The sequence below is a fragment of the Rhinolophus sinicus genome, chromosome 2 (genome assembly GCF_057876585.1).
Source record: "Rhinolophus sinicus isolate RSI-liver-muscle chromosome 2, RSI-T2T, whole genome shotgun sequence".
NCBI lineage: Eukaryota > Metazoa > Chordata > Mammalia > Chiroptera > Rhinolophidae > Rhinolophus > Rhinolophus sinicus.
This window is the reverse complement of record NC_142502.1, coordinates 22,335,877-22,480,055: the sequence shown is the minus strand read 5'-3', so window position 1 is coordinate 22,480,055 and position 144,179 is coordinate 22,335,877. Positions and strand designations below refer to the sequence as shown.

The following is a 144,179-nucleotide window of genomic DNA, read 5'->3' as shown; positions in this document are numbered from 1 at the left end:
ACAAATAAATGACAATATGGTGAGGCATGAGCAATGTTGAGAAGAGAGACAAGATATACTACCCAGGCGGATGGTTCTCCTCTCTGATTGCTCTGTAGGATCATTTGGGGAGCTAAATACACAACAGCACACACACACACACTCATATACACACACATGGGCCTCACATGTGTAGCTAGAGTTGAGAAACAGGAAAACAGGGAAATGAAAACCACCCCAAACAGAGGCCTTTACTGAAATTATAGTACTTGGCTTGGCATGCAGTTGAGGCTCAGTTGATATTCACTGAATGGACTGCTAGAGTATATATTGGCTATTAACCAGAGGAGAAGTTCTCCACATTTAACTCTGTGCCACATGATGGGGAAAGTGATATTCTCTTCACCTGTGCCCTGGGAAATCTTTGTAAGTATCCACCTTTGCAAGAAGATGCCTTGATTAAGATTTATCAGGGCTGCTTTGGCCTGGCAGGTGAAGTTCAATGTTCAAAGTGAGTGACTCAACATAAAGCAGAGGGTAAAAATTGGGAATCTGTGGGAAAGGAAGAAAGAAAGAAGACAGCGGCAGAAAGGTGAGCAAGAGAATGGAATGCTTAGTGTTGTAAGATGTGACAGACTATTCTGGGATTATCCAAATATTTACCAAAGTCTACAGTGCCCAGAAATACTCTTGTATGAATAAATTTCTCAACAGAAGTTAGTGACAAGGCTGACTTCTGCTTTCTGAAGTGAAGGGCTACAGTAGCCTTACTGCATAAAAGCAGCTGTGATTGAAATTAGGTTATGTAAGGATCCGGAATGCTCAGTCAGCACCCCTATTGATATACAAACACTGAATCTGTAGGCTCTTATAAAAGTAAATTTTTCTAGAGACTGTTATTGTACCTATTTACCCTATATGAAACTAGGCTAGCTCCTCAGGGGCCTGGTTAGTATGGCATTACATCAAAAATACAATAATAAGGGAATAAAGTTACCAGAATTTCCATTCTAAACTATGGCAATTTAAACCTCAAAGCATAAATAGATATGGACTAACACTCAAATTATTTATCAATTTTTACAAGTTATAATGGATATTCCAATTATTTTGCATAAATTACATTACCAATTCTAAAAGTTGCATCAATTTTTAAATTTCTGGAAGGAAAAAGTGTTATAATTTGACTTGCAAATATTTTTAGCAAACAAAACAAGTTTTAGAAAGTGACAAAAATGAGAATAGAATATATACAAATATAAAGTGTTATTTAACATACTGGGATAGCTAAATCTTCTGTGAAGCTGAGAGATGTGTGCATGCAAGAAAATACCAATTTAGTTACTATTGTTTGCAAACTTCGTAGTTATACACAAAACTGTGTTTCTTCCCTTCCATTTGTATTGCCACCAGCTTAGAGTGCTTTCATTTCATCGTTTTTCATAATTACAACCAACTTCTAGCTGGTACTCAAACTCAACTCAATCTCAATCTCTTAAAATATTCTCCTATTTAAAAATGAAAAAAGTACAGTGGATCCCAATGGCTTATTGTAGTTTCTATACATTAGTTATTCAGATACTGTATTTTTTGAGTTCTTGTATAATTCTGAAAACCCTTTTTATTACCTTTGTATCTGAAACTTGGCTGGATACACAATTCATGTGACACATTTTCTCTTTCTTCAGAACTTTGTAGACTTTTCCCTCTAATCTTTTAGCCTTAAATGTTGCTATGGAGAAGTTTCAGAGGATCCTGATTTTATCTGCTGGTGTGTGACTGGCGTCATCTGAGGCAGCGTGGAGAAGTCGTTTTTTTATCATTGAAATTCAGTAGTAAATCAGGATATGTTTTGGCTTTGAGTGTGCTGAATTAATTTTGCCTGGACTAGAGTGCACTCTCTTTAATCTTTAGTTATTTTTCTATTATCTTATAGACATTTTGTTTTTTTCATATTCTTTAATATCCTTTTGGTCTTATGGTTGGGCTTTGTTCTTCAAGGAAGCCAGTTATCTTATGTGGGGTCTTCTTTATGTGTCTCAAACATTGTTTTCCTTCCTTTCCTTCATCTTTTCCTTCTTCCCTTCCTTCCTTCCTTTCTCCCTACCTTCCTCTCTCCTTTCTCCCATTTCCATCTTTTGATATGTTTTTCTGCATTTTCTATATTTGTTGTGGTTATTAAAAAAACTCTTAATTTATGGTAGCAATTTTATTTTTAGTCTTCTTTAAAATGTATCAATGTGTTCCATAATATTATTGCTTTGGACATAAATTTTCATTTTTAAAATTTTTCAGTTACAGTTACCATTCAATATTAGTTTCAAGTGTACCACATAGTGATAGAGACATGTACATAACTTACGAAGTGATCACCCTGATAAATCTAGTACTCGCCCGATGCCGTAATAGTTATTACTATATTATTGACTGTGTTCCTTATACTATACTTTACATCCCCATGACTACTTTGTAACAACCAATTTGTATTTCTTAATCTCTTCTTCTTTTTCACCCATTCCCTCAACCTGCCTCCCAGTTGGCAACCATCAAAATGTTCTCTGTGTCTATGAGTTTGTTTCTGTTTTGGTTGTGCATTTATTTTGTTCTTTAGATTCCACATATGAGTGAAATCACATGGCAACGGACATCAATTTTTCTTAATTCTGGATGCTTTCTTTTTCTCTCTCCATTTTCTTTTAAAAATTAAAATCATCTTATTACATTTTTCTATTACAACAATGAATTTATGGAGAATTTTTTTCTTTCCTTCTTGTGTGCTTTCCTTCATACACATTTATTCTTGACTCATGCATTTCCTTCCCTATTTTGTACTTGTTATTTATTGATTTATTTTTTCCCCCTGTAATGTCTTTGAATTTTTGGCATGTAGGTTCTTTTAATCTAGCTTATATTTAATGTAAAATATTTGGTGCAGATTATCTGATTTGCTGATAAAACGCAAATACATTTCATTTGCTTCTTTCCTACCATGATTGACATCTATTTTGGTTCCTTTTCATTGAAACTACAATTTGAGAGCATGGGTGATGAAAATGAGCTAAGCTTAGGTTGTGTTGTATATCTTAAACCATGGCTTTCTCTAAACAGTAGGTTTTCATGTCGTTTCCATTCAGGTTATCCTCTATTCATTGAGAACCATATAAACTTAACCATCTTCATTTTTTTACATGTCCTCCTTTTCACAATCCTTTCCAAGAACTTTTTCCACAACTTGTCAGTTAGAAAAAGAAAAAATCAAAGATACAATCTCAATTTGCTTCTCCAAAGTGTGGCTGTGTTATTAACTATTATCTATAACTATATAACTATAACTATTAAATATTATTTTTTCTAGAAAACTGATGGAAGATTTAGAAGCCAACTAATTTACTTACACTGCTTTGCTCTATTCTAGAATCTTCTGTTGCTTTATTCTAGTTTCTTGTTAATGTTTATTACTTTCAATTGTACACCTTTTCTTTTTGATTTCTGCTAATGTTTTATTTAATTCTTATTTTTTTTTAAGTTTGTTCCTTTGAGAAAACAGAATGGAAAATGGAAGTAATGTGATCATGCTTCACTCTGCCATCTGCCATCTTTACCCAAACTTTCAACAAATCACTTTTACTTTATTATTTACAAACATCTAAGATGTATTATTTTTAAATTTTTGCTAAAAATACCACTTAGACAACAAGCCACATATTTATTATCTATTGAATAAAGTAATTTTTCTTTTTTATTTACCCTTGTGTTATAGCTTTCCAATCTTTATGTGAGCTACATTCTTGTATTCAGGGTGTACTGTGTAAATCTGTGTGTAGTCTGTCCATATGGTTTATTGTTTTGTCAAATTTGATCATGGACACTGTTATTCTTTGTTTTAAAAGTCCTACACTTTTTCATTTGCTGCTTTCATATGCTGATTTCATATCATGCTTCAAATTCTCCTATTATGTTGTGAAGGTTTTTCCATTATTCTGAGAAATAATTGAAATTGAAATGTTGTAGATAGAGAGAAGATGAGGTTTTATTTAATTCAACAAAAATACTGATTTAGCCTACGCAATTGAAAGGGGGGAGTGCAGGGGGGGTGTTGTAGGAAGCTCTAACATACTCGCGCTGTTATACTTAAGAAAAGAAAAAAAAAAAGAAAAGATAAAGTTAAGCTCAGAATGTTTACTTTAAATTATATTAGTAAATGAAGACAATTAGAATCAGTTATTTTTCCTGTCGCCCAGTAAACATGTTAGGTTGTCACGATTTTCAGTTTCCCAATCAGTAGTATTGGATTCATTTGCGCCTTCGTCTGCGTTAGCACCCATAGTCAGACCAGGACTGCAGATAGCTACAGGCAGGATACAGAGCTCTGCACTTTAGGGCCAGGGCAGGGAAGGCTGGAGGGGATCTCCAGAGGTAGTAAAATACACTTCAAGTTTGAGAATAATAATGGTGGAATTATTACCTATAAGTTACTTGTGCTTTTTCCTTTATTTTTCTAATGGTTAAGATGGTTGGACACAGGTTTTTCCAGTGGCATAACTAGTTACATTTTCTACTGCATTTTGTAGCTCCTGTTTTTTTAAGAGGAAAAACACTAGGAAATATGCAAAGTCTCCTTGAGTGAGTAATCTGAATTGCAGAAAGGATCCACTGACTTCTTTCTCAGCAGTGATTTTCCATCTGAGTGGCTCCTGGGTAGTTAGTGCATAAAGCTATGTTGGTGCTGGCTGGGTGCAAATTGCCTTGTTCTGAAGATGCCTGCTATGTACCATTACCTGCCTGCAGCAAAACAAGGCCCCTCCAGTAGAGAAGTCTCTCTAATCAAATATCAAACAAATTAACCTTTCAGTGTGTTCCTAGGAGCCTCTCAAGAGAAGGAACACTCCCGGTGACGTCACTGATGGCAAAGGTTAGCCTAAAAGTAAAATGAAATCATCTGGCCAGCCAGGCCCTGCGGGAGAATCAGCCTTGTAATTAGATTGAAGGCTCCTAGGAAACGAAGCCCTGTTGCAGGAAGAGCCTTTGGTTTGCAGAAGCTAATTGGGGTAAGCTTTTGCATCAGTGCCGATGCACTGCATCATTTACAGCCTTGAAAATAGCTGTAATGGTGTATGATTATTGAGTCATTCCCTAACTTGAGCAACCTACGCACAACCTAAGTTAATATGATGAACTGCACTTGAGTTTGTCCTATCTGTGATTTCAGACCCCTGGAAGGTTCCTGTTTTCAGTCTGGCTGATATTGGAGGTGTTTTCTGAGAGTTGCAGGGATGGAGTTAGTCCTGTGCAAGTGGGTGCTGAGGGATTTGCCCTGGTGGCTCTGTTGATTTACCTCCATTCGAACTGGTGCTTTTTCTGCCTTTTCACCGTGTTGGTATCTCCCCGCTTCTTTCCTTCTACCTTACCCTCTGCTTTTCTTTTTTTCCCCAAAGTGTGAATGAAGTCTGTAACTGAGCCTAGTAATTGTTTTAAATAATTTCTGTGATGAATTAATAAAAAACAAGGCTAGTTATTTGGTGAATACATTATCTTGGCCCAATTGGCTGCTGTACCAACATCCCATAGACTGAGTGGCTTATAAACAACAGACATTTATTTCTCACAGTTCTGGAGGCTGGGAATTCCAAGATCAAGGTGCTGTTGGCAGATTCAGCGTCTGACGAGAGTATACTTCCTCACATAAGGTGGCCATCCTCTTTGCTGTCACCTCACATGATGGAAGGAACTAGGGAGCTCTGTGGGGTCTGTTTTATAGGGTCACTAATTCCATTCATGAGGGCTGAGCCCTCGGGACATAATCACCTCCCAAAGTCTCCACTTCATAATATCATCATCTTTGGGAGTGAGATTTTCCAGGTATAAATTCTGGGGCACGTAACCATTTGGACCATAGCATAAGCTGAGAACACCATCTTTCCTCCTTGCTTTAGAGACTCAAGCCAGAAGCAAATCCAGTTTAGAGGAGTGTAAAGGTGAGCCAAGAACCAACCTTTTGCTGTCTTACCTTATCCCCAGAAAATCCCTTCAACTTTGATGTACACAGTGTTCTGGCACTTGTTTAAGCATACATCAACTAAAGACTCTACGTTTCAGGATTTCTTTGGGTTTTACATAGCTGTCAGTCTTTGATTAACAACAGAGCATCATCTCTCTGAGATTCCCATTCCTTATCTGTAAAATGTAAAGTGAAAATGGTGTAACAGCCCCTGGAACATAATCAATACTCATAAGTATTAACTATTGGGCAGAAAGGTAAGGATGAGTGTGTATGAGACTTGTTATTTAGTTTGGTAGACATATTGTAATAACACTAACAAAAACAGCTAAAATTTTTGAGCAATTACTGTCTTCCAAGCACTGTACTAAACACGTTACAGTTGAACCATGAATAGCACGTGCTTGAACTGCACGGGTCTAGTCATACATGGATTTGTGTTTTCCATCTGCAGTTGAGAATCCATGTATGCAGATGGCCCAGTTATGTTATACCAGGGTTTTTGACTGCCTAGGGGTGGACACCCCTAATCCCTGTGTTGTTATTCAAGGACCAACTGTATATGGTGATGTCATTAAAAACTCACCCACTTATTCTATTGTCATTGCACAGGTGAGGAAACAGGCATCTAGGAAACATCCCAAAGATACTAATATGATCAATAATTGTGCATCAAAGAATCACAGAAAGAAACTCTAAGAACAGGCTCATTTCACAGAAACCTGCATGAAGATAATGAGTCATCCGGTTTAATGTCATCACTATAGCCATCCTAAACCAAAACCCTCCTCTTGAGCTCACATTAACTCTTGTTTATTTCTCATATCTGGATTGCTTTTACATTCTACACCAGCCAAACTATGGTCCTATTTCAAGTCAGAATCTGTATATTATTTACCATCTGCCTCCAAGGGACGCACTTGCCAAGTCCCTTAATTTGCTATAATTGGCAGGTTTTCAGTGTACATAATTTATATCAAAAAAGAGCTATCCTGAAAAAGAAGATTAATTAAACTGTTTCTTCTGGGTCCCTAAAAGTGCAGCAGTTTGCAAGAGGATGACTTTCAGGCCTTAAGGTCTTCTGTGTGTATATGCTGTCACAGCTGAGCACATTAAAAATGTATGTTGGGTTGGTCCCTGGTGCCTCTGAGCTGGTCAGAAAGATGTCATTGGCACCTGGGTAACATCACAAATACTCACTGAATTAAGCAGCTCGCATTTGCATTTGAGTCTTTTGTTCCGAGCTTTCCAGACACTAGAAACTACTAAACTGCAGTATAATTTATGGGTACCTCAGTGTTGGCAATTCTGTCGCTGATATGCTGGGAAACACTAGAAAAAAATACACCCAGATGTACAGAATTCTAAATAGAGTAAGTGAGAGACCACAAACTGATTCAGACGAGCAGCACATGTGGCTAGTAAATAGACATTTTACAGGGTTTTCTTTTTTTTTTTTCTTTCTCTTTCTCAGTCTTCTGCTAAGTTCATGTCCAATACGGGGCATGCCCTAGGCTTTGTGGAGGTATTCTGGTCCTTCCTCAGCTTCCGGATAATGCCGCCCTGGGAGTTTATTACTTCATCCATGCCTATCAAAAGTTGGCAAGTTTATTCTGCATTCTAAGGAAAGAAACTTCTGTGTGTTCTACCTTTTTTTCAGAGTGGTTTTGTGATTTATCAGTTTGTAGATGGATTACATAGACTATCACAGGAATGAACATAAAGTTGTCCCATTTTCCCTTCCCTAGAGTGCCCATCTTTCCATCTTTATCTAGTTTTTGTGCCTGCTTACTTTCCAAATCTCAGCTCACATTTAGTCGAGCTTGCCCCGCCCCATCTTAACCCCCGCTGATGCAAGTGTCTTCCTTCTAACCTTTATTTTTGAAGGTTAGAAATCAGGCAAAAATGTCCTATAGAAGCAAAGGCCATCCAAGGATTGAATGTAGGGGAATGTGTTTAAGTCACCTCATTGTTGATCATTAATTAAAAATCCCAGACATCATGAAGTTGCATGTTAACTTGTAGCTTTTTGCATAGTAGATATGCAAATAATTTCTGCCAAGAGGCATAGATAACTCCAAAAGTTTATGGCCCCGTTAGACGTTTTGTATCTACCCATCAGTCTTATTCTGAGATTGTCTCTAGCTAGCTGGCTTCTGAAATGCTCTTTGATCTGGTCATAATGTTTGGCTCATTAATTGAATAAAACATGTTCATTTTATATGTAGGTGGGAATCATGGTTTAGAACTTCAGTAGAATATAGCACTCTCCTTACTCTTCTAGCTTGACTTGTCTCCCTTCACTCCATGAAGGCAGGCTCTCAAAGGAGGGCTCATGCCTTTGAACCCCCCGTGCATTGTGTGGTGCCTGAGACCCTCAATAAGACTGTGTTCTATGAAGAAATGATTGTGTGGTTTAATTCTGAGTCACTCAGTTGGTCCCTGCCTCACTGTTCCGGGTCAGTACAAGAACTCGATTGCCCAAAGAACAGCTTCTATTTTAGGAGAACATAGACATGGAGTCAGGAATGTTGGAAAGTCTTTTGTGAGATTTGATGAACTCTATGTAGTAGCTTTAGTCTTAATCCCTCTTCATTACTTTGATTTTGCTCTGCAGTATCTTTGGATTAAGAGTAGATAAAGTTGCTCAATACCCATTTCAGCCTGGACACTTTGCTAGAACAAGTAGAAGTTTAAAAGATAGATTTGCTTGTCATTTTTTTTTTCAATGTTGTCCCCAGTTTTTGTGGTTGGCTGAGATCATGAGGGAAGTACTTTTAGTTCTTTAAAAAAAAAAAAAAAAAAAACGTTGATCCTTGTAAGACAAATTCCAAATAAAGCAATTCTATATCAAATTTGATCTTATCAACCTTTATTGTATGATGATAGGTTTTCTAGGTAAGTATTTATCTAAAAACATTAATGTACATGTATTTAGCAATTATCTGTATTAAATTATTGAACTGAAAGATCAAATTAGAACTAGAACCAATATTTTATACATATATATATATATACATACATATATATATTATATAAAATTTTACTGGTTCTGGTTCTGATTTGATCCTCCAGATTCATATATATATATATATATATATATATATATATATATATACTTATATATACACACCATATTTCCCTGAAAATAAGAAAATAAGACCTAGCCGGACAAGCAGGTCTAATGTGTCTTTTGGAGCAAAAATTAATATAAGACCTGGTATTATATTATATTATATTATATTATATTATATTATATTATATAGACCCGATCTTATATTAAAATAAGACTAGGTCTTATATCAATTTTTGCTCCAAAAGATGCATTAGAGCTGATTGTCCAGCTAGGTCTTATTTTCGGGGAAACACGGTATATATATATGAGTATACACACACACACACACACACACACACACACACACACACATATGCATATATGTGTGTGTGTATTCTATACAAATCTAGAGGCAATTTCTGTGCATTCCCCTCTTTTTATTTTCTTACAACTACTATGACAATAATGCATTTCCTGTGAAAGTACTACTTTAAATGCCTATTTTTCATTTTGTCTCTATTTGGAAGTGTACTGAAAGACAGTTCTAAAGAGGAATAATAACTACTATAGTAATTTTCAGAAACCTATTTGAAAATAATATTATGTTATAGATAATTAATATGTTTTCAGTAGGTATCCAACATTTAAGACAACAAAATTAAGAGAATTTCTCATAATTAACAACATAAGCATAACCAGATTGGTTATATTTAAACTCCACCTACGGTCCTGGGATTGTCAACATGAAAATTTTTCGATGGCCATAGACATTGGCCGTTAAAATATTGTTTGTGTTGTGCTCTAGACCAAGAGTTGGCAAACTTTTTCTGTAAAAAGACAGATAATAAATATTGTTAGTTTTGTTGATCATAAATGTCTGTCACAAGTACTCAAATCTTCCATTTTAGCACAAAAGCAACCATAGACAATTTCTAAACAAATGGACATGGCTGTGTTTCAATCAGTAATTCTTTATTTACAAAACAGGTGGTAAGCTGGATTTGGCCCATGGGCCAGAGTTGGCTGACCCCTGCTCTATACTGCCCTCAGTTTTCTTTTGTTGTTCCACAAAATAAGCAAGTCCAATTCTTGTACCGCATTTTGCAGTTATGAGAAAAAAAACACGCCTAAATTTCTTTGACCAGTAAAAGATAGGACACAACTGTATGTATGGCTCAGTATTTTTACTCAACTATCTAAATGCTCTTTTAAGTAAAAAAAAAGTATTAAAAGATTTGAAAATATGTATTTGAAAATCAGCATTGTATATATGCAAGTGTCTCAATATTGAGGACCAAATAGGATGCTAGGAAAAAGGGTTTAAATGTCTATCAAATGCTCCAAAGTACTCGTTAATTTACATAAGCCTAAGATAAGTTTGCCCAGGATCCGAGGCTGTAAACCTATTCTGTAATTTTATCCTTTACCTCAGGACAGTAGCACCTAAGACATAGAAACTACTCACATGTTAATTCCAGGGCTTGTTGATAACTTGACTGGTGCTTTCTTCATATTACAAGAGGGCAAAAACCTTCAGGCATTCGCTGTAGGACATACTGAAACTTGCCACTGCTCTTTGGCAACTGAAACTCAGTACTAAGCTCATTAATGATTGAGTACATTGGGGATGTCCTTTATGTCAGGGATATTTAATGCATGTCCTTTATGCCAGGGATATTTAATGCATGAATTCGGTATGCATTTCATGCCCAATTCACAATGGAAAATTAAACAAATAAATGAAAGCAGTAAAATACAAAGAAGCTGGAAGTCCAAACCTTTAACCTCAGTCCCAGTAACTGAAATGATGGAAAACTACCAAGCAATAGGCTCTAAAATACGGTAATTTGGACAGAAGAAATATTTTTTCTTCTCACATTGAACTCCATCATCCCAAAGGCATTTGATTGGTAATTTAAAGATCATTTTGATGGAAACATCCCAGTTTCTGACTCCTTCCCAATTCTATGTCCTAAAGAGAAGAAATCTAGAAACTTTAGTTTAAATGGTATTGCCTTTATCCTTACATTGACCTTCAACTTTTTCCCCTGGGGTTGCAGCTGAGTACTGGGAGCAAATTCCACCATCATTGCCTTTGTTGGAAGTGCAAGGACTGCGTGGGTTCCTGGGACACCAAAGGAAATGGGACCAATTGTTTTGTAGAAATTTTGTACCTTTTTTGGTACATAAATTAATGTACCTTTTGGTACATTATTTTACTACCATTTATTAAGAACAATGTACTTATGGAAACTTCTCATATACTATTGTTAATCTAAACAATTCTGGAAAGTATAGATTATTATCTCCTTTTGATAAACATCAGGCTCAGAAAGATCACATGACTTGTCCTAGGCTACATAGGCAGCACATGGCAGATCTGGGTTTTAAGCTGAGGTCTGTCCAGTAGGAATGACTGTCTCAGAGATATTCCCTATTGTTCTTCACCACTATGCAAATGGAAGTCATGTACAAAATATTAGGAATATGGCGAGATCCTAACTAGCTCCTGGATGGTATTCCTACCATTAGAGTCTCTGGGTTATAACTTCTTCCATCCGGCTGGCCACAGCCATCAGAAGGCCTTTATGAAGGCTTTCTATGTGAATTGAGGAGTCTTTCCAGTACTCCCCCATTAGCCTGAGATAGTCAGCCAGACTACATGACATTTAGGAGGAGGAAAGGGCATAGGAGAGTATGTTGGGACGCGGTATCTGTACAACAGGAAGGTGGTTCTGGTGTTGGGGATTTAGCAGCTTCAAGTAAAACTGTGCTGGGAGAGCACCTTAAGCCAGAAAGTTCAGGACAGTGTTTTTCCAACTGAGGTTTCAGATCTTCTGAAGCACAGTCACTTGGAGTGTTTTTTAGAAATGCAAATGTCTAAGGTTTGTCCTTCAACAATCTAAGTGAAACAGGTCTTAATTGGGAACCAGGAATGATTGTAATCACCATTCAAGTTTAAGAATTACTGATAGGGAGTAGTGGGGCAAATCTTGGAGTGTCTAAAAAAAGACAAAATTCCCAGAAAAAGGAGCTTGAGGGGCATTTCCAAAAATTGGTACCAAATAAAATAAATCCGCCAAGGGATCTTTGCCTCAGAAGGGATGGGTGCATGAAAATCCCTGAGAACTGCCTCTATTGAAAACTGTTACAGGATCAGTACAGTATCATTAGATATGTCCAGCATTCTCTTTTCCTCAGTTCTGCTCTTTTTTTCTTGCATATTTAACATTCATAAGCAATAATATTAATTTTATCAAACTAAGCCCCCCTTTTTTCATTATGTAATGATTACAATATGAAATTGCACAAATCGAGAGGAAAGGAGATACAAATCAATCTGAATTAGGTAAAATTTCCTAGTTTAAACAGGTAACATTTCCATGGATGTAAACAAATACATTATGGATAATGAGTTGAAGGAATTGGTATAAAATTGAATTTAAAGCCTTAATTTAAACAAACTGTGTTCTCTAGTTTATACCAGATCAATACACATGGCAGATGAAATTTCATAAAATACGATGCAGTACATTGCTTCCGCTACACACCATTCACTACTTTTCTAAGTGCAGAATATTTTTGGATGATAAATATAATTAAATAGAGCAAAACCATATGAATTAAAGCCATGAAGATTTTTTTTTTTTAATAGAATTACAGGCTGGCTATAGAACTTGAAGGCATTACTAGTATAACATCACAGAAATGTATTAGCCCCCAGGGGCTACATTCTTATTATAAGTTATGGATTTTGTGGGCTTTAAATTAGAAAGAGAAATGCTATGATATTTTTCTTTGAAAGTAAGGGACGAAAACTACTGAAAATTTTAAGCAAACAATTAATGTTAACGTCAAATATGGGGTGTTTGAGTTTATACACAGCTTGCTCCCTAGTTAAAGCCAAAATCTACATTGCATGCCCAATTGCATGCAAATTGGACTTAATTTACTGCATGCTTTGCCTCTTCAATTAAATAAAATGAGAAGATAATTTTTACTTTAGAAGAGTAAAACTTCAACATGTGAAAATGTTTTACCTCTAAATTTTCCATGAATAGCTGATGTACCCAAAGGTTTTTTTGAAATAATTTATTTAACCAGTACCTATTGAGTTCAGCCTTTCATGGAAGGTGCATGTTCTGCCCTCCAGGAGCTTATGGACTCAGTGACAACAGAAAATACATTAACTGGGTAAACACTGATTCTAGATTTATCTTCTCAAAACACTTTTTTTGGTGTATATCTTCTTGTTCGAATCGTACCATCCAAATCAGTCTTCAAAGTCTATATCATTGTTTGAAATATGCAATCCAAACACTTTTACAACATCTATTAGTTTCATAGGACTGTCATAAGAAAGTACAACAGACTGGATAGGTTGAACAATAAAAATGTATTGTCTTACAGTTCTAGAGGCCAGAAGTCCAAAACTAAGGTGTTGGCAGAAACCTTCTTTCCCTCTACCTAGCTTCTGGTTGTTTTTCAAGAGTCTGTGACATTCCTTGGCTTGCAGCTGCAGAATTTTAATCTCTGCCTCTCTTATGACATGGTGTCTCTCCTGTATCTGTCTAAATCTGCCTCTTCTTATAAAGACACAAGTCAGATTGGGTGAAGAGTCCACCCTACTCCAGCATGACCTTATCTTAACATAGCTAATTACATCTCATATTACTTTGTTTCCAAATAAGCTCACAATTCTAAAGAACTAGGCGTTATGACTTCAACATATTTTTTCAACATATACCATGAAACTTTAAGTCCTTCCACAATTCTGCCAGTTTAGCCCGTCTTCATTTTTCATTCATTATGGGAGACAGAACATGCCAATTGTTGATTTCCTTCTCTCTACCTATGTTAACTAACCAATCCTTGGGTGGACCCTAAAGAGGAGAGGCATTATCCTCATTTCATTGGTGAGGGATCTGAGGCTTAGAAGTTTAAGTACATTTCTCAAGAATCACTTATTCTTTGGACCTTAGCTCAAATCTTACCAGAACAAAAAACCTACCTGAGAACCCAGACAAAACTGTATTTCCCAGATATAGTAAATTCTTGTGGTACTCTATATTTTCCCATTATAGAATTCTTACTTTATTTATCATTCAATCATTTGAGTTGTGTTTGCCTTTCAGTACATATCATAAACATGATGAGGTAGAGACAATGCAATTCCATCGTTGGGCACATTGACACTGAGTAATATTTGTGGAGCAAATATTTGAATAAATGACTCCTATAACTAGCAGTGGTTGAATTTAATATTTGAAAATTTCACTCAAAAATCCAGACTTGCTCCACCCATAATGATTAACAAATATTTACTAGTCATCTCTAGTGCAGTAGGCACCCTACATTTCACTCAGGATATCAAGATCAAGTTCTCCTCAGGGAGTTCACAGTCTAGTAGAGAAGAAACACAAGAGGAGGGGATGACTAACTTCCTAAAGCTGGGGATGGGAAATCAAGGAAAATCAGGGAAATCTTAGCAAAGGGGATTCTACTAAAGTCATATCTTACAAGCAAGCAGACCAGTTGGAATGATTCAGGGGGAAAAGGTTAGAATGGTCACGACATCATATGGAAAAGAAGGTGTAAAGGGAACCAGCCCTTGGGAAGATGGTATTTCCACTGACAGGTAAGTTAGGGAGGAGGGTTGTTGAGTTAGATGAACTTCCTCTAACATAAATTTTGCCTGAGCCAAATGAGTCTACTTATGATCTCATCAGTATAGCCCACACATTTCTGACTCAGCTCAAAGGAGGGCAGAATTTTCTAATTGTTAGAGCTTTCCAAATCTGGACAAGGATCTCTTTGGAGTTAGCAAGTTCCCAGTTCTTTGGAAGTGTTTAAATGTTGTTTGTGTGACTAATGTAGTTCAGTGTTACAGCAGTGTTTCCTATCTTTTTTCATGCCATGGCGCACATTGAAATTGTTAATGTTTCTATGGCACATTGAGGTAACGAGCAGAAACACTGTGTTCCAAGGGCTGAGGGATCAGCACCTCATTCCCTCTTCACTCTTTCTTGGCACAACATGTAGAATGTTCTAGGATGGTGAATTCAATCTCTCTGGACTTTTAGTTATAGGAAAAATTGAGATATCCTCTAATCTTGAGGATCTTTAAATAGAAACACTCCTTTTCTACATTCTTTATACAGAATTCAGAGTAATATAGTAATGGTACAAATCAGACCATGTCACTTCTCTTCATAAATCCCTTTACTTTGCTTCTTAAAATGTTTCAAAGAAATCCAGAATTTTTACTTTGAACTAACAGGCCCTGCATAGTTTAACCCCTGCTTACTTCCCCCGATTAATTTTCTAAAATTTTCCTCTTTGGCTATAATCCAGCCCTGGGAATTTATTTTAAATCTTCAAATAAGCCAATATTATTCCTGCCTCAGGGCCTTTGCAGTTGCCTCCAAAAGCAAAGATACAAACATGACACTTTCTCCTACTTCAGTCCTCAGCTTAAGTATGTATCATACCTCAGTAGGGCTTTCCCTAATTGCTGTACGTCAAGAATTTCTACTTATTATAGTCTGTTGCACTGTTTGTTAAGAAAGATCATAGAAATCATCAGATAGTGTATTATTTAAATCTCGTCATTTGTTAATTCCTCACCCCATGTATTCTACCTACCTTCCACCCTTTCCCTGACCTGCAAGTTTCACACAGCAGATAGTTTGCTTTGCTCATGATTCTAGTCCCAATGCACAGAACAATGCCTGGAACATTAGAGTAACACAAAGCTTATAAATTGAATGAATGAAAGCATTTCAGGGGGAATTTGACCAATAGACAAAGTTTGTATTATGAGTCTAAAAAGGATGAATGTTTAATGAATGAGATAGATAAAAAGGATGGATTTAAAGGAATAGTCACATCAGGATGCAAGAATTGAGAACGATTTCATGGAGGAAGCTCTAGATGGTCCTGAAATATCAACATATGAAACTACGTGTGTGTGTGTGTGTGTGTGTGTGTGTGTGTGTGTGTGTGTGTGTCTGTGTGTGTCTGTGTGTGTCTGTGTCTGTATGGTATGGTTATGGAAGTATTTTAGGAGAAATTATTATCAATAAAAATATTGTTAGGAGAAGGGTATGGTTTACGAAGGATCAGTAACATAATTTGATGGGATTACATCAGTGTTTCTCAACCAGGGATGATTTTGCTCCCCAGGGCACATTTGATAATGTCTGGAGTCAGTTTTGGTTGCTTCAACTTAGGGGTGCCACTGACATCTATTAGGTAGAGGCCAGGGATGATGCTAACCATTTTTCAGTGTGTTGTACAGTCCATGTCAAGAAAGAATTATCTGGTCCCAAATGTCAAAAGTGATGAGTATGAGAAATACTGGATTATAGGAATATATAAAAATATTACAGATGGTAAGATTGAAGAATAAGGCACGGTATAACTATAGAAATATCTGAATGTCTGTGTCAGGCATTTACTTAGTAGGTAGTGAGCAGCTAATGTTGATTTTATGCAGAGATGTGACAGGATCACAGTAGGACTTTGGGAGACCTAGTCTGGTGCTTGCATGAAGACAGCCTGGAGCAGGATTGGAAAAGGTCTGTTTAGAGGCTACATTAGTGGTCTAGATAATAGACTGAAAGGCCTTGCACCAGAGGAATGCCGAGGGAGATGAAACGGACTGGATAGATTTACATTATTTCAGAGTCACAATATTCAGGGATTGCCAATGACAGAATACATTCATTTTGATTAAGAAGTCATAAATATAAATTCTTATGTCTCTTTGATTCAGTTCACATGAATGTTGAAGGAAAAATACCACAAGTCTTGACTTTTTTGTCCATAAATGCTTGGAATGCCCTTGAAGTTTCTTCAGTATTTCATATCACATGTTTATATCAGTGAGTGGAGAATTTTAAAACATGTATTGTAATCACTAACAACTCTGTTGCTTTGGTGAAGGAATTTGCTATGGCACCGTATTTGGAGATGAGATGGGTGGAAAAAGGAAAGTAAGGAGAGCGAGAGCGAGAAACAAACAAACCAAAGAACGATTGTTTTAGAATTTCTCTTATAGAACGTTGGTTTATAGAATTCTTGGCAGATGAGATATTTGAAAAATAGAGTTATAGAATCTTAGAGTTGGAAGGTTATCTAGTCCAGTTTTTTATTTTTTTATTTTTTATTCAAACACAAAATCAAAACATTAAATGGGATGACTGACTACTCTTGTCTTAAAGATCTTCAGTGCTTGGCCAGATTCCAGGGTGTTCAAAATCTGTGCTCACATTTGCAGTGGGTTTCTAAGATTTCAAGATATTGGCAATCTGACAAAAGCTTATTTCAAAAGTAACTGGTATCTTTATTAAGGTATGACAAATGAGATATGAATAAATACTGTGTGAAGGAGCCAAAGTAAAAATACAAGGTAATTTTTATTTGGACTTTACCCTTTATTAGGTGTTTCACAGACCTCAGCAAAAAAGAAGTCTCCATGGCTGTATTTTAGACCTTACTTCCTCTAGTCTAAGAAAAGCCAATTGCTGTCACAAACAGAAATCATTTGTATATCAGAAGTAGCCCCATCATGGTCCTGATGCCAGCCTTGGGGATTCTGATCTCTAGGAAGAATAACATTGTCTACCCCTCCATGGTCAGCAGGCCGAGTCAGACACTGTTCTTCCAGCTCACAGCTATGGGGATGGGAAGTTAAGCTCTATAGCCGACTGACTTGGTCCAGAGATTCAAGGCACATTCAGTTCACTTACACTATCACACATTCTTGACAATGTATATTTTAAATTACCCATGCACTTTCATCACAAAAGTCAACAGCATGTAAGTTCCTTGCCTTTTATGGAAGAAACATTAGACATGGAAGCTTTACCATTTCTAACAGAGCAGATGTCTGGTCAAATTGATGAAATTCATAATAAATGTAGCCCAGGAGAAGAAATTGCTAATGAGGACTGGGAATGAGGGAGGAGGACAAAATAGTCTGTGAGTTATTAGGAGAGAGGGTTCATTAAGACAAGGGTGATTAGTAATGCAAGTTTAAGTTCTGGATTTCTAGATACGGCCGCATGTGACCACGGATTGGAGATACGGGTAAAAGGGAAGGATTCCTATGCACATGATTCTAATGAATATAGGTCTATACAAAGGCTGAGTGAGGTCATCGTTCTCTATGCTCCATTCCTGGGCCTGACTTTTCTAACATTTATCCCATTATTTTCACAACACTTTCTGGAATAGACAACTGCTACACCATAATCAGCCCTAATTGTATTAACGTGGTTTATGTCCTCTTTCTCTTTATGAGTTCCATGGAAGACCCTGGTAGGAAAAACTAGAGATTTTTTATGCATGTCTGATAAAAAAAAAAAAAAAAAAAAAGAAAGAATGTAAAACAAAAAAGTAATATAACCAAAGATATCTATCTCTATATCTATACCAATATAGATATAGCTATATATATAAATTATATAGATATAGCTATATATATAAATCATATATATATAAAAGTTTATTGTGGTGACAATTGTTAGTAAAGTTACATAGATTTCAGGTGTACAATTCTGTAATATATCATCTGTAAGATATTTTATTGGAAAAAAGCCAAAATATTTCCTCTAAAATAAAATATCTCATAATCTACCAAAAGTCTTTAATTCTTTGAGGGGGATAAATGACTCTTGTTAAAGCTTTGTAGTTTTTTTTTTTTTTTTTTTTTTAACAATCACTGATGACATTACAGACTCCTGTTAAAAGTTCACTGATAATGAGAAAAAAAAGAGAAGAAAAAAAAAAGTTCATTGATAATACTATGAAAAACACTATGTTCACAGTAAAACAGGCTATGTGCACAGTAAAACACATAAGACCCTGATAAACTTTATAACTGCTCTATTTTCTACCTTTGAACTCTAAAATGTGCTGCTAAATATATGTGCAAAAAGAAAAAAAATAATTGAATGATTTTCCAAATATAAAATGCTCTTTTACTACTCGTATGATTTTACTATTATATGCATACTTCCAAATTATTATTTATCCAGGATTGTTTAGATGTTTTATCCTAATTAAAGCTATCTGAACAAGAAAGCAATACTATCTCAAAAATCATAGATTTCATATATATATCTCTATATACCTATATATATTTCACAATATTTCATCTAATATCATGGTACAGGTACCTTACTTTAAGAAACATTGTCTTAATATAACCAATATAATGAACATTTTCTAGGTAAAAGAGAGTGTGTTGGCTATTTCTTATTCGTGAGGATGTGTGTGTGTGTGTGTGTGTGTGTGTGTGTGTGTGTGTAAAGATCAGTGTTTATCATTAATATAAAATATGGACTTCTAGTTGTTAGCACATATAAGAACAGCAGAAATTGTAAAGACGATTACAATAAAGCTGTGAAGGATGTGTTCTTGCAACAAAGTGTATAGGATCTTGGTTCTGACTCAAAACAACAGTGCTGCTATTCCCTTCTTCAGTGAGTGACTCTTAGAGGAAAAGGCCGCAAGACAGCACTGAAGATAGTAATAGGCAGTGGCCCTGCCTGCTCTCTGATCAGATTGTACTTGTCTTTTCAAAAATAAAGAAATTCATCCTTTTAATAACTCCCTTAGATGGCACAGCTAAGCCAAGTTGGCTCTCCAGCCAGCTCTTGTTTGTGAAGTGTAATTCTGTGGTAATGAGCTGGTGACAATGTGAGGAAAATAGTCTAAACATTATGAAAAAACAAGTCCAAACATGACTAAAGACAAGAAAGAAAGGAAGAAAGAAAGGAAGATACAAAGATGGGAGGGAGGGAGAAAGACAAGAGGGGGGAGGGAAGGAGGACATAGGAAGGAAGGAAGTAAAAAGAAAGGAAGAAGGAAGGAAGGAAGGAAAGAAGGAAGGAAGGAAAGAAGGGAGGGAGGGGAGGTATGAAGGAAAGAAGGAAGGAAGGAAGGAAGGAAGGAAGGAAGGAAGGAAGGAAGGAAGGAAGGAAGGAAGGAAGGATTTGATGACCACTTCAGGGGAACTAAGAGCATAAAGGACATGCACAATTAGCTATCAGTAGGTATATTCTAATTCTATCAATCATGTATTCTAATGCTTCTTTCTTACCATAGTGATGTTCCATTCTAGTAGGTTCAGGACAAAGGATTATGTTCTTTCCTGCTCCTTCTTCTCCCTCTCCTCTGCCATCTCTTCAGTCTCTTCTGTTTTAGTGTAGTGAGTAAAGGAAGACCCAAGGTTTCACCTTGAGGCCTTTACTGGAAATTTCAGAAGAGGAGTGTTTTATGATAAAGTTTTTAAGATAGAAGTGCCATATTTCCTTTATTAGTCGGACTATCAAACTGAGATCTGTGGCTCAAAATAGATGCAAAACTCTTTATTTATACATGTGCCCTGCTCTTTAGTCTCTTTTGCTGCTTAGAAGCTCTAAACTACAGGCTCTCTGGTGCATATGACTGATGACATTTCTTGCAAGTAGTGATTTATATCCAGCATTAATAAAGAATCCAAGTCCTTCAGGTTTCAAACCCTTCTTCTTGACAAACATTGATCCGCAGTCCTTGGACATCTACAAAAAAAGCCCATGGCTGAGGTTACAGTCAACCACTGTTTGGATCAATCATCTCTTTCTCCAGAGCAAGCTCAGAAGACTGGAGCTTGATTTGCAAACATGTGCCACCAACCTTTAACTGTTTATATCACATTCCTTGAAAACTTTCAAAACCTTTCTAAATTCAAGGTTAAAATTATACCTGTTAGAATATTAGCTAACTTGCATATGACCTTTTTTTTTTTTTTTTTTTTTTTTTCCTGTTGTTGTGGACTGTGAGCGAGCTATGCAATTATGCAATGGAAATATAACTCCAGAACCTGGCTGTCTGCAGAAATTCTCTCCATTCTTAATATGTAATCTTTTTCCTACAGCAAGGTTAGTTTAGATTATAAACATGAAGATGATTCTATGTCTTCATTTACAGACTTTTATTTTAGCTTGTACATGTTACTTGGGAGTTTTATACACATGATGAATTGGAAACTAAAGAGCAAGCTACTTAGAAATTATAGAGCTATGTAACCATATATAGCAATAGCTGAAACACTCTCTTCCATTTCAAAATTAATTGCTTGGAAATTATTTTCAAAATTATAATTAAGAATACTTTGAAGTTCAAATACCAATATATCTGTTTTTGCTCTGGGGGACTTTCCAAAATCTCAAATCACTTCACAGTTGGAGTAACTCAACAATAGAGAAGGAGATGAATAAGATCACCTAGTATGGTTAGAGTAAAATTCTAATGGAATATAACTGTGACATCTACGGCATGTTTGATGGCTTGAGTCCCCAGAGCATAGACATAGGGGACTGAGGCCCAAATCTAGCATTTCTTGTCATTTAAGAATCACAAGGTAACAAGAAGAAAGGCAGAGTCAACTGTGATATCAAAACTCTCAGTAATTCACAACGCAGAGTTACTAAATTTTAGTAAGCACGTGCCTTGTTTTTTAAATTAAATTATAGTTAATATATAATACTATATTAGTTTCAGATATATAAGATGGTTGTTCAAAATTTATATTTTGAATAGCAAAATGATCACCATAATGTCTAGTAACCTTGTGACTCCATACAAGGTTATTATGATATTATTGACTATATTCCTTATGCTGTACATTATATCCCCATGACTTATTTATTTTATAACTGGAAATTTGTAAATTTTATTCCCTTCGACCTTTTTTGCCCTTCCCTCCACCCCTTTCTGTGTGGCAACAATCAGCTTGTTCTCTGTGTTTGTGAGTCTGTTGCTATTTTGTTTTGTTTGTTCGTATGATTGTTTTTTAGATTCCATATATAAGTGAAATCATACAGTGTTTGTCCTTCTATAGTGTTTTTCTTTCCTTTTTTTTTTTTTTTTTTCCAGATGGATACCTAGAAGTGGAATTGTGGGGTTTTATAGCAGTTCTATTTTTAAGTTTTTGAGGAACCTCCATAATGTTTTCCGTAGTGGCTGCACCGATTTGCAATGTACATGCCATATTTCTGACACTCTTAAGCGCTTCATGAATATTGGCGAAATTTACTTCATTACAATGCTATTAGGGAGATACAGATGAAGGAATTGAAGTACAGGTGACCCTTGAACAACATGGGTTTGTTCATTAACATGCAGATTTTTTTTCAGTAAATACAGTCAGCCCCTTCATATCAGCGGGTTTCCCCATCTTCAGATTTAATCAATCATGGATTAAAAACAGTATTTTTGGATTCCCAGCCTCAGTTTCTCAACAATGTTTCCCAGACGAGAATTGAAAATACTATTTTCAGTCTGCAGTTGGTTAAACCCATGTATTTGAAGAGACAGCTGTAGCACCAAAAGTTTTATGTGGATTTTCAACCGTGAAGCGTCATCATTGTTCAAGGGTCAACTGTAGAAAAAGGTGAAGTAATTTGCCAAATTCTCACAACTGGAAGTGGATTTCATCCCAGGTGGTCACAACCCAGAACAAATACTACACTTAGCTAATACTCCGATCTATCTCTTAGCTGAATGAATATGTCAATAAAGTTTTTGATGATTTACGTGCATAGGACCTAACCAGGAAGCCAAAATATGAAGCAGGGTATGGGGACAGAGTCCCAGAGAACAGTTTCCAGGCTCTCGGCCTCACGTGGAAAGGTGCTGGCTCGGTTATTAGATGGCCTTCAACTATAATCAGATGGCCATCCGTTGTGGATGGGTGGTCATCAGCTGATACCAGTTAGCCATCAGCCACTGATATAACTGCCATGGCTAAACTGGCAAGGGGGTTGGTTGGTTGGCAGAGAAGCAGACGGTGGACTGCAGCTAGCAAGTATGGTTAGCAGGAAGGTTGCATTGTGGATCATGTTGATCCCACTTCCTGTGTCTCCAACCCAGCTGCCAGCTAGAATATAGTGATATGACTCCCCTATCTATGGCTCCGTGGATGTTCCTTTTTGGCCTCACCATATTCTGCGTTCTTAGTATATGTGCTGCCGAAGCGAACACATATTCTGCATTCTTGTGTGGGGAGCGGGAGCTGAGACCCTGCATGACACAGGGCTACAAGAACAAGTTTTCCTAAGACATCAGAGGGTTTTGTTTGTTTGTTTGTTTTTAAGTACAGGTGCTTTGGTAACACTCAAAGCTTTTGCTCCTTTTATAGATGGAAATAGATTGGGCTTCCCTGCCTATTTAGAAGCCCAGCTTATACTGGGACCACCTGAGGTCTGGGAGAACACACTCATTGTTTGCATCAGGAACAGGATTGTGTCTTTGAAAAAGTTTTCACTATTTGGTGCCTCAGCAGTTTTGATTAGAAAGCCCAGGCATGGAGCTCAGAACCCAGTCCTCCTTATACTATCTCCTTCTTGGGTTTCGACAGGGATTCTGCTGAGGCAACTCCAATAATAGTACATTAATCATCTAATTGCTTTTATCTTAGCCCCCAGATTCTGAAGTATTCAAGTGGTCTCTGTGATAAAGCTGGTGAGCAGGATGGTGACAGTCGTATTTTCTGAAAAACAAATGGCACTACTTTTGCAGCATCTCCGACTCAGAAGTCCAGAGATGCCTTCAGTATGGTAAGTGTTACTGCAAAGTGAATCTCCAAGCACCTAATCCTATTTTTGTGTTTCTTCCATTATAAAATGGAAGCAGTGTTCCATCAGTGTTCACATGGAGAAAAAGTGGAATAAATTTAGCAATCAGCTATGCTTTTTGGGAAAGGGGCTAAATCTGTGGGGTTACATGGGCATGCAGGGCATGGAATTTTATGAACTATGCGTGCTAGCCATTATAATATCCCATAGAAGATAATTTTCTTTTGAAGATATTTTAGTACTATTTTTCCTACTTCTTCTTGTCTCTGATTTTATTTCTTGGAATTTTTCCATTTCAGCATTCCTTATTGCTACATATAGATTATGGATTTTTTTGTGTTATTGTTCTTGTTGTTTTCTTATACTCTTAACTATTGGCATATTCTAAAGAACTGCAGTTTCTTCTGTTGCATTTATAAACTGCTAATATAGCTGGGTTGAAACAGTGACCTTGTCTACCAGATATTGCTTTTTATAGCAGTGAACACTTAGACATTCTACAAATTCAGGACATTAGATATGGGCAATTTCCATTCCAAGTTTATAACATAAGAATAATATGAACTGACAATAAAAGTCATTCAGGAATAAGTATAAATCAGGATTTGAGTCTCAAAATCATTATAAATCAATATAATTTTTCTGAGTATTTCCTTTAATAGAGAAAATATTGCATCACCATGATACTGAACATTAGAACAATTCCAAGACAGATGGGAATAGTAAAGGCATACCATGTAGACAAGTCACCAGTAAAGTTTTTACATACATTTTATCTGGCTATTTTGTTATTACATAGACTTATTAGCTTCAAAGTAATAATATTCTCACTTTTATTCTGTAAATATATTTTCTGTTTTCTATCTTGCTTTTTTTTTTTTTTTGTCTACATGCCTTGTAAGTAAAAATATTGCAAGAAAATGTCATAAAAGAATTTAAATAATGTGGAGACTCATAAAAAGGAAACTGCGGTTTTTAAAATCTAAGAGAACTTTTCCTTAATTTGCTCCTTTTCTTGGCAGGAATTATTGAAAACAGGGTGCCAATCTGGTTCCCATTTTTCTTGCCTTATCACCACATAAACCTCCATTTAATAGACTAAATAAATGAATACATATTTAAAAAGCTCTTTCTTGGGTATGATTTCTGACACAGAAGAACCAGAGATATATATAAGTGATGGAGCAGTATAGTTTGATGGATGTCAGAAGAAAATGGCAGCTTGACACGAACTGTCAAATTCTGCATTTACTTCACGCCTAGGTGATTTCCCATGAAACCCATGTGATTAAGCAGCTATACAAATCTTGATGGCAGTCCATGTTTTTTATCCCCTCTCCAACCTTTATTTTCTCTCTATTATCTAATTCTTGTATATGCATAAAGCAGAAAAAGGAGTCAGTTTTAAGATATAAGCATTACCTTGAAAGGTAACAAATCCTGAAAATTGTTATTTATATTTTGCTTAATTGCAGGCACACTGGGTTGTTTCTTCAAGAATCCAGAGAGTATCTCTGTGAATCAGAACAGCTGAAGGCCATTTCTTACCAAATATAGTGTGTTGTGTCTTTTTTTTTTGTGTGTGTGTGTGTGTGTGTGTGTGTGTGTGCAACTCACACACAGCTATTCCGGAATACTTATAGCACCATCCTTATATTATTTACTCTCTTCTCTCCTGCCAAGTTGTTATATAGAATTCCTTTTCCTGTGAAATGTCTACTTAAATTCCAGTGGCTCAACTACGAGTCTATCCCTCTTGTTCAAAACGTAGCTTCCAATTCTTGATCTCACTGATCTTTTGTAGCTTAACCCAGCTGGTTTGGCCACTGCAAACCCTCCAATGATCCATCACAATGCACCAACAGACACTTCTTTTGTTTTTCCTTTTATTTGATATTAATGTCTTTTTTTTTTTAAGTTTCTGAAGGGCAAGTTGTATGTTTTTTGTGTGCTGCATGCTAACCAGATGTCCCTGACCAAACAAAAATCTTTGCCAGGGGAAAGGGGAAGAAAATGTGTAGAAATTTTTAGCCAAATGGACAGTGATTTTCTATACTGCCCACAGTAACACTGGGGAATTCATTCTGATGGCTTTGGAGCCCTGCTAAGGGTCAACTCCATAACCTGGTAAAGTCTCTGGTAATTTTCTTTGCAGTTAAAGTGGCTTTTGAGATAGAACCGAATTTGGCATTAGAATTGCAGATACACATGAGAACTTGTATGTGTAGAACAAACAATTTCTTGCTGCCTATTGCTTGTGGGACGTTTGCCAAGAAAAAACAATTTGCTTTGCTGCAAGAGCCCAGCTAGCCATTACTGGAGAATGTTTTTCCAAGATTGCTTATCAGTGACTTTAATAGGGCTCAGAGGTTTGTGTGGTTTCACAAAATGTTAGTTACTTTTTAAAAGCCTAAATTTCTCTCCATTTTCCTCCATAAGTCTGAACTGTTTTCTAATTGTAATGCAATCAGCAAGATTAGCGCCTCCCTAAATGAGTAGATAGTAATGGATAATTAAATGCTTATGATAAAATGGATTTAACTATTATGTTGCTGTTCCAATAGAAGGCTGTTTTATTCAAAGAAGCTTTTTGGTTTTATACAGGAGTTCAAGCTGTTAGCTACTAATTTGATTCTGCAATTGTGTACTCGGTTCATGAGAAGATTCTGTGGGGAATATGTTTCTTCAGTGCTTTTTCATTGATTGATTGATGATTGATTGATTGATTGAACAAGTGTTTGTTGGCATCAGTTATGCGTTTAACAAGCATCACTGCGCCATGCTGAGCCACAGAGGGAGAAATGACTAAGGCACTATTATCCTTACTGAAGTCAAAATCTAGGTGTAGATGATTGACAGCCAAAAAAAAAAAAAAAAAAAAGAAACTACTATTTAGAGTTACAAGTAAAATAATAGAGGTATATACCAGGTTCAATATTTCTACTTGAATCAAAACCCCATGTTAACACTTTTGGTGTAAACCCTAAACTTGGTATATTATGGAAATATTTATACATTTAGAGTTTGCCAAAATAGAACATAGAGATCTGCGCAGCTTAATTCAGTTGTTCAGGCCCAAGATGCTATGAGGCCAAATCATAACTTGGATACCAAAACCAGAAAATATGCTTTAAATAGTGAGAAATTCCACTGGGTTTTTAGGCTGATCCTATAATTCTACTCAGTGATCAACAGTGACTTATGTTGAAATTGTGTACTTCAGGACCAATCCAATAAATTGTTTACAATGGAATTTGGACAGCAGTTGTTCTCACAAATCATAAGGATGCATGGTATATAGAATTTTGCTTGGAAGTAAATTAACAGGTATAAGTAATATGTAGGTCATTAAAACATAGGTTATTTGATATTAGTTAGATGAACCCATTTCTGATCCAGACTCATCATAAACCAAATAAATCAGTAGTGAAAAGATAAATGATGAGGCTGCTAGAAGAAATTTAAATTCTTAGCTCTAGGAAGGCTTTGAGGGAGGGTTCAATATAAAAAACGCTGTTTGCCTTACGGATGTTTTGGAATCACCTAAATTTCTTATAGCAAATTAAATTGGGAAAGTTTCCTTCTATGAGACTCAGGCCACCCAGCTAGTTTCAGGGTGGCTATACCCCTCCTGGAATGGTGGCCTACCAGGCTGACTCTCTTCCGTCTCATCTCTCACACTCAGAGTGGCTGGAAGTGTAAATACTTGCTTATTCTTTATTAGTCTGTGTTTCTTAAGTACCCACTAGGTTAGAGGAAAAGACTCTGCTCTTACTTTCACCTTTATATAGAGGAAATTAGTCATTAAGTAGACTAAAAATAATTAGGCATTACTTCTAACTTTGTCTGTGTTTTCTGGTCTCATTAGTGCTATTCTGGACTGCATGATAATGAGTACAACATAATTAAAGAGTAAACACTAGGAAACTACAACCAAAGTCAGGGTTTTCCAGAATCAGATGGTAACAATCAGAGAACAAGTAATTTCTGCTCAGTGAGGGTGGTCTTTCTCCAGTTTGAACTCAACTTGTTCTCTTTTCTTCTGCAGCCAGGGGCTCATAGAAAAATCTCTTCTTATAAGATAGTTTGGAATATATTAGAAAGATAGTAGTACTGAGGAGAGAGATACAGAGATGCTGATGAGAAATTGTTCATATCATAATGAGAAAGCACTGAAATGCCATCTGAAGAAACCCTGCCAGGGAAGAATTGGCAGCTGCCATTTATGGTGAAGGAAAACTGGCTTAGAAATGTAAAAAGTGATGGCTCTTTATTTAAAGTATCAGTTTGATCAATTAGAGAGTGAGAGAATGAGGAACTGAAAATTATCCCTAGTGAAGATTTGACACTATGGCAAAAACAATACTCATTTTATGGAAAACTGGTGGGTAAAGATTGCATAGAACACTGGTTAAAAATGAAGACCCCAAAAGATACCTTCATCAGCTGCCCATTTCCTGTAATCCCCAGGGAGGGGAGAGATAGAGACTAACAAAGTTTACATAAAGTGTTTTATAATTTGTGTAAAGTAGACATTGGCTGGCATTTACAGATTCAACATGTTTTTTTTTAATTTTTCACGAGCAATAGGACATCCATGTTACACGGTACTTGAGAGTTGCATTTTACTGAGGTATGAATGTGCTCACACTGGCGATGTAATCAGAATATCCTCTACAAAGCTTCTCTGAGCAAACAGTCTTGGCTCTCACCAAGTGTCCTCTTTCCCTCCATATTGTTTGAAACATTGCTATAACTAGCCTGAAGTGTTAGATACTAGGAATCTTTGTTAACTTACCCAGATCAGATATGGGGGTGGGAATAGAAAGATAACATTAGAGAATTAAAGAGAAGAGAAAATAAAATTAAAAAAAAGCTTTGTGTTTGTTTTTAGTTAGAGAAAAACTATGTATTTTATTAGTCCTATATTTTTGGACTCATTAAGAGTTTGAAGGACTTGCTTAAATTTTTCAGTTGAACTTTGTTGCATTTTATAAGCTTAGTTATAAAAGTGGTACTTATGAGTTTGGAAAATTATGGATGTTTCAAGATGGAAGAGTCCACCATATCTGCTTTTTCCATAAATTGTGGACTCTTGAGTGGAAAGACAAGCTGCACAATCCTTTCCTTATTACAGAAAGGCATTTCAATAAGACTTAGATATCACTCTGGGAGGGAAGGATATTATGCTACATCGGTCTTGTGAAAAACTGTGAAATGAATAAGGGGTGTTCTCGCTCTCCAATCCCATACCTATGCTCTGTATCACTCTCAGATATTCTCAACCACATTTGACATCCTCATTCTTGTCTGTCATTGTGTCAGGCTAATTGTTGCTGTCTGCCTGTGTCCTCCTTCCTCTTGTCTTCAATCAACATGTCTTTGCTTTGTAATTTTTATTTTATGGGCAAATATTGAACTAAAGTGAAATTTGAACTAAAGTTAATTTATTACATTAATTTATATCTTTAAACTAATGAGATAAGGCTAGAGGAGACTTCCAGAAATGTTATTCCCTTCCAGGCAATAAAAGATATTTTCATAGGAGTAATCATAGGCAATTTGTGACAATTCTGTTTAAACCAAAGGGTACCAATACCCATGACGGGTATGTTACACAGGAAGGCTTTTTAGAGAAAGTGGGGGTTTCCCAATGTCTTTCTATCAAAATATCATGTAAATGAATGGCCAATATTGTTGTCTTAAGGATTTGCTTTTAATTAGTTTGAAATTGTATAGTGTTGGAAAGCATGAAGACCTTTCACCAGGTACCTGCCAAGATGGGCTGCGTTCCCACCAAGACGGTGAAGAAGGTGGCGTAGGTCATCATTGAGAAGTACAACATGCGCCTGGGCAACAACTTCCACACCAGCAAGCACGTGTGTGTGGAGATTGCCATTATTCCCGGCAAGAAGCTCCACAACAGGATAGCAGGCAATGTCACACATCTGATGAAGCGGATTCAGAGAGTCCCCGTGAGAGGTATCTCCATCAAGCTGCAGGAAGAGGAGAGAGAAAGCACAGATAATTATGTTCCTGAGGTTTCGGCCCTGGGTCAGGATATCACTGAAGTTGATTCAGACATTAAGGAAATGCTGAAGCTGGCGGACTTTGGCAGTCTGTCCGACCTGCAGCTCACTCAGCCTACATTTGGGGTGAATTTCAAAACGCCTCGTGGAGCTCTTTGAATCTTCCTGCTGCTGTGCTGTCATAGTTTCACTAAACGATGGACAACAACAACAACAAAAAATGAAAAACAAAACAAAAAAAGAAGAAAGCATGAGAAGATAATGCCAATTACTTTCACTAGCATCCATTTTGTATAGATATTGAAGCTATGAATTTGGAAGGCAATATGCAAATACCAACTGTCTGACCTTCATCTGCAAGGTCATTGATGGCAAAGGGAAGAAATCTAGAATTCATTACTTCAAATCATTTATTACTTCAGTGGAGTTTTAGGTAATACTGTAAATATATCATGATTTGGCATCATAGGAAAAAGGGCAATTTATTTTGACTTCTGAAGATGCAGTGGGTGTGGTATAGGTTAGAATGATGTTTTAAAGAGATATTATTTCTAATTTAAGATTTCTTGAATCACAATCGAATCTTTTAAAAAATCCTTTAGGATTATATATTGAGTTTTCACATTTTACATTGCTGTCATTTTAACTAATAATATTTGATGTTACTCCCTAGCATCACATTTCTACTAATTATTCTCTAGCTGCTGCCTGTATTTGCCCCCTGGCAGACAGAGAAGCAAATGTTTGTAATTCCAAGTCTCTAGAATATTTAATTTTCATCAGTAGCAAAAACATGTTTCTCGTTCATAAACATTATGCCTCTCAAACTAATCATGGTGCAGTGATATTTGCAACTTTGATTGCCACCTGTCTTTTTCAAAGCAGTTTGTGTCTATTTTTTAAATTCTTTAGATAGTATTTATTTGCTTATTTTGAGATTATTTTAAAGAAGAGATAAAGAAACATTTACTTGTCAGCAGTAATTTTTTTTAATTACAGCAGAACAGTATTGATTTTGTGAAAACATAAAGACTAAGCATACAAATTTTTAAAAAGCACCCACATGCCCTCATTGAAGGTGTAAAATAGTAGAAAGAAATATGCAGTCGAGTTTTATCAAGACACTGGTAGACTTTAGAACTTATGTTGTTTGGCATTTTTAAAGAAGAGTTAAAGCCAAAATTTATTTTAGAAGAGAGTTTGAGCAAATATAGTCAAAATATGCAAAGGGATGAGAAAATCGAATACAAATTTGAAATTTTGTATGAACAACTAGAGTTCATTTCATTAAAACATGAATTATTAGAAATGTTTACTTTGTTTTACTTTTTTGTTGCTAAACTTGGAGAAAAGGGACATGATCTAAACTTGCCACTGTTCTCTTAAACTTTGAATGTTAGAGAATTTTTCTGAATAAAAAGGAGGATATAATCACAGAAAACTTGTGTGATCTATAAAACAAGGAGCATTTTGTTTTTTGATGGGTATGATGACAATCCCCTTTTCTTTATAAGAATAAGATGTAAAGAAACCACTTGTTATGAGTTTTTCTTAATAGGATACATGTGCCTTAGTTGAAAGAAATGATATTTTCATAAGTATGTATTTGGTAAACGTTTATATGGTAGGGCTTTGCATATTTTACTACCTCCCCTTACTGCTTTGAAGTTATTATAGCATTTCTAAAAATCTATAAAGAACTCATTTGGAATATACTTAAGGATCTCTATATCTAATCTGAATAGTGCTGAAGGCATTATTATAGGAAAATATATTATTATTATTGGGTTTTCCTCTATTATTAAAAAATTAGATTAAATGTACAAAGCTGTTAAATGGTTAAGAAATATTTACAGAACTTATTTGTGAGGAATTACACATAAATGAGAAGTTAATCTTTTGGAAAATTTTTTCAGGATTTCAATGTCAATAGCTAGTTTATGAGAATAATATAATACATTTCTGTTTCCAAACACTGTTAAATGCATGCTCTCATTGACTCACAACAGTGCTTTAACATTGCTACAGTCATCCTTGTTTAAAGATGAGGTAACAGACACTCAGATACACACTCCGTAGGCTTCTGTTCTTTACCCTGTGTTACGTAGTACCCTCACTGTATACACTTCTTTTCTTTGCCTTATTACGCAATTCCAAGACAACTATGGATCTTTATATTTTCAAGATATTAATAACATGCTGGTATCAAAATTTGCTTTTGAATTGTGTGATTTATTTTTTCCAAACTTTTATTTTTAAATAAAATAAGTTGATTGTAATAAGTTATAGACCCTTCAGACACTATTTATAACAGTGTCTGGTACTTAGTAAGGTTTCAGGTATTTGTTGAATGAGTGGATAAAGTAGGTAAGATGTCAGGAGACACTTTAAAAGGGAGAATTTTATATTTGATTGCACACAAAGACAAAAGTCATTTGGAGGGCAGACAAAACAAAAATAGAAACTGAAGTTATGTAGTGCCTTGTTATTTGAGGTGTGGTTCCTGAACCAGCCACATCAGCATTACCCGAGGAATTGTTAATAATGCAGACTCATGGCCTTCCTCCCAGACCTTTTGTATCAGTCTGCCATTTTGCAGGATCCCAAGTAATTCAGTATAAAGATCACTGTACAGTGCAATTGTTCTCGACCCTGATTACACATTAGCATTACCTGGGAAAAATAAAATAAAATAACCATTCCTCACTTGCAGATCATTTAAATATAATCTCTGGATATGGAAACTACTTCTAGAGTTTTCTTAAAATTCTACTGATGATTTTAGGGTATAGCTAGGATTAAGAATCACTGCTATAGTGTAAAGTCCTCAATGGACATCAGACTATGTCAGTCTACTGCTGTCAAGACACTGGATTTAGTGTAAAATACTTAATCTCTCTGGAGCCTAGTTATATCTCATTTGTAATAAGGTAGGGTCATTTGAAGGTCTTCAAAGCCTATTAAATTCCTAAAGTTCAGCAAATCAAAGAAAGTGGACCCCTATCTTTCGTCTTTCCTAGTCATTTGAATGTTCTTCACCTCTGTGGCTTTGTAGTTGTGTTTATACTAAATGATTGTCAACCATTCAAAAACTCTCTCCAGACTGTGAGAAACTGCGTTGGTCCATGGTTCTTCACTACACATTCATGCCATTTTCTTTTGCCAGTGGTTTCAAATCTAACCATTTTATTAGATAAATGTTGGCCCTGCACAGGAAGAGAACCACAAAGGCCTTGACTCAAAACCAGCTCAGTTCTTGCTGCTGGAAATCTAGGTCTTACCTAGAGGTACATCCTTTTTTGTAGTGTCTTTTCTTGGACTTTTCCTCTTGACAGTCTATCTTGAGTAAAACTTCATGTAGAGCAATGGTAGGAGACATAAGGAAGGGAAGTTTGAGGATATACAGAAAGTTCATGAAGGGCAATGTGAAGAGAACTGCCCTTGTTTACGACGCAGTGGGGAACTATTGTAAATTTTGCAATGGACCCATTATCTGAGATACTGAAATATTTGTTGAAGGAAGGAAAGGAAGGAAGGAAGGAAGGAAGGAAGGAAGGAAGGAAGGAAGGAAGGAAGGAAGGAAGGAAAGAAGGAAAGAAGGAAAGAAAGGAAAGAAGGAAAGGAGGGAGGGAGGAAGGAGTAGTACTTAAGAGAAAGATGTAGCTGGTGTGGTTGGTTAAAGAAGGCTAAGATGGCTATTGTCTTAAATCCAAAATGGGAATGAGTTAGATGTGGGAGGTAACAAAGTTCATAAAATGAAGAAATATGAGAGACAAGTTGGCACCTAATTGAACTTAGAAGACATATACATCACAGTAGAGTAGTTCTTCTTAAACTATAACATGTGTAATAATTACCTGGAGAACTTCTAGACACACCAATTCTTGTTCCTGCCTCCTGAAATTCTCATTTAATGACCTGAGGCAAGAGACAACAATCTATATTTTGAGCCAGTTCCCAGGTGGTGCTGTTGCTGCTGGTGTGAGGGCCACATTTTCAATAGCATGCATTAGCGTTTGGGACCTGGAGTTAGAATATTTTGTTTTCAGTTTTAGTTCTGCTACATACTGACTATGATATCTTAGGCAAATCTGTTACCTCTCCTAGGGCAATGCTTAAGATACTATAATGTAACATTTACTTGGGATCTCATTAAAATAAAGAATTTGATTCAGTTAGTCTGGGATGGGGACTAAATTTCTGGATTTCTAACAAGGTCCTATGTAATACCCATGATGTTGGCCCACAAACCAGACAGATTAGCAAGCTTCTAGACCATTATTTCTGCATGCTCCACATGCATATTATTACAATTCAATAAAAGCATATTCATAAATAAAAAAGCTTCATAACTTGTGAAGCAAAATGTAAATGTAAGGTGACAGTAGATGGATAGAGGAAATGGAAAAAGACAACTCTGAGTTTTGAGCTGATTAACTAGAAGAATTTTGGCACGTTTATAGGAATATGAAGTCAGGAAAAACCTGGTTTAAGAAAAATGTTGATTTTGGGGAAAAGTGGCAGGCAGTTGAAAACATAAGACAGATATAAAATTGAAAAAAATTTAGTCTTGAGATACCAATTTAGAGGTTGTATAACATGATTAAATGATACTTTTGGATATGTGGGTACGCAGAAAGAAAAGAGATTAAGTACAGAATCTGGCAAAGAGGTAACATTTGGAAGATAGGAGGAAGAACCTATAATCCATCAAAAGATGGATTATATTCTAGCACCTTGTCATAGAGACATTACTTGTTCAACCCTGAGCTGTATCTACAGATTTTATATCCTTATGATTAAAGATAGGAGTTGGTTGAGTTTTTTAGCATTCTCTTACCTAGATATTGTGGAAGCATCCTGTGTGTGTGTGTGCGCTTTTTAAGTAGCTCTTCCATGGATGGTGGAAGATACAGTTTCAGGATTTATGACTGTCTTGGGCCAAGTTACAGGCATTGACAAAATAGAGCAATTGAGGGAGAATATGAATTTTCTAAAAGATAAAAGGAAGAAGAAACGAGGGATTCTGCACTGGATAGCCGTAAAAAAAGATGTTGATTCCTTCCTTGCCAATTAAATCAGCTATTTGGACACCTGGAAAGCTCAGGAATAATTGCAATTTAGTGGTCTATGGAAAGTAGTATTTTTGTAGAGATAATTGATCCATTGGGTAGGATAAGTGAGTTTGCCTGCCTGTTAATAATTGCATAATTTTATAAGAAAAGCATGATTGGTTTAAGACACTAGTGTGTTTGATGATGTCATGATGTACTTAATTAAAGATGCTTCCAAATAATGACCTGAGATATGAAGAAAGGTTTCTCCCCCCTTTTCCATAAATCATTGTCTCTTTTGCTTTTTGGGTACTTTTATTTTCCCTCTTAAACTTCAAAGTACACAGTGTTAAAATCTGGACATTTTAAAGTTTGGTTTGCAATCATCTAAACTCCAAATCAACAGAGGTCTCTTTCTAACATTGATTTACTCTCAGAGGGTCGTTCATAAACATATTCATTACAGACACACTCCACGAATGTTCAATAATACATCAATCACTGAGCTGTTTACATTAAGAGACACAATTGAAATTGAACAATATAATTCAATAAAATTACCGGTCTTTTTATTTATTCATCTAAATCCTAGTTGCTCAGTCACTGTAAACAAATCCATTGAAAACTATTCACTTTTCTGTTGTTTCATGATTGATCTTCTCAAATATATGATTATTCTTAATTCAGACAAAATATTTCATTTCTTTAAGTACATGGAAATGAATTAGAGCCAGATGAATGCAATAAAGGATGAGGAAGGAAGACGCTCAATAAAAGGAAATCAAACCTGTTTACAAGTCTGGGATCTAAACACTTGTGAGGTTTGTGGTTTTGGAAACTATATTCACATGTTAGAACAGAAAATGATGAAGCCTGGATAAACATAAGTTTAAAATGGCATGGGTCAGATTTTTATTCCTTCTCGAACCCTAAGTACCTCCTTTAAACAAAGAATCCCCTTTAATTTCAAAGAGATCCCATTCAGGCAAAGCACCAATGAACAGTGGAGGGAGAGAGAAATTTATTTTTGTCTGAGAACATATCTATTATTCAGAAGACAGAAGTTAAAATATGGATATATTCATAAAAATAATTAATGTACAGTACATGGTGATCATGAGATACAACAAATTATCGTCTCCTGCAAGTGGTAAATCTTGGATTCCTAAATCTGTTTTTTGTTTCCAGTGCTTCCACTTTGAGTATATGATACTGAAAATATGCTAAATGCAGCCCTTGGGTAAATTAGAAACAGAGATTGGTAAAACGTTAGGAAAACATTTTTTTCTTATTTCAGTTTATAATGTATTTATTTAGAAGGCAAAGAAAGTTAATAGAAGAGCATTCTGGAATCATAAGGGTGACCATCTGCTAATCAATTACTATCCTGGAGTTTCAGTGCCTCTTAGGCATATGCATTTATTTATTTACATTTTAGATTTGATAATTTTTTTTAAGGGAATGGGAAATGCTAGTTTGAAACTACTGCATACTGTACATGAAGTCATTATGAATCAGTGTAACTTCAAGTGATGGGTTACCAAAAAGATATTGGACTGAAGGATCTTTTTAATTTGTGGGCTTTGGAATTCTGATGACTGGAAGAAAGAAAGAGGGAGAGGGAGAGGGAGAGGGAGAGGGAGAGGGAGAGGGAGAGGGAGAGGGAGAGGGAGAGGGAGAGGGAGAGGGAGAGGGAGAGGGAGAGGGAGAGGGAGAGGGAGAGGGAGAGGGAGAGGGAGAGGGAGAGGGAGAGGGAGAGGGAGAGGGAGAGGGAGAGGGAGAGGGAGAGGGAGAGGGAGAGGGAGAGGGAGAGGGAGAGGGAGAGGGAGAGGGAGAGGGAGAGGGAGAGGGAGAGGGAGAGGGAGAGGGAGAGGGAGAGGGAGAGGGAGAGGGAGAGGGAGAGGGAGAGGGAGAGGGAGAGGGAGAGGGAGAGGGAGAGGGAGAGGGAGAGGGAGAGGGAGAGGAGGGAGAGATTGAAGGGAACTGATATTTTAATTCCGTGTGGCTGAGCTTTTTAGTTGCATTCAGACACTTCTATTTTTATTTCTTCAAGATGGGCCCATTTCCAAGTAGGGAGCTGTGGAATTATTGTTCTCACTCCCACATTTAGTGCAATCCCCTATAATACTAAGGTTAGGTCAGCCTTTTCCCTGTGCCCTGCATTAAACCTACAAATAGATCAGATTTCATGATAAGGAACAAGCAAAAAAGGACAAAAGATCATAAGTGAAACATTGAACCAGCTTGACTTGAATTAGAATTGAATCAACTGCATAATCTAATGTTCACATAGTGCTTTGGCCTCAGATCCTGGTTCGTTTCACCCCATAGCATTTAAGTTATTCTTTCCTTTCTTTTCCTTCCTTTTTTCCCCCCTCATTGCCCTGCTGTGTCCTGATACATTTGAAAGGATAGCTCTTTGTGTTTTATGCAATGGAAAAATTGCTGTTGAAGTCTTAGCCTTGAAAGGCACGGACTGTATCTAAAAACAGAAAAAAACTCCTTTGCCCCGCCTCCCATTGGTTGTTTGGAAACAGCTGTTTGAGGCCAAGTTTATACTTCACTCTTATCGGTCCATTTGGTGAGATCAGAATGTGCCTGAATAACTCTGAAGGTTAAAATATGTTGACTGAATTTTCTGCTGCTAGCTAATACCATCATTCCAGAAGGCCAGCGAATACCGTCACTGACTGTCACCAACAGCCAGGCTCTGCCTTCCTCATGATCATGACACATAGTGGAAATATTCCTGGCTTCTATACATCATAATCCCCTCATGGTGTATGTCACACTGAGGAAAAGCACAGAAGGGTGGCCTGCCAGTGGGCCTGACAGAGCTGGTCTACCAACATATAGAATTGCCCTTTCAATATAAAGCACACGATTGCATTGACTTGTCATGATTCAGGGACCAAGTGTTTATTTTTTTATCTTCTTTTTCTCAATCATGGGTAGTTTATTCATGACATCTGTAATAACATTTGTCTAAGAACACTGGGCATTCTGATTTTCATATTCAATTTCGTAATCATTTTATCATTCCAAAACTGATACTCCACTGATCTTGATTGCTACTTGAGTTATAGATGTTCTTCCCAGTTTTTCTTTACAGGGAAACCTAACATTTTTCATAACACAAACAGAAGAGTCTTTGATTTTGATAATTATTTAATCAATCTTCTTACACAATTAGATCATGACATATTATTATTGTTATTAGAAATTAGAAAGTGCTCACTGACCATTAAGAACTTTTAAATATTACAAAATCCTCTTCCATAAGCTCATGTTAATGTATAATTAATGTATTGTATTTTTTCTTAGGTTAGAAACATCTTCCAAAAGATGGCAAATATTAGTCTTGTAATTTGTGGTTTGCTTACATTTATCTCCAAACAATGCAGAGTATTTCGTCAGTTATTTATCTAGTTATTTATATGTTTACATAATGCCTATTGTTGAAATACTCAGGACTTTGACAAGTGGGCTGTGTTAGCAGAAAATAATGTTGAAGGGGAAAGAATATTCTTTGCTCTTGACTACTTCAGTAGAGCAACTATAGTAATTGTTCTATGACTTATTGAACAATCATTAGAAAGAAATCACTCAAGTCATAGATTCTGAATATCTACTCTATGTGGATTTCTAGCCAAGGTATTGTGGGAATTCCAAAGGAAATATTACTGTTATCCAAAAGATAAAATGACAAATTTAGGATAAACATAAATTTTAAAAAGTTGTTGTATCGCTTCTCGGCTTTTTGGCTAAGATCAAGTGTAAAAAGTGTTGTACCTGATTTTTATTCTCCTCTGTGCCTCAACTCCCACCTCTAAAAGTCATAGCTTCACTTGACATCAAAAAGGTGCCATTTGGTCCAAAGACAAATGAGCTATGTTGGAGAATTATTATTGAACAAAACTTATGTCATCATACTTAGATGGTTTAATACGTAATTATTCTGAAGACCAATTAAATGTCAAACCTAATGGTCACAAAACACACCAGATTATATTTTTACATGAGTGCTATATCATAGTTTTCCATATATGTTTTATCTTTCTAGTCTATTTTATTTGCTTACATGATATGAATAATGTGCTAAGTTAGTGAACTAAGATCAAGATAGCCATATAACTGTATTTCAGCCAAAGATGTCTCAATAGGGTATGATTGGCACAGTCATTTATCATTTGCATCTATACTTTTTTCACTATTTTGATTTAAGGAACATTTCACAAACTTTTTGTTCATTGGGAAACACTGCCAATGCTTTTTTTCAGTACATACAGTTATTTGAGGGGTTTGGTGTTAAAACATGAACTCTCCATCAAGCTCATCAGGAAGTGGATGCAAATAAGGAATTATCAAGTGGTGCTCTTGGTCCTTTTGGGAAGAGTGGGACTCCCTTTGGGGAAGTAGAGAGATATTTTTTTAAGAAGAAAGACTGAGAATTTTCCTTTCTGCCTAACTCCTGCCCAACTAAGATTACTCATTACAGATACTGTTTTCATCTTCTGAAATACTATTCCATTTTTTCAAAGACTGGGCTTAACTTTGGGAGATTTACTTATCTATAAGGCTTGCTTCTATTCAAGGCTCGTTAAGATGTTTAAATATGTATTCTGCTCTAACTAGAGGATCGCTTAAAAATCTTAGGATAGAGTTAAACTGTGTGTGTGTGTGTGTGTGTGTGTGTGTGTGTGTGTGTGTGTGTGTGTGTATGTGTATATTTTTGGGAGAAACATACATTGGGAAGTACTAAAAAGCACAGTGAAGTTTAGAAACTTTTGTGAAGATAATACACTCATGTTCAAAACCCCACAAATATAAAAGTAATAATTTTGACTATTTGGATTTTGCCATAAAATAGATTGCTGTACGTTATTTTTTGTCTAAACACAACAAAAAGTTAAATTTTTTAAAATGTAATTTTTTGAAATATGTAATGAGTACTTTGTATTTAAAGAAATACTGCAACCCGGTGCTCTTAAATAAATCAATTAACTTCTCTGATTGCAATTTCCTATTTTGCAAAACAGGGGGCTGAACTAGGTTATCTCTTAGATTTCTTCAGTGTTCAGTATTGAATAGTTCTGCGACTCATTTTATGAAATTTATCACATCTTAATTTATCAACTTAAAGTTACATATTTTAGATAGGGTCTTCTTAAATGAGTTCGCATTTTAACTTTGTTATGCTTCCTTAGCCTTCAGAGGGGAATTAAAGATAGAAGAGAGGGCAAGAGGCAGGAATAAGATGAGTTCCTGAAGCCTGAAGAGTTAAAAGGTATTTATTTTAGGCAATACAATTTTTGAGGGAGATTTGAGGAACAGGAAAGTCACTGAAAATTTTTGTCTCTCTTGTGTCATTATTTTATGTATGCTAATTATTAATATTTAATTCTTACAACAACTCATAGTAGATATTAACATTCAACTTATACTGTTCAGTAAAATGTGGCTCAGTGGAGCCCAAGATTCATAGAGGAAGTAATGCAGCTGGAATATTTGGATTTGAGCGACTCCAAAACACTTAAATGCTCTCACCAGATCACAATGAGATCTTTGTTTATGAGGGTCGAATAGCAAAAAGAAATGCATATTGGAGAGTTGAGTAGCATATACAATAAAGAGCTTTATGTCCAGGTTTCCATGTGGTTCTAAGATCAAAACATGTTATTAACCACTGAATTTTTATTAAAAATGTTCTTACCCAGAACAAATTAAAATAAAGTACACAAGACCATCTATAATGCTAAAAAGCACTGTGTCAGTTGGTTCTATACTATTAATTGATATAACACTAACCATCATAACAAAATATTGACTAAATAAATAAGGATCCAAGTCTTGAGCTAAGGCCATCATTGTCTTTTCTCATAACACAGGAATACTTCCACAAGAATGACATGCATATAAAATTTACCCTCTGCAAGAGATTACCTAAACAATTATTATTTTGTAGAAGGCTTATATTGTACTTCAAATCCATTAATGAATGTTGAGGGCTTTGTATTCAGATCTATGAAATGAAGGATAGTTTATGCTTACTCTTATAATAACTAGGAAGCTATCAAATATTTATTATTAGATTGAGGCAATGGGAAGGGCGAGAAGAAAGAAGAATGAGTCTATTTTTAAAAGAAGAAAAGTGCAATTAAGTCTTTGGGATATAAGAATTTTCAGAATTATTATAAATAGAAGGGCCTATCTCAGCTTGATTACTTCAAAACAGCTTCCTGCAACCTCCCACCAAGTAGATGAGCAATTAGTATAATCACAGCAATAAGTCAAAGATACTTGCTGTTCAAACTTGTGTTGTGGCTCTTCCTTTTGGCATGGTTCCTAGGCTATTCCAATTGCACACACACAGACATGCATGCACATATTTAATCAAATTTCATTTGGTAAAAGGCAAAATGCCTAGGAATGTCTTCTTTTTTTTTTATCAAGGTTAAATAAAGGGCACTGAACAAGTAAAGCTGTGCTGAAAAGAACAGTGGCCAAGGCAGGGATATTCTTATACCACGAAACAGTCGTGCAGATGGAAGTCTGGCCAACAAAATCATAAAGCATCAAGTCTAACTGTGATTCAATCTGTCAGTGCAAGCACAAGGTGACTCAGGAAAATATCACATTTTGTTTTCTGACAAAAACTTCGAGTTTCTAGTATATTTATATGTGTTGGATTTTGTTGGAAGGAAAAGATAAAAGCTACCTCAGAAATGGCAAGAGTGAAATTTTTCTAGCTGACTTATCTGTTAAAAAATTAAGAGTAGGGTAACTAAGTGAACAGAGTTATTTAAAAGAAATTTGCAATAGGTGGATATTAAAATTTAATTACTCTGTGCCTACTGTGCAGTTTTAAAGACCAGTATAATTTGTGTATCTTCTACTACTGAGTTGATTCAATATAGATGGAACAGTGCAATAAAATATACTTTGCAATGTCAATCACGTGATCATTCTGCTATGCTTTTAGAATATTTAATTTTAAGGAGTAATTTTAGGTTTCATCTATGTATTCACTTAATTGTTTCATCAAGTTTCCAAGTTGCTGGTTTGTCTGGATAACTGATGCTCCAGTTATCCAGACAGACTTGATTTTTCACTGGTTTCATAGAAGTTCTTCTGTGGGTATTTCCAAATGCTTCCCTCTTTTCTCTCTAATCAAGGAAATTCACAAACTTATGGGAAATTATCAACTTTAACAGTTCATGAAACTCCTGAAAGGTTAAAGAATGGATATAGTAAAAATACATTTAATAAATTCCATCTAGGGAAAACAATAGCTCCTTTTGTTATTAGTTTTGGTTGCAGATATGTATGTTTTTATGTTCAAAGGAATCTGACTTTTCTGGTTAAATGATGTAAAGGAAAATGTGCAAACACCTGTCTACTTAGTCTGTGTTCTCAGGGAATGGTGTTTCGCATCCCTAAAAGACTTTGCTTACTGAATACATAATTTTAAGAAGAGAGGTTATTATTAGTAATAGTGATAAATAGTAAGGCATAAGATCAAAATTGTAAAAAAAGAGCAAGGACAGAAGGAGATTGGTTTATAATAGTGTATATTATCCTGAAACTAGATACATGGAAAGATGAGAACAGCAGGAAGAGAGAAGAAACATTAGAGGCAGAAATTCAAGGTCAAAGGTCATTACCATCTAGGAATCTGAATCAGCTAGCCAAGATAATTACAGCCTTGACATCATCTTTAAAAATCACAAAAGGAGAAGAATAATACAAATGTTGAAATATACTATTTGTCACAGATGCTACAACATGATGATGTATCTGACTAAAAGAATGTAGTCGTACCAATATAAATCATTATTGTTTGAAATATAAAGGCAAGTACTTGATAATCTTATTAAAGTTGGCTTACAGTTGAAGAATAACTCAATTTCAAATAATGTGGGTGTGATGGGCTGAGTTGTGTCTTCCAAAATTCCTATGTTGAATTTCTAACCACCCATCCCTCAGAATGTGACCGTATTTGGAGATAAGGTTTGTAAAGAAGTAATTAAGTTCAAGTGAGATCAACAGGGTGGGCCTTAATCCAACATGACAGGTGTCCTTATAAGAAGAAGATATTTGGACACAGATATGCACAGAGGGAAGTGGACGTGAAGAGAAAGGGAAAAGATGGCCAAGGAGAGAAACCTTGATCTTGGTCTTTCTCCTCCAGAAGTGTGAGAAAATAAATCTCTGATGTTTAACCCACCCAGTTTGTAGTACTTTGTTATGGTAGTCCTAGAAAACTTATATGTTGGGTCAGCGTTTTATCCAAAGGTCATTAGAAGGGGGAAAAAAATCTCTATAGATCATAAAAAACTGATGATTCCATTGAAGGACATAAATATTTCCTAGATTTCAACTGGTTTTCATTTCCAAACCACCTTAAACATGAGTAGTAATTACCCAGATTGCTGGATTGAGAAAACTGAAAAATCACAAGGCCTTTGGTGAGGACAGGTGTGGGAGGAAGGGAAGAATTCTGCAGTGAGGACTATTTTGTGATTGATTGGTGATATCTACCTAGGTGAGGAGTAGCAAGTGGCCAAAAATACGTGTTTGCCGATCTGGAATTAAATCATACATTTTTTTTTATTCAAAAAATGTTTTTGGGGTATGAATCAATTAGATTGTTCATGGATCATTACTCTGATCACCTTGGTTGGAATTATTTAATTCCCTCATTTTTTATTAGGTTGGTGCAAAAGTAATTGCGGTTTAAAAGGTTAAAAATAATTGCAAAAACCGCAATTACTGTTGCACCAACCTAATATTTGACCAAATAAAAAAGCTTAGATATAAAATAAAATTAAGAGGCAAATTAAAAATATAGTGTTGAATTATATGTACATTTGAGGGGGGTTGAGGCAGGGTCTGGGGCAGGCATCCTATAGTTACTGCTTTTTAGTAGATGAGGTAATTTGACGAAATGATAAAGCTAGATAAGGTTACTACTTAGCGTAACTACTTAAAGAGTTGATGTCCACATTTTACAGAATTTAGACCTCACAGAGTCATTTGATATTTAATGGGTAGCAAAATATGATGGTTAGTACAGTAATCATCTTCTCTGGAGCCCTAGGGAGAGAGAATAGTAATATATTAGTAGTAGTAATATATTATCTCATATTACCTACATTCTCAGAGGATTCTTCCCCCTTGGTTTTTGGAAATATGATGCAAAGACATGTCATTTTTTTTTTCTTTTTTTCATTTTGATACACTTTAGTAGCTGGAGTTAATGCTGCTAAAATCATGCCCCAAGAGATTTTAACTCTCTCACTAAGGAAAACTCTGAATCTGAAAAGATTTTTCCCACTCAGGTCTGCAGGAGAGAGCTGTTTCTTCTCTTTTTCCATGGGGAACCTGGAGAATCTGAAGCAGTTCTCTTGCTCTGGGCACATGCTGTCAGCTTTGATGCTTACCAGCAAGGGATACTCAGCTACTGTTAGGGCAATTTTTTGAGGGAGGAAGAAAGCTACATAATTGGATCAAGTATCAAGACATGATTTTTATACATATGCTCTCTTCGATGCACAACCATGTTCCTTTCTAGACAAAACCGTCTTCCTTTGTCAATTATTGGCTAATCAATATTCTTAGTACCACCCTCTAAATTTCTACATAATTCAGTATTATTTTTCATATTAGATTTACAATAGGAGACCTATTATTCTCTTGAATATTCTGAAACAGAGGATGAAAGATAACAGAGAAAGAAATTTAGAGAGAGATCAAGAAATATAAAATTTCAAGGAGACTATTTCTATGTTTTCTCTTCTGCATATTATTTTTATATATTTGTCTAAATACAGTTTTGTTTGTTTTTGAACAGTGAACTAAATATGCTGGTACTTTTTAAGCATGTATTATTTTCTGTCCTAAGGTTATTAGTCACAAATTAATCCTCTACATTAATTTATCAATATGTCTTTTCTCCTATGAGTCTTGGAGCAATTTGCAGTGGTTCTCATCCTCATTTTACAGATGTGATCTAAGGCAGAAAATGGTACAATAATTTACTCACAGTTTCCCAGAAATCTATACTATGTCAACTTCAAATTACAAATCATAGTGCTTGCTGGGGCATATGTTGGGCTTCCCTTTGATTAATAGGACAGAGGCTGGGCTTGATGACCTCTCGAGGAGGTTTTCAGCTCTATAATACTAGGATCTTAATTCTGATGAATGGTTCTGATGGTAGCTAGAACCAATCTATTTCCCTACACTCTAGTTCAAAATGTGAAACAAAGAACACACTCATACAAAATTACATTTTTCATTCCTACTAATTTGTAGGGAAGGGAATCCATTTCTGCCAAGCATATTACATTCTAATTTATTTGTGAGTGTGGGTTGGAGGAAGAACCTATCTTATTCACATGATTGTTTGGAAAGTCTACAGAGATTCTGAATTGGGGAAGGGACACAGTGGGAATTTTGGTTCCAGCTAAGTGAATGACATGTTTGTACTGGACAACATAGCATGAGTTCTGATTTTTACCAATACTAATTAAGTAAGATGCACATTTCCCAGTAGATCTCTATGATTAAGTATAAATTTTATTTTTTTTATTTATCAAATTAATTTTGTGTAGTCTTCTTTGTTAAATTTTTATTTTCATTCCAATACCTTGATTCTAGGTGCTTAGGAAGAACAATAATCTTATCTGATTGTGACTAGAGAAGGGGAGCAAATACTTGACTTTTTTTCATCATAGCCTTTGAACTCTAAAATGGCAGGTTTAAAATAAAGACAGAAGCTTCCCTGAGTGGAAATATGGTAACAGTTATTGTGTGTCACCTTCTCCTGAGCATTAAGGTTATTTTTTCTTTGGGAAGTATGTTTATTGCCTTAGAAAGCTTGCTGAGGATTTAACGTGAATGTGGAGAACTGGTTGAGGTGTTAGGATTGGAAGAGATCCAACTTTCTGTTTCTTTTACTCTTGCCTTCGTTCCTCATGCTCATCTGACTGAAGTTTGGAATCGGGAGTTTCATCTTCAGTTTCTGAAATTCTAAAGGATCAAGAAGGTGATGTGAATGTACATACAAGTAATTTGAAATTTGGTAAAGAACGTTGAAAGAAAGACAGGTTTGCTAACAAAACAACAGAACACAAAATAAGAAGAGAACCCTATTAATGTTTAAAGAACTAAGGTTGTCTAGTTAGTCTGTCATGCAGTTTGGGCTACACAAATCTGTGTATAAAATAAAAAACTCCATCTAAAAATGATGTATGATTCATTCATAGACAATGTACTTTCTAGTCTATTCCATGTTTTCCCCTAGATAGCATGCCTGCCATTATAGATGTGTATATTATACTGGTTTGGGTTGATCTAAGGTTTACTGCTCTTAATATGAGCTGAAGCAGAGATAACCTGTTGGCAGATGCAGATGACCTTTTCATCGCAATGAGTTACTTAAGGATCCACCGTTCAGCTAGGGAATCCTGCCAAAGTTAAGGCTATGGTATTGTAGTCATAATTCTATAAGCCTGAACAGAAAAAACACTTCATGAAAGAGTGACCTTTTCATAAAATATAGGATCTCCAGACTGTTTTATATTTCCTCATTCTTGATAAATGTTCTCATAAATATCTGCACAATTCATGTTCTGATGTCTCCAGTGTTTGTCAACTCTTGGAAGCATGTGGTACCTTGGTTTGGTTGCTGAGGGGCTCTGACAGAAGACCCGTGTTATAATTGTTCCATAACCAAGGGAAAAAGTAGAGGATAACATTAAAAAACAAAAATTTAGAACAATAGAGTTGACTGAAAATGCCATAAATAATATTTTGATGCTTTCAGAAATTGAAATATATTTTAAAATTTCTTGAAAATATGGCTGGAACTGACCAAAAATAAAATAAATAAATAAATAAATAAATAAAGTGAAAATTTTCCTAGTGATAGCTGATGCTCCACAACTTTATTGCACACTGATGAAGACAACATTTTAGATTTTATAAGAGCACCCTTTTATTTGATGATCACTGAGAAATGGTACATTATTTTCTCTCTTATGTTATCTCAGATTTTAATAATTTGATGTTATTTCTCTTACAGATTCCAATATTCAAAAGTCTTTGATTTAAAATTAAAAGCTCGAGTTGATATGAAATGATACAAATGTTTAGCAAAAGATTTTTATCTTGTATTTAAATTAAGGCATTGTCATAGTTTGGCTAACTTAGATTAATATATCTGTCTGGATATTTAGAAATGATTTGGTAGAAATAAAGACTGCACATATGAATGCAAACTACTTATGTAATATAATTGTTAGACCCTTTATAGATTGGTCTGAAAAGTAAACTCTTGTGAAAATATGAAGCTGGTGCCTTAATAACATCCATTATGTTTATTTTTAATAAATTAATAGCTTTTTTCTTGGCAAACAAGTGAGGTAATCAAGTGGAATTTGAGTTACATTGTACTAAATGGATTAGGTATAGGACATACAGAACCTAAGTTTTTGGATGTAACTCAGTGTTTTACCTGAATATGGTAATTAGTTGGTATCTAATGTATTCTTTGGGTTGTAGGGTTTAGTCAACTTAGTTTTTATATTCTGAACAAATCTGCTTTTTTGAGTTGCCTTCAGAAAATAAGTAAATGCATCAAAGAAAGACCAACAACCTAGATTCAGATGGGAAAAAATCTTCTCAATTATTATGAAAAGAAGGCTCAAATTTCATTAAAATGCATGGGAGCAACAACCAGATTTATGCTCAGGAAAAGGAAATACTGAAACTGTTGAATGGAAAATATTCTTAAATTGTTTAATTTAAAACATATATAAATCATATTTAAATCTAACAATAATATGTAGGTTCTATTCAAAAGTCATGTAAATTTTTAATCATCTTTCAAATTCATATAATATGACAGAAAACTCAGATATTTATTTTTTCCCCCTCATTTTACAGATTCATTATCCTGTAGGTTTCAGTTAGTTAATGTTGAACAGGGATCCAGGGAAGGATTTTTTTTTTTTTTTTTAAGACAAGATAGCGGAATATACTCATAAACTTTGATAGCTATTCCAAGAGAAGAATAATGTGACCAAAAGTGATAAAATCAGTTCACAGCCCTGGAGGAAAGGAATAATAGAGACGGGGGGGTGGATGTTAAAAATGTATCATCTGCAATTGGGTAAAGAAGACACCTCATCTTCAGATATTTGCTTTTTAAATGCTATGAACACATTATTTCTCTAATAGAATTGTGGAACGTGCTTAATTACAGTAGTACCTCTTATCCACAGTGGGTACAGTCCAAGACACATACTCCCTCTCCCCTAGTGGATACCTGAAACCGCAGACAGTACCAAAATGTATATATAGTTTGTTTGGTTTTTTTCCTATACATTAATACCTGTTCACTTAAAGGAAATACTTCATGGCTTCTCTTTGGCATATCCGAATTGCCACCATCATTTGGGGCCATTATAAAGTTAAGTAAGAGTTACTTGAACATAAGCACTGTGATATTGCAAGTCAGTCTAATAATTGAGAGGGCCACTAAGTGACACATGGGTGGGTAGCATATACAGACAACATGGATACTCTGGAAAAAGGGATGATTCACGTCCTGCGTGGGATGGAGCAGGATGGAGCTGGACAGCATGAGATTTCATCACGCTTCTCAGAAAAACATAGACTTTAGAACTTATGATTTGTTTATTTCTAAAATTTTCCATGACCATTGTTAACCATGGGTAGCAAACTGCAGAAATCAAAACCATGGAAAGTGAAATTGCAGATAAGAGGGAACTACTGTACCCTATTTTGGGTGCTGTTTATAGGCATACATGTCTAAGTGATGAAATGCATTTCTGGTAATTTGAGTAGCTTTGTGTATTGATATAGTAATCTTTGGATTTATTCTTCATTTCTTTGTCTATGACTTTTCTCTTTCTACACTAGTTGCAGCAGAATTAGAAATTATCAGGAAAGCAAAGAGCAAGTATCAGTCATTATTCTGTTAGTTAATTGGTTGGTTTTCTCTCTTGTTTTCAAACTGTCAAATCAGCTCTTGAAGCACTCATTAAACATCACTGGAGATGGAGGGAGCAAAGTCATCATTGATGTGCTATAGAGGAGCAATTATTGCTAGAAGCAGGGAGCAATGGGACAGCAGAGCCTATGCTTCACCATCCAATGCCTTTTGAGAGAGCACCTTGTCTCAGCAGTGCTGTGGGTCTGTGCTGGTTCCTCTTGTCATAGCTGGGAGGAGTAGCCAATGGGAGGTCTTTGACCATTGCTTATGGGTCATCAGACTCTACTGATGGCTGCTTATGTCCCAAGATTCTGTCAAGCCACTTCTATTGGGTTTTGTACTTTCCCCTTCTATTGGGTAGCCTAGCACAGTTATAAATTCCCCAGGTACAGAAGTAGGGTCTTTCACAGCCAAAGGGAGTACTTGTCCTTTAAGAGCTTGGAAAGTTGTGACCCCTCAGCCATTTTATACAGTTACAGATTGGGAATCCATTCACTGCCTTTCAGAACAAAAATATAAAAATGGCAAGGCTTTATGTTTAGATAGTACCTTACAATTCTCAAAGCGCTTTAATGCCTTTCTCAGTGTTCCAATTGTGGTAAATGGTGCTATCAACTTTACAGCCTGACTTTTTGAGGCCTGGAGCACATGGAGTTTGGAGAGCTTTAAGAAAAATAATAAAAAGTTATAATTTCCAAATATGTAACAAAAGTGACTTTTTTTTAGAAGAATGAATTAACAAAATTTAAAAGACTGAAAATATTCCCAAATAATAAAATCCATAGAAATAACTTTAGTTTTAAGAATCAGCTGCCCAAAACATTTCCATATCTTTTATGTTTTTAGTGGTATATTTTTTATTATATATACTTATGGCAATAGTCTATAATATTTCTAGAAAGGCAATATGAAAGTAAATCATTCTTTCCTTTAGCATGGTTAATCCTTTCTTTAAAAAGTAAACATTCGAAAATTAAACTAAGAAGTAAATCAAACTCAACAATGAAAAAACAAATACTCGATTTTAAAAATGGGCCAAACATCTTAACCAGTACCTTGCCAAAGAAGATCTATAGATGGCAAATAAGTATATGAAAAGATGCTCCACATCATATATCATTAGGAAGATGCAAATGAAAATGAAAATGAGATATCACTACAAACCTATTAGAATGTTTACAATCCAGAAAACTGACAACAGCAAATTCTGATGAGGGTACAGAACAACAGGAACTCTCATTCATTGCTGGTAGAAGTAAAAAGTTGTACAAGCACTTTGGTAAACAATTTTGTGGTTTCTTACAATATCAAACATACTCTTACCATGTGATCCAACAATCACACTTTTTGGTATTTACCCAAAGGAGTTGAAAATTTATGTCCACACAAAAACTAGCATGTGGATATTTAAAACCGTTTTATTCATAATTGCCTAAATTTGGAAGGAAGCAAGCTTTCCATCAGTAGGTGAGTGAACAAATAAAAGATAGTACATTAAACAATGGCATGTTATTCATTGATAAAAGAAGTGAGGTGTCAAACTACGAAAACACATAGAAGAAACTTAAATGCATATTACTAAGTGAACGGAACCAATCAGAAAAGGCTACATACCATATGATTCCAACTATATGACATTCCGAAAAGGGCAAAACTAGTGAGACAGTAAAAAAGATCAATGGTTGGTAGGGGTTCTGGTCATGGGGATAAAGGATGAACAGAAAGAGCAAAGGATTTTTTAGGGCAGTGGAAATACTCTGTATGACACTACAATGGTGGATACATATCATTATCCATTTGCCCATAGTCATAAAATGTGTACCCTAAGAGTAAAACTTAATGTAAACTACAGACTTCAGGTGGTAATGATGCGTCAATGTAGATTAATTAATGTAACAAATACACCACTCTGGTGAGTGACAATGGGAGAGGTTATGCATGTGGGAGAAGGGGTGTATAGGAAATCTCTATACCTTCATCTCAATTTTGCTGTGAACCTAAAACTACTCTGAAAAGTTATAGTCTTAAAAAAGTCATTCTAGCTTTAAATTTTTTAAAGTAACTTAGAAATAAATTTAAATTCTTGATAGTTAGAAAAACTTATTTCAGCTTCACAATTATCATTAATAATGTCATAGAAATTTTAAAATTTTGGTCAAATGTAGAAACTGTGATTACATAATGACAACATATTTGCGCCTTCACAAATATAATTGCTTTTGTGTTTCTGATATAGGTTCATGCCCGACTAGCACAGAATTTCTGATAAATTGCATTTGTGCAATTGTCATTAAAACAAATACATAGTAAGTTTATAATTTATATGCTACATTTTCAAGAACTTCCATTTTGATCTGACATTATTAAGAACCTAATACTCAGAATTTTATACAGGTAATGCTTTGAAAAAATTTTCTCATATTTATTCTGGCTCTGTAGATTTCAGCATTGTTTTTCTTCCAATGCTCATACAGTTTGGGTGCCAGACACCACAGGACACATTCGTTGTGCAGAAGCATCTCTGGCCCTGAACACTGGTGTCATAATGCCAGGAGAGTAAGCACAGTGAGTGGTAAAAGTATTCCTGGAGACCAGTGATACACATGGAAAGAAAACAATAACCTAACTATATATTATAGCATCTGCAAACCACAAAAATATAGTCTGCTGAAACAAGCTAAATTATCCTAATATCAGCGATCTACTACTGTGAAAAACAAAACAAAACGCAATGCAGTGAACTTCAGCAGTAACCTATTTACTGCTTACGGTTCTGTGGGTTGGGTATTTGGGGCTTCCTGGGGATGGCTTGTCTACGCACCCTTCCCTATGATGTCTGTCAGGGTGTCTGTCTGGGGCAGTTTGTTACTGAAAAACGAAAGGTGACATCTTGCTTGATATTGGGGACTTTGTTGCTGCTGTCAACTGGGGCTCCTTGATTCTCTTCTATGTGGTTTCTCTCTCCATATGATATCTTATTCATTGTGGTCTTGCTCTCCATGTGGTCTCAATCTGGGTTCCAAGATGGAAAATGGAAGCTCTGAATCACCTTAAAGTTGGGCTTTAATATTTTACTTCTGCAACATTTTCTTGGTGAAGGCAAGACACAAGACCGGCTTGATTCAAGAGGTGTGAAAGGAAATAGACTCTACTTGACAGGAAGAGCAGTACAAAGGGATCACATTGCAAAGGGATCTGGACAAACGGAGGAGTGTTTCATTGGGGGTCATGTTTAACAGCCTACCACAACCCCCTATTCAACTTCCTTTTAGCTGGATTCCAGAAATGTCTATGTCCACTGCCATGCCGGCTGACCCAAGGAGTGGTTGTGACCCAGGATAAGGAAACAATGGTTTTAACTAATCACTGTTAATCTGTCTTAGTTTTGGAAAGTATTAAAAAAAATTAACAGTGTGAATAAACATTTAGGACCCAGTCTAGAGCCTCAGAGCCTTGAAAAGTTTTGTGCAAGTGAGGAGCTTAAGCCTCATGGGCGTCAGTGTTTATCTATATGTAGTTATAGGTATCTCCTCACTTGATCAGGCCGAGATTGATAGATTCTCTTTCTTTCCTAACCCATATCTAATTAATCTGCAAATACCATTGACTCAAACTTTTAAAAAACATACTTTAAATTCAACAACCTCTAAAGAATTTTAACCACTAGTCTAAGACACCAGCATCTTTTGCTAGGACTCTTACAAGAGACTCCCATATGATCCCCCAATCCAATTCTTGTCTTTCTAATATTTTGCAAAGTAGTCAGAGTGGACTTTTCCAAAGGTAAATTGAATCATATGACTTTTCTACTTTCATTAACTTCAATCAACTCCCAATCCATTGAAGTATAATTCAAAGCTACTCAACACTGGTGTGTCATTGGCTATATGTCATTTTCTAACAGTTTCTATACTTCTCTCTCTCTCTCTCTCTCTCTCGCTCATTTTGCTCCACCTTTATTTTCTTAGCCACCATTAGAATATAAGATCCTTGATAATGGAGACTTTTTGTTCATCACCTTATCCTCTGGGCTTTGCATGACATAATAAGCATTTGTTAAATACATGAATATTATATAATTGAATTTTAACAGCAAATTCTATACAATATATATCATTATTATTGTATTTAAGAGGAGAAAAGCATTCGAAGAGATATAATGACTAAAATCACCTTAAGCATATGGTAGAGCTAGGTAGGTCCCAGACATTGATCTAGTTCTGTTTCAACTAAAACCCTGCTAACTCAATTTTAAGGCTTATTTCAGTGAAAGATGAACTTAACATATTTTCTTACTGTTATACAGGAGTACCATGAACATATAAAGTCAGCTTTATTTCTGAATATGACTTTGATTTTTTTATCATAATATCAAAATATTTTCAAAGAAATAGTCATGGTTACTTTCCTCGGGCATACAATGTTGTGGTCTTTAACTATTGATAGATAACATTTAGGCATGGATTCTACTCCAAATCCATTGTTCTCACTTCAAAGTTGAAGCAAATGAGACAATTTGAAAATAATATGATAGTAGTCACTTTTGTTTTCTCAGACAATTCTCTCTCAGAATTGGTAATGAATGACGGTGCTAGAAGAGAAATGATAGACTTTTAGGAAGTCAATGTCTTTTTTTCCCCTTTTGAATATGATGTATGAGGCACAGTACTTAGAAGTTCACACTCGGCCTCCAGTATCCGAGAACACACCTTCCAGATCTCCTCATTGGGTTGGGTATCACATGGTTAAACTGTGTTACGCTTTTAATTTGGTTTTGCAGAGACCATTTAGAAATAGAGTTGGTGAAGAGATGTGTGGAAGAAAAAAACAGAAGAGTGGGAACAAAGGAGAGATAGTTTAAAGACTTAAAGCCGTGTCATAAACATCCTGGTTGTAGCCGGTGCTGATTATGCTCAATGTCAGTTTTTCTTCCTGTAGGATATGGATGGTGAATTTCTCAGCTATCCGAGGGAGTCAGAGCATAGATTAAAGCTAGCTGCCTCAGGCTCCAGGCAGGGGGAAGCAAAATAAGAACTAATTCCTTTGCTTTGAAAAATATGCAATAAGCAAATAAGTTGTAGGCTTAATAAAGAACTGGTGAAAGCTTTAAAATATTTTCATGAAGATTTCCAGCCATACATCAGTCCTATCCTCAAGATACAGTTACATCATGAGTCAAATTGTCTCTGGAGGTCTATTAGGTATGCCGATTAATTCCTTAATAAGCTTTGGAAATTAGCTTATTCCTTAATAAGTCCTTAAAAAAATGAGCTAGCAACATATTTATCAGGTGAGCAGTGCATGCTGGGTAAACACTATAAGTATATTATTTACTTAGGGCATTGCTCTGATCTTTTATAAATGCTGTCTGGTGGCTGGAGAAGAAATCCATATTTCTCTTCTTCTTTATATTTTTAAAGCCAAAGGCAGGATTTCTACTTCCATTAATGATTTATTAAATTCAAAAATAAGGAAATTGCATGTAAAAAAATAAAAGCTAGATTTCTCTTTAGGCCTTCCACATTAAAATAACATTTAAAAAAGATGAAAACAAAGCAAATTTAATTTGTTTCCCTGATTCCTAACTTATTTATTCATACTCTCTGTCTTCTATTAATTTTTACCAGAGCTAGATTGGGTTGTCTCTTAACTCTCAAATTCCCTCACTTTTGTTGGTTTAAGTGATACCCACAGGGGACATTTTTCAAAGTGGTATGTTAGGATTTAGCTGTGGGAGGCCCATTAATACACCACATAGAATTTTACTCCCCATAATGACATTTAAAGAGAGCTATTTGTTTTGACTGTGCTCTTTGTGTAGGCCTGAAGGTTACCATAGTAAAACCCCTTCAGCAAATGTGCAGTCAGAAATTTCTGGGTTAAAGTAGTGGGGGGTGAGGAAGAGGACAATTCCAAAATATTTCATGAGCAAAATCCTGATGAAAGGAAGAGTCTCTGGGGCCTGGTTTGTTCCCATTTTTTTCTCTGAGAAACAAATGTCTCTCATTCCCTACTCTCTCTACCCTTAAAACTCTACACCTCCAAAGCTTCCAAATTCTAACCTTTCTGATTCTTCCTACAAATTGGATTTTATGATATTATGAGGTCAATTTTTGTTTATGAGTACTTAGTATTTGCCTGTGTTTACAAATGATGAGGATGAAAGCTTCAGAGACAGTGACCAAGGCAGGACTTTGAAGTCACACAGATCTTCATTCAAATCCTTAATTTGCTACTGATCAGCTGTGTAAACTTGAGTTAGTCACCTAACTTGTCTGAGCTATATTTCTCTTCATCTATAAATAAGGAATGCTGCTACACATTTTCGCAGAGTTGTCGTGAAAACTGCTTGAGACGAAGAGAAATTTCCCAGCACAATTCTCAGTCCGACGTAAGCACAGACAAATGGCAGCTTCCCATTTCTTTTTAAATTTGTTACCACTTTGGATAAAATAAGCAGAAAAATGTGCATTCTCTTTTATTATAACAAATCTTTTATGTAGCCTGTAAAGACAAGAAAACAATAACCATCATGGTTGCTGTGGATAGGCAGCTGGGTGAGTTTCATTTGACCCTGCTCAAACTATTCTGTTTGAATTCTATCAGGTACATCCAAATAATGTAACATCCTCTCCGATTGTGGCTGAATGTTCACATTATGTCCTGATGATTCATGCATTTGAAGGGAAATTGAATTAACCAAGGAGGGAAATAAAAAATTTAAGAATAAGTTTAACAAGATCGATTCTTTTATAATTGGACCGCTTGCTCTCAGCCTTGAAAAATAGCATTTAAAAAGGTGTTCATGGTCTGTGACTATCATTTGTAAAGTGAAAACTAAGTTTCTTGCCCAAAGGCTCAGCTGGAAATGGTGTCTTTGAAGAGACTTTTTATTTCTAAAGAATCCTACAGCATCATTATAGCATGTTTTTTCCCCAGATTATTATTCTTGTCACTACCCGGCTTTAAAGTAAGAGCACGGGAAAGTAACACACACTCAACTCCTGGCCCTTAGTCTTGTCATTATCAAAAAGGTATTTCTTTTGTCCATACAAATTAGCATTGTGAACTATAGCTTTGGGAGTTTGACAAGCCCTATAGTTTTTAGCTCTGTGATTTTAGCCAAACCACTTAACATTTCTCAGCCTCAGTTTTTTCATCTGTCAAATGGGGATAATAATTTACTCCTCATATGTTTTTGTAAACCATTAATAGGCTAAGTACATATTTATTGACAAATTCCTATGTGTTGGGGTAGTAACTAGACACCAAAGATGGCTACCAATGAGCAATGCCTCCTGAAATTGACACCCTTGTTCATTGAATATGGAATGCCCCTGTGATACACTTTGACATAACCGATATTTTAAAAGGAAGAAGAGAGTTAAGAGGACATTTTAGGAAAGATGAAGACCATCAGAAAAAGTCACAAAGGGAATTTTGAACATGTTTGTGGGATAATAGAAAGACCTACTGACAAGAGAAGAGAATGCATGCTGGAAAATGAGATAAATAAGATTTGATAAGAAAATAAAGCGACAAATAAATAAATAAGAAAACATTTGATAATATTTGATAAGATAAATAAAGATTTGATAAGAAAACAAGTGACATTGCCACGTCTGAGCCTAAATCATAGGAAGGCCTGGAATCATCTACTTTTGTGTTTTTAGGAGTTCTGAGCTATCATCTATGAAGTCTAGCTTTCCAGATGGAGAGACCATGTGTAGAGAAGATGGACAGAAGTCACAGGGGGAAGTGGAAGAAAAAAGAGAGGAAGAGAGAAAAATAGAGAGACATTGAGGAGACCAAGCCATCCCAATAGCTGTCCCAATGTTCCAGTTGAACATAGACTTCCAGCCATTTCCACCAAGGTCTCAGATATGTGAGTTCCATCTGCTACCTGACTGCAGTTTCATTATAGACCCCAAGCAAAACCAGCAGAGGAACCATAGAGCTGGGCATAGTGAACCTACATAATTGTGGGAAATAATAAAATGGCTGTTGATTTTATTATTATGTGACCAAGCTTTGTGAGACTTTGTTATATAGTAGATGACCAAAACAGCTGCGTTATTTGCATGTATTTCTTCCTTTCTTTTTCTTCTTTTTCTCCCCTGCGCTTCATGTTCCTCAGTTTACTCTTTGGTCCTCTTCCCTTTTCCCTCTAATACGTTATCTATGGAGATTGCTTTTTCTCACAGCTTCAGGGACTCTGCTCATGACTCAATGATCTATTTGTCTATCCATGCCTTTTCATCTATATCATGGAACTGCACCTCCATAAGTTTAGTGAATACTTGTTCTCCTAAACTCTTCATCATAATTATAATACTATTCTATTTAAGAGTTTTAATAATTATCCATATACATTTCATGTGACAAATGGCCTAACAAACTCACCCTTTCCCCATATATACTAGAGGTAGAGAGATCCATAAGAGAGGTGGAATTGTTTATCCTTGACTTACATATATATGCTTATTCAATTCTGTAAATTAGTAATTTGAAGCACAGATACATATAAAAAATAGTAACTTATCCAAGATCAGATGAGTAATTTCTCTCTCAGCTGTTCCTAATATTCTGTTGATTTATCTTGGGAATATCTCAATCAATATTCCTCTAATTGTGTGAGTCTGCAATAGAGGAAAATAAATCTTTTGTTTTGTTTGTTTGTTTGTTTCTTTGGTTAGAGAGGAAAATTTGTCTTCTAAGTTTCACAAAAACCTATAGAGGGTTTAATAGAAAAGGTTGCCACTGGCTGATTCAAATAAAGGTCAACAAGCAGGTTATAATTTGAGGTCCCCCTTTCTGTATCTCAAATTTCTCTATATATGTTCATAGCATTTATAATCATACTCTTTGTGAGAAACTTATACTTTTTTTTCCTGCTAATATATGTATTATAACCTCCCTGTACATGTTCAAAAAATATAGAAAAACACACAAAAAAGAAAATGTTATAAAATTTGTCCCATCGTGTATTAAATATTTAAAACCATTTTTATGCATATATGTACACATTTAAACTGTGCATGTTGTTTTTATAACCAGTTTACTTTTCATTTAACATTTAATCTATAAAAATTTATTTCCCACTAAACATTGTTCCAACTATTTTCATATTTGGGTGCCTTACAGGCCACCAGTGGGGCAGGTGGAGACTAAGGGCCAGAGAGGGATGAGATAACGAGGATCTACTTATATCAGTATTCTATTTTGCTATTCCAGTGTCAGTGAGGTGTTATTTCCTCTAACAAATACATTTGGATGTATTCTAAAATATTATTTTTAAAGACTACTTGATAGTCCCTTGTTTTGACATTCCATCCCTTATTTAACCAATCCACTTTTAAAGAAGATTAAAATGTTTCTTGTTTCTTATTGATATTATAAATAACAATATAATAGATATCACTTTATAAATCTTTTGTGTGTTTAGATGGTTTTGATAGAGTACATTTCTGAAAGTATATTTATTCAGCTAAACTATAATACTTATTACTTGTCAAATGTCTTTCCTAATTTTATATCAGTGCACACAACCAGCATGTATGCACTTTCATTTCACTGAAACCTTGTTTACTGTGAGTATTATAATTTTTAAAGTAATTTTACAGTTTGCAATGCTCTTTCTTTGGTTCAATTTGTATTGCTTTCTTTGTTGTGAAATTGTGCACCATTTCATATCTTTACTTTTTGTTTTGTTTTGTTTTCTTCTTATGTGAAATTTTTTCCATCTTCATCTCAAGTTTCTCTATTGAGACATTTCAATTTTTTAGATCTTTACATAGAGTAATATAATTAAGCCTTGTTAATACTCTTATATATTTTTCCTGTGTTTTATTTTGCTTTAAATTCAAATTTTAAATTTTGTTTATAATGTTATTTTGACATATGGAAGTATTAAATTTTCATCCATATAAATATCTCTAATTTCTTATTTTCTTTTTTAGCTTTTCTTATCATGTCTATGTTCTATAAACATATTTATGTTTATAGAAATCTACCTCACTCCAAGATTAGATGAATTTTCTTCTAGTTATTTACATCCATCAGTATATTAGTGTGTGGCAAGGTACACATATACAATGTGAACTACGTAGTTAAAAAAAATTCTATAAAGAGTGAGTTAAATATCCTATTATCTAGCTATTGCCTATAAATTCTACATTGATTTTTATTCCAAAATTTTCATTATACTCAGGTACCTTTGAGGGAGTTTTCTTATTTTCCCATTGATCCATCTATTTTTGCACTTATTTAAATACTGGAGAAGCTTTAAGTTACATTTCAGAATATGAAAGAGAAGGAATCCTACTCATTAATATTTTATTTTAAATGTTTTTTTTTCAATAATCCAGCTACCATATTTTTTCTTCCAGATAAACTTTATATTAATGTACTTATAAATTATATGTATATATTGATTTGGATGAGACTGACCACATACATGCTGATAAATTTTCTGATAGTTGCCGTTGCTATTTAATCATATTTTCTTTTATGCAACTGGGTTTAAAAATTTCTCCAATGTGTTATTTCATGTTTCTTAAGTTTATTACTGTACATCTGTGTGTTAATGCAAAACAGTTTCTTATACATCAGTAATCATGGGTTAGAACATGTGAAACTGAGAAATTTTGTTACTAGCTAAAATGCTTTCACTTGATTTTCTTAGATTTTATAACAAAGCATCTGAACATACAATATTTTTCTCTTCTTTGTAATGGTTTATATCTTATGTTTGTATTTGTTTTTGTGGTACTTTTGTGAGAACTTCTAGAGAATTACCAAATATTAGTACTTATGTTTATTGTTGCTGTTTCTGTCTTTCATAAAGAAATGCTTCTAGTGTTTCCTAATTGGTTAAGGGTGCCAAGAAAATATATACACATTTTAAGAAAGGAAAAAATAAACTGTATTAAAATTGTAATACTCAATATGTACTGATAACAAAAGATGAAAACAAATAACGTTTGACTTCTGCAATTACAAGAGGTGCTCCAAGTGGTTACCATGAGTGTAATTTTAATACAGTTTTTTTCACATTTCTTAAAATGTGTATACATTTTTTTCATACCTTCTGTATATTAGATGGATGACTTTCCAGCTGGTGAGCTCTTAGTTTCTTTCTCCTTTCATTAATTTATACTTGTAATTAAGTCAATAGCATCTTTAATATTAAAAGAAACATATTTCTGTATTCAAATATCTAGATCATAAAATATTCTTTTGATATATTACTAGACTCAATTTGCTAATATTTTATTTAGGGTTTTTATCTTTATCTTAATAGTTGAGACTGATTTTTGTTCTTTACAAAATTTGTTCGTTTGCTTTCCCTTTTCTATTTTTGTCATGGTTGTAGTTTGGGTGATGTTGGCTTCATAAAATTAATTACCCAAGAATATTCTGTGTTTATTAATGAGCAAGAACCCTAGGAAAGAATAAAGGTCATATTCAATTTTTAAAATTTTAAATCTATTTAAAAAAATAATAATCCAGATGACATTTTTTTCTAATTTATCACAGTTTTATATAGGGAAATATTTTAATTATTTGAACTCTTCTGTCCTCTGGTTGTAGCCTCTTTCTTATCTCTAATGGGGTGTATGAGTATGTAGATTTTTCTCTATTAGTTTATTTCTAGTTTTGTCTGTTTTATCACTCTTTCAAAATATTTGTTCCTAGTTCATTACTTAAAATTATAATTTCTCATATATTATTTTTAAATCATAATCTTCTTTTGTTTATTTAGTCTCTTTCAAATTTATTGAATTTAATATAATTTCAGGTAGTGAAATAATTTATTTTAGTTTTCTTGTTAAGTAATAAACATATTTTGAATTATGAAAAAAAAATAGATAATATTCTTTCTATTTGTAAAGACTTAGCTTTAATTTTCTCTTTGACCCTAGAATTTTATGTGAAAATTAAAAAAAAAAAAAAGAATTGCCATGTTGGTTTCTTTGTTGTTGTCATTGTTTTGGTTGTTAATTTGTTATTTTATTGTATTTGGGGCAAATATTGTTATTATATATGCTTTCTGTGCTTTTGTGTATTTTGTAGGTTTCACTGTATCTTATTGCAAGATTAGCTTTTATAAATATTCCAACTGCTTTAGGAGAAGGTGATACTTAGGATGTAGAGTTTAATAAAAGGAAATTGATAAAACCAAATGTATTATTTATTCAAATAATTATATTCTTCTTTGCTTTTTTAGCTTTTCTTATCATGCCTATTTCCCTTATGAATTTCTACCTCTCATTCAGACATCTCATTTTTAAACCTCAATTCATTTTTTTATCATTTCATTATTCATATCTTATTTTATACAGTCTATATTTCATTGAAAATTAACAAGCTAAAATTAATTTATTTTTGTAGAAAATTGTTTGGCATATTATATCCTTATCTCTACCTGTTGAGCATCTTCTCCATTTATGGATCACATAGATGTTTTTCTCTCTTCTCATATTTGAATGCTACTATTTCAACTTTATCCCTGAAGTTAACCTACAATGGGTTGTTCAGATTCTCCTTGAATTTTCACACTGTTTACCTGGGTTGTATTAAAGTAACCTTCTTAGATTCCATGTCAGAGGGCTGATTTGTAATACCAATTAAAAATTCCGTTACCTGAAGAAAATCTGGCAGGTCAGTCTTTGATATTCCTTTAAAATTTTTTTTTTAGTTATACAGTTCTTTCAACTTTAGTGTGGACACTTTGCTTGTCTAGTTTGCATTGGTACCTGAGGCTAGTTTTATGTGTCTTTAACGAGTGTCATGACAACCCCTTTCATAGCAGAACCTTCCTGTGGAGAATATCTCATCTTGAGTGATCTTTTAGTTAGGGTGACTTGGCTTGAGGGTCTCACTAATCTGACTTTGTTAGACTCTCTCGAAATCTACTACATACGCTTATACATTTATATTAGAGCTTCAGTTGTGGGCAGAGTTTTAATTTTTCCCATGTGAAACCTACCCCCCCCAGTGAGAGATACAATTGTATACGTATTGTAAATTTTTATAATTAGTTTGCCATATTTAACAAAGTAGTCTCCCATTCAGGTGACTTTGGTGTTGGGCTTACTGATGGAAATTGAACCCAATATTGGGTGACTAGATCCTTTTCTAGGATTCTTGAAATTTCAGAGTGCTTGAACTGTAAGAATGTGAGACAAAACTCTTGGAGCCCAGTTGTTACGCATTTGGCAAAAGCTCTCTTCAGTATGATTGCAAGTGGGCACTGAGTGCTCATGGTCAGCAAGCTACTCTAGTACTTACTCATCTCTCCCTGTATGTGTACACTTCAACTTCTATGACTAGTGAGAGTCAGTTGGATTCCCCTCCCCCACAAATATGCCACCATCCTTGCATGTGTAATTATGAAATTTAATAGAATATTATGTAAATCATCATAATTAATGTTATGAGGTTACATAGAGAGTATACTTCGTTATATATATATATATATATATATATATATATATACACACATACATATATATACATATGTATATGTATATATATATTTTTTCCCTGAGCTTGTAGCAATTCTTCCTAATTATCCAAATTTAGTCGCATTTAAGCTATACTCCGCCTCTTTTGGCTGGAGTTATCTTTGCCCATCCTTACTTGCGTTATACTAACTATATGGTAAACTCCAAGTCTTTCCTTCAGGTTCTTTGCTTTAAAGTTTTCTTAACACTTAAGCTCATTTGAGTTAGGTTTCTGTGACATGAACATACAAATATACAACACAAAAAATATTGGTGAAAGAAAACTTATGGTATGTTTTAAGTTAGGTATGTATATTATTTTTTATGATTCTCAATTCTAGCTAATATTTTAAATTAATTTTTATCTAAATCAATTTTTGCTACAATTTATTAAAACATCATTAACCTTAGTAGAATCCCATTCAATTTCATACATGTATGTACAAAAAACTATATACATATATATAGTTTTATTTATTCACTTTATTCTCTTTTTCCCAACAGTACCGTCTCTTAGCTCTTTAATTTTAAAATTCTAAAAGTGGACAAATAATACCAATGGATAAATACTACTAAATACCACGAGTACCAATTCTTCTGTTTTTGTTTAAATTATTATTGTTTTTATTATTATTACTATTATTAGTTCACAGAAAAGCTCGTATTCCTTAGGAGAGGCAGCATAATGTAGACTTTTTAAGAGAGGCATGGTAAAGTGGATCAGAGACTGTGCTGAGAATCAGGCTATCAGGAGTCAAATCTTGATCCTGCCATTTTCTTAACTGAGTGTCTTCGGAAATTTACTGTAGTTCTCTGTGCTTGTTTTCCTTTGGGTAAAATGATGAAAGTGTTATACCTACTTGATATGGCTGTTGTGACTATTAAATGAGTTAATACAGGTGTAAAGCCTTTTATAATACAACCTCATTATCATTAGCCAATTGCAAATCTATAAATGTCCTAGGACAATTCTTGAGTTGTCAGGTTTTGAGAACTAAACTAAAACCTACCGAATACAACTGTTTCTTCTTTCACGTATGTGATTAACAATATCTATGCTTTTGATAATATTTTAATAATTTCTTTAAAGTCACAGTGTGTGTGTGTGTGTGTGTGTGTGTGTGTGTGTGTATAGGAGCAAATTAATTAGAAATTAGTACTTTTATATGAGGAAAGCTGGCTGGTAGGCTGAAACAACATCTTCAGGGAAAAAAAATAAATTCAAGGGCTGGATTATCAAATGTAGCAGCTCAATGGTTCAATTCATACCTGACAGGCTTCAATGACTCTCTATGCAAATCGATCTCCCAGCTGCAAGGGTAATTAACTTGGGTTTGTTGCAAGGATATGTTCTTCCATCCATTCTTCTTCATGATTATTTTAGTAGCTTAACAATGGTCTGTAACTACTTAATCCAGTCTTACAGCAGATATAAAATTACCCCACTCTTGCATGTAAAATAAGACTTCTACCCTCTTCAAAATGCATGCTGCCTACTTGATATGCTAAGATTGGCACACCAGGTGGAGATGCAGGAAAACTGGATGTCTGCAACACAGTCCTTTTTCATTCAGATACTTATTTGAGCTAATTTCTTTTGATTTTCTTTGTGTTGCATACTTATTAGTGGATTTGCTGTTAATATTTCTTCTTGGTTCATTAGCAGTGAAGTGTGTATGTGTGTGTGTGTGTGTGTGTGTGTGTGTGTGTGTATGTGTGTATGTGTGTACTTGTGTGTTGTGGGGATGGAGGAGGTTGTTTCGGGAAGAGTATTCCAGCCATCAACAAAGCTATCAAGCATAACTTCTTTCTAGCCAGAGGAAGCCCAAAATCTCTTATTAATGTTGTACTATATGATTGCATCATTAAGAATGACCCTCACTGTTTCTCATAGACTCATCAAAGTTCCTTATAAGATTACAGAATCAGATTCAAAAGAACATGTTCACACAACATTGCCCATTGAACACTTGAATAGGGGCATCTCTGTTCAAAGGACTGACAGTAGCTTAGTACTTCAACAACAAAAAGCTCTACTGATTATATGTTTTATAGACAACATTGTTAGTAAAAATCTAATAAAATAAGAAATAAATTGTAAAGTTGACTTCAATATTGCATCTATTTAGAAACTGAGCAATTTAAAATTCAGTGGCTTACTGCAACAATCCTGTATCCACCCACAACTATCACTGACATTGAGCATTCTACAGTATTGTGTGACTCTCCCATGGTTTACTTTTCTCTTTTCTCTTAATGGAGATTTATTTCCATTATTTTTCCTTATTCCAAACAATGTTTCTATGTCTCCTTGTGCCTATATATGAGATTTTTTTCTCCAGGGTTAAATAGCTAGGTTGATGAATGTGTTCTTTTCAACTTTATTAGATATTGCCAATTACTCCCAAAATGGTTGAACAGATGTACATTACCACCAACTGTGTAAATTCTTCTTGTTTCATGTATTCATATCTTGATATTGTCTGATGTTTAAAATGTTGCCAATGTAATTGCATAATAAATATCTTGTCATTTTAATTTGTATTTTATGATTACTGAGATGGTTAAGCATCTCTTTATCATACATTATTAGTACTGTTCTATGAATTGCTGTATATATCATTTATCCTAATTTTAATGAATTGCTTTCATAATTGTTTGTATTAATTTCTATATTGGATACCCATCCATTTTGGACTATCAATTGTATTTTCATCTTTTAAGTGTCTTTTGCTGTATAATAATTTTCATTCTTTATTGTACATTTATTTATAATTTTTGATTTTTGGGGAATTGATTAAAAATCCTTTCCATACTTCAATGTCATAAATATATTTTCTTCATTGTCTTCTAAAAGTTTAAAATTTTAATTCTTAAAATTTATTTTGACTAGTATTAATTTTCATACATAGTATGAGGTAGGGACAGTTTTGTTTTCCCCCCCACTATGAATAACCATTTTTCCCCATCACCATTTATTAAATAATTGATTGTAATCTTCAATACCACCTGTTATAAAACAAGTTTCCTTTCATGTATAGTTCTGTTTCAATATACTCTATCCTGTAACAACCTTATAGTCTTAACTACTGCAACTTTAAAGTAAGTCTTGAAAGCAACTCACTGAATTTCAAAACAGTTAAAATTATTCTTGGTCCTTTTTCACATAAAATTTCAAATTGATTTGTCAATCTGCAGTCAAAATCTTAGGAATTTGATTGGAATGTCCTGAATATATAGAGTAATTGGGGAGAAAACTTACGAGTTATTTTGTTTGTTTGTTTGTTTTAATTAGTTGGGTCTTCTTACATATGAGCCTAGTTTAGTTCTTCTTCTTCTGTTTTTAAAAAATTAGTTTCAGGTGTGCAAAGCAATGTAATAGTGTAGCACAGTGGTCAGGCATTTACACAGTCTATGAGGTGATCTTCCTAATAAGTCCAGTGCCCATCTGGCACCCCACATAATCTTTACAGCGTCATTGATTATGTTCCCCATACTGTATCTCATATCCCTGTGACTATATTGTAACTACTAATTTGTACTTGCTAATCCCTTTGCCTACTCCCTCATGCCCACCACCCTCCCATCTAACAACCACCAGTTTTTTCCCCCCTATATCTCTGAGTCTATTTCTATTTTCTTGTTTGTTCTTATCTTTAGATTCCACATATAAGTGAGATCATATGGTATTTGTCTTTCTCAGTCTGACTTATTTCACATAGCATAATGTTCTCTAGGTCCATCCATGCTTTTGCAAATGGAAAGATTTCATTTTTTTTTATGATTGAGTAATATTCCATTGCATAAATGTACCACAGCTTCTTTATCCAATTGTCTATTGAAGGCCATTTTGGTTATTTCCATATCTTGGCTATTGTAAATAGTGCTGCAATAAACACACGGGTGCATATATTTTTTCAAATTAGTGTGTTGAATTTCTTTGGATAGATACCCAGGAGTAGAATTGCTCAGTCATGAGGTAGTTCTATTTTCAAATTTTTGAGGTACCTCCATACTGATTTCCATAGTGACTGCACCAATCTGCAATCACACCAACAGTGCACGCGGGATCACTTTTCTCCATATCCTCACCAACACTTGTTTGTTGATTTATTGATGTTAGCCATTCTGACCGGAGTGAGGTGGTATCTCATTGTGGTTTTTATTTGCATTTCTCTAATGATTAGTGAGGCTGAGCATTTTTCATATGTCTATTGGTCATCTGTATGTTTTCTTTAGAGAAATGTCTCTTCATGTCCTTTGCCCATTTTTTAATTGAGTTTTTTGCTTTTTTTGGGTGTTGAGTTGTATGAGTTTTTTATAAATTTTGAATATTGATCCCATATTAGTTGTATCATTGGCAAATATCTTCTCCTATCCAGTAGGATGCCCTTTTTGTTTTATTGATGGTTTCCTTTGCTGTGAAAAAAACTTTTTAGTTTGACATATTTTTGTTTATTTATTTATTTTTTTTGTTTGTTTCCCTTGTTTGAGGGGATATATTAGTTAAAATTTTACTAAGAGTAATGTCTGTAAATTTGCTTCCTATATTTTCTTCTAGGATTTTTATGGATTCTGGTTTTACGTTTAAGTCTTTAATCCATTTTGAATTTATTTTTGTATATAGCATAAGAAGGTGGGCCAATTTCAATTTCTTTGCATGTATCTGTCCAGTTTTCCCAGCACCATTTATTAAATAAACTATCTTTCCCCAATGTAAATTCTTCCTTCCATTGTCATAAATTAAATGACAGTATAGGCATGAATTTGTTTCTGGACTCTATATTCTGTTCTATTGATCTATGTATCTGTTTTTATGCCAATACCATGCTGTTTTGATTACTATAGCCTTGTAGTATGATTTGATGTCAGGTAGTGTGGTACCTCCCATCTTGTTCTTCTTTCTCAAGATTGCTGTGGCTATTCTGGGTCTTTTGTGGTTCCATGTAAATTTTAGTATTATTTTTTCTAGTTTTATGAAAGTTGTTCTTGATAATTTGGTAGGGATTGTGTTGAATCTGTATATTGCCTTAGGTAGTATGATCATTTTAACTATGTATATTAACTCTTCCTGTCCATGAGCATGGTATATGTTTCCAATTAATTGTATCTTCTTTAATTTCTCTCTTCAATGTCTTATAATTTTTGGAATACAGGTCTTTTACTTCCTTGGTTAAATTTATTCCTAAGTATTTTTTTTTTTTTGAAGTAATTGTAAACAGGATTGTTTTCTTAATTTCTCCTTCTGATAGTTTGTTATTGGTGTATACAAATGCAATTGATTTCTGAATATTGATTTTGTATTCTGCTACTTTACTAAATACATTTGTCAGTTCTAATTGTTTTTGTTTGTTTGTTTGTTTATTTGTTTGTTTGTTTTGGCGGGATCTTTAGGGTTCTCTCTATGTAGTATCATATCATCTGCATATAATGACAATTTTACTTCCTCCTTTCCAATTTGGATGACTTTTTTATTTCTTTTTCTTGTCTGATTGCTGTGGCTAGAGCTTCCAAGTGGTGAAAATGGGCATCCTTGTCTTATTCCTGATCTTAAGGGGAATGCTTTTAGTTTTTCCCCATTGTGTATGATGTTAGCTGTGGGTTATTATATATGGCCTTTATTATGTTGCAATATGAACCCTCTATTCCCACTTTGTTCAGAGTTTTTATCATAAATGGATGCTGGATTTTCTCAAATTATTTTTTTGCATCTATTGATAAGACCATGTGATTTTTATCCTTCATTTTATTAAGGGTGTATCACATTAATTGATTTGTGGATATTGAACCAACCTTGCATACCAGGGATGAATCCCACTTGATTGTAGTGTATGATCTTTTTCATGTATTGCTGAGTTTGGTTTGCTAATATTTTGTTGAGGGTTTTTGTATCTATGCTCATTATGGATACTGGTCTATAGTTTTCTTTTTTAATAAAGTCTTTGTTTAGTTTTGGGATCAGGGCAATTGTGGCCTCATAAAATGAGCTTGGGAGCCTTCCCTCCTTCTGGATTTTTTGGAATAGTTTTTCTGAATGTTTGGTAAAATTCACCTGTGAAGCCATCTGGTCCAGAGCTTTTGTTTGTTTGGAACTTGTTGATTGCTGATTCAATTTTGTTGGTAGTAATCAGTTTATTCAGATTTTCTGTTTCTTCTTGATTCAGCCTTGGAAGAGTATGCTTTTAGGAACATATTCATTTCTTCCAGGTTGTCTAATTTGTTGGTGTATAGTTACTCATAGTATTTTCTTTTTATTTATTTATTTATTTTTGTATTTCTGTGGTGTTTGTTGTCACTTCTCTTTCATTTCTGATTTTATTAATTGCTTTCTCTCTCTTTTCCTTGAGGAGTCTGGCTAAAGGTTTGTCAATTTTGTTTATCTTTTTTAAAAAATCACCTCTTTGTTTCATTGATTTTTTTGTTTGTTTTTTGGCTTCTATTTAATTTATTTCCACTCTGATCTTTATTATTCCCTTCCCTGCACACCCTTTTGGCTTATTGTGCTGTTCTTTTTCCAGTTCCCTTAGGTGTAAAGATAGACTGTTGATTTGAAATTTTTCTTGTTTCTTTAGGTAGGCCTGTATTGCTATGAATTTCCCTCTTAGGACTGCTTTTGCTACATCCCATAGATTTGTGGCAGTTGTGTTTTCATTTTTGTTTGTCTTAAGGTATCTTTTGATTTCTTTCTTGATCTCATTGTTAGTAACATGTTATTCAGTCCCTATGTGTTTGTGTGTTTTCTGTTTTTCTTGTAATTGATTTCTAGTTTCATAGCACTGTGCTCAGAGAAGATGCTTGATATGATTTCAGTCTTCTTAAGTTTATTGAGACTTGTTTAATGGCCTAACATGTGGTCTTCTTGGAAAATATTCTGTGTGCACTTGAAAAGAATGTATATTCTGCTGATTTGGGGTGAAATGTTCTAAAAATATTGATTAAATCCAACTATTCTAATATGTCATTTAAGGCCACTATTTCCATGTTGATTTTCTGCCTGTAGAATGTTTCCGTCGGTGTCAGTGGGGTGTTGAAGTCTACTACTATGATAGTGTTCCTGTTGATCTCTGTCTTTATGTTGGTCAATATCTGTTTTATATATTTAGGCTCTCCTATGTTGGGTGCATAGATGTTTACTAGGGTTATGTCCTCTTATTGGATTGATCCTTTTATTATTATGTAGTGCCCTTCTTTGTCTTTTATTATAGTCTTCGCTTTAAAGTCTATTTTGTCTGTTATAAGTATTGTTACTTCATATTTCTTCTCATTTCCATTTGTGTGTAATATCTTATTCCATTCCTTTACTTTTAGTTTGTTGGTGTCTTTTGATTTGAGGTGGGTCTCTTGTAAACAGCACATGTGTGCATTCTTGCTTTTTTATCCACTCAACTACCCAATCTTTTGATGTGAACATTTAAACCATTTACATTTAAAGTGATTATTGATAGGTACATAGTTATTGCCATTTTATTATTTGTATTTCTCGTCTTCATCAGTTAGTTTGTTTCACCTTTATTCTGCTTAAAGAAGCCCTTTGAACATTTCCTGCAATGCTGCTTAGGGGTAATGAGTTCTTTTAGCTTATTTTCTGGGAAGCTCTTTATCTCTCCTTCAATTTTAGATAGGCTTGCTGGGTAGAGCAATCTTAGTTGTAGGCCTTTGTTTTTCATCACTTTGAATATTTCCTGCCACTCCCTTCTGGCCTGCAAAGTTTCTATAGAAAAGCCAGCTGATAGTCTTATGGGAGCACCCTTGTGAGTAATTAGTTGTCTTTCTCTTGCTGCTTTTCGGATTCTTCTTTGTCATTAACCTTTGCCATTTTGACTATGATGTGTCTTGGTGTGGGCCTGTTTGGGTTCGTTTTGTTTGAGACTCTCTACACTTCCCAAACTTGTATGTCATTTTCTTTTACCAGGTTATGGAAGTTTTCAGTCATTATTTCTTCAAACATGTTCTCGATCCCTTGGTCCCTCTTTTCTCCTTCTTATATTCCTATGGTACATACAGGTCTCTTTAACTATTTTTATTGTTTTTTATTCTTTTTTTTCTTTTTGTTGTTCTGTTTGGTGAATTCTACTACCTTGTCTTGTAAATTGCTGATTCGATCCTCTGTTCCAACTAATCTGCTAGTGATTCCTTCTAGTGTATTCTTCATTTCAGTTATCATATACTTTATTTCTGACTGGTTACTTTTTATGGTTTCTATATCCTTCTTTATCCTTGCTGTCTCTTTGTTGAAATTCTCACTAAGTTTTCTAAGCAGTCTTATAATCAGTGTTTTAAACTTTGTCTCTTGCTGGTTGATTGCCCCCGTTTTATTTAGTTCCATTTCTGGAGGTTATTTCTATTCTTTTATTTGGGATATGTTTCTTTGTTTCCTCAGCTGGCTGCTATTCTGTGTTTGCTTTTATGTATTAGGTAGATCACCTAAGTCTCTCAGACTTTGCTGGGTGACCTTATGTAGTATGTGTCCTTTGTAGTCAACTTGCACAGTATCCCTAATTTCCTGTGTGATATCCCTTGTGTTGTGTGCATTCTCCTGTTGTAGTTGAACCTTGATTGCTTTTGGTTTGTCAGTGGGTGGGATTGACTCCCAGGCTTACTAACTATGAAGATTGGCTGTGCCCACAGTGTATGTGCTGCTGTGTGAGGGCTGACCCCTCAGCGGAGGCTTCACCTTGTGTGCTCTTGTGCCTGTCTTGGGTGTGCCACTTGTGGGTCAAACCAGGTAGTGCTCTGGTGTGGTCTGAAGCTGATCTCTGGGTGTATTGTTGCTGGTGCCTCTTGGGTGGGGCTCTTGTGCAGGGTAATTTCAGCCCTGCCTGCTATGGGCTCATGGCTATCAGTTAGGTGCCTCAAGTCTCTTTGTGGTTGGCTGCTGCCCATCCTGTGGGGGTGGCCTCACTGTGGACTGAGGCTGGTTGTCATCAATATTGGGCCTGAGGCAGCTAAGCAAAAGGCCCAGAGCCCCCTAGGCCTGTTGCTACCAGTCAGCTGCCCAGAAGGCCCAGATATTGAAAGATGCTTTTCAGGCACGTGTGTCTGGCTGGTTGACCCGGTGGTGAGAGTTCCCTCCAAGATGCAGCACTAGCTGGGTGGGGTGGAGTTTAAGTGAGTCATGAGATGTGCCCATGTTTTTTACAGTGTTAATGCAGATTCAGGTCATGTGCCTGTACCTGGCCTGTGACCACCTTGTACAGTGCCTCGAGGACACTGCTGCCAGCCTTCACCTCAGGCTCACAAATTTCCAAGAGCTGCTCACAAGCTTTTGTGGTGCAGTTTTTGTGTCACTGTTCACCACCCAAATCTCCTCAGGTAGTTGCTGATTGTCTGTTGCTGTAACAAACCTCCTCTGATGTTTGTGGGGGCATGCTCATTGCCCAGGATCCCAGAGTGCCCCTGGCAATGCAGGGCAGGTGAGCAGGGCAGGGTTATAGGTGGCTGAAGGGTGTGTTCAGTGGTTTCTATAAATTCAGTGTAGTGTCAGCTCCTAGATTGGTGCTGTGCCTGAGACTACTCTGCAAAACAAAACAAACCACCACCACCAACAACAAAAACAAATACACACACACATAAAAATAACAGAAAACGAACTCCCAAAACAAATAAAACTACAAAAAAAAAGAAAGAAAGAAAAGAAAAAAGAGAAAGGGGGAAAAAAGAAGAAAAAAACCCCCGCAAAAAAGGTTAAGTGCAGCCTTGTGTCACAGAGCAGATCTTGGCTTAATATCCACCGGAGCTATCTCCTCAGTCACTTGCAGGTTGTCTGCTGCTGTAAAAAGTGTTCTTCTGTGCCTTGTGGAGGTGGGGCCAGCCACCAGGTGCCCAGAGTGCTCCTGGTAATGCAGCTCGAGTCTATTGGGTGTGGTCGGTGGTTTCTACTAAATCAGTGCAGTTTCTACTCTGGCCCGCACAAATGTGTAGAGAAGAGCATGGCCAGCCACCAGACAGTGGGCTTCTCCTGTGTGAGTGGGTCACCTTGGTCTTAGGGCACCTCTTCTGTGGGGGGATGTGGAGGACGATAGAGTTCTGATCTGAAAACCCAATGCTGCCCCTGCATCCTGATGTTGAGCCTGTGTGTGTCTCAGAGTCTCTAGGTACCCCACCAGAATCTTCCCAGAAAGATGGGGGCTGGGTGGGCTATGAGAGGCTGGCTGGTGCATTTGTGGCTCCGACCAGCCCAGCGCTGTCACACCCCTACTACTCTTTCCCTATTGGTGGAGAGTGGGTCAGCAGCTGGGAAACTGGTCTTTCCAGTTCTCAAGTGTTGTAGCTATTCTGTTCTTTAATCTGACACTGCTGCTGCTTCGTCTGAAGCCTGCTTCTAACCTGGGAGAGAGGGGAGTAAAGTGAGCTCTATAAGCTCTAGGAGGGTAGTGGTGGGGAGGTGGCTAGGCTCTGTGTCTTTGTTTTCTGTTTTTTGCCTAGCCATGAGCGCTTCAACCACAGTTTTCACCTGAGGTCTCTACCTTGAATGCTGGGCACAGAGGTCTTATATGCTGATCCCTCAGGCAGGACTGCGGGGCACAGGGAGAAAGCCCACAGCTTCGCTTCTTCCTTCTCCCGAGGTGGCTATGATCTCTGGTCTACATCCTGGGGCTCCATGGCCCATAGGCCACATCTCTGTACTTACCCCTTTCTTCTCCCCTGCTCACCCGATTTGCCCACCTTCAGGTAATTCAATGTGCCTTTCTCTTAGCCATTACTGTGTGATGAACAGAAAAATTCTTTGTTGAATTGTAGCTGTTCAATTTGTTGTAACTTCCTGGGGAGGTATCAAGAAGTACTCCTCACGCTACCATTTCTGTGATGTCCTGCCCGCCCCAGTTTACTTTTCTACTTATAGATTTTTATGTCTTTCAATAAAGTTTATTATGAGTGTTCAAGTATTATGTAATACCTTTCCTTTGTATTTTAATTAGAATCCTTCAATGTGCCATATATTTTGTGCCCTATATTTTGTAAATGGTATCCTTTACATATGTTTTCTAACATGTATTGCTTATTGAAAAAAATTTCCCCCCTTCTTCCGCTTCCTCACCAAATCCGGTTCAAGCTGTTGTTTCTCAGTCTAGTTGTGTAGAACACAACATAATACCAGCATGGCCCATGCTGGTGTTATGAGCCTTGAGCTCTCTGCACCTGAGGCAATTGATCGCTGGTTGTTGGGTCACGGCAGCTCTCGCCAGCTGCCCAGCTGCCAGCTGCTCACGATGGCAGCACTGGGCAGCCATGGCAGCTCATGGAAGCTCACGCCAACCTCCAGCCACTCACGGCAGCCCAGCTCCAGGGAGGGCTGTTGTTAATAATCTGAGCTGTAGAGGGCACAGCTCACTGACCCATGTGGGATTCGAACTGGCAACCTTGGCGTTAGGAGCATGGTGCTCCAACCACCTGAGCCACCAGGCTCACCCTACTTATTGTAAAAAATTACAAATTTATCTTCTATTCAACAGTGTTCTTCCACCCTTATTCATTCATGTTATTTTGCTGTAGCCATCATCAAGTAATGTCAGTTTTGTTATTTCTTTCCTAATTTCATATTTATTCACTTATACCTTTATTTAATCTGACTTTATCAGCGAGATTCTCATAGGCAATCCTGGATAGTAATGATAATGTCTGATTTGTTTATTTATTTATTCATTTATTTATTATTTTTAAATTAAACCTTTTATTTTGAGATAGTTGTATAATAAATTCATGTTCAATTGTAAGAAATAATATAGACAAAACTCTTTACCCTTTGCTCAGTTTCCCCCAATGTTAGCATCTTGCAAAACTGTAGTACAATATCATAACCATGATATTGACATTGACACAGTCCAGTTACAGAATATTTTCTTCATGCCAAGTGTTTCTCATCTTTCCCTTTTATGGTTTTCCCACCTTCTTCTCACTCCTACCACCTCCTTAACCACAGGGAACCACTGATCTTTTCTCCATATAATGTTTGTTTTAATCCTGATTTTGAAAAGTTTTCCTGAGAACTCTTCTTTATGTATGTTTTTAGCAATTGACTTTTGATAGATAGCTTGTATTACATTGTTTTGTTTCTATTCCTAGTTTCCAAAGAGGGTTAATCATGAATAGATGCTGATTTTTTAAACAAATGATTGTAATATATCTGGTGAGATAATAATTTTTCTCCTTTAATCTTCTAGTGTGCTGAATTATGTTGACATTCTTATATATAAAGCATTTTATATTCCTTGGATAAAGCCATCTTAGTTATGATGCATTTTAAAAATAAATTGATACATTATTTCTGCTTAAATTGGTTTAATTTTTTTGATTCCGTGTTCATGAGTAAGGGAATGAACTATAATTTTCTTCTGTATTACTCTCCATTATTAATATTTATATCATGTTTATTGTACTTCTATAAAGTGATTTGGGAAGTTTTCCTTATTTTTCTTTTTACTGAAAGAGTTTGTATAAGAATATAATTACATCTTCCCATCAGTTTTAGTAGAACATCTCCTGCATGTCCCCCTCCCCCAATACTCTATACTCTACTGTCTAACTATTGTGTTATTGTTAGATAAAACAGTTAGTGCAGTCTGGATGTCACTAACACTTTCCATCCAGAATATCCCCATTGTTTTATTAATCCTTAGTTCCTTCTATTACATAAATCTTTATTATTACATCTATTATCACCCCTGATAGTCTGTTGTTATTTTTATTCTGCCCTTTCATTTTTACCTTATTCTAACATAAGGTCTCAGTGGTCTATCTATCTATCAATCTATCATCTATCATCTATGTATCTCTCTATCTCTCTATCTCTCTAGCTCTCTATCTATCATCTATCTAGCTATCTATCTATCTATCTATCTATCTATCTATCTATCTATCATCTATCTATCTATCTATCTATCTATCTATCTATCTATCTATCTATCTATTATCTACCTACCTACCTACCTATCTACCTACTTACCTATCTATGCACTGGGGACATTATAGATATTTCTGAAGGATTTCCTTTCCATTAAAATTATCCTCAATTCAGGTGGTGCTAAAATGCTATGGGAGTTGGGAGATCAACCCAAGAGGAAGTTGAATTGGATACATTTAGTTTGAGGTTAATGGGATATATTTATGTTGCTTACAGGCAGCAGACAGATACATTTCTGTTATATTATTGCTAACCATCCCAGTATATGAGTAATTTTCAGGTATACTGCTATGAATGATTGTGCCAACTTACTTATCATTGTGATCCAAAGATGTAGGTTCATAGCTCGTACTATAATATGCATGTGTCCTTTAGCAATTGGCGCTAGGGCAAAATTGGCAGTGAGAGAGAAGCAATGTTTAAAATGAGAGAGCAAGAGGTTAGTCTGTTGGAATTTCTTCCCACAATCAGCTCAGTTAAATTATAAGTGTAATTATAAATGTAATTGTTTTTCCTGAACACCTAGGAATAAATGAAGTGTTGTTTTTGTTAGAAGCAGAGAAGTATACTTGATAAAGCAATTATAAATACACCATACTTTTTTCTTGTTAGGAATTTAAAAAATATATAATTTATTTTTTTAGAATTTCTGTATTTTAGTACATAAATCTGTAGTGAGACTACAAAGAATAGTATGTTTGTGTGAGAAAATAGGTGTTGAATGTAGCCATTATAATATATCAGATTGTATTTTAGCTTATATATGTCTTGTTTTGTTGAAGTCTGGTGGATCTGGCTAAAACGGAATGCAAAATTGTCACCAACATAGCCAACTGTCCAGGAGACAAATTACCAAAATCTCGTGTATACCTATTAATGAGTCAATATAATAAAAATAATTTAATGACATATTTTTATAGATCAGTACAACATTGTGGTAATTTTGAAACATATTTTAAATATCCTTGTATGTGTCTTAATTTCAGATTGTTTATAGATTCTCTTTAAAAAAATATTGATTATACCAAAATTCAAACATAGTAATAAGCCAAAAACTCACTCTCCAAAATAAAACATTGTGGCATAAAGTATCAAAAATGCCTCATTGTCAAAAATGCTTCATTTTTGACAATGGGTGGTAATTATTTATAATAAGTTTTGAAGCTGAAAGAAACTTTTCTCCTGTGAATTATTTTTTTGAAAAAAAATCAACATTACTAGAAGAAAGATAAAATTTTATTTGTATCCTCTATAGAAAATTGTATTAAAAAATTGTTAGATGAGGAGGCAGTCAAACAATATGAAGCTAAAACAGGTAGGGAAAAAGTATTACAGAGATATATTAGACAGTTAATTGTAAAACTATGGTATTTTATATATCATATCATTTATACCTTTGATTAATTTCACATTCTAAATTTTCAATTTAATACTTTTATATTTTTAAATTATTTAACATTTAAAAAAAACCCTCATATATATATATATATATATATATATATATATATATATATATATATATATAAAGTTTCAAGTAGAGCAAAAGTAATGTATTTTTCTTGAATTGTTTGTGTAGCTGACACAGTACATCATGTACAAATAGCTTAGTATATATTTATTACATAAGAACACATTCTCCTATGTAGTCACTATGCTGTGATCAAAAGCAAGAAATTAACATTAATGCATTACCCATTGAATCTTCAAATTTCACACAATTTTCTCTATTGTTCCAATAATAACCTTTACAACAAAAGGGTCCAGCTTAGGATAATGTTTTGTTTATTTGTCAAGAATCCCTCAGTCTTCTTCAATCGGGATCAGTTGCTTATCTTTTTTTAATTTGCGTTTAAAATTTTTCAATTTCAGGATCTTGACACTTTAGAAGATTATTGGCCATTCATTTTGTAGAATGTCAATTCAGTTTGATTTTTTTTTTCTTTTTTTTTTTTTGTAATTAAATTATGGTTAGTAGTTATGACAGGAATGTCACGGTAGTGGTATTATTCTCTTTGGTTCCTGTCATGTGGACACAGCGGTGCTTTGTCTCCTTACAGATGATATCAGCGTTGATCGTTTAAGTTGGCATTTGCCAGACTCCTTCACTGGACAATTAATCTTTTATCTTTGTAATTAATAAGTACTTTTGAGGAGATAATTTAAGACCCATTCCTAATCAATATTTCAATTAATGTCTATGGGGCCTCATGATTTTCTGATTTATATAATTTTTGGTTATGTTTGTTTATTATTATTTATTTTCATGCTAAAATTGTCTGATTTTTGGTAATGAGAACCTCTTTTCTCTGACTTCTTTGTACCTTTTCTCATTGTTCTTTGAGCAATTTTTTTAGTTTCTTGTCTAATAAGATATTCCAGGCTCATTTTTTATTATTCCTTGACTCAGCCCTGAACCAGCCATTTCTTTAAGCCCTGATTCTTCATAGTGAAGAAAGGTACTTAGAGACCAAGATTATGTATTAGATGTGCTCATTGCTTTGGGGTATTTACCATCCCCATTCTTGTACATGATTTTCTACCTTGCTCCACTAAACAATGATTTTAGACTAAATTATTCAAGAAAGGCAGGTAAGAGGATAAGAAGCAGAAGAGGAAGAGCCATCAGTTTGAATTCATTTTTTTAAAGAGGTTCTCCAAAATTATGTAATTTTCGGAACCTCCCCCAATTTTTTCCTACTAACATATTGTTTACATTATTATGTTGACCTCATGTTTTTCCTCACGAGCATATGACATCTAATAAGGCAAGGATTATTTGTATGTTTCTGTACTCTGATTTATTCCAAATTTTTAGAAAATTTCCTCAAATATAACAGTTATTCAAAAATTATTTGTTGAACTCATTTGAATTTTATTTCTTCAAGATATATCAACTAAGTCTAATTTTGGGGGTCATAAATTCTTGCTGTATTAAGCTATGTGTTTTGAAATATTTCTTATACTCAGCATTCCAGGCCATTACTTTTATAAGAGTTAGTGACATATTTACATGTAAACTATATCTAGTTGGGAAGTCATAGTCATATTGTCACTCCAAAATTGTGTGTGTGTGTGTGTGTGTGTGTGTGTGTGCGCGTGCGCACGCGCGCCTCACTATAAGCTAAGGTAATGTTTATTGTTTTTTTGATGTTGTTTTTTAAATTTCCATCTCACTCAGGGACCACTACTATTCCACAAAGTGGTCCATTAATTAAAAAAGTGCCCTTTTATAACTTAGCGAAAAAAAAACAAAACACAAAAAAACAGTTCCTCCAGATGGCTCAGTCTCATGGGTATATAATTTTTTAGCACAGTGCTTTTTCTGTTAAGTAAAAAGGTGCACCTTCCTCTGGGTGTGCCCTGAATAGGGTGTGTTGCTTAACACATTTGGACTGGATTTCAGATCCTATGAGCTCTATTAGTTAGGTGTCTTGTAGAGGGAGCAACCTGAATAACTTTACACAGTGGCGCCATGCATCTGTAATGTACCAAGCATGGGCTTGGTTTCTTCTAACCTAGTTTCCTAGTTATAGCTCCTTAGGTTGGTTGTTCTTTTTCTCTCTCTGCTCTTTGGGAAGCAAGCCTAGTTGACTGTGTTCCCCAAGTGGCTTATTTGTGAATGTTGAAAAGCAGAGCAATCTCTACCCTTGTGGGCTGCAGGTGCAGCTGTAGGCAGAATGCCAGTTCACCTAAGAGCCACCAGGAAGTATTCTCTCTGCTCACAGGTTTCCTTACACTCTTTCCGCTTTAGGCACTGTGTGTGTTCAACCCATTCCACTGGGTCTAGGAATATTTGTTGATGTTGACTTTCTCCAATAGTTACCTGTGCATCTCTGAGGGTCAAGCTCTTTTAATGATTTACTAGATTCTGATTCTTATCTTGGTGCTTTCTCTGCTGGTCTCCGATTATTTCCCAACCTAAAGAGAAAAAGCCCTGTACAAGTTCTCTCTGTATAGGCATCTGTCATGACATCCAACATTCCTTCTTCTGCCCCAAAAGTCATTTAGCTACAGAATAACATTATATATATATATATATATATATATATATATATATATATATATATATATATATGAAATGGGAGTGGAACGATAGAGTATTAAGGTAGGAAAATGCTGGAAAACAATCCCAAATGCCAGATCTTAGAAATGTAGCACAATAAATGTATTTCTCACTCATATGGAAGTTTTTTGTGGGCAACAGAGACTGTGGAGAACTTTGTGCTATGCGGTCATTTAGAGACTTAAGCTCCTTTCTTCTTTTGACAACCAAAAAACCTGGAAGATAGAAAAGAGTAGATAATTGTTCAAGAGATTTTTAGGCAAGTCTGGAAGTTGCATACATGATATTGATCTGTATTTCACTGGCCAGAACTTACCCATATGTCTTCAGCCTAACTCTACATGAGCTGGGACATCTAACCTTCCTGTCAACCCAGTAATACAATTAATTAGATTCAATTAATGCATGGCATTGTGTCTGCCAAAGGTGACAAGTCACATTCAACATACCATTTTCTTTGAATCATCCTCCCTCTTTTTTTTTTTTTTTTTTTTTTTTTTAATATATCACCGATGGTTTTAGTAATGGAATAGAAAATAATTGGATGTGTGTTAGATAGATGATGGATGCACTGGAGAATACTGCAGTAGTAGATATGTGGGATGATGAAGCCTGAGCTATAGAACTGATAGTATAAATAAAGTTGAGGGGAAAATGAGGTAAGTTGTTACTCAGGTTCAGAGCAGAGTTGGAAATTTATTGAACCCAGGGGATCAAGTGAGAGAGAGAAGTGCCATTTATGACTGTAAAATTTGCTGATTGGTGTGATGATGGTATCATAAACTGAAATGAACAGAAAAGGAAGGCAAGACTTCACATGGAAAATGATGAGTCCGTTATGGTTTCAATAGATTTGAATTTCCTGATGTCCATCAGGTACATGGAAACATGGTACTGGAGTTTAGAAGAAGGGTCAGCATTGGAGATTTAATTGGCTGTTTGCATAAGCATGAGCGCTTAGTTCATGCAATTGTTAAGGGAGATATTATAAATTATAATAAAGGAAGGCTGAAGGTGGTCATTTTATATAGGCATCCATAGAAAAGGCAAAGGAGGAGAATGAGAAAGGACAGCATTTTCTTCTTTCTGATGAACAAGAGGGACCTCTGCAGCCCATTGCTGTGGAGAAAGAGATAAAGAAATGTAAGACAATGATTATCTTGGGGAAGAGTGATTTGATCAAGATTAAAACCAAAAAAAAAAGTGAAAATTTAATCTTAATTGGCTTAGTGCTTTTACTTCTTTTTTACTGAAGGGAACCATACTATTTTGTTTTCTTCAATGGCTTTATAATATTTTAGAAAAAAAAATTATTACTCTTATGGGAAATAAATTTGTTTTATTATGAAATTATTTTCAACTTATACCCTAAAAAAAGGAGCACTGGATTTAGCAGATCCAATGACCTGTTCTTGGTTTTGCATACCTAATAATCTTATAGCAGTTGAATGATAGCACATGAAGAATAGGTTATTCCAGGAGAAAGTTCACACAAAAATGGAAGGTGAAAAGTAATTGATCATATAGAAATATTACATTGTGGGCTGCAGTTAACCGCAAGATACATTATGATATACTATTGTTACAACATGAGTGTAGTAGTTAGGCATAACTAGGATTTCATTCATTTAAGAAGCATTTATTGAAGATTTATTTTGTTCTGAGCATTATTCTAGAATCTGGAGATATGTAAGCAGAGAGGATACAGACTCTACATGCAAAGAGCTCTAATCTAGCAGGGAAATCGGTTGATACATGGATAATTACTTTTCAGTATAATAAATTCTTGTAGAAATGTGTCAGAATGCTGGAGGAACTCAGGACTAATTCATCCTGTCAGCATATTGGGATTATTTAGTTTGGACGAAAGATATATAGGTGCCCAGAGCTTTATTTTGTCATTACTGCTATTGAGTAGCAGAAGAGCTTTCTTTTATGATATCACCAACATTTTAATGTTTATTGTTTATTGTTTAATGTTTATTGTTTATATACATATACTAAACTGCACTGGAGGGTGATATATAAGGATGTAGTTAAAGATTTTGCCCAATATATGAGGATATGAGGCAGTCAAGAAGAGAAAGAACCACAAATCATAGCAAGGGTTGGAAAATTTTGCAATCATACACAGCACATTCAGCATGAGAGCCTTAAAGCAGGGTTTCTCCCACACATGCACATGTGAAAACCGGTCTCAGTCACAGTATTTCTAATGCAAAATATGGCATGTTAACATAGTGTTGCTTACTGAGACTATATTGAACATTGTTCCGATTTTTAAAATATTTTGTTTTCTTTATTTAAATATATTTAAATAAATTGCTTCTCCACTTTCCTATGATTCTTGGGGATAGATATATTCAGGAAATAAATTATTTCTAAATTTGGGTTCCCTGGGTGGGGATAACAAAAGGAAATAGCTAATCTTTGTCACAGCAATTTTTCAAATGATAGCATCTTTCTCTCCTACCAGTTTGTAGAATTACCTCAGTGATAGAAAAGGTTGATGTCAAATATAGTTTCTGCAATCTGGACCAAGTGTCTAAGATAAATGGGCCTGGGACAGTTTGGCAATTGAAGTCAAATAGCAAGTTCTTGGCTGTATTTGTGCATGTTTGTCTTTAGATCATGTAACATAGGAAGTAAAATATAAATATCCACTTTCATAAAATCAACTTTAAGTTAATTTTAAATTTATACGTATTTAAGGTCAGGTATTCAGCTTTACCAAGATTTGAAAAATTATTTTCCTTCCTTCCTTCCTTCCTTCCTTCCTTCCTTCCTTCCTTCCTTCCTTCCTTCCTTCCTTCCTTCCTTCCAAGTGTTGAATTAAGCATTCCTACTCAGAACTAGAAATACAATAAAGAACCAGAAAGACATGGTTATATCATGGAGTTTAAAGTCTAGCAGGGAAGACAAATAATTAAAAATGGAAAGGAAATAAAAGTAATAAGTGACTTGAAGAAGAATGAACAGGTATCGTGGGAATACATAGGAGAAGCATCAAATCTGGTGTGTGTGTGTGTGTGTGTGTGTGTGTGCGCGCTCATGTGTGTGTGCCAGATTTATCCCAGGAGGAATGATGTTTGTGCTGGTATTTGAAAAATGAATAGGAAATACAACAAATAGAATATAGGTTTAGTTACCCATAGTGCGAGGGGTTGTAGGAGTACAAAACAATAAAAGGAACAAAGGCTTTAAAAGCAATCATTGATTGTGCGTCCTTAGGTAGGTAATTTAACATTCAGATTATTCATGATTTAAGTATCTTTTTACCTTGAAATTCAATGACTTTATTGAATTAATACTGAGTGGTTAAATGTTTTTTTTCTGCTTTGCAAATTTTATGACTCTAGATTAACCAGATATCTCACAGCTGCAATTTATCCATTTTAATTTGAAGACTGTCCAACATTAAGAAAAAAATATCTATCTAGGGGAAAGTTGAGAATTCTCACTGAGCATAAAGTTAGCAATTCAATAAAAGGAGAGTTTTGACTTCCAAAAGATGTGTTGGCTGAAAAAAACATATTTCTGCAGTTTAGATTTCTTTTGTACAGTAGAATAAATATAAGGCATGAATTCTAGGATGATAGATGAAATGCATTTTCTTTCAAGGTCTGAGGTGGAGAAGAGTTCAGTAAGAGAGCAAGTGATGGTGATATTATAGTGAATTCTGATCACTGAAGTAAACCAACAAGCAGGGAATTTATTTCCGTCATTTTATGAGAAGCATATCTAGGGAAAGAAGAGGGACATTATTAGAATTTATACTTTCATTCAATATTTGTTCCACAAATTTTTACTGAGTATTCTCTGTTTGACAGATACCATGCTAGTCATGTAAGGAGTTCAGTGTCTATGGGGACTGCCAGATATGAAAAATCAATTATTTCATCAATAATAATAATAGCTAATATTAAGCAAGTGCTTACAGGGTGCAAGATTCTGTCTTAAGTCCTTCACATGGCTTCTCTGATTTTGTCCTCACAAAAGTATTGTAAATGAGTACTATTATTAACTTAATTTTATATAAAAGTAAACTGAGGCTAGAGAAGTATGATCAGTATTGTATCTCAGGTCACTCAAGCAGTACAGTAATTGCTGTGAGAGCAGTAAATGGTTAAGACACAGATTTTAGAATTATCAGAGATGGATTTAAAATAAATGAGTAGTATCTTAAGTACTCTAATAGAAAAGGCAGGCAACATGCAAGAACACATGATTAGTATAAGGAAAGAGATCAAAACTAATATAAGGTAAGAATAAAAAATAAGTATTAAAAAAAAAACTGTAGCAGAAATAAAGAATATTTTTGATGGACTTGTCTATAGATTAGACATCACCATAGCAAGAATTAGTGAGCTTGAAGATATGTCCTTAGAAACTTCTCCAAATGAAATTCAAACAGAAAAAAAAAAGAAAATTAAATAAATAAATAACAGAACAGATTATCTCAAAAGTGGGGCAATTCCAAAAGTTGTAACATATGTATGATTGAAATATTAGAATGAGAAGAAAGAAAAAATGGAGCAGAAGAAACATTTCATACAATAATGTCTGAGAATTTTTCTAAATTACTGACAGATACCAAACTATAGACCCAGGAACCTCAGAAAACACCATACAGGATAAATACTGCAAATTCTACACATGGGCACATTGTATTCAAAGTGTGCAAAAACAAAATACAAAGTCTGAAAATAATCTGGGGGTGGATACCATGTAAATAATGGAACAAGGTTAAGAATTATAGGGTATTTTCTTTTTATTTATTTATTTATTTATTTATTTATATATTTTTTTATAATTATTTTTTAAATTTATTGGGGTGACAATGGTTAGTAAAATTACATAGATTTCAGGTGTACAATTCTGTATTACATCATCTGTAAATCCCATTGTGTGTTCACCACCCAGAGTCAGTTCTCCTTCCATCACCATATATTTGATCCCCCTTACCCTCATCTCCCACCCCCCACCCTCCTTACCCTCTGGTAATCACTAAACTATTGTCTGTGTATTTTCTCATTAGAAATCATGCAAGCAAGAAAAGAATGGAGTGAGTTATTTAAATGATGGGAAGGAAAAAAATATCCTGCCAATTTAGAATTCTACACTCAAAAAAATTATCCTTCAGAATGAAGGAGAAAACCTTTCTTAAACAAAATTGAGGAATTTTATTGCAGCTAATTATGCACTGCAAGAAATGTTAAATTTTTCATGGAGAAGAAAAGTAAATGACATGATCAGAAGCTTTTATTACATAAAGAAGGAAAGAACATTGGAGAAGAAATAAATAAAGGCAAAATAAATATTTTATTTTCCTTGTTCTTAATTGATCTAATAGCTATTAAAAGTAATAGTAGTAACAGTGTGTTGGATGGTAATAGTGAATACACAAGTGAAATGAATGACAGCAAGGTCGTAAGGAACAGGAGTAGGTTTCCTGTAACAGTGTCTTCCCTATTCCTACTACTCTTCCTTATTTCCTTATGACAGAGGTTATTAGGTCATGATTAAAGCCCTCAGATTAGTGCCCTTATAAAAGATTAGTGCCCTTATAAAACAAGCTCCGGAAAGTTCCCTTACGCCTTCTACTATGTGAGGTTACAGTGGGAAAGCAGCCAACAATGAGGAAGCATGCCCTCACCAGACATTGAATTTGACAGCACCTCGATCTTGGACTTCTGGCTTCCAGCACTGTGAGAAATAAATTTTCATTGTTTGTAAACCACCCAGTCTGTGCTGTTTTGTTATAACAGCCCAAATGGACAAAGGTAAATAATATCAAGTCATCCATATTATTACCCCAAATATGTTGATGAGGAATCTGTACGTCAGAGAGCCTTGATAACTTAATGGAAATCAAACAGCGGATTGGGTACAATGTCAACTGTTAAGCTCAGGACTGTTCAGCTTCAGGGTTTGTGCCCTTTTTTCTGTGTGGTCTCGCCTCCCAGGCCATTTGCTTTCGGTTGAGCTGATGGCACATTCTTAGGTGGACTTGATTTTTAGCAATTGTGCTGTTTTTGACATATGATATGTAAGGAATGCTTAAATATGAATATTATATATAAAAGTGAACATTCTAATTGTATATCCACTTTAAGTTTTCATTTGTATGTTTCCATGAGAAACTTAAACTATCTTTACATCTTTTCAAAGCAGGAGTAACTCCCAGTAAAAAAGAAGATGAACCACTCCCAGTAAAACAGTCAGATCACTCCTACTAAAATAGAATGTGAACTAATGGAGTGAAAACAATTACTCTATTGAAATGTCCTCACTTTGTTGTGGTTAATGCCATGGCTATCTCTGTCCCTTCACCTTCCCAGGTTCCAGCTCCTCCCTAAGTAGCTCATCCAGTCCAGGCTCTTTCCCAACATGCCCTTCCTTGACATTACTTGTTTACGGTCCGTTCACGGTCCAGCCATGTTATTCCCAGACCCATGGAAGTTGGGGACCGCATGGCTTTCCCTAATGCTCACATCTCATCATGGAATTCTTTCCTTGGCTCTCTGGCTCTGAGGCTGCTGTCTGTCCTAACAACAAAACCTACATTCAGACACCCATCCCAAGAGTGGCCTTTGTATCTTCACACACTGCAGCACTCACTCCAGGACATTTAGCTGTTCTGTTATCCATTTATGTGAAGTGACCTGAAATACCTCTGGGAATGGTAAGGGCAAGGTCAGAGCACAGTGAGCATGGTTGGTCGGGGTTTTCTTGAGAACACGGCTCTCTCTCTTTTTGTCTCGTCCTTATTCACTTCAGTGATTGTCAGCAGGCACTCTAATTCCTACGCCAAAGAGAATTGTTTTTATCTCCGTTCTTAATAAAAGTTTAATAGCAGATAGAGCACTTTGGTGAGAGCTCATGTTAGTGAGATTTTTATTTCACCTAATATACCAGTGTGTTATGCACTTGAGTAATCTATGGGCTGTTGTAAATTAAGTAAACAACATATATTTACAGAACCAAGCAAACCGCATTTTATGATGCTATCCTTGAAACTTTCACACTCTGATCAGTAATAGCTCTCCCTCTCATTAACGTGCATCAGTGAGATGCTTCTCTAATTAGCTATAAACTTACTGCTGAATAGCAGTCGTTTCAAGTACTGTTTGTTATTAAAATAAATACCTGGAAATTACACTATTAGTACAAAAAATCAATCCAATTTTAAGCCCAACATTTAAAATAAACTTAACACCCTCACTCCTGCATGTAACGTGCTATCAGAGGGTTTCCTTTCTATTTGAGGATCTATAACAAGCCAGGATCCACCAGAAATATACGTGGAGTCAAGATCTAGCTAAAGGCATTTTCTCAAATTTTATAATTACTTTGAAAGAGAGGCAGATTAACACCAATTTTTTGGAGGGTGGAAATGTTAGTCTCAGTAACCCTGCTTGGATTCTGTGCTATGAAATCAGTGAATATTTTGGGACAATTACTCTGTTCGAGCGAATGAAGCCACAGAGATGATGATGCTTTCTTGACTTTCAAGGAAATTACCATATTGCCGGGAGTGGGTTGAGGAGAGTGGGCGGACATATGTATACATAAATGTACTGCATCACGGGTGCAACTGAACAGGTGTCCAGAGTTCTCTGAGAGCATTGGTGGGTTTTGCTTGAGATCAAAGGCTTGAGAAAGAGGATTTATTTGGATTGAATGTAAGTAATAGAATATATGAGATTTTAAAGGTAGCACAGAGTAGTTTAAAGACAATCAGAGTAAATCCTCCATTTTAACCTCCTCTCCGCCATTTGTTAGCTATGCGGACATTCTTGTCGTTTTAAAGCTGGGTCACTATGGGCCTTGGTCTTCTCAATTTAAAGATGGAGATGTGAGTTTGGAAATGCTGTAAGTAAAACTTAAAATATAGTACCTAACAAGAATAGGTTCTCGTTAACATCCATGCCTTTCTTTTCCCTTTTCTCCCTTGCTTTTCTACGCCTTCCTTGTTTACCCCAGACACCATCACCTGGAATTCCAGGCCTTGCCACTATCCACCAATCTTACCACTTAGTGTCCTCTTCCAAGTTCAAGTCCTTTCTTCTGCCAGGAATGTCCTCCCTTTCCTTACCTTCCTTGGCATATCAGAATTCTGTTTTTTAAAAGGTGTTCATAATTACTGCTTCCTCGTACAGGTTTATCTCTCCAACTTGTCTTTCCTTCTTCTGAATTGCCATTGCATTTTGCCTATCTTTCTTGGTCCTTGTTCTCATTGCATTGTACATTATAGTTATTTCTGTACATGTCTAATTCCTTTTAAGTGCATTCTCAGTGGGGTTAAGTTATTTGACAAATCTGTAAGTCCAGTGCTTAGCAGAGTGTCATAAATATTTAAAAACGATATCATAATTATAAACTAGCATTGGTTCTTCCACTGGTTAAATGGAGCTTTAGGTGTTCTTGGATTTGAAACATTTTAACAAGAAATTTTACTGACTGGATAGTATCAAAAATCAGAAAATAGACTGTGTATTGAATCACTACAGGATGAATTGGTTGATTCCATATGTTCTTTGCTAAACAAAATGATGAAAAGGCCTTTGTTTAGAATCATTTTCTTATGAGACAAAGAGTTCATTGTACCAACCCCTAAAGATTGACTTGAGCTCAGGAGAGTTTCCCTGAACTTAAAAGAAAGAAGGAAAGGAAGGAAGGAAGGAAGGAAGGAAGGAAGGAAGGAAGGAAGGAAGGAAGGAAGGAAAGAAGGAAGGAAGAAGAACTCTACCATGCAGTTGGACACTACTTAGCCATTCAAAACTACATTTTTAGATAATATTTAATGACATAAGAAAATGTTCATATGGAATATTGGATGAAAATTGTAGGATGCCATATAGCACAATATATGATCTGAATTTAATATCAGACCAAAAACTGTACTGAAATGTAACCAAATGTTACAAGTGACTATGTTGGAATAAAATAAAATGCTAATGATTTTCAGTTTGTCCATTTAATTTTTTTGTATTTTTAATATCTTTTCAATAAATTTTTATTATTTTTATAATCACGAAAACAATGAAAATGTATTTTTTTAATAGAGCGGTGGTTCTCAATCAGAGGTGATACTGTCCCCAAGGGGGCATTTGACAATTTTTGTAGACATTTTAGCTACACCTGGTGGGAGGGGCTGTGCTATTGATACTTAATGGGTTTAGACAAACAATGCTGCAAAACCTCCTACGAGGCACAAAACAGTCCCTCACAACAAAGCACAAAATGTCAATAATGCTGAAGTTGAGAAACCCTGTAATAGTAGGAAAGCAACCAAAATACCCTGAATGAAGAATTGACTTACCAAAGCAGTGTTAGTACAAGGAAGGAACTCTGTAGTTCTTATAGTTTATTATTTATATCCCCTGAATCTAAATGCTCTTTCACTTGTAAATGACTAAAGTCCAACTCAAACAATGTTCCTTAGTATTATGTCAAATAGGCATATGTGCTATATGTATGCATGTACGTGTGTAGGTATGTGTCTCTTTCTCTATTTCTCTAAAAATGCTACAGCGGTTTACAAGCCAAGAAACAAGTTTCAGGATTGAGGATAGCTCCTGAGATGTTAGCAACTCAGAGTATAACAGAAGCAGTCTCTTTACCCATTATCTCTGTTTCTCCCTGTGTGTCTGTTTAATTTTTTCAGCTTATATACATAATGAGGATATGACTTTATCAGCTCTGAGGTCACAGTTTATATACTCATGATGATGGAAGGAGAAAACATTTTTCATGACCACTTAACATTCCAGCAGAAATGTTCTAGAGAAAACCATTGGTTCAACTGTGCTATGTACTTATCTTTGGACCAAACTATGGACAGGGATATGGGTTATTATTTGTGGACCAACCATGGTGATTTTTGTGGTAACTGAGGTCAAATCTGTCATGAGCAGAAAAAAGAAAGTGGTAGTGGGTGATCAAAAACAATAACCGCCATGAAATTGTATTGGAGATATTTTTATTAGCGTAATGATGACTCTATGTATTCTAGGTTCAATGCCCACAGGATAGATACTCCCTCATACCCTTAGATGATATTTTATTTCTTAAAGGGAACTTTTTGCTTTCATGCTGTCAGTGTTTGGAAAAACAAAACAAAAACAAAAACAAAAAAAAAACACCTTTAATGTCTTCTTGTTTTAGTTCTCTATAGATGGAACACCATTAAGGCATCAAACTTAATGTTTCAAGATTCTTTGTTCATTAAATGTTATGTAGGATTATCAGTATAAAACTAGTGTGAATAGGAATACTCAGTTGTACTGCCCAATTATGCACAGAAGTATTATAAAAGCAATTCCAGAAAGTTTATTTGTCCCTTGGTATTTCAGGAGATTATGCGAATGTGCTGTACAGCTCCAAAACAATTCAAGGATTTCACTTACAGGAAGAGGCTATGTTTATCTTTGGCAAACCCAGACCATACCAAGATTGATATATCATTTCCTGAGATGAAATTTCATTGACATCATTACAACTTAGGCTTAGGGGAGAATGGCAACCTGGATAATCAACAAAACTGCTTTCAAATAATACTCCAGTATTGAAGCAATATTCCTAACAATGCAGCTCTGATTGGTGGAGTTCAAGGTCCATTAACAATGACAAAAAACTTAAATAATTGCTTGCTGAGGTGAAGGGGAATGTAGGTAATGTAAGGAGGAATCCTGTTATTCTGGAAAAAGAAATACTAAGAAATAAGGGCAGGAATCAGGCTAATTTGGAGGAAACCAGAAATAGAGCTGATAAGGACAGATTCTCCTTGAGGAATGGCAGCAGGTAGCATATGTCCAGTCAGGCACTCCAGTTTGTAGTCCCGTAACACCTATTACCGAAGTCTCCAGAGCCACTTATGAGTTGTTCCAGACCTCTACCAGGTGCTTTATCTGTTCCATAATACTGGTTCAATAATTCTGTTTTCTTTCTTCTTTTACATTTTATTAGCTTTATTTATATATAATTCATCTGCCATGCAGTTCACTGATTTACAGTGTATGGATCAATGATTTTAAGTATATTCACAGAGATGTGCAACCTTCACCATAATCAAATTTCAGAATATTTTCATCATCCCCAAAAGAAAACCTATATCCATTAGAATTTACTCCCCATTCCTCTCCACACCCTCAGCCCTAGGTAAATACTAATCTACTTACCGTCTCTATAGATTAGCCTATTTTGGGTTTTTGATGTAAGTAGAATCACATAATATGTGTCCTTTCTGATGGACTCCTTTCACTTAGCATGATATTTTTAAGGTTCAACCATGTTGCAGTATGTATCGGTACTTTATTTTTTTTTTTTATAGCTCAATAACGTTACACTGTATTGATATGCAAGACCTTATTTATGCACTCATTAGTTTGTTGAATGTTTCGCTTATTTCTACTTTTGGCTATTATAAATAATGCTGTTGTGAACATTCACGAACAAGTTTTTATGTGGACATATTACTTAATTTCCCTTGAGTGTATGTCTGAGAGTGGAATTGTTAGGTCGTATGTTATGTTCAACATTTTGAAGATATGTCAAACTATTTTCAAACTGGCTTCACCAGTTTATGTTCTCACGAGCAGTGTATGAAGGTTCTAATTTGTTCACATTCTTGCTAGAAATTTTTATTATCTTTCTTTTTAATTTTAGTTATCCTAGCGAGTATGAGTGTTATCTCTCTATGGTTTTAATTTATGTCTTCCTATTGACTGTTGATGTTTAACTTTATTTCATATGCTTATTGCCATTTGTATATTCTTGAGAAAGAAACCTTTTTTCCATATGTTAGTTGAATATTTTATTGTTGAGTTGGAAGAGTTCTTTATTTATTCCCAGTACAAATTCCCTTTTGGATATATGATTTGTTATGGGTTATCTATTCTGTGGGTTATCTTCTCTCTTTCTTGAAATTAAACTTTATAACTTACTTTTATCCATCAAATTTGGGAAAGTTTCAGTCACAATTTCTACAATTTTATTTTATGCTTATTTGTTTATTTTCTCTCATTCTGATACTCTCCTTATATATTTTCTTCATTTAATGATCTCCCACGTTTCTTTAAAGTTCTCTTCATTTTTCTTCATTACTTTTTAATTTTGTTTTCAAACATAATAATCTTTATTGGTCTATCTTTAAGTTGTTCTTTTGCCAACTCAAATCTATTCTTAAGTCTCTAGTGAAGTTTTCATTTGAGTCATACTTTTCTATCCTAGAATTTCAATTTTTGTTTTGTTTTGCTGTGTAACATTATTATAGTAATGTCACTTAACACATAGAGCACTTCCAAATTTCTCCTAGTCATTACCAAAATGTTCTTTTTTGTTTTTGAAAAATTCAGTATACAATCAAGGGTCATGTGTTATATTTGGTTTCCAGATATCTTTAGTTTCTTTTAATATATAAAAGCATTTCTCTTTTGTCTTTTTCATGACATTGACAGTTTTGAAGCGTCCAGGGTTTTCTTTTTTTTTTTGTGTAGAATGCCTCATAATCTTGTTATATCTGATTGCTTCCAGAAATTTTTGGCAGGAATACCACCTAGATAGTGATGTTTACTTCCAGTTGCATTTCTGTTTGGACCATTATTGGCAACGCTTAGTGTAATCACTGGCTTCAGGCTGTGTCTGCCAATGTCTCCACTGTAAAGGTGCCTTCCCCACCAGCCCCCAGGCCTGACAGATGTAAGCTGCTCATGGTAACAGAGAAAGAGTTGGGTGCAGTAGTCAGACATGGGTCTAGATGGCTCCAAATCCTGTGCCCTTTACCACATTGGCTCTTTCTCCTTGAAAACATTGTTTTTATTTTGTTTCTTTTTAAAATTTTCATTAAATTTATTGGGGTGACATTGGTTAGTAAAATTATGTTGATTTCAACTGAACAATTCTATAACACATAATCTTTATATTGCATTGTGTGCTCACCACCCAAAGTTAAATCTCCTTCTGTCATCACCACCTTTAGCCTCTTCTATCTCTCCCTGCTTTCCTTCCCCTCTGGTGACCACTATATGGTTGTCTATGTCTATGAGTTTTTGTTTGTTCATTTGTAGCTTTCAGTTTTATATTCCACACATGAGTGAAATCATGTTTCTTGACTTTTTCCATCTGAATTATTTTGCTTAGCAGCATAATCTGAAGATCCATCCATATTGTCACAAACGGCAGTATTTTATATCTTCTTATAGCTGGGTACTATTCCATTGTATATATGTACTGCATCTTCTTTATCCAATCATCTATCAAATAACACTTCAGTTGTTTTCATGTCTTGGTCATCGTGAATAATGCTGCAATGAACATAGGGCTACATACATCTTTATGATTAAATGTTTTCAAATGTTTGCAGGTAGATATCCAGAAAAGGGATTTCTGGGTCATGATAACTATTCTGAAATTTGTGTGGAATCTCCACACTGTTTTCTACAGTGGTTATTCCAATGTATATTCCCACCAGCAGTGTATGAGGGTTCCTTTTTCTCTACAACCTCTCCAACACTTACTATTTTTTAACAATTTATTTTAATCGTTTATATTTCTTTATTGCTATTTTCTCTTTACTGAGACATTATTATTGCACCTTCATTTAATTCTTTAAACATAGTTCACTTAGATCTTTCATCATACTTATAATAGTTGCTTGAAAATCTTTATCTGCTAAGTATACTTCCTCAAAGACAATTTCTAGTGACTACTTTTTAACCCATGTATGGACCATACTTGCTGATTTCTTTACATGTCTTATAATTATTTGTTGAAAACTGGACATTTTAGATAATATCTTGTAGCAACTCTGGATATTGATCTCACTCTGTAGATTTTCATTGTTCTTGTTTGCTTAGTGACTTGGTTTTACTTCTTCAGTAGGGTCTCTTTCCCCACAGTGTGCAGTCTCTGATGTCTCTTAGAGACCCCAGTCTTGAGCACACAGTTTTCCTGACTACTATGGATGATTGTACCTTTTGGCCAGGCTCTTTGACTGTCTTTTTGCTTGATTTACCTACTTCTATTGGTATCACCCCTAAATGTTAGCCTACACTAATTTCTAGCTAATGGCTCTATTGTTTTTGCCCTGGGATATAAACTACTCACATTCTGATCCTATTGAAATAAGGCCCCTTTGCAGAGGTAGACTGTTGCAAGTCTTTGAAGCTACCATGATCTTCTCTTAGCAGAATCTCTGGGCTAGAGAGCCAGGAGATGTGCATGATAAAAAATGGGGTACTCACTCTTTACTGAGTGCACCACTTGGATCTGACTTATGGAGCAGAAATATTCTTTTTTATCTCTGATTATTTTTCTTGTCCTGAAGTCTGCTGTAACTGGAATTGATATTGGTACTCCAGTTTTCATTTGATTATAGTTAACATTGTATGTTTTTCTCCATTTCATTAACCCATGTCTTTATATTTAAAATGGATATCTTAAATTGGGTAGATACTGTGTAGTTGGGTCTTATATTTTTTATCTACATTGATGATCTTTTTAAAAAATTTGTGTGTTTAGACTATTTCATTTAAAATGATTGCTGATATAATTGAGTTAATATCTACCATATTTGTAACTATTTTCTATTCATTGATCATTCTCTGATTCTTTGTTTTCTTCTGCTGTTTTCCTGCCCATCACTGATTTTAACTGAACATTTTATTTCATTATCTCTTCTGTCTTAACATATAAGTTATGTGTCTTGTTAAATTTTTTGGTGGTTTCCCTAGTGTTTGAAATATACATTTACAAGTAATCTAAGTCTACTTTCAAATAACACTATATGCTTCACATGTAGTGCAGGTACTTTATAGCAAAATATTTCCAATTCCTACCTCTTTGTCTTAGAATATTTCTGGTTTTCATTTTACTTCATGCAGTAATCACCCAATACCTTGTGACTATTATTACTTTGAACAAATAGTTATGTCTTAAATCAACTAAAAGTAAGAAATATAAGATACTTTATCTTCATTTATTCCTTCTCTGACATTGTTCTTTTGTTTACATAGATATGACTCTCTGGCCTGTATCATTTTCTTATCTCTGAAGAATTTCTTTTAACATTTCTTGCAGGACAAGTCTGCAGCAAAAGCTCCTTAGTTGTTGTTTGCCTGAAGAAGTCTTTATTCTCCTATTCTGAAGGAGAATTTTATTGATATTGCTTTCTTATGTGGGTGGCAAGGTTTTTTTTGTCTTTTTGTTTTTGTTTTTCTTTAACACTTAATATTTTTCACTCCGTTCTCTTCTTGCTCACATGTTTTCTGACAAAAAGCCCATTAGAAAGTAATTCTTATCCTTGTTCCACTGTTTGTAAGGTGTTTTAATTCCCTCTGGCTTCTTTCAAATGTTTTCTTTGTCTTTGGAGACTGAATATAACATTCCAAGGTTTAGGGGTTTTTGCTGTTGTTGTTGTTATTTATTTTGCTTGGTGTTCTTTGAGCTTTATGTGTTTATGGTTTGATGTCTTGTCGGGAGTGCCTGAAAGGGCAGTCGCCACATTTCAGTCTCTTCCTGAAAGTCAAGGGAACATTAACCCCTCTGCAGGGTCCTATGTCCCTGCGAGGTACTCATGACACGAGTGGGGCACAAAGTCCCGGCACACAGGTTCAGCTAGAGTGAGTAACACAGCTTTATTTGGGAACCAGTGTCGCTCCAGAGGCCAATGCTCTCATAAGCACAGAAGGTTATACAGAATAGAATAGAATTTAATAACGAACCAAGTCGCAGAGTCAATACGTGTGGTGAAGGTCCATTGTCCAGGACAGACGGCCAGGCCACAACGGGTCTGAGGCAAGCTGGTCTCTCAAGGGAGAGTCCCAGGGTGTCGCGGCTTGTACCTCATAGAGGATCTTAGCCGGAGTGCCCAGTCAGACTTCTCACAGCATTGCTGTGGAGTTCTGCCTTTGTCCTCTTTCCCTTGGATTTGTTTACCTTTTAGGTGATAGCCAGAAGTTGTTTTGGTAAATGTGTTTATCACTCAATTTTTGTTATGTTCAGTTTCACACAAAAAACGTGTTTTTCACTGCACTCTTCTCAGGCTCACACATGTGTAGCGATATTCCTAGCTCACGTTCCTACCAGTAAACAACTAGTTTTGCAACATATAATATATTTCGTATGTTCTATATATGTCTGTCATTAATTTTGAAAAAGAAAAATCTTAACCATGACCCATGGAATAGTAAGAACTAAGGCCAGTAGGCCTTTAGTGTGAAGTTTTATATTAATTTGACTAGAAGTTTGGCTGTATTCAGTGTTTGTTGCAGTTGTAAGTACCAGAGGCTTTGAATTTCTCAAGTATCCGTATTTTTGTCTCCCCTCTAGACTTGGGCTCTTCTTTTTTACTGCTCCTCAAAGAGTGTGTGTTTTCTGCAGCTCTTAAGCTATATTCCACTATGATTTATTCAAGCCCTGTGGATGTAATGTTATGGTGTGGGGGAGAGGAAGCATTCTATAATTTTGTTACTAAATCTCATTTATTTGGTAGATCTGTGGCAGTCACAGGTATTTCTCAGTTCCTCATCCACCCTCCATCCCTAACTCCAGCCATTCCCCTTTAGGTAAGACAGGAAGGGTAGAAAGTGCTGACGTCAGGGAAGTGGCCATCCCCTGAGTGGGATACAGCTCTGGTAAAGCTCTGGAAAGCAGGCTTTTGCATGTTTTGTAGAATACTCTGGTTCTATATCATAACAGTTGCTTTTCTCTTCTCTTACGACGAAACGAGGGAATTTTTTATTTATTTTTATTTTTTACTCTTCTCTATGAGAACCTACCTGGATTCTTGGAATTTAAACCTATGAAATTGTTGGTATTCCCCTAAGTCTGCAGCCCTAGTTTACAGTGACCCTCTAGTAATTTGTCAAAGTTACCAGTTAAATCTTCCTGTTAGTTTATGGCTCCATTCATTTTTGCTCCAGGTAAGCTGATCTCTGCTGTGATTCTCTCTATTTACTCGACACTTTAGATTTTGGGGTGTCAGTTTGTTCTGCCTCCTCCCTCTTCTGATGAGTTCAAGTGAAGTAATTAATTTCACTTCATTCAGCATGATTCTTCTAAGGAGAGAAGTAACAACTTCCAAGTTTTTAAAATGTCGTATTGAAAGCCGACATCCTAAGTAATCTTTAAAAACATTTTAATGATTATTATGTTCTGTTTTAAATCCATTAGAATACATATCAAATTTTGTACCCCTGGTAATTCTTATTCTATCTTCAAAAATCCTTAAACATTCAAGTAAATATTACTTAATAAAAATGTTCATTTCCCTGTATGCAATCTCCATAGAGCTATCAAACTCTTTTATGAATATTATACTCATGGTAACTCTTACTCTTTTCTCAAAAATCCTTAAGCATTCAAGAAAATAATATTGAATAGTAATCTTTATTCTCCAATATACAATCTCCAGGGAGTTATAAGCATTTTATAAATAAAATTTTAATCACTATTTATAAGCAGGCAGAAATTAATAAACAAAAATATTATTAGTTGAGACTTTGAGACTTGAACCGTTCCAAAGCTGAAAATAATTGTAAATAATAAAGCTTCCTAAAAGAATTTGTTGCAGCTCTAATGAGAGCAACTGCTGTTCTACTTTATTTTGCAAATTATTATTATATTGCTACTTTTATTATTTTTATTTCCCTTTCATTCAAAAAGGGTATATTTAACACGTCAAATGTAACTAAAACAAAAGGGAGGTAAGAATTTAAAATGACTTCTAAGAGAATTTGTTAAGATTTATCATTAATACACAAGATTTTTGCAGCTTACCCTGCCAATAGCACTGTTTAAATTTTTTATAATAAATCTATATATACAATTTTCTTTCTAAGACTCGTACACAATTGGACTTTTCTGGCAATAGACTCATGCTAATTTTATTTTGCAAAACATTATGTGGTGTATGGTTTTCTATAATTAATTGACTAAAAATCATCATATAAGACCATTCTAGACTTGCAATTTTATACACATCCTCAAAATAAGGTTTAACTGTTCTTCTCCAATTCTTTTAATTTGTCTAACTTTTGTTTTTCTTTGTTTCACAGAATCATACTATTTTTTTCATTCTCTTCATGTTTAGTATTGGCAGCTCTGTTTTCCTGATAATGTGTGGTGTGAGTTATGGTTGGTTCCTTTTTCCTCTTTCTTGAGCTCTGTCTTCTCATCTGAGTTAGAGTGTGAGGATTTAAATATAACTTCTATTTTAGAAAGTTATGGAAGATGAGAGCAGATCTTGTTGGAATTATGTAAAGCCTTAGAGGATTGTGTTCTACTTCTCTTTTTCAATGTTGTTAAATTTCCTGTGTCATGATTTATTTCACTTAGAGGAGCGAGAGCTTGGATTGAGCAGTGACACAGTATTTTGTGGTGTGGGGTATGCTTTAGGATTGGAGTCATTTCTTTAATCTACCTTGATACTCTGCAGCTTGTGCTTCAGTCAGAGACAATCATCGCTTCTAGTCGCATGCTTAAAAGCCATTAAGTTCCTATAGTCAAGAAGGTTGATTTATGAATATTCATGAGAATTTGGAGGTCTTTTAGAATGAGCATCATGACTTTGGGGAAAAGAAGGAGAGTTCAGAGTTCTGCCATGGATAATCTTTGGTATATTTTCTGGTTTCCTCTTTTTTAGTTTTTTAGGAAATTATGTATTTAAAAAAACATTGGTGTATTTTTGTAGTTATTTTGTATTCTTACTGAGGGAATATTTTACTAGGCTTGACTTCACTATTTTTACACAAAAATTGCAAAGATATATGTCAGAGCTAAATATCTGTGAATTATTTGATTATCTAAGGGAAACTACCAATATATCAATTACTAAAAAAAATCAAATAAAGTGGTTACAAAATGGTTTGTGTCTAAAAGGAATAAACTTTGCCCCTGTGTTTCATGGATAGATCTAGTGAATGAAATTGCAATGAGAATTCCTAAAAATTTGTTTAAGAAAGAGTTCTAAATCCTGGATAATTGTCATAAAGCTAGTTTTTTTTAAAAAAACAGGTTTCTCTGAGATTTCTTTGCTTAAATTTTTAATTTTGCGGTTTGGGGCATAACTGAATAAACTTTAACATGTAAACTTTGTTACTGCTGGGGCTCGTATTATTATTATAAAGCTATTGGCAGAGTGACACAGTTAATAAATAACAAATAAAGGTGGCAAGAAGAGCCAGTGTCCTAAAATTAGGAAGCTATATACAAGGTAACTGATGATAATTTCTTCATTTGATACATCCAGCCTAAAGTCACACTCAGTCTGTATGTTGAAATTGCAACATAGTCTTTTTTATGGTCCTGGGGATAGTGAAAGATGGAGAAATAGAGTCAGTTCTTACTAGATCTTAATTCTATGTGAGAAATTAATACTATTCAGATAGGTGTCTGTCTAAACTTAGGAAAGATTTTAAAGAATAATTTTTACTCTCGTTTTCGTAACTATAATCATTAGTATGCTTTTGCAAAGGTCAAGTCTGGTGAATATAATTATCACTAAATAGATTTAATCTACAATGACTTTTAAAAAGCTTTGGATATGTTCTTGAAAGTTATACTTAATTAGCATAATATCATATGTAGAATAATATGCACTAATTCTTCTTTTTAATTTTATTTTACAAGTGAGGACCCTCCTTGTCTCAGTGCTGAAGATTTCATCCCTCTGTTGCTTCAGGTAATTTGGGTGTTGGGACTCCTTGATTCTTCAAGAATTTTCTTAGTGCAGTATTATTCTAAGACAGGAGTTATGGCAGAATCAAGAGCAGTGATTTTGAAACTATGCTCTAAAGAGCCTTTGGTGACTTTTTGCCATCATCTTAGAATCATAAGTATCAAGTGGACAGGACCCTCTGTTAGCCAGAAGAGTTCTTTTTTTGAACGTTTTACATATTGGGTTTCTAGGTTAAATTTAATACTAGTGCAAAGAGGTTTGTTACTAAAACTTTGAAATCTAAACTCACTGACTACACTATGTCAGTGAGAAGGATATTCATTAGATGGGCGATCAAATTTACAGTGGACATGGATGCCATTGATTTGGTTTCTATTCTGGAACTACTAAATTTTAACATTAATAACCTATGTGGAAATAATTAATACATTTTGAAACAAAGTAGAAGGTATAATGGTCACTACAAAAATAAATCTAACACTATAAAATTAGAAATACTCTAAAAATAACAAAAAATAAGTCTGCATATAGAAACTTATATGGTAACATGATATAGAGATGAAAGAGATTCTCCTCAAATTAATGATGGTGAATGATGAACTATTGCTAAGTGTTATCATAACCTAAGCTGCAAGAATAATATCCTTTAAAGTAAAGGTCTTTAAATTTAAGCATGATATTGTGTAATCAAAATATAAAAATTAAGGATGAACCCAAATTCGGTAGATCTATCATAAATTATGTTAATCATTGATAATTTGGTACTTTAGAAGGTCAATATAGGTATCTAGAGGTAATTATCTCATTGTTTTCAGCAGGATATTAAGACATTGTGTTTAATGTTGGGATCTCACAACTGATGATGAGCCTATACTTAGATATATGACTTATTGGAGGTGACAGATGAGAAAACATAGTCAAGTCTGAAAAATAATATGAAAGTGTTCTTCACCATACACTGGCCTGGAGTAAACTTTTGTTTTTCTAAAATTTATTGAAATTGGGGTGGGTTGCCTTTTTTTATGCTGAAAAATTGGGATAATGTTGTATAATATTTTTAAAATATTAATATTTCAAATATATTACTCATAGATAACATTTTGGGAAAAATCAAAAGAATAAAGGGCAAGAAAGACAGTGATACATAAATAAACGGATAGAATTTTGAGGTTAGGGATTAGATCTGATTTTTAGTCAGTGGACATTTTGAGCATTGTTTATCTGTATCCTTGGGCCCAGAGCTCTGCATCTGTGCTATACCCTTCTTAATTTAATATTTTCATGGTTATTGGTGATTTATTAGAGTCCTTCCTAGAGGAAAAGAAGGTACAAGTCTTACCACTTCTTATTTTTATTGAGAAGATGAATTCAGTTTTTATTAATCATCTACTTAGTGTTAGGCACTATGCTCACTCTTTATTCATTCTTGTTATTAAATGTTTACAACGATCCTATGAGATCCATCTAATTATCATTTTAGATGTGAATTTTCAGATGAGATTTTTTTCATACCAAAATGCAGACTCCCTGAAAATAAGTTATCTATATCATTCACTACTTTATCTTTCACATGTAGAGCGTTGCCTGACTCATAGTAGGAATTTAATAAATAATCATTAAAAAATGATTGAAGAAATGACGGCTCCTAAAAAGTTTAAAAATGCATTTAAAATCACCTGTTTAGTAAGTGGTAGAATCGGAATTTCATTCAGAGCTCCCATTTATACTCTATGTGTATTCTGGAATTATATTAATATAAATATTAATAAATAACATGGAAATAAAATGTTTTATAACTAGATATTGAAATGACAAATGGATTATTTAAAGGACCTATTGAAAGGAGAGAAATTGCTAATTTGATAATATTTATGGTAATCTGGCTAGATAATGGAGCTTGGATTCTGTGAGTCTCTAGGAGTAGAAACAGATTTGAAACTGTGGAGTAAGAATTGGAAAGTTGATGTTTATGTGTATGAGTATGTGTACACGTACAATGAGGAGAAAGTGTTATGCAGGGGAACATATGGCAAAGGATCCTGAGTTTCACTTTGGGTGACTGGGATATGGATGGTACGAGTTTGTATGGAGCAGTCATAGCCTACTTAGAAGGAGGGGTTCAAATATGGTCTCATCTCATATTTAGTTGGCTAATCCTTTGAGAATTCATATGTCTTATTTTTAAGAAATTCATTGCCTTCCATTTGTGGACCCTTTCTCTCATTCTTGTAAATTATATAAGAAGTCTGGGATGTACTGAATCCCAGAAGGATGGGGTGGGGAGTGGATAGTCCAAGGGAAACCTGAATTGTTTTATTCCATTCCCTTTGCTACTTGCTGTCATATTTCTCCTGAGGAATTCTTCTCCCCACATCATGGAGACTTGCTTTCTCTGAAGTTATGTTCTTGTTGGTATCTATCTCTAACTGGCAGCAGTGGTGTCCCATGCATGGGTTCCAAGTTTAGAACTCAGTGTAAAAATTGCATGTTGGACATTTTTCTCCAAAGCAAATTATGTGCCTGAATGACTGGATTCTGAAGGCATTCAAACTTCATGTTGCACCAGAATCAATCACCAGTCTACACCCACCTCACCTCTCAAACATTAAGGCTCTTGTGTTGAATAAGGTAATTCTCATTGTTTCCTGGGATTGTTTAATTTCAGGGCCTCCCTACCCTTCCTTACCATTGAGACTTCATTGCTCTACTATCACTGACATCAACATATTCAGTATCCAGGAGTGAGAATTAGGATTTTGGTCTGTTTCTACCCAGAATACCTAGACACCTATTCACCTACTCACAAGTCATTAACTATATATAGTGAGGGAAGAGGCATCTTTTGCTAAAGTACTAAAAACACAGTAGTGTTTTCCCACAGAATAATGGATTTCTCTGTGTAAGTTGCCTGAAAAGGGCCTTTCATAGGAGGCCTGTTTTAAAAGTTGCCCCATGCCCTTTAATCTTAGACATCAGATGGTATAATTTCTAAGGACTTCTTTAAAGGAAATGTTTAATCTCACTGACTTCCTGCTTCATTAGATATTCTACATGAATTTTGGGGAGCGGACACAATTCAGCCCACAAGAAAGTTAAGAGAAAGTATGACCATGACAGGAAGAATGCGAAATGGTGTCCTTAGTTCCAATATGACAATGAGAGTTCTCAGAGGTGACATGTGGAAAACTATTTCATGAGTCAAGATGATGAAATGATGAATATACTTCCTGGCAGATTTTATTACTGAACACTGACTCTTAGAATTATCTTGATTATATTATCTCATTGTGGCTTTGATGAGATGATTTTTTGAGGGCTCTTCTTAGTCTATGAATATAAATTAAAAGAAAGAGAGTAAGGAGACAAAGGGAAGACTTGAGTAACTTAAATTTATACTCAGCTTGATCCACTTGCTGAACTCATTATTATTTTCTATCACTACTAAATTATTTGCCCTTCCTCATTTCCTCTTAAGTGTTTATTCATATATATACACATCAAATGATGGCATGAAATATCCAGGACCCTTCAAAAATGAAATCAATTTGCTCATTTTCCGAACTGTTAATAATGTACATTTGTGGGGGAGAATTATGTTATGCGACTATTTTACTTTTAAAGTCATTTTATAATATAATATAGACCTTCAACTTTTTGATGCTAACTCTGTATCTATGCTTGTACAGGGTTTTTATGACATGCAATGTTAATTATCTTTCATTGTGACAAACTAATAAAAAGGAAAAAAATCAATATTGTAAGCTTCAAAGCCTTAGCAGTTGCAACCGCTTATGATCAGTCTTGATGGTGAGCTGATGTAGGGTATTTGGTAAAGAGAGGAGCTTCACTGATACCACGTTCCAAAATCTACATGCAGGTTATTTGTCTGGGTAATTTAAGTTTTAAAGCTTTTGTTTACTTTTTCTGTAAAAAACACTATCTTCCATTTCCAGTTAGAATATATTGGGTCATATCCTATGCAATTCAATGTAGAAAATGAAAATGAAAACAATTTTCTGTTGGGTGTTTATAGATTAAGTCCTCTCATTTTAATTATACCTTTCTATTGGGGGAACTGTTTTTTCTTTCCTTTTCTTTTTGATTTTGAAGGGAGGAATATGGAATAGGATTTTTCATAAGGTATACCCAAGTATGAAAAAAAAAAAGAATGTTTTCTCTTCAGTAATTCAACAGAACTCAAAGAATGTACAAATTATAGAAAAAAAAATGAAGTGTTGTGTGGGTGGTTAACTTTATAAATGAACAGAATTTTAGCATGGATAATTTTTTTTTTCAAATAACAATATCTTTTATAAATCTCTCACTGAGTAAAGTATCAACCAAAATAATCATCGAATTTATAATAATAACAATAAAAAACATGTGTTTATTTTTGTCTTTCATTTGCTTCCAAAAAACCCAATGTTCCTTACAAATCAGTGTTTTAAATCTACATAATCAGTGGGGTTAATCTGCAGCAGGTATTAGTCTTCATTTTATAAGCTGCAAAGGCTTTTATGCTGAGAGAAGACTTGCCTAAGATTACATGGGAAGTACATAGAACTAAAAGGATTTAGGATATAGGGCTCCCAAACCAGTGCATTGCTCTTTAGATAATACTGTTTCTCAGAAAATGTGATTTGTGCCTAACTGAAAATTTGCTTAGTTTTAAACTTTTCATTCCTTGAAATAACTAACAAAATGGAAAATGCATAATGGCTCATTTACAGAACATTTTATATCCTGTAATTAACTGTGAATCAAGTTATACAGTGTCAGCTCTATTTCTTTTAGCAGATATCATTGGAAATGAGGCACCTTGTATCCTCCACTGACTTTGACTTGAGGGCAAGTCTTTTGCTTTTACAACAATCTTACTGGCTAAAAATTACTGGTACTTTCACATACTCGTAGAATGAGTGTAGATGTTTGGCAAGAATACCACACAATTATGTTATTTTTTAATGTACAAGTTCTATTGTGACTCAGTAATCAGGGAACATAATTTTCACCTACTTATGCATATGTTTGAAAATATATAGTTTCAAATTACTCAACTCATTTTAGCAGCATGCCTAATTTCCTGTACTTTATTAAGTTTTGTCATTTTGCCAGTTGTGTTTAATCATGAGCAAACTTTAAGCAAGAGTCAGGCCAGTACATAAGTGTAGGAATTAGATCTGTGACAAAGACATAGGCAAGACTGGGCCTGAGCTGAGTTGAAGAGCTCATGCCTCCTATATCAGAAGTCCAGTTCAAATTTTAGTTAAAGACTTTGTCAACCTGATCAAGCACATGTAAACCATTATTTATAGGTGCCTAACTTTAAATTTCAGTGGGAAGAAATTGTATCATTTATATACAAAAGTCATTAATATAAAAAAAATCAATTGTTAAATAAGTGCTTTAGATAAAAATCCCATGTGGTTTGTATAATCCATATGAATTAGATTTGAAATCAGAATGTCAGTGATTTAAGAAACGTAGTTCAGAGAACAAAAGTACAAATCATACTTTCTCATCATTTCTATGAATCAAAATTTTCTTGTTTTGCTTATATTACAAAGGTATGGAAGCTATTAATGTGCATTAGTGACACTGAGAATTGGTTGGGTCCTGGATTTTAGCTTAATTCTCATTGATCCGGAATCAATAATGGTTCTAACCTCCACGATGGTTAAATGCCTCCTTAAAATTGTATATCACTATGTAGTATATATCAAGTGCCAACATCTTTCCAAGGAAAAAATGATTTTGGCATTTCCACAGATTAAGAAAGAGAAAATACAAGGTCTGACAATTAAGTTCGCAAACATATTGCAACAATTTTGCTAACTTTTTTTGATATCAGAGAGATTATCCATTATGAATTTGTACCAACTTGAGAAACAGTTGACCAAGTTTACTATGTGGAAGTGCTGAAAATGCTGCGTGAAAAAGTTAGAAGACCTGAACTTTTCGCCAACAATTCATGGCTCTTGGATCACGACAACGCACCAGCTCACACGACACTGTCTATGAGGGAGTTTTTAGCCAGTAAACAAATAACTGGATTGGAACACCCTCCCTACTCACCTGATCTGGCCCCCAATGACTTCTTTCTTTACCTGAAGATAAAGGAAGTATTGAAAGGAAGACATTTTGATGACATTCAGGACATCAAGGGTAATACAATAATGACAGCTCTGATGGCCATTCCAGAAAAAGAGTTCCAAAATTGCTTTGAAGGGTGGGCTAGACACTGGCATCAGTGCATAGCTTCCCAAGGGGAGTACTTCGAAGGTGACCATAGTGATATTCGGCAATTAGGTATGTAGCAATTTTTCTAGGATGAGTTCATGAACTTAATTTTCGGACCTCATATCATTCAATTGAACAAATGAGAAAATATAAACAAAGGAAGACTAGTTATCCAGAGTCACACAATGGACACAAACTAGAAGGGAAGACTTTAGTTTTAGTTTCTTCTTGAATCACTTCTCCATTCCTTAATTTATCTTTTGTAAGTAAACCTTTATGGATGTTTATAGTATAAACAAGAACTAAAAAGACATTTTGTAAAAGGATGGGAAAAGATCTATTATGCAAGTATTAATCAAAGGGCACCGGAGTGGCCCCACCGGTGAGAACCCTCTGACCTTACATGGGGAGAACCCTCTGACCTTACATTTGACACCCTACCCTATGTCATTCCTTCACAGGGTACCCTCCTCACCCACTTAGATGCTAACTCCTTTCCCCTGTATGGATGCCCTCCTTACCTTAACTGAGGCCTCATACCAACCTGCCCTTCTGCAGGGATATCCTACCTACCCTGCTTGGATTCTAATTCCTAGGCCAGATCACTCTTCACATGAATGTCCTTCTCTCCTTGTTTGGACTCTGACAGTGTGCTCTGGCCACTGCAACTATCCTCTCCCCACCCCATCCCTTACTGTAGACATCTACCTTATGTGCTTTAGGATGGAATTGCTTAGGAAAAGAAGGCAAGAGAGATAATATGATTAATAAGAATAAAGGAAAAAGGACAATGCAATGCAGTTTTTGAAATACTAGTTTAGATAATTGATAATACTGATACTTGATCTGCCAGCTAGAAATGCGCAGCTGTTTGGCTTAGGACTCAGGGTCTTTCAAATATTTGTTCAGGTATTTCAGCCTCAGATTCAGCATTTGGAAAGCTGAAGACCAAATGTAAACTTCATTTTAATTTTTGGTGTCTCTGAAATTATTTGAGAAAAATTATCATTTAATTATTTTGGGCACCATTATGTTTAATCAACATTAAACTAGTAGTCATAGAAATATGCTATCTAGATTTTTGCTAATATATTATAGGTTAGCATCTTCTTAATACCTTCAAATAAAGGTTAATAATTCTAGCTGGCTTGGAATAAAAATCTCTTTATGTACCTATATGTTAAAACTTCATTAGTCCAGTATATATAAATGTGTACTTATTATTTCCACAATTAATATGATTGTGAAAATTGATAATTTATGCATAAATTTATTGGTAAAACTCAAATAAATAAATAGGACATATTTTGACAATTAATATTTGTATTATGAAGCATAGTGCTAAGATACGGGGAGGACTTTATGTCTTTTTGAGCCCTATATCTGTATATCTTTATATCCATAAATGCATATATGCAATATATTAATAATGTTTTAGTAATAATATAAACTATAATGGCAGTAATTATATTATATCCTTACTCTAATCTTTTTGCTAACACTTATAACATTCAACAGAATAACTTTATAATTTAAGAATTATGTATATTTAAAATTTTGCTATTTAATTCCACTAAGCCCGGAAATGAGACCACCATAGCCTTAAAAAAATTCCTAAGTGGATATTTTTCAAATCATAAAAGAAGAGTTTAAACTTTCACCTTTCAAAAATGTGTTAGAATAAAGTAAAACTGCAAAGTCCACTGTGGTAATACTCCAGACAAATCAATATCGATCAATGCATAATAAAGAATATATAGAGTTTAGAGTTTAATAAATGAAAATACTAGAGGGAAACAAGACATCCCCCAAATATATGACTCTTCCATGGCCTGTTAGTGAAAGTGAGCACCTATCAGTATCATCTTGTACCATAAATGGTCATTACATATTGCAAGAACAGTATAACAGTTGAAAATGCTGATAAATTATTGTTCCTGAAATTTAAAATTCAAAGTTAATTTCTGTTTCAAAATTTCATTTTTAAATAAACAAAAAATCAGATCTATTTAAAATTCATTTTATAATAGTGATTTCGGCTTCACCATTTGGTCATTTCATATTTAGCTAAAATGTGTTTTAGTAGGGTCACCTCTAAATCATTCAAAACATAGATAGATACCTACAATTATCTCACATCACAGATTTAGCCTGACCCAATTTGTGTTTATTAAAAAATACATTGGATCAGTTTGACTAAGCTACTGAAATTTCTTAGATAATCTATTTGTTTTGCAAATTGTGTAAATGCAGTGTTCTCTGAGGATTTACTGTATTTCCAGGATCTAGTCATCGCCCAAAGAATTCATAACTCTGTAAAGAGTATTGCTTTATATTTTCATTGAAGCTTCACTAGATTCATAGGGCACAGTCAGGGTGATGCTGATTCAATAACCCCACTCTTTTTTGTACTTTAAAAGTCACTTTCTTTTATTGCATTTGGTTTCTCTGAACTTTAACCAATTTCTCTTGGGCTTTCCTGAATATATTAAGATGTATAAAACACTGAACTATGATGTCTGAAATCTAACAAATGAGAAAGCCATACTGGCTTCCTACAATATATGGATTCTAGATGAGTATAAGAGTTTAGCTTGGATATTCTAAAGTAAATTTAAACAGGAAATCACTTTAATGTGAATTATTTTCTGAAATTATCCTCATCATGTCGTCTTTGCAAATCATTCCTCAATTGCATCCCTGAACTATTAATTTTGTAAAGTATTGGGCACTTAATGAGTCACATAAAATTCATTGAGCTTCTTTCTATATGTTATCTAATTTATTCATCACCTCTGTGGAATTAGTACATTAATATCAGTATTTTACAAAAGAGGAAATTAGTGATTAGTGAGGTTATTATACTCCAAAATATGCTAGAACATGTAGAGCTGGGTTTGAACTTACAGAGGCTCATTCCAAAGTTCAAGCCTTTAGTCACACACTACACAAAATATAGTTAGAGGAATCGACAATATATGTTAGATTAATGTGAACAATTAGATTCCGAATGCCAACAGGTTCCCAGTAAAGATTATGATGGCTACTGTGTGGTACATGTGTGTGTGTGTGTGTGTGTGTGTGTGTGTGTTTGTGTGTGTGTATCAGCTATAATAAAATATATGTGTGTATATATATATATTTAATTACAATTAAATAAATATATATTTAATTATTGTTGATATTCAGTATTATTCTACTTCAGCTTCAAGTGCATAGCGCAGTGGTCAATCATCTATATAGTCTATGAAGTGATCCCCCTGATAAGTCCAGTACCCATCTGGCACTTTATATAATCTTTATAACATTATTGATTATATTCCTCATACTGTATTTCATATCCCCATGACTATATTGCGACTACCAATTTGTAATTTCTAATCCCTTCACCTCTTCTTCCATCCCCTCCCCCCACCCCATCTAGCAACCATCAGTTTTTTTCTCTATATGTCGGAGTATATTTCTGTTTTGTTTGCTAGCTTATTCTGTTCTTTAGATTTCACATAAAGTTAGATCATATAGTATTTGTGTTTCTCAGTTTGACTTATGGTTTACATTTGATCTTTATATTTTACTCCTGGGATTATGTTTGGGTTTATGAAAACTAGAATTAATAGGCTGAATGCAGTATATACATACAATGGACTAATACACAATGATAAATTTCATGTATTATAGTTATAACTGTGAGCATAATGGACTTCAAAAATAATAATTTTGAACAACATAAGAATACAACCAAATGAATAAAGTGTAATTCTTTGTATGTAGAGTTTAGATATATACAAAAGTAAGTATTATTTTGTTTAAGAAAAGTGAGTAAAATTAAGAGATTAATTATTCTGTAAATTAAGGTAGTGATTACTGTGGTGTGGCAGGAAGAATCTTAATTGGCAAGGATAATCAATCAAAAGATCCTCTAAGGTTCTGGAAATCTTCTCTTTGTTAAAAAAATGGGTGGTAGTTACATAGATATGGATATACACATTTTATATACTCAAACACAGATTCTATTTTATTCTTTTTTGAATTTTTCTGCTTTCCCTTAATAATATATTCTTTCTCACTCATTTAGAAAAAAAAAAGCATTTAAATGTACTTACTCCAAAATCTGTATCCAGTAGTTGGAATATCTAAACTACTTGGTTGTCTAATTCAGCCATATGTTCTTTCTATTTACTCCCCCTCATGTTGACATATTTCTTTCTGTGTTGTGAGTTCATGTCCAGCTGGGCTTTATCTCTTTATGCCATATGAATTCTGAGTAGTTATGAATCTTTATAGAGAGTGCCCTGGGGGTTTCCAACACAGAGAAAACTTAAATTAATTACTTTATTTAATTTCTTAATTTATACTTGCGAGAAATATAAATATAAATTCCATATCAGTGTGAAGATGGGCACAAGTTATAAATTTTTAGGGGAGAGATTTTTCTCTTTTTTTATTTTATTTTTCCATGAGAGTTGTCTCTAAGACAGACGAGTTTTTGTTATGTCTCTGTTCTAGAAGGTGGGTTTTCCCTAGTGCATCTATACACTGAGGTGGACGGCCTTTGAACGATCCAACTTTATTCAAGTGATTGGTTTCATTTTTCTCTGTTTTGTCCTTGCTGTCTTGTTTTAGTTCTCTGGCTTTGCTGTTAACTATCAAAATTCTAGATTGTTTGAAAGAGTAAGTTCCATAAAACTATGGTGGCTTCAGTGCAGCTCCCCAATTTTCCATCCTAAAATCTTTTAATTTTCAAACACGAAGGTCTAGACTACTTATTCTATTTTTTTTTTAAAAAAAACAAACACATGTTTATTATTATATTTTCAGCATTTCTAGGTATTTTGTAGCAGGAATGTTTTTAATGTCTAGTTCCAAATAAACCCTAAACTGAAGATAAGATGATATTAAGTATGCTCTTTCAGTTCTAAATTTGCCCCTTGAAAGCCATGGCCATCTATTAGGATGCAACCGCAGAATGACCAACAGATATGCCCTGAAGTCTGAATATAAGTTAAGTCTACGGCAAAAGTTCTCACCCTCATGTTACTGAAATCCAACTAGATTTTAAAAAGTCCCGATCCCACCTGACCAGATTCATAGAGCTTTATATTTAATGTGTAAATGTCTCATCGTAAGATTCACTTTAAAAGGTGTGACAATAAAGATTCTGTCATTATCTACAAGACACTATTGTTATATTTCCATAGGTTGCTTCACAGGAGTTCAGTTTTGCTTTCCAGGGAAAATATATTATATAGCCCCACTATCTTCAAGTCCACTGTGTGATATGTTTTATATCATATGCACATCATGTATTTTGTATATATTATATTTGTGTATTTATAACTTTGAACCAACTCACTTTTATGGAAAATAAAATTAATCAAATCCTTAATTCTTTGCTTTGACTCTTATTAATAAAAATAACAAACTACATCCAAAGTGTGTGTTTCCTCCCTGTGATTGAGGATGCTGAAATACCTGCAGAACATAGGATCCTGGTTGTAAGAGAGCTAAAAGAGTATGTATGTAGCTCTTGTATGTTAGTGGCCTAGTTGGTATCTTGGACACAAAAAGAGGTTGCTGATTGGATGAGAGATAAGTGGATGATTTGTATTGGCCCAGCAATTGTGAGGAACAGAGAACATAAACCATAATGTTGATCACAGGTGACATGACCCTAACATATGGAATGTCACAGCAGCACATTTGTGTCTTCAATGCCTGGCTATACATCTGATTCACCCAGCACACTTGCTAGAAATACAGACTCTACTTTGGGATTTCAGTAGAGCAGCCCTTGGACAGGGCAGAGAAATTTGTTTATTTTTTACTCTTATAGTGATTTGGAAATGCAGACTCGATTGGAAACCATCTCTGTGCCTGTGGAAATTTGTCAGGTGCCAAAAGTCCCAGAACTTGCTGCTCCCCATGATTCCAGTACAATACGTTTATAGCACTATATTTTGGAACCCTTGAGAAAATTAACAGGCCCTGGGAATAATGAACACATCACTTATCAAAAGCCTCAAGGGCTACAATTAATTTTTACTATGGTACTGCCACAGTCTGCTGTTTATGCTTCTGCAGCATCATGCATTATAGTTCGCCTTATGTAGGTCATATGTGTACCTCTTGTTGTCTCTGCACTGACTGAACTTATAGACAGCAGAATCCAGGTCTTCTAAAAATTGTAATCCCCTGTAAGTCTTCAAAAACTACTTCATGAACTGAATTGAATTTTAATAAATTGTTGCTGTTTCCTCAGTTATCTGCACCCCATATCACAATTGGGATGTGTCCTGTCAAGTAACCTCCTTTTTGGAAGTTACATAACTCAGTATTTTCTACTGCTTCTGCAAGCTTTGTGGAGTGGCACTGTATTTTTTTAGTCTGCTTTGACAGCATACAATATAATGGTTCATTTAAGATGGCTTTTTATGGGGCCTGTCAAGATTTAGTTGTGTTTTGCATAGTAAACCTAATATTAAATGACAAAATGCATCATAGGAGATACTTCACAACCATTAAGGTGGAAGAAGTGAATGTGTAGAAGATTACTATGCATTGCAAGTGGTGGAGCAGCTAAGATAATAAATAAAGTATAATTGAAATCCAGGGGGCTTTGAATATTAGTGGTATAACAACTCTCTGATCTACAGTGTGTGTTAGAAAGGCTATAGGAAGATTGGCTGCAATTCTAGTGTGTTGATCTCTTTGCACAGCAGGTGATGTGCTGAGCTTAATAACCCACTATTCAATTTTTTACTTAAAAAAAATAAGATGGGAGCTAAGTCACAATTGCTTTGGGTAAGTGTCTTATAAAAATGTTTGTGTTTAGAAGTGAGCTAATTCGATTAGAGAACCATGAAATCTGCTCAACGGTGTAATGGAACATCAACTAAATCTAAACTGGCAAAAACCCAGGACTTTGAAAATTAATGAATATTCAATATTGATATGCTCTAAAAATAGATGTCTTAAATGTGAGGAAGAAAGGAGTGCAGAAGAGAAACAGAGAAATTCTGTAGCACTTAAGACATTTTTATTTCTGTCAAATAATATTATGGCACAAGAAACACATAAGTTACCATAAAAATGTATAACTCTGTGGGTTCAGGGACAATGTTTTATTAATTAATTAATTTTTATTTCCTACCCTCAAAATCCATCCTTCATGCTTTTCTCCTAGTACCATTTCAGACACTAGTAAATATTTGCTAAATGATGAATGAAAGGCTCTATCAGCATGTACTTCATATTTATTGGATGCAGAGCAAGGAAGTAGGTTTTATGACAAATGAAGAAATTGCAGTCCTTTTTTTAAAAAAATAAAATGAATAAGGAAGATATTATTTATATCTGTAAAACCAATTGCTAAAACATGAAAATATGTAGACAACTAGACTATAGTTTCCTTGCTAGAGGTCAAACATTGATCTTAGTAATCAAGATGTTATAAATACATTATAAAGTTTTATCAATTTTATCTTGTTAAAAGGAAAATAGAAAACATGTTCCAATACCTCAAAAATAAATATAAAGAAGAGAGTAAGAAAAAGACAATGTTTGAATATATAATACTATTTAGCCAGTAAAACAATGAAACTATTGCCTGTTTAATTTCCCAGACAAGACATGAAACTTGTATGTACAACACAGTTAATTTATGTTCCGGTTCACTTTCAAGCAACGCAGGAATTTTGCCATAGCTTGTTCCTTGGCTGGACATTGATTATTAGTTTTTTCGCATTTCCAGGTGGCAAACCAAATTGAATAGCAGCAAGATATTTTTAGGTAAAGGATGAAGTATGGCAGAGTAGTATCAAGACAGAGACACAGTAAAAGATACAATGTGTTATAAAAAAATACGGTGAATATTTAAAATAAAGAAAATATTAAAGACACATTGCCATTAACCCCCCTCATTTCAAAAACACTTATCCCATAATTGTTGCCACTTTCTGAAGAAGTTCTGAAAGTCAACTTTTGTGAGTGTCTTTAGTTGTGCTGTCATGGCTACCTCGATGTCCTGAATTGTCAAAACATTTACCTTTTGTGGTCATTTTGACTTTGGGGAAGAGCCAGAAGTCTCACTATGCCAGATCCAGTGAATAAGGTGGATGAGGACAGACCGTAATGTTTTTATTTGACAGAAATTGCCATATACCGGCGGTGATGTGTGACACGGGGCATTGTCATTCATGATGGAGGATGATTTATGGCACACTTTTTTTTTTTTTTTTTTTTTTTTTTTTTTTTTTTTTTTTTTCAGTTTTTTTTTTTTTTTTTATTAATTAGTTTCAGGTGCACAAGACAAAGCAAAACTTAGACATTTATCATTTATATCCCTCACACTGTGTGAACCCCCCTCCCCCCATCCACTATCCCTCTGTACGTTCCCAAAACCTCTCATCTTCCCCTTATCCCCACCCCCCCGCCCCTCTAGCAACCCTCTGTTTTTTCCTCCATGTTTCCAAAACTGTTTCTGATTAGTTCATTCACTTATTCTTTTCTTTAGATTCCGCATATAAGTGAGATCATATGGTATTTGTCTTTCTCTTTCTGACTTATTTCACTTAACATAATGTTCTCTAGGTCCATCCATGTTGTTGCAAATGGTAAGATTTCTTTCTTCTTTATGGCTGCGTAATACTCCATTGTATAAATGTACCACAGTTTCTTAATCCAGTCATCTACTGATGGGCATTTCGGTTGTTTCCAGGTCTTGGCTATTGTATATAGTGCTGCAATAAACATAGGAGTGCATAAAGATTTTTGAATTGGAGTTTTGGATTTCTCCGGATAGATACCTAGGAGTGGGATTGCTGGATCATAAGGTAGTTCCATTTTCAGATTTTTGAGATATCTCCAAACTGTTTTCCATAGTGGCTGCACCAATCTGCATTCCCACCAACAGTGCACCAGCGTTCCCTTTTCTCCGCATCCACGCCAGCACTTGTTGTTTGTTGATTTATTGATGATAGCCATCCTGACTGGGGTGAGGTGGTATCTCATTGTGGTTTTTATTTGCATTTCTCTAATGGTTAGTGAGGTTGAACATTTCTTCATATGTCTGTTTGCCATCTGTGTGTCCTTTTTAGAAAAATGTCTCTTCATGTCCTCTGCCCATTTTTTAATTGGGTTGTTTGTTTTTTTGGAGTTGAGTTGAGTGAGTTTTTTATAAATTTGTGATATTAACCCCTTATCAGATATATCATTGGCAAATATCTTTTCCCAATCAGTAGGATCCCTTTTTGTTTTATTGATGGTTTCCTTTGCTGTGAAAAAGCTTTTTAGTTTGATGTAATCCCACATGTTTATTTTTCCTCTTACTTCCCTCGCGCGAGGGGATATATCAGTAAAAATCTTACTCCGGGTAATGTCTGTGAAGTTTCTTCCTATATTTTCTTCTAGGAATTTTATGGTTTCAGATCTTACATTTAAATCTTTAAGCCATTTTGAATTTATTTTTGTATGTGGTGTAAGGAGGTGATCCAGCTTCATCTTTTTGCATGTGTCTGTCCAAGTTTCCCAGCACCATTTATTGAATAGACTGTCTTTACCCCACCGTACATTCTTGCTTCCATTGTCATAGATTAAGTGGCCATATAGGCATGGATTTATTTCTGGACTCTCTATTCTGTTCCATTGATCTATGGGTCTGTTTTTATGCCAGTACCATGCTGTTTTGATTACTGTAGCCTTGTAGTATAATTTGAAGTCAGGTATTGTTATACCTCCCACTTTGTTCTTATTTCTCAAGATTGTTGAAGATATCCGGGGTCTTTTGTTATCCCATATAAATTTTAGGATTATATGTTCTATTTCTGTGAAAAATGTCGTTGGTAGTTTGATAGGAATTGCGTTGAATATATATATTGCCTTAGGCAGTATGGACATTTTAACTATATTAATTCTTCCTATCCATGAACATGGTATGTGTTTCCATCTATTTGTATCTTCTTTCATTTCTTTCTTCAGTGTCTTATAATTTTCTGAGTACAGATCTTTTACTTCTTTGGTTAAATTTATTCCCAGGTATTTTATAGTCTTTGGAGCAATTGTAAACGGAATTGCTTTTTTAATTTCTCCTTCTGATGTTTTATTATTGGTATATACAAATGCAACTGATTTCTGAATATTAATTTTGTATCCTGCTACTTTACTAAATTCATCTATCAGCTCTAATAGTTTCTTGGTGGAGTCTTTAGGGTTCTCTAAATATAGTATCATATCATCTGCATATAATGACAGTTTTACTTCCTCCTTACCGATTTGGATGCCTTTTATTTCTTTTTCTTGTCTGATTGCTGTGGCTAGAACTTCCAGCACTATGTTGAATAGAAGTGGAGAAAGTGGGCAGCCTTGCCTTGTTCCTGATTTTAAGGGGAATGGTTTTAGTTTTTCCCCATTGAGTATGATGTTAGCTGTGGGTCTATCATATATGGCCTTTATTATGTTGAGATATGATCCCTCTATTCCCACTTTCTTAAGGGTTTTTATCATGAATGGCTGCTGAATTTTATCAAATGCTTTTTCTGCGTCAATTGATATGATCATATGATTTTTATTTTTCATTTTGTTAATGTGGTGTATCACATTAATTGATTTGCGGATGTTGAACCACCCTTGCATGCCAGGGATGAATCCCACTTGATCATGGTGTATAATCTTTTTAATATATTGCTGAATTCTGTTTGCTAGTATTTTGTTGAGGATTTTTGCATCTATGTTCATTAGCGATATCGGCCTGTAGTTTTCTTTTTTTGTGGTGTCTTTGTCTGATTTTGGGATCAGGGTGATAGTGGCTTCGTAAAAAGTGTTTGGGAGTCTTCCCTCCCTCTGGATTTTTTGGAAGAGTTTGAGGAGAATAGGTGACAATTCTTTTTGGAACGCTCTGTAAAATTCACCTGTAAAGCCATCTGGTCCAGGGCTTTTGTTTGTTGGGAGATTGTTGATTACTGATTCAATTTCCTTGGTGGTAATCAGTCTATTCAGGTTTTCTGTCTCCTCTTGAGTTAGCCTTGGGAGGTTGTATGCATCTAGGAAATTGTCCATTTCTTCCAGGTTGTCAAATTTGTTGGCATACAGTTGCTCATAGAAATTTCTTAGGATTTTTTGTATCTCTGCGGTGTCTGTTGTCACTTCTCCTCTTTCATTACTGATTTTATTAATTTGGGTCCTCTCTCTCTTTTTTTTAATGAGTCTGGCTAAAGGTTTGTCAATTTTGTTTATCTTCTCTAAGAACCAACTCTTGGATTCATTGATCTTTTGTATTGTTTTTCTGGTTTCTATTTCATTTATTTCCGCTCTGATCTTTATTATCTCCTTCCTTGTACTCCCTTTGGGCTTATTTTGTTGTTCTTTTTCCAGATCCCTTAAGTGTGAAGATAAACTGTTGATTAGTGATGTTTCTTGTTTCTTTAGGTAGGCCTGCAGTGCTATGAACTTCCCTCTTAGGACTGCTTTCGCTGCATCCCATAGATTTTGGGTCGTTGTATTTTCATTTTCGTTTGTCTCGAGATATCTTTTGATTTCTTCCTTGATCTCCTGTTTGACCCATTCATTGTTTAGTAACATATTATTCAGCCTCCATGAATTTGTGTGTCTTCCAGTCTTTTTCCTGTAGTTCATTTCTAATTTCATAGCACTGTGGTCAGAGAAGACAATTGGTATGATTTCAATTTTCTTAAATTTATCCAGACTTGCTTTGTGGCCTAACATATGGTCTATCTTGGAGAATGTTCCATGTGCGCTTGAGAAGAACGTGTATTCTGCAGCATTGGGGTGGAATGCTCTGAAAATATCGGTTAAATCCAAGTGGTCCAATGTGTCATTTAAGGCTGTTGTTTCCGTATTGATTTTCTGTCTGGAAGACCTGTCCCTTGTTGTCAGAGGTGTGTTGAAGTCCCCTACTATGATAGTGTTACTGTTAATCTCCATCTTTATGTCAGTCAATAACTGTTTTATATATTTAGGTGCTCCTATGTTGGGTGCATAGATGTTTACTAGAGTTATATCCTCTTGTCGAATTGATCCCTTTATTATTATATAGTGTCCATCTTTGTCTTTTAATATTTTCTTCATTTTAAAGTCTATTTTGTCAGAGATAAGTATTGCAACTCCAGCTTTTTTCTCATTTCCATTTGCATGGAATATCTTACTCCAACCCTTCACTTTTAGCCTGTGTGTGTCTTTTGATCTGAGGTGAGTCTCTTGTATACAGCATATACAAGGGTCTTGCTTTCTTATCCATTCAGCCACCCTATGTCTCTTGATTGGAGCATTTAAACCATTTACATTTAAAGTGATTATTGATAAGTACATAGTTATTGCCATTTTTAAATTTGTGGATAAATTGTTTTCGTCTTTCTTCTATTTACAGAAGTCCTTTTAGTATTTCTTGCAATGCTGGCTTGGTGGTAATGAATTCCTTTAGCTTATTCTTTTCTGGGAAGCTCTTTATCTCCCCATCAATTTTAAGTGATAGCCTTGCTGGATAAAGCAACCTAGGTTGTAGGCCTTTGTTTTCCATCACTTTGAGTATCTCCTGCCACTCCCTCCTGGCCTTCAATGTTTCTGCAGAAAAGTCATTTGATAGTCTTATGGGAGTTCCCTTGTATGTAACCCTCTGTCTTTCTCTTGCTGCTTTTAGGATTCTCTCTTTGTCTTTAATCTTTGCCATTTTAGCTATAATGTGTCTTGGAGTGGACCTGTTTGGGTTTATCCTGGTTGGAACTCTCTGCACTTCCTGGACTTGTATGTTGGTTTCCTTCATCAGGTTAGGGAAATTTTCAGACATTATTACTTCAAATATGTTCTCAATCCCTTGTTTCTTCTCTTCACCTTCTGGTATTCCTATGATGCGCATGTTGTTGCGCTTGATGTTATCCCATAGGTCTCTTAAACCATCTTCATTGTTTTTTATTCTTTTTTCTTTCTGTTGTTCTGTTTGGGTGATCTCTGCTAACTTGTCTTCTAAGTCGCTGATTCGATCCTCTGCTTCATCTAACCTGCTGTTAATTCCTTCAAGTGAGTTCTTTATTTCGGTAACTGTGTTCTTTAGTTCTAACTGGTTGTTCGTTATGATTTCTACATCCTTCTTGATGTCCTCTCTAAGTTCCTTAAACATTCTTATCATCAGTATTCTGAACTCTGTCTCTGACAGTTTGGTTACCTCTGCTTCATTTAGTTCCATTTCTGAAGGTTTCTTCTGTTCTTTTATTTGGGATATGTTTCTTTGTTTCCTCATTCTGGCTGACTCTCTGTGTTTGCTTCGATGTATTAGATAGGTGCCCTGGAGTTCTTAGTTCTTGCTGGATTAGTATATAATAAATGTCCTTTATATTTGACTTGCACTACTTCGTTCTTCTCCCCTGCGTGTGCTCTAAAAGTGACTCTTGTGTTGTGTATATTGTCCTGTTAAAGAAGATCCTTAATTGCTTTTCGCTTGTGAATAGGTGGAGTTAACTCCTAGGCTGACTAGTTGTAAGACTTGGCTTTGCCCACGCAGGGTATTCTGCTGCGTGAGGATTGACCGCTTAGATGTGGTTTGCCCTTTGGCCTCTATGTGCCTGTAAAGAATCCCCTCTGAGTGTGTCACTTGTAGGTCAAACCCGGTAGTACTCTGGCTTGGTCTGGAGTTGGCCGCTGGGTATGTTGAATCTTGTGCCTCTTAAGCTGGGCACTGGTAGGGCAATTACAGAACAAAGCAAATCACCAAGCACAACAATAACAACAAGGAAAAAGTCAAATACATTCACATGTAAAAAAACAATCGACAACCTCCACTCGACATAGGCAAAGATGTCAAAAATATAAAGACAAATCAACACCGAACAAAAACAAACAAACAAAAAACAAACAAACAAACAAAAAACAAACAAACAAACAAAAAACACAGCGCCAGTTGTGGCTTAAGCCCACCAAGTAATCTCCAAGTTGTTCTCTGCTGTAGCACAGAATCCCCACTCGACACAGGCAAAGATGTCAAAAATATAAAGACAAATCAACACAGAACAAAAACAAACAAACAAACAAAAAACAAACAAACAAACAAAAAACACAGCGCCAGTTGTGGCTTAAGCCCACCAAGTAATCTCCAAGTTGTTCTCTGCTGTAGCACAGAATCCCCACTCGACACAGGCAAAGATGTCAAAAATATAAAGACAAATCAAAACAGAAAGAAAAGAAAGAAAAAGAAAAAAAAAAAAAAAAAAAAGACAGCGCCAGTTGTGGCTTAAGCCCACCAAGTAATCCCCTGCGTATTGTGCAGGTAGAGCCGGTCACCTGATGCCCAGAGTGACTCTGAGGCTGCAGCTTTAGATGCGTGGGGCTGAGGGGTCTGGACAGTAGGTTTTACAAAGTCAGTGCAGTTTCTGCCCTTGCCGGCACATATGCACACCGAGAATAGCACCACCAGCCCTGTGTCCAGCTCTCCTGAGTCTTAGGGCACCTCTTCCCTGTGTGTGTGTGTGGCCGGCAGGGAATTCCTCAGCTGCTGAAAGCTGAGTGCTGTATATACCACTTACTGCTGATCCCTGGGAGTGCCTCCGCCGATGTAATTGCCACGCCCTAGGCAGGCCAGAAAGGGTGGGGGCTGGGGATGGAAAGAGGGGTCTTCTCTTTCCCAGCCCAGCTGTGTCACACCCCACCCACAGGCCAGAAACGGTGGTATCTGGGGGTGGATGAGTCTTCTGTCTCCTAGTCCAGGGCAAACCACACTCTTCTCAGCCTCTTCCCTGGACCAAAGCCAGCGGCCAGTCTTCCCTTAGCCCAAACCCCAAGGCTCCTCTGTAATCTGACACTGCTCTTCAGATCAGGAGCCAGTTTAAGTCTCTGGAAGGGTGGGGGTAGGATTGGAAGAGCGGGGGGAGGGGCCCAGGTATGGAGTTTAATAGTCTCAAATGCTAGATATCCTCCCTCTGCGGGAGGAAGAGGTCTGCTGTGGGACGCAAAGTAGAGTCCGGCACTTGGCTTTTGTGTTCTCTCTTTTGTCCTGGGAACCCCTGCGTCTCTGCAGCTGGGGATGTGTTTACCCCGCTCTAGGCTGGCCAGAAAAGGTGGTGGCTGGGGGCGGAAGATTCCCAGCTCCTAGCCTCCTCCCTGGGCCCGCCTGTCTTCCCGGAGCCGGGGCTCCAAGGCGCCTCTGTAATCTGCCGCTGCTCCTTAGTGCAGGGGCTAGATCAAGTCTCTAGAAAGGCGGGGGCAGGGTCAGAAGAGCGGGGGAAGGTGCCCAGGCACGGAGTCTGTGTTCCTTGTCCGGCCCAAGGACCAACTGAGGTTATTAGCTGAAGTTAATGCTGGATATGATGCCCCTGCAGCGGGAGAGGTCCGCTGTGGGACGCAGGGCAAAACGCCCACCTCGTGGCTTCCGGGCTCTCCTCCGTCCTGGGATATCCTGCGTATCTGTAGCCGTGGGTGTGGGCTGGAATTTCACAGGCACAGGTGCGGAGCAGATTTCCACAACCCGAGGGTGGGGGCCGAATTTCTACCGCCACAGGTGTGGACCGCGATCCCAACCCGCGTCCCCACCGCCGCCACAGGTGCGGCGCGTCTCCGCTCCGCTCCCTTCCTTCTTCCCCTGCTCGCCCAATTTTTCCCCACCTGCAAGAAATCCCTGCGCGAGTCTCTTCGCTGTTCTGCGTGATGAGCAGAGAGTCCTTTGATGGGTTATAAGCTTCCCGTTTCTGATAAGATCCGACGGAGAACTCAAAAAGTGCGCCCCGCTGCCGCCATTGCTATGACGTCACACCTATGGCACACTTTAAAACATACCTTCTCTCAACCGTAGCTCACACCCAACTGACTGCACCAAACAAGTTGAAACTTGTCACACACTGTTACTAAGGTTCCATGCACCACTTCCTATATTGAAGATCCCTGTCTTTCCATTTGATAGCACTCAGCAGCAGCATTCACCATATATTTTGATCACAACAGAAAGGCTCCGTGTCACACATCTCTTCTGGTATGGCATTTTCTGTCAAATATTAATACAAACATTATGGTGTGTCCTCATTCACCTTATTCACTGAAACTGGCACCATGCAACTTCTGGCTCTCTCCCAATGTCAAAATGACCATGGAAGGTAAATGTTTTTAAATTGATTCAGGACATTGAGGCAGGCATGACAGTGCAGGCATGACACTCACGAACTAGTACTTCCAGAACTGTTTTAGAAAGTGGCAAAAATGATGGGATAAGTGTGTTCGAAGTAAGGGGGAGTATTTTGAGGGGGATTGATGATAATGTGTTTTTTACCGTAATATTTTTTATTTTATTTAAATAGTCACTGTTTATTTGATCACACCTCATATGCTATTCACGTGGCCTGAGTAAAACAAGTCTTTAACTCAACAAATGTTTATTAGTATTTTTAGATGTACAACACTGTGTTAAGCCTGGTGATTTACAAAAGTGAATCACAAGCTGGCCCTGCCCTTAAGGTCTTAGACTGCAGTGGAAAAAATAATTCACAGATGTAAATAGAAAGGAACTGTTGTCACAGGCATTATTTCTTTGGTAGAACAGATTCATCCTTTATATTGACACGATTCAAATCTATATTTCTCATTCTGTGTATTCCACTTACCATGAGTTTGGTCCTGTAGTATCAAATAGTGTTCTGGCATTTCCAAATTTATGCCCCAAAATGACCCTTTATCTGTTGCCCCCACTACCACATAATTGTTTTATTACTTAGCTTCCTTGTTGCCATCAAAGGCAATCCATTCCTAAGTAACCTAGGTTTATTATCTTGAGATGCTTTGTTTATCCCTAGGTTGATTACATGTTCTGTTTTGTGGGGGCAATCCTAGTTTATACCTATTGTCTTGTCTTAAGTATCAATGGAATTTTTTTCACTACTAAAGATGTCCTTCTTTGGATAGTAAATTTTATAATTATCCTCTGTATCCCTCCTCTCATGTTCCTAATTTAGTTTTCCATATTTGAAAGATCCCATGTATCCATCTTTCATCACCTTCCCTCTTTTATCAACTCCATTGCTTGGGCTTATATCAGCCTTTGTCCAAGTGTCTTTAGGAGCCTTTAAACATTTTTTTTTTCAATCTTTAAGTCTTTTCCATTACCAATCTACCCTGAACAACAAAAGAAATATCATGAAATCGTATTTTCAACATGCTCCTGCTATCCTCGAAAACATTTTCTAGTTCTTTCATTCTTGGCAACAAAAGTCTAAATTACTCTGGATTTAGGGGCTCTATGATCTTGCCTGTTCCTGGTAATTCAACTCTCACTTTCCTTAATGTTTCTCTCTAGTCTAGTCAGGTCATTCCCATTTTTGCTGACCAAAACTTGTTCTTTCCTATATTATCCCCATATCCCAATTGCCCCTCGTATCAGTCATGGTCCTAGCAGGAAAAGGATGGCATATTTTACCAGGTAGGTTGGAATGAGCTTAGTGGACTATATACAAAAACATGTGCAATGCTTAAGAAATCCAATAATCTAACCCTTGGCCTAGTCATAGTACGGAGCTCTCACACATCCCTATGTCTGGAGGGGTAAGAGGAAGGTACAGTTATGGGAACCAGAGAGGATAGCTCTTTGGGTGAAGGCCACTTAATAAGAGCTGTGGGATTTTATAGAGAGACACAGCCAATCCATGGTAAATTACGAGAGGAGAAAGAGCTGGGAAAGAATTTCCATGACATCCTACCCCATTCCCCTACCTATTTCTTGCTGGTTTCTTTTAATGGCTAAGCCTAACCAGAAACCAGAAGCACAAGGGAATAGATGCAGTTAATACAGGTTGGCTACTGGAGTACCATCCAGGGTGAAGAAAAGTGGAAAGTGAACCTGAAGTCCCAGCCTGTGCAATGATATATTACTTACTTAGTAGAGAGAGCCCTATTACATATGATATTGGTATAGAGAACCTGAATTCATAAACATCTCATGTCACCTTAAAAATGTAATACAGAATTATACATCTGAAATCTATGTAATTTTACTAACAATTGTCACCCCAATAAATTTAATAAAATAAAATTTAAAAAAATCTGTATGTTTTCTCTATTCTTTCTTTTTATTTTATTTAAATTTATTGGGGTGACAATTATTAGTAAAATTACAAAGATTTCAGGTGTACAATTCTGTATTACATCATCTATAAATCCTGTTGTGTGTTCACCACCCAGAGTCAGTTCTCCTTCCATCACCATATAGTCGATCCCCCTTACCCTCATCTCCCACCTCCCACCCCCCTTACCCTCTGGTGACCACTAAACTATTGTCTGTGTCTATGAGTTTTTGTTTCTCATTTGTTTGTCTTGTTCTTTTGTTGTTTTTGGTTTATGTACCACTTATCAGTGAAGTCATATGGTTCTCTGCTTTTTCTGTCTGACTTATTTCGCTTAGCATCATATTCTCAAGATCCATCCATGTTGTCACAAATGTTCCTATATCATCTTTTCTTACCGCCGAATAGTATTCCATTGTGTATATATACCACAACTTCTTTATCCATTCATCTATTGAAGGACATTTTGGTTGTTACCATGTTTTGGCCACCATAAACAAAGCTGCAATGAACATTGGAGCACACGTGTCTTTATGAATAAATGTTTTCAGATTTTTTGGGTAGATACACAGGAGAGGGATTGCTGGGTCATATGGTAATTCTATTCATAATTTTTTGAGGAACCTCCACACTGCCTTCCATAACGGCTGCACCAGTCTGCATTCCCACCAACAGTGTATGAGGGTTCCTTTTTCTCCACAGCCTCTCCAACACTGGTTTCTATTTGTTGTTGATGATAGCCATTCTAATTGGGGTGAGGTGATATTTCATTGTGGTTTTTATTCGCATTTCTCTGATGATTAGTGATGTTGAGCATTTTTTCATATGTCTATTTGTCCATTTGCCATTTGTATGTCCTCTTTGGAGAAATGTCTCTTCAGGTCCTCTGCCCATTTTTCAATTGGGTTGTTTGTTTCTTTGTTGTTGAATTGTGTGTGTTCCTTGTATATTTTGTATATTAGCCCCCTTATCAGAGGCACTGTTTGCAAAAATCTTCTTCCATTCAGTTGGTTGCCTCTTTATTTTGTTGATGGTTTCTTTTGCTGTGCAGAAGCTTTTAAGTTTCATATAGTCCCATTCATTTATTTTAGCTTTTACTTCCATTGCCTTCGGAGTCAAATTCATAAAATGCTCTTTGAACCCAAGGTCCATAAGTTTAGTACCTATATTTTCTTCTATGCAGTTTATTGTGTCAGGTCTTATGCTTAAGTCTTTGATCCATTTTGAATTAATTTTGGTACATGGTGACAGATAGCAGTCCAGTTTCATTCTTTTGCACGTGGCTATCCAATTCTCCCAGCACCATTTATTGAAGAGGCTGTTTTTCCTCCATTGTATGTTTTTAGCTTCTTTGTCAAAAATTATCTGTCCGTATTTATGTAGTTTTATTTCTGGGTTCTCAATTCTATTCCATTGGTCTATGTGTCTGTTTTTCTGCCAATACCATGCTGTTTTTATTATTGTAGCCCTGTAGCACAAGCTAAAGTCAGGGAGTATGATACCTCCAGTATTGTTATTTCTTAGGATTGCTTTGGCTATTCGAGGTCTTTTGTTGTTCCAAACAAATCTGATGATTTTTTGTTCTATTTCTTTTAAAAATGCCATTGGGATTTTGATGGGGATTGCATTAAATCTGTATATTGTTTTGGGTAATATGGCCGTTTTAACTATGTTGATTCTTCCAATCCATGAGCATGGAATGTCTTTCCATTTCTTTGTGTCTTCTTCAATTTCTTTCAAAAATGTCTTATAGTTTTCAGCATATAGGTCTTTCACATCCTTGGCATGAATCCAAATATGAGTCAGTGGGTAAATAAAACTTGTGAATAGAGTAGAGAAAATCAACAAAATCATTGTTTTCTCTATTCTATTCACATGTTTTACTTACCCACTGACTCATATTTCAATTCATGCTAATTGGCTCAGGGGCCTAGTTACAAAACCATAGAACCCACAACTGAGGAAATGAGGCTTGCAGGTTTCTTTGGAAAGATAAGGGGATTACAGAAAATGATTTAATTATTGGAGGGGCTCTATACCCCTTTACTATGTTCTACATTTGGACAGAAGACCAGTTATATTATGATTATTATTTAAGAATTAGCTAGTGAAGTATATCATCAAAGTGTTTGTGATTCAACAACTTTTTCATTTTCCACGGTTGTTAGAACACTAATGGGGTAGGAGACAACTTCTTACAATAAACACATTTGGTAATGGGGTTCTAGATGGGAAGAATGAGGATAATTGTCTCTCACTTTGTCGTCTTTGATTTTTACAAAAAATGTTTTTATTCTGTTAATTACTTAAAGATAAGGAGAAGATTGGTGGAAAGGTAGAGATTTACACACACATATCATGTACATTTTCTCCTGGTCAGCAGGTGTCCATTCCCTTTTTCTCCTGGAAAAGTATTATACTGTATATCCCTGTTTTTATTGAGTCTGTATTTCAGAGGAAGTTGTACCCCTCTTCAACGATAGAAGAAAAGTCTCATTGGCTTAAGGCAATTACCACATTCCTTTCTCTGGCCAGAGTGATTAGTTCAGGGCCTATATTACAACTGTGTCCAAAGAATTGAGGGATGAACTTTCCTAAGATTTCTGGAAAAGATGCTTTCTTATTCTTTTTGTATGTGACACAAATGAGAAAGAAGAGAGGCTTGGCAGGCACTGTAAGCCAATGAAGGGTCACAAGGACAGAAAATTGTTAAGAATGGAGCTGCCACGAAGGCAGAAATGAGAATTAGGGAGAGGAAAGGATTCTGGTCACAATATTTGAACTGCCAAAGTAAGCTTTTTCTGAAAATAGAAAAGGAATTTCAGAACATTTGGGTCGCATGAACCAATACATTTTCTTTATAGTATGGGCTTTTTGACTTGAGTGTTCTTTCATAGCAACCAAAAGAGTATACGCTGATATAAAAGAGTAGAACAGTAATAACTTAATTTTTAGTGTCTTCCTCCCTTAATTTGTTCTAATGTTTATTTAATATGACTTTTTAAACGCCTTTGAAACGATTAGTCATACTCTTCCTTTTAAAATAGTGGTATACAGTGGTATGTATCAGGTTTTAAATACAAGAACTATTTTGAATTTTTCCCAAATTTCATATTAGTTTTCCGCATATGTATAGACATTTGTAAATGCCAATTATTTCTATGACACAGTATCTAGTGAGACTGTGCCTGTGCAGATTACATTAAGTTATCACTACATTTGCTGTAATATATATAGAAAAAGTGAAAGACAGGAGATGGGTGCAAGAAAGTTAGCTGGATTCAACACAAATCGTGTTGGATAAATAGAACTTTTACAGACATGCCTTTCTTAGCACACATTTGGTAATGCTTATGTTATTAGCACCTTTAAAGTTTAAGAATCACTTTGGTATTTCTTTAGCTGTGGGTTGATGCATTCTTTGAAGAGAAGAAGATACATGAGAGAGAGTATTTATTGATTTCGGTCGTCATGTGGAGTGCATCAGTCCTCACTGGGTTCTCTATCTCTTTGAAAGCTGCACAAGGTGAAAAATAAAACCTTTCAGTGGAAACAAAAGCTGTAGAAATTACAGAAAAAAGCCCAACTCACTTATATATACTAATTAAACTCTTTACCAATTATCATAACCCACAATCAAGATGTATTCAATTCATAATCTGAGAAGTGAATGATGTTAGGAGGACTAATAATCAGTAGTCCTCACTTGCTAACATAAAGCTTTTAAAAAAATATTCATTTCCTTTAAATAGCTGAACAGTTTTATGTCAACCATGAGAAAATTAATCACAAGAACCTTTCAGCAAATTCATATAAGTGAGTTTATTAATTAAAAATGTATAATAAAAATTTCTGTCTACCACAGAGATCACCTTAATTTATTAAACTTAATTAGGATTGCTAAATATTATAATATATACTTATCCAACAACCAAGAATTAGGAAAAACTATTTCTGCATGTTTGATCAATTACTTGCTAATCTTCAAAGTTCAGTAATATGGCATCCTGCCATAGTACATTGAAGTTCCAATGTAAAATAGACAACACATTCTTTTGAAAATTTCTTTTATAATACACTTAACCTCTTTGCCTCTTAGAAAACACATTGTTAGCATACTGGGGTGCTATTTAATTTGACATGCTTTATATGGTGCTGGTTAGTGTCAAATAACACTTTAAATTTCCCTAAAAGTTAGTTTACATATGTTAGTTAGGTTTTCAACTACTAATTACACCATATTTCAGTTTTACAATCCTTTGATCCAGTATATGTATATAACAGGAATGTGATAGCATTAACTACAGGGTATGCTGGCTGGTGGAATCAGCATTATTAGATGTTAGAGGGCTGTTTAAGGATAACCAAAAGAAAGTCACTAGGAATAACTACAGGACTTATGTTGGATGGAACTCCTATTAAAAAAAAAAAAGAAAAAAAAAAAAAGAAAACGAAAATTGTCAAGCTATTTCTCTTGTAGAAAATGTTTCATTCAGAAGTAATAAAAATGTTTCACAAGCACACATGAATAATGAATAAAGAAAGTCATAAGCAGGGAAAACATTAATGCAACAGAAAGCAAATGCTTTAAGAAGGAGTTTATTTTAAAGCTTTAACTGTAAACTGTATTATTTTAGAGCTTATTTTAAAATTGGAAGTGCTCTTAGAAGTAATTCACTGTCAACCTCTACCCATGCATCAGTCCCTGTTATAACAGTGCCATTGAGTGGAAGCCCCAGATGTGCTGAACAGTGCCAGGGAGAGAAAATTCATTACCTTGCAGGGTAGCTGTTACCTTGGCCATGGCATATGATCTGGAGAGCTTCACGCATGTATGTCATCTTTCTTTGATAGTAAACTAAAGATAGGGACTAAATCTTATTCATGTTGTTATCCTATTATAATATCTAGCACAGGGCGATCTATATGGAAGGTGCTCAGTTAATGTGTGAGAGCTGATGATGAGCCAAGGATGAATGTCTGTACATGTAATTCTGAAAAGGTAGTCCTAATTGTGATCTCTTTTAAAGACTCTCCAAAATTATTGTTCATTATTATCAGGAATACACATGAATAAAAATAATACATAACCATCATGTGTTTTTATTTTACTCTACTGCCAATGTGATTTTGTTTTATGGATTATCCTATTGCTGATGTTTACATTAAATGCAGCTGAAGTAGACAAATTGTATCACAAAATCTTTGTTTTATCATGTTGAAGAGGAAAACATCAACTGAGATGCTTTTCATAAAAATGTGTTTTTTCCCCAGCTGTTTGGTTATAAAATTATTATACTAAAAGCTTATAAATATGTAGTGCACATTTACTTAGAAAGAAAATGACACTTTATGGCTTTTTATCACTTTCTAAAAATAATTTTTAGAAACCCTCCCTTATAAATTTGCTTCAGAAATCATGCTGTCATATCATGGGTGGGGGTGGGAGGTGGGGTAGAGGGGACAGGCCAAAAATCAAAGGACTGGATTTCGAGTAATGAGTTGCAGTTTTTGTCATGTGACCTTGGAAGGTCATTTAGCTTTGGAAAGATTCAGTTTCTTTTTTTTTTTTTTTTTTTTTTTTTTTAATTTATTGGGATGACAATTGTTAGTAAAATTACATAGATTTCAGGTGTACAAGTCTGTATTACATCATCTATAAATCCCATTGTGTGTTCACCACCCAGAGTAAGTTCTCCTTCCATCACCATATATTTGATCCCCCTTACCCTCATCTCCCACCCCCCACCCCCCTTACCCTCTGGTGGCCATTAAACTAGTGTCTGTGTCTATGAGTTTTTGTTTCTCATTTGTTTGTCTTGTTCTTTTGTTGTTTTGGGTTTATATACCACATATCAGTGAAATCATATGGTTCTCTGCTTTTTCTGTCTGATTTATTTCGCTTAGCATTATACTCATGAGATCCATCCATGTTGTCACAAATGGTCCTATTTCATCTTTTCTTACCACCGAATAGTATTCCATTGTGTATATATACCACAACTTCTTTATCCATTCATCTATCGAATAAACTGCATAGAAGAAAACATAAGCACTAAACTTATGGACCTTGGGTTCAAAGAGCATTTTATGAATTTGACTCCAAAGGCAATGGAAGTAAAAGCTAAAATAAACGAATGGGACTATATGAAACTTAAAAGCTTCTGCACAGCAAAAGAAACCATCAACAACATAAAGAGGCAACGAACTGAATGGGAGAAGATTTTTACAAACAGTGCGTCCGATAAGGGGGCTAATATCCAAAATATACAAGGAACTCATGAAACTCAACAACATAAAAACAAACAACCCAATTGAAAAATGGGCAGAGGACCTGAAGAGACATTTCTCCAAAGAGGACATACAAATGGCAAATAGACATATGAAAAAATACTCAACATCACTAATCATCAGATTTAGTTTTCTTATGTGTAAAATGATGAAAAAGTACATGTCCTGTCTACCTCAAAAGGTAATGATAGGATGTAATAAAAAATTGTGTTGAAAGTGCTTTGTAAAATAGAAAGTCCCATATAAATATGAAACACTGTAATCGTGGGAGGTTTAGAACTCACGCTCTTGCCTCCACATTTGACTACTGTAGAAAGATCAACAGACATGTTTCAGATATTATAGCCTTAGATACTTAGATTATAGCCAAGTCACTGCCAGACTTGGTAGACTAGTGCCGAAGTGGTCAGCAGAAACAAATCAGGAAGGCACAATAACTCTAATGAATGCACTGAATAAAATATGGCATATTTCCAGAGTAGTATCAATAACTTAGAAGTTGCATCATAATATCCATATGTACATCAAAATCCACATTAATAAAACTTTTAAAGGGCTGTAAATCTCAATAAAATAATTCCTTATTTTTGTCAGAATTATTTCTCCAGTGGCTCAAATATTCATAAGGTGTGCCTTAAAAAGCTGCAAAACCCCTATCTCACAGCATGTGCCGAACTTCACTCAAAACGGTTAATAGCCTAAATGTAAGAGCTAACGCTGTAAACATCTTAAAAGAAAACATAGAGATAAGTCTTTATAACCTTATATGTTGCAGATAATAGGAAAAGCAAAAGCAACAGCAACAAAAAATAGGTAAATTGGACTTTATCAAAATTAAAATCTTTTGGGCATCAAAGAACACTGTTGTGACAATGAAAACTTGAAGAACTAATGAACAGGACAAAATATTTTCAAACCAGATATCTAATAAGCATATAGTGTCCAGGATATATAAAGAACTCTGACAATTTATAGCAAAAAGACAATTCAGTTAAAAAAAATGGTCAGAGGACTCAAATAGACATTTTTCTAAAGATACACAAATGGTCAACAAGCACATTGAAAAATGCCCAACATCATTGGTCATTAAAGAAATGCAAATCAAAACCACAATGAGATACCACTTCACACTCACTAGGATGGCTATACTCATCATCATTATCATGATCATCACCATCATTGTCGTTATCATCAGCAACATGGTGGCAAGAATGTAAAGAAATTGGGACCCTCATAGATTGCTGGCAGGTATGTAAAATGGTATAGCCATTGTGGAATACAGTTTAGCAGTTCCTCAAAAAGTAAAAAAAAGCAGAATTACCATAGGACCCAGGAATTCTACTTTTAGGTATATACCCCAAAGAATTGAAAACAGGTGTTCAAACAAGTACTGGTATGTTAATGTTCATAGTAGCATTAGTCCCAATAGCTAAAAGGTAGCTGTTGGTTATCCAAATGTCTGTCAACAGATAAATGGATAGACAAAATGTGGCATACACATATGATGGCGTATTATTCAGCCATATAAGAATGGAGTATTAATACTTGCTGCAATATGGATGAAGCTTGAAAACATTATGCTAAGTAAAACAAGGTAGACACAAGAGGTCACATAGTATATGATTCCATATATAAAATATCCAAAATAATTTAATCAATAGAGACAGAAATCAGATTAGTGTTTGCTAGAGGCTGGGGTGGAGGCTGGGGTAGAGAAGAATGGGAAATTACTACTTAAGGGGTAAGGGGTCTTCTTTGGGGGTGATGAGAATGTTTTGGAACTTAATATAGTAGTTGCACAATATAGTAAAAGTACTAAATGACACCCAGTTGTAAGCTGTAAAATAGTTAATTTTATGTTGTGTGGATTTCACTTCAATAAAATATCTATTCTACTTGTGATTTCTTTTTCACTATGGTAAAATGGAAAGTATAAAATGCATCATTTCCTAGGCAATTTCCTTTGTGTGTATACTAATTCTAGTTTTTTATTTCAGTTTGAATAATAAATTGTGTTAAGCACACACACATACAGACATTGGTAAAAATTAAAGGACCCTTTTATACACATTATGATAAGCTAATAAAAGTTCTTACTGTGTTTCTGGGTTTTTAAGCTATCATAGCTCTGAACCACAGAGACAATCTGCTATTCAGGAAAACACTTTCCTTTACCTTTAAATTCTTTCTTCTTTTTTCCAGGGATTGATGACTTTCAAGTTGCATTTCTTGGAATTCATCATGAGATGCTTCATATTCAGAGACAGAATGGGGCAGAGGGCCATGATATTGAAGGAAAGAAAGGATTTATTTAAAACAAAACCAAAAAACAAACAAAAAAATAATGTAAGGCTCTATTTCTGAAGTAAATGGCTTTATTTGGAAATATTTTATCCACATAAATCAAAAGTCTAGTGAATATAGTATCAACATTTTAAAATTTTACCTTCATCTGAAGCTAACATTTCATACGCAAAATGCAAAACATTCCCTTAAAATTACACTGTATCTAGTTTCTTCATAGGTTGACAGGTATTAAAAATATTCTTGAATTAACATACTGTGTTATTGGAGTGGGAGTAAATGAAGTCAAAACATGCCCATATGATAATAGAGGACTTAAGGATTTGCATTTGCAATTCTTTCAAAGAAATAACTCGTATTACCATGATAACATGTGATAAATAATACTCTAATTCATGTTCTCAATTTTATTTATACTGACATTTATGTTGAGAGTATAGCAAGATGTTTGAAATCTGCATTTCACAATTTTAGTGTAGAATATTTATCATTGTAATACTTAGGAAAATGTGACTTCAAATTTTTGTGGAAGGAGGCAAGTATAAATAACTAATGTGTAATTAAATAACACATTAGTTAACTAAATATATAGTGACTACTGATGAAGCTGACCTGTTCAATTGAACCTTACGATATTACAGATTAGTAGGTCAAAAAAACCCAAATATCAGCAATTTTACATATTTAAATTAATTTAATATTATCTAGTTTCTCAATTCACTTACAAGTAAAGATCATAGGCATGTATCTTTTTTACTTAGTTTCTTCAAGTGAAAATATTATAATAAGTGAAAGTAGAACATTGTCAATATCTATATTAATACATTGTTATATTTATCAGGAACCTGGGGTGAAGGTGACAGAGATGCAACCCTCATTAATTTAAACAAAACATAAGGAAACAAAGAGATTTTTTGACTCAAGGGTGATGTGAGCCTGTTGATTAATTCTCAGGCGAACCTTCTCCATGTAACCAGAAGCTACAAATCTGTAAGAAAAAATGGTCAATGATTATAAAATTAAATAAAAATAAGAGCATCCTTTTTTTCATGGTCCATAAATTCATCGGAGATACACTTAGATTGACTGGTATGGGTCACATTTCTCATGCCTAAATCAATTGCTCTACTCAGGAGGATGAAGTCTTTTTACTGGGCAGCCTAGGTCCGGTGCTGATTTTGGCAAATGGGGAGCAAGGCCCTATGTGGACCATGTTGAATGGCAGAAGGCACACAGTGTAACTCCCCTCCTTTAATATAGCTTCCTAGACTAAAAGAAACAGGAATAGATGCAGGCAACCAGTTAAAAGAAAGGGGAATAGATGCAGGCAACCATAAGCAAGAAAAGTCCATTATTATACTTAATTTAAAAAAAAAAAAACATCATTTGCAGGTTTCATCTTTAGAATAATGTATGCCAAGTAAAGCATAAAAGTCTATTTAATAACTTGGGTGGAGTTATTTTCAATCAAAAAGAGGAATTAGCATATTCAATAGCCTGTGCAAAAAGTGACTTCCTAATAATATTTTAAAAATATATATATTTTTATTTTGAAACAATTATAGTGCGATAGGAACTTGGAAAGATAACAGAAAGGGTCCATGTATCCTTAATCATTAATCCACTTTTCCCAAATGTTTGCATCTTACCTACATATAGTACAATAGAAATTTGACATGAGTACAATGTGCGTGTGTCTGTGTGTGTGTTGGTAGTTCTGTATCTTTTTATCACATGTGTGGTTTTGTGTAATGACTACCTTACTTGAAATACAGAACTATTTTATCTACACAAAATTCTCTCTCAAGCTACCCCTTGATACTCACCCACACCCCTTCCCTCTCAATATCTTCAACCCCTGGTAACCACTAATCTGTGTTTCATCTCTATAATTTTGTCATTTTTGAGAATAGTAGTATTCCATACTCTGGGTGTATCATGGTGTTTTTAATCATTCACTTAGTGAAAGAAGTTTTTGTGTTTCCAGTTTAGGGATGTTACACATAAATCTGCAGTGAACGAACCATGTTCATGTTTTTGGGGGACACACAGTTTCATATTTCTGAGATACATGCACTGTAATGCCATCGCTGGATTTTATGGTATGCATGTTTTCTCTTTTGTAAGAAACTACCAAATTATTTTCCAGAGAAGCTCTATCATTTTACATTTCCATCAGTGATAAATGAGAGATCCAGTTTCTCTACATCTTGGTCAGCGTTTCATGTTGTAACTTATAAAATTTTATCCATTCTGGTAGGTGTGTTGTGGTATCTCATCATGAATTTAAATTTGCATTTTCTCCATGGCTACTGATGGTGAACATTTTATCATGTTTGCATCTCTTTTTTGGTAAGCTGTCTCTTCATGTATTTTGCTCATTTTCTAACGAGATTATTATTTTAATGTTGAATTGCGAGAGCTATTTATATATTCTAGATATAAGCCATTTGTCAGATAAGTGGTTTGCAAATATTTTCTTTCAGTCTGTAGCTTGTATTTTCATCTTCTTAATAGGGTCTCTTAGAAGGCAAACATTTATAATTTTGATGAAGTCGAGTTTATTGAATTTTTTTATTTTATAGATGGTGTTTTTGGTGTCATGTGTTCATCAGGCACTAAAACTCAATCTAACTTTCACACTTTACACCAAAAAATCAACTCAAAATGGATCATAGATTTCAATATAAAATTACAAAAACTTATAGAGAATAACATGGAAGATTTATAATTTTTATATAAAATTACTTTGTTTTCTTTTCAACTTAAGGTTAATTTAAGAATGCAGGTGTGCAAAAATATAATTGCTCTATGTAAACTGAAAGGGAAAATTATTAATTGTGAATTATATTAGCTTTCTATCAAAAAGTAAGTCATAATCCTTCCTGATTCATTAGGAAATTTTAGTAATATTTGATGAGTTATTCTCTGATATAAAAGGGCATTAAAACAGATAAACACCAAAATGGTCACAGGCATTTCCTTTATTATAATATAGGAATCTTGTTAATCATGTTTGTGCTATAAGCAGGAATTGCCACCTTTGAACTAAAGATGTTGATGAAGATCAAAAGTTATTGACCTAGAAAGCCACTTTGGGGGTACAGGGTGTTCTTCAGACATATTGGTGGAAAAGTTGTGTCTTGGTGTTCCGTTTAGAAGCAGCACTGGGTGTTTTTTCATAAGAGTACTTTCTATAGACTGAGGCAGCAGAGTTATTTATCATAATACAGTCGGGGCCAAATTGAGAGTGACTGAAAGGAAATGGCCTTTCCTTCCTCCTCAAGCTGTATTTATAATTTCCTATTCATTTTCAGTTTGGCTACACTGGTGTGGAAATTTTCTTCTGACTGAGCAATAAAACAAGTAAAATTTACTTCTAACCAGCCGGTAGATTAAGTTGAGAATACCAGCTAAAATAATAGCACAAAGAACTGAAATTTGAATAAGGCAACTTCTTTTGCAAGCATACTAAATGCAGGTGTTGGATGAGTATTGATCTGGGATTTAATTCTTAGATGCCCTTTTAACAAAGTATATTTAAACCATAAGAGCTATAACTTATTATAAACAAAATATCCTCTTACTTGTTTGACAGTCTTTGGAAAAAAGTATACATTTATAGTAATCCAAAGTTTAGTTTTAAATAACACATAGTGATTAAACATAAAAGAATTTGGTAACTGACAGGAGACCAGAGTTTGCTGTGCTCATTGGATACCAGAGTGAAGTTTTCCAGGCTACAATATTGACAGAAATTCTCAATGAATGATTCAGAAAATTCAGGGCAGGGGGGACTTGAATATGTATGAGTTGTTGCTAGGCTAACCTTAGAGGTAATTTATGTTTTAAAGAATGGGACAGTATTAGATGGTAATGTTGGATAGGGAAGGAGAGAGAAGGTGTCGTTTACTACTGCTGCCAGCCTCGTGGAGACCATTGGGAGACATGTTTTTGGTTACTGTGGGTACTTCTGGGACAAGAGTGACATCCGTATCACCACCCAATTTATTAAACCCCAATAGGAATATTTCCATCATCTCTTTACTAAGAATTTGTTAGATGTAACATTTTCCAGAAGTACTGGAAAATTTACTTATGTGCCAAAAATAAGAGTGAAATTGACTAGAAGCAGAAAGTCCCTGTCCAAGCTGAGGAAATGCAAAAAGTAAACAATCGGTATAAATAGCTAAAGAATGTTAAGTCTGTGGTTTTCTGAGAGGTCTGGATGTCCAGTTTAAAGTTGTGTTTCATTCCCTAACCCGAGTTACAAACTGAATGAAATTGCAACAGTATAAATAGCCAAATAGTCTTTAGTTAAATGAGCATTCCATAAATATTTCATTCTGAAATGTTTTGGGATGTGAATCTTGAAAATCAGGGTCAAAAACAACTCCTTGTAATTGTTCTTTTAAAACCCTTTTCACTGTGGGTCAACCCTGCGTTTTGTTGGTTGGTGGTGTTAATTCTCACTTGGAAGTCTTTGATGGGAATACTTGCGGGTTTTTTGCAATTGTTGTTTAGTTTAGTTTTGTTTCTGTCCTTATATCTTCAGGATATTTATTTTTAAATTCGTATGTTCAGAACCTAACAAACATGAAGTATTTTCAGGCTCCTTGTTTCCAGTTCTTTGAGTTGAGATTGTCCCAAAATGTGTTTAAAATATGGCTATATATGTTAAAATATGGTTATCTTGACTGTTACTATATTTATAAAGATAAAAAAAAATAGAAATCCTCATCAATACCATATAATTTACATGTTACACATGCAATATCTGGAAAGGGCAGCAATTAATTGTAGAAATATGTTGAAGTACTCTTTTTCTTTCTAATATTTTAGGAAACAGGTTAATACTACTACTGAGGATTTAGATTTATGTTTTCACAATAAAGTATCACTTGAAATGTAGAATAGTTCATTTCCTTCATATTCCATATTTGAAGTTCTATAATGATATTGACTCCAATTTTAAAATAGGACTTATGAAAGATTATAGTAATATGTTTAACTGCAAATCCTTATGACTTCACAACATCTAATGGAAAAATTAGACTATATGCAAGGTGTTATAAGACATAAGAATAAGACAGGTGTAAAATATCTCACACAATGGGGCAAGCATCTGCTATTTTGAGATATGTTTCCTATGAAGAAAAAGAAAATTCTGGAAGAGAGTCATTGTTATTCTAAAATTTTATCTTTCTTGCCCTATTATATTTTGCAAATATTATAGCAGCCTGCCTTCCTTTCTTTCTGTCTCTCTCCAATTTGTAACTATTTTACAACTAATTGTTTTAATAAAGTCTTGTAATATTATTGACCAGAAAGGACCTCTGATACTATTTTTACATATATCTGTATTTTTACAAACAAGAAAGCTGGAAATATTAAGCTGTAGGGGAGGAAAAATATTTTTTTTTCTTTCTACCCTTTTTGTTCTCAGCTGGGTCTCTGTAACAAAAGACAGATTAACAAGAGAAAAGCATACACATTTATTTAACAAGTTTTAAGTGACACAGGAGCCTTTGTTATAAAAGGAAGACCTGAAGAAATAGTTAAACCTGAGTGTTTTAATATAAGGTTTGATGAAGAGTGGAAAAAGCATGGAAAAATGTGGTTGAAAACAAAGGAGATATGAGCTAAATGCAGTAAACCTTGGGGAAGCTTAACAAGACCTGTTCATTCAGATTCCTCTCTACCTCCCTCGTCTTCAGAGACAAGGATGTGCCATTTTTCCGTCTACCTCTCACATGAGGGTCTTGTGACCTGCTGTAGGGGCAGGTCAGAAAATCCTTCCTGTATCTGCTATTTCTCAATTCTTTCAGCTAAACGTATTCCATATGCTATGGTGCCATATGGGATATGGGGTAGTGTGTCCTAAACCCCAAATGTCTTTACTTAGGAAAGTGGTAACAAAGCAAAAGTCTAGGACCAGTACCTGCCAAACCCGTGATCCTTTTTACAACTAACCATACCATTTATATTAATAGTCTTTTTTGTCTCCTTTTTTTTTTTTTTTTTTTTAAGCCTACCTGACAATTTCGAGAAATGTCATGGCAGAAGAAATGTTAAAATGGCACATATGGCTCTTTCCCAATTATGTAAAGGTAAATATGGTGTATTGAGTCACTAATGATGGGTGTTTATAATGAAATTCAGCATTTTCACATTTCAGGACTTTTTTTTGTTTCTTTTTAAACATATTTTATCAGACTAGTGACTTAATGTGTATTTCTTAATGATACATACTTTTTATAAAAAGAAAAAAACTAACATAATCTTCGTATGATAATTTTGAGAAGATTTATCTCTAAGCACTATTGGATTTTCTATCTATGTATCTATCATTTATCTATCTATCTTTCTATCTATCATCTATCTTTCATAACCCTAAGCTCTCATGTCATTAATAGCATGGCTTATTAGGAAAAAAAAAATCACAATTTTGAAAGTTGAAAAATCAAAACTCAAACTCCTTTTTACTAGATTTTTCACCTTTGAAATTTATTTAAATCTCTGGTCATTAGTTTTTTTCATCTCTAAAATGAATATTATAACATAAATCTTAGATCATATGAGTAATTTTTAATATTAATTTTGCTTGTTGATGTATGGGTTTTTGTTAGATAGTCATTTAATGATTTGTTAATTGAATAACTACTTCATTTCTTTGTGCAGAGACAATTATCATTTGTATTTGGTGAAAGCTGAAAGAAAACAAAATCTATCTATCTAGCTATCTCTATATATATCTTTACTTTCAGTCTGCAGCACTTTCCACAATACGATGCCACCTTTCTTAAGGAACAGGTGATTACATTGAATTCCAGCACACCAGTGTCTTCTAACAGGTATGTGAAGACCATGAGAACTGCCAGATGCATTTCTGAAACATTATATTAAATAGTCATACACGGTTTAGGATATGTATTTCATCAGATAAATATTTAATTATTGTGGTGATGTGTATTAGAATCAATTATTAAATATGCACTTTTTAATTTATAAAAATTAACATTTGACTGGAAAACATTACAGGCCATTTTCCTGTGGGGTTAGAGCAAAATTGGAATATTTTTCTGAGGATAGTATTAAGTCTGACAATGTGTATTGATTTTGTGCATACGAGTATGTGTAGAAATGGAATAAGTTTCTAACTGTTCACATATTCTGTTAGTTCCTAACAGTTCATGATGAAATGTCAGTCCTCTGGCTATTATATTAGTACACCTTTAATAGGCAATATATTATCTCTGCTATCCAGGTACTAATCAAAGTATAGCCTTAATTTACTGCCCCTTAATCCTAACCAGGGTTTGTGGGATTTATTGAGGGTTGAAAAATATGCTATGAAGCCATCTCTCTAAGACACTCTAAAATTCACTCTTATATAATGTCAGACCATCACAGAGGTCTACAGTAAGATCATATTGTTTTGACAAACTAGAGAAGAGCTTTTGTTGATTCTTAGTTTTGGCCTAATTCCAATGTCCAAGGTCAAAACACCTTGTAGCCAGAGTTCTTTGGAACACAGTCATTTATTGGAGAAATGTCCCGGACATTGTCCTACACCACTCAGTACTCACTTCACAGCAACTAAAGGAGAAAATTCTCTTTTCAGTACAGTATGCGTGTCTTCAACTCCTGTTCTTGTTATGTGATTCAGTCTTACCAACTCTGTATTTATGATGCATAATTTTTCCTTATTCTCTCTTTCTGTTATAATTTATTATTATTATTATTAGGTTGGTACAAAAGTAATCGCTGTTTAAAAGGTTAAAGAAATAACAAAAAGCACAATTACTTTTGCACCAGCTTATTATTATTATTATTATTATTATTATTATTATTGGCATTAGCTTCTAGGAAAAATAAAGGCATATTTGCAATCCAAATTCTTATGTGTTATTTTGTGGCATTTATTGGTGTATTACCTTTCTCCTGACTTCATCTCATCCTTTCTCTCCTTATTTTTATCACTTATTTTTTCTTTTGCTTGTCAGAATGCATGTATTTTTTTCTGAAGAACCTCAAATCATTTTTAGAATAGATATTTGAATAAATAGTGTTTATGATTCAAAATGTACTTCCCTGGAGAAGTGATTTGATGTACAATTTTTTGCTCTGTATACAGCTACTCTAGTAGCTAAAACTGCAATTTTTTAAATCATTCAAGTAACTGAAAAATCTTTAGAATACAGAGGTAAGGGGATGTGTTGTAGAATGTATGAACAATATGATACTAATAATAGTAGACTGAGAAGAGGAGGAAGAAGATGAGGGGAAATGAAGAAAAGGATAAAAAAGGCAGAGGAAGGACAAGAGTTTACTATGTGATTGGCACTGTGGAAAAAACAACAACAAATATATATATATATATATATATATATATATATATATATATATATATATACACCCAAATTTTACTCAGGAAGAAAGTGAGTCTTAGAGAAGTTAGACAACTTGTAAGTTACAGAAGTGTAAACCCTTCAAATTTGCTATAAAAACTTTAAAAATGAAAACAACACGAATTCAAATTATATTTTATGCTTTTTCTTTGGTCTAATTTATTACTCTCACCAGTAACTGGATTCAACTGAGATTTCTCATATAATCCAAGCTACTACATCCTCAGAGAATTTAACTCTGTCCTAAAATGACATCTGAAGCCAATATTTATAACTCAGTTCTATGTCCTTGCCAAATTTCCTCTGCTAATGATCTTAAGCTTCAATAACAACTGTCATGTAGATGAATTGCAAGGTACTTTGGGAGCTATATGAACGTATCACACAGCTTATATCACAGATACATTTTGTTCATCACCTCTGGATTAAAATGTCACCTATTTTAAGAATTCCTAGCAAAGCATAAAGAAAAATGTGAGTACATATACCATAGCCATCTGAAAATTCAGAGTAAAAATTAAGGTTGACAGAAAGTCATTATTACACAAATTAGATTGGACATGGAGATTAATCTTTGGAATTTACAAAATGATAAAATTCTGATTTCTTTGTATTTTTGTTCATTTCTTTTTAAAAATAAAATGTAGGAAGAAATTTTATGGTTAATTAATTCAAGCGTTATTCAATGGCATGAAATGATTTGATATAATTCTGAAATAGCTTATTTAAATCTTGCTTTGACTTCAGCATACTAAGTATTTTTTATTATAATATTGATTTCTGCCCAATGTATATAATAGCCTCAATGTACGAGTATTTTAATCTGTTATTTAAAAATACTTTTAAAACATTAAATTTCGACAGAATTTTATTTCTATAGAAATTAATACTAAGGAAAATCCACCAGAAAACTCTTTTCCAAACATGTCTGATCATAAGAATCTTATTAAGAATCCAGGTTCCTGTGCCCTCCAACGTGGTATTGTATCAGACTTCTAAACAGAGAGGCCTCATAGCATGGATCTTTTTTACAACTCCAGTTGATTCTTTTTATCAAGGAAGTAATGTTTAAGGTAATGTGTAAAAAAAAAAAAAAAAAAAAAAAGGAAGTATATGAGCTGTGTAGAAGCTTACTTTTGTCATCTAGTAGAACACGAAGGCCCAGGGATAGCTTGGGATCTGAGACCTGCAGATATCTGAACTCTTCTCTTCCCACTTACCCATCCTCATTTATCATGATCTTCAGCTCACACTCTTTAATTGAGCACCACATGAAAGCCTGTAGTCTCCTTCACACAGTATGTTCCTTTTTAATCCCATATTTCTATCCTGCTACCTTCTTGATGGTAATATTTTTCTTCTTTACCTCCTTTCAGTCCTCTCATCTTCACCATCATTTTTCCTTGCGTAATCCTAGTTATTAAAACTCATGTCTTACATATCTTTGCTTGTAAAGGCTTTCTTCACATCCTCCCCATAACTCACCATCTGAGCTTTCATAAAATCCTGGGCATTAGTCAATCATTGTACTTACCTCACTGATTATAATTGTGACTTTAATGTGCTTCTTTCCCTCACTTAGTGGTAAACATTCTGCAGGCTTAGTAGAACTTAGTAGAACTTTATTTAGCTTCATTCGCCCTACAACATAGTCTGGAACATAGTAGGAGCTTAGTACATGATAGTGTACTATCATGTACACTATGATAGTACATGGATGAATGAATGGGTGGACAGATAGGTAGATAGATGGATAAATGGAAGAAAGGAAAATGAATATTGCTCCACAAATTGGGAATTACAGTAAAATATACAGAGTGGAGTTTAGACTTGACTGTGTTCTAGAGCAGTGTATACACAGCATTTTTAGTAAATCAGGCAATGCAACGATCAGGGAGGCACTAGAAGAACATTCATCCTGAAAGAAAGACAATGCTCCAAGCTCATGTGGTTACTAGCCTCCAAATATCCACTAGAAGCTGAAGGCTGGAGGTCTTGTTTCTGAGATGACCTTTCTTCATTCAGGAGAGAGAGAGAGAGAGAGAGAGAGAGAGAGAGAGAGAGAGAGAGAGGGAGGGAGGGAGGGAGGGAGGGAGGGAGGGAGGGAGGGAGGGAGGGAGGGAGGGAGAGTTTGTGTGTGTGTGTGTGTGTGTATGTGTGTGTATGTGTTTTATAACCTCTGCTAGTGCTGAACCAAACTTGAACAAGATGAGGCTTCAGTGTAGCCACTGGCTAAACCTAGAAGATTCTGAAAAGCCCATACTGATTAATTTTAGTACAACTGAGCCTTGTTTTCTTCTTTTATTTAAGGGGCAGGAGTCTTGGAGGGTAGAGTACAGTTTGCTTCCCATTTGAGAAACTTGGATAAAATCTAGATGCATAATCTCAAAACAAATTAACTTATAAATTTATCAGGCAAAGCCTTGGTTCAGTGTTCTGAAGAATGAAGAAGAGTGAGGTGGGTCAGAGGGTTAAGTTCTTCTCACATAGCCTGTGAGTGACATCACAGCATGCGTCCTCTTGATTTGTAATGGAAATTAGATGCAGTAAGGGCCATCTTACCTTTTAAGCCATGACATTTTTTGAAATTGTACAGTCTAAGCAGGCTGGATAATATTTTAAACAAAACAGCATCGAAAATCCAGTTCATCATAGTCACTGCACATACTCAATTGCTGATTTTTATATTGCAGTATTTTTGGCTCTACAATTGTGATGAAATAACACCAAAAGCAAATGGGCCATATTATGCACAAATTGTTTGCTAAATCTAAATTGCTAAATTGAAGCTTTTTTCCAGCTGTGTCAGACCAAAAATATATTCAGCTACATATATATAGAATTAGGATATTTTGAAGGTGGAAAAATGTGCTTAGGGTTCTATTATAAAACTGATTGAAAAAAAAGATATCCTTCCTTTAAATATTATGTTTTAAACACAGGAAATTCATATTTCTGAACAAATCCTTTCCACATTAACATTTCTTAGGACATATGTCCCATTTGGTCTATAAACTCCTAAAATGGGATTATGAAAGAATAAATCTGCTCATTTCATAAGGAGGGTTGGATGGCTTGGTTGTAAAATGAAAACTGGATGTCTATAACATCGAGTACCTTAGGTTGTATGAGATACACAATGACTCCACATTTTAAAATTATTATCTAGATCCTTAAGGTTCATGGAATGGTCATTCTCAGGGAATTTATTTTAGAATTATGGCACTGTAAAACTAAAGAGAAGTTAAGCATTTTAATCCTGTTTCAAATTTAAATGCATAAAAAGGAAGTTATGCAAGGGAATGTTTGCAGGATCCTTGTGAAAGGACCCACTATTGCTTTGCTATGGTCAATTTGTAATGTGTAAATGGGAAGCCCATTACTATATCTTTCTTTTGTCTTTAAAGAAGTTCAACCAGATTTTAAGTGAATATTCCAATTTAAAAATAACTATGTATACCAAACAGTTTTAATCCACGGGCTACATTTACCGTTTGAAGAGCCTGTTTGCCATTTATGTTTTGGAAAATGACTGTCCTTTCCAGTGGTAGCAGAGCTAAATCACCTCATGCAGAGCAATATCGTTTGCTCCCCAAGTCTGCAATCTTCCTTGAGGACCATTCAAACTCTTCTTAGCCACCCACCAACTTCTTAGGTGGTTTAGGGAAATTTTCATTCTTCTAGTAATCTTTTCCCCTTCTGAAGCTCATAGTACTCGCTGCCCCTGCATTTTTTTTTCAGTATGTTTTTCTGTCCCACCTATTTGGGAAGAATTATATGCCATTGCAGTATAGAATCTAGTATAGAATCATTTTGTGCTGCCCATTAATTTGTTTTTTAACTTGAAGGTAACATTCATTTCAGATAAAATTCACCATTTACCATTATAAAGTATACAATTCAGTGGCTTTTAGTACATTTACAATGTTGTACAACATCATCACTCTCTAGTTCCAGAATATTTTCATCACCCA

General features: G+C 34.9%; 1 long non-coding RNA gene and 1 pseudogene across 1 annotated transcript; both read left to right on the top strand.

Annotated features, from left to right (window-relative positions):
- The first annotated feature begins 23,506 nt into the window (after positions 1-23,506).
- On the top strand, positions 23,507-138,621 carry LOC141571907 (uncharacterized). The gene is made up of 3 exons (XR_012496955.2): positions 23,507-23,641; positions 137,825-137,904; positions 138,562-138,621. It is a non-coding gene; the product is annotated as an uncharacterized LOC141571907 (long non-coding RNA).
- On the top strand, positions 29,440-29,847 carry LOC109460848 (small ribosomal subunit protein eS17 pseudogene; annotated as a pseudogene).
- Positions 138,622-144,179: the final 5,558 nt, after the last annotated feature.